The sequence below is a fragment of the Sardina pilchardus genome, chromosome 2 (assembly GCF_963854185.1).
Source record: "Sardina pilchardus chromosome 2, fSarPil1.1, whole genome shotgun sequence".
Classification (NCBI taxonomy): domain Eukaryota; kingdom Metazoa; phylum Chordata; class Actinopteri; order Clupeiformes; family Clupeidae; genus Sardina; species Sardina pilchardus.
This window is the reverse complement of record NC_084995.1, coordinates 15,388,562-15,517,666: the sequence shown is the minus strand read 5'-3', so window position 1 is coordinate 15,517,666 and position 129,105 is coordinate 15,388,562. Positions and strand designations below refer to the sequence as shown.

General features: G+C 44.5%; 12 protein-coding genes and 5 non-coding genes across 33 annotated transcripts in view; 5 read left to right on the top strand and 12 right to left on the bottom strand.

Annotated features, from left to right (window-relative positions):
• camk2d2 (calcium/calmodulin-dependent protein kinase (CaM kinase) II delta 2) overlaps positions 1-2,156 on the bottom strand; it is a 32,075-nt gene extending 29,919 nt beyond the window's left edge. For all 9 annotated transcript variants that reach the window (XM_062520382.1, XM_062520395.1, XM_062520403.1 and 6 more), the window contains exons 1-2: positions 1,796-2,156; positions 400-494 (exon numbers count right to left, since the gene is read on the bottom strand). In XM_062520382.1, coding sequence (XP_062376366.1) covers positions 400-494; positions 1,796-1,857 — 157 coding nt within the window. In that variant the 5' untranslated portion in view covers positions 1,858-2,156. The remainder of the gene's footprint in view (positions 1-399; positions 495-1,795) is intronic.
• Positions 2,157-14,759: 12,603 nt separating this feature from the next.
• si:ch211-106k21.5 (leucine-rich repeat, immunoglobulin-like domain and transmembrane domain-containing protein 1) lies at positions 14,760-21,188 on the top strand. 2 transcript variants are annotated; one of them, XM_062520363.1, is made up of 2 exons: positions 14,760-14,905; positions 18,070-21,188. In XM_062520363.1, exons 1-2 carry the CDS (start codon positions 14,893-14,895, stop codon positions 19,317-19,319), a joined length of 1,263 nt encoding a protein of 420 aa, XP_062376347.1. In that variant the 5' UTR covers positions 14,760-14,892; the 3' UTR covers positions 19,320-21,188. The 2 variants fall into 2 exon arrangements, with proteins under 2 accessions (XP_062376347.1, XP_062376356.1); XM_062520372.1 differs by lacking the exon at positions 14,760-14,905 and adding an exon at positions 15,974-16,118.
• A 3,049-nt stretch (positions 21,189-24,237) lies between these two features.
• best4 (bestrophin 4) lies at positions 24,238-27,206 on the top strand. The gene is made up of 9 exons (XM_062520343.1): positions 24,238-24,526; positions 24,641-24,735; positions 24,939-25,172; positions 25,277-25,431; positions 25,524-25,601; positions 25,966-26,118; positions 26,198-26,278; positions 26,536-26,684; positions 26,782-27,206. Exons 1-9 carry the CDS (start codon positions 24,375-24,377, stop codon positions 27,077-27,079), a joined length of 1,395 nt encoding a protein of 464 aa, XP_062376327.1. The 5' UTR covers positions 24,238-24,374; the 3' UTR covers positions 27,080-27,206.
• Positions 27,207-27,293: 87 nt separating this feature from the next.
• LOC134075772 (small nucleolar RNA SNORA47) lies at positions 27,294-27,382 on the bottom strand. Its single transcript, XR_009938494.1, has one exon. It is a non-coding gene; the product is annotated as a small nucleolar RNA SNORA47 (small nucleolar RNA).
• A 353-nt stretch (positions 27,383-27,735) lies between these two features.
• Positions 27,736-30,308, bottom strand: rps8a (ribosomal protein S8a). The gene is made up of 6 exons (XM_062520353.1): positions 30,261-30,308; positions 29,397-29,503; positions 29,060-29,159; positions 28,591-28,766; positions 28,096-28,225; positions 27,736-27,895 (listed from the first exon to the last, which is right to left on the bottom strand). Exons 1-6 carry the CDS (start codon positions 30,262-30,264, stop codon positions 27,786-27,788), a joined length of 627 nt encoding a protein of 208 aa, XP_062376337.1. The 5' UTR covers positions 30,265-30,308; the 3' UTR covers positions 27,736-27,785.
• On the bottom strand, positions 27,983-28,056 carry LOC134075768 (small nucleolar RNA snR61/Z1/Z11). Its single transcript, XR_009938490.1, has one exon. It is a non-coding gene; the product is annotated as a small nucleolar RNA snR61/Z1/Z11 (small nucleolar RNA).
• Positions 28,325-28,393, bottom strand: LOC134075761 (small nucleolar RNA SNORD38). Its single transcript, XR_009938483.1, has one exon. It is a non-coding gene; the product is annotated as a small nucleolar RNA SNORD38 (small nucleolar RNA).
• Positions 28,900-28,968, bottom strand: LOC134075760 (small nucleolar RNA SNORD38). Its single transcript, XR_009938482.1, has one exon. It is a non-coding gene; the product is annotated as a small nucleolar RNA SNORD38 (small nucleolar RNA).
• Positions 29,243-29,349, bottom strand: LOC134075762 (small nucleolar RNA SNORD46). The gene has a single exon (XR_009938484.1). It is a non-coding gene; the product is annotated as a small nucleolar RNA SNORD46 (small nucleolar RNA).
• Positions 30,309-31,264: 956 nt separating the features above from the next.
• Positions 31,265-39,239, bottom strand: hectd3 (HECT domain containing 3). 2 transcript variants are annotated; one of them, XM_062520324.1, is made up of 21 exons: positions 38,562-39,239; positions 38,033-38,193; positions 37,695-37,787; positions 37,469-37,604; positions 36,914-37,035; positions 36,539-36,652; positions 36,362-36,450; positions 35,945-36,110; positions 35,750-35,831; positions 35,418-35,600; positions 35,208-35,260; positions 34,872-34,936; positions 34,645-34,748; positions 34,386-34,499; positions 34,199-34,288; positions 32,797-33,003; positions 32,322-32,451; positions 32,127-32,201; positions 31,804-31,885; positions 31,646-31,717; positions 31,265-31,494 (listed from the first exon to the last, which is right to left on the bottom strand). In XM_062520324.1, exons 1-21 carry the CDS (start codon positions 38,910-38,912, stop codon positions 31,410-31,412), a joined length of 2,574 nt encoding a protein of 857 aa, XP_062376308.1. In that variant the 5' UTR covers positions 38,913-39,239; the 3' UTR covers positions 31,265-31,409. The 2 variants fall into 2 exon arrangements, with proteins under 2 accessions (XP_062376308.1, XP_062376314.1); XM_062520330.1 differs by having other exon boundaries at positions 36,368-36,450; positions 38,562-39,237.
• Positions 39,240-41,739: 2,500 nt separating this feature from the next.
• acadm (acyl-CoA dehydrogenase medium chain) lies at positions 41,740-46,268 on the top strand. Its single transcript, XM_062520303.1, has 12 exons — positions 41,740-41,848; positions 42,562-42,661; positions 42,758-42,855; positions 42,974-43,043; positions 43,234-43,334; positions 43,476-43,556; positions 43,662-43,792; positions 43,906-44,014; positions 44,403-44,543; positions 45,005-45,100; positions 45,441-45,689; positions 45,801-46,268. The coding sequence occupies exons 1-12, from the start codon at positions 41,834-41,836 to the stop codon at positions 45,870-45,872; spliced, it is 1,263 nt and encodes a 420-aa protein (XP_062376287.1). The 5' UTR covers positions 41,740-41,833; the 3' UTR covers positions 45,873-46,268.
• Positions 46,269-46,790: 522 nt separating this feature from the next.
• Positions 46,791-50,735, top strand: rabggtb (Rab geranylgeranyltransferase subunit beta). Its single transcript, XM_062520292.1, has 9 exons — positions 46,791-46,966; positions 47,299-47,406; positions 47,543-47,740; positions 48,046-48,151; positions 48,556-48,608; positions 48,761-48,871; positions 49,038-49,163; positions 49,302-49,451; positions 49,657-50,735. Exons 1-9 carry the CDS (start codon positions 46,964-46,966, stop codon positions 49,795-49,797), a joined length of 996 nt encoding a protein of 331 aa, XP_062376276.1. The 5' UTR covers positions 46,791-46,963; the 3' UTR covers positions 49,798-50,735.
• Positions 50,736-52,154: 1,419 nt separating this feature from the next.
• Positions 52,155-59,274, bottom strand: LOC134064360 (ankyrin repeat and SOCS box protein 17-like). The gene is made up of 4 exons (XM_062520281.1): positions 58,919-59,274; positions 53,870-53,900; positions 52,999-53,278; positions 52,155-52,740 (listed from the first exon to the last, which is right to left on the bottom strand). The coding sequence occupies exons 1-4, from the start codon at positions 59,271-59,273 to the stop codon at positions 52,534-52,536; spliced, it is 873 nt and encodes a 290-aa protein (XP_062376265.1). The 5' UTR covers position 59,274; the 3' UTR covers positions 52,155-52,533.
• LOC134064351 (uncharacterized) lies at positions 54,808-58,558 on the top strand. The gene is made up of 10 exons (XM_062520271.1): positions 54,808-54,961; positions 55,066-55,215; positions 55,308-55,459; positions 55,576-55,712; positions 55,822-55,915; positions 56,052-56,163; positions 56,271-56,497; positions 56,614-56,785; positions 56,886-57,013; positions 57,673-58,558. The coding sequence occupies exons 1-10, from the start codon at positions 54,883-54,885 to the stop codon at positions 57,988-57,990; spliced, it is 1,569 nt and encodes a 522-aa protein (XP_062376255.1). The 5' UTR covers positions 54,808-54,882; the 3' UTR covers positions 57,991-58,558.
• Positions 59,275-64,503: 5,229 nt separating the features above from the next.
• Positions 64,504-101,808, bottom strand: efna2a (ephrin-A2a). Its single transcript, XM_062520262.1, has 4 exons — positions 100,822-101,808; positions 68,338-68,630; positions 65,251-65,316; positions 64,504-64,744 (listed from the first exon to the last, which is right to left on the bottom strand). The coding sequence occupies exons 1-4, from the start codon at positions 100,956-100,958 to the stop codon at positions 64,605-64,607; spliced, it is 636 nt and encodes a 211-aa protein (XP_062376246.1). The 5' UTR covers positions 100,959-101,808; the 3' UTR covers positions 64,504-64,604.
• A 4,147-nt stretch (positions 101,809-105,955) lies between these two features.
• On the bottom strand, positions 105,956-119,520 carry ptbp1a (polypyrimidine tract binding protein 1a). 4 transcript variants are annotated; one of them, XM_062520223.1, is made up of 17 exons: positions 119,459-119,486; positions 118,397-118,450; positions 117,887-117,928; positions 117,729-117,756; positions 115,190-115,256; positions 114,927-115,099; positions 113,669-113,815; positions 113,338-113,487; positions 113,097-113,207; positions 112,740-112,917; positions 112,514-112,591; positions 111,980-112,137; positions 110,645-110,678; positions 109,655-109,747; positions 109,059-109,275; positions 108,871-108,948; positions 105,956-108,371 (listed from the first exon to the last, which is right to left on the bottom strand). In XM_062520223.1, the coding sequence occupies exons 1-17, from the start codon at positions 119,464-119,466 to the stop codon at positions 108,239-108,241; spliced, it is 1,749 nt and encodes a 582-aa protein (XP_062376207.1). In that variant the 5' UTR covers positions 119,467-119,486; the 3' UTR covers positions 105,956-108,238. The 4 variants fall into 4 exon arrangements, with proteins under 4 accessions (XP_062376207.1, XP_062376198.1, XP_062376225.1 ...); XM_062520214.1 differs by having other exon boundaries at positions 117,729-117,759; positions 119,459-119,478; XM_062520241.1 differs by lacking the exon at positions 117,887-117,928 and having other exon boundaries at positions 119,459-119,520.
• A 1,343-nt stretch (positions 119,521-120,863) lies between these two features.
• palm1b (paralemmin 1b) overlaps positions 120,864-129,105 on the bottom strand; it is a 13,795-nt gene continuing 5,553 nt past the window's right edge. For 2 of the 4 annotated variants that reach the window (XM_062520187.1, XM_062520196.1), the window contains exons 2-7: positions 128,610-128,655; positions 127,595-127,675; positions 124,186-124,313; positions 123,948-124,008; positions 123,747-123,762; positions 120,864-122,662 (exon numbers count right to left, since the gene is read on the bottom strand). In XM_062520187.1, the coding sequence (XP_062376171.1) occupies positions 122,250-122,662; positions 123,747-123,762; positions 123,948-124,008; positions 124,186-124,313; positions 127,595-127,675; positions 128,610-128,654 (744 nt within the window). In that variant the 5' untranslated portion in view covers position 128,655 and the 3' untranslated portion in view covers positions 120,864-122,249. Of the gene's footprint in view, positions 122,663-123,746; positions 123,763-123,947; positions 124,009-124,185; positions 124,314-124,639; positions 124,867-127,594; positions 127,676-128,609; positions 128,664-129,105 lie in introns of those variants that run through there. The other 2 variants (XM_062520176.1, XM_062520202.1) reach the window with 2 other exon arrangements.

Sequence of the window (129,105 nt, the reverse complement as noted above, 5' to 3'; positions counted from 1 at the left end):
GGACACACACACACACACACACACACACACATGGACACACACACACACACACACATGGACACACACACACACACACACACACACACACACACATGCATGCAAGCACATGCACACGCGCGCATACACGCACACACTCAAACTTGCAGAAATCTCAAAATGGAAATGAACTGATACTCATATAGCTAACACTTTAATTATAACACGCTTTAATCATACATTTATTTATCCTTCCACAAGAGCACACACAGAAAGAGAGGGGCAGATATTTCAGTGTTATTTTCATGTCTTTTCTACACCTCTGTGCACCTCTCTGTGTCTTTTCAGTACTCCCATGCCCCCTACTTGCATCCTGGTGTCTCTACTCTACACGACACCACCAAGGGGATGAACCTAACCTACCTCTGGCAGAGAGCTTCTTCGTGTTGATGATCTTGGCAGCATACTCTTGACCCGACGAAATCTTCACACATCGTCTCACGACCGAAAATGCTCCCCTATTAAAAGAAAGGGCAGATGAGGCAGGGAATGGTCCACAGGGAGGGAAGGAAATGAACAGCTAGCCACACTCTACAAGGTGAACAATGCGTATTGTTTCACAACTAAACCCACCATATGGTCCAGTCCGCCACAGCTGTGCCATGACAACATGAATATATGTAGGCCTATCTATTCCGCAGGAAATATATGATACGAAAAAAATACTGCTGGCAGCATCATGTACACAAAGTAGGCTACGGTTAGCATTATGATACAGTAAGTTTTGTCTCCACAGCCTGAGATGCGTAATAACGCATCACCTCAAATGCCCCTCTATTGTGTCAGATCTACTGCATTTTCACCCGCGCAGGGCGCAAGCCTTGTGATTTTACATGCATTGGTAGGCCACTGATTCGAAGAAAAAACAAGTCAGTCGTTTCAAATTGGGATTATTAACTAAAGGTAGCTTGCAGAAACAACAATGAACCCAGGCAGACGCATTCTCAACCCAGCCGTTAGACCAAACGTGAAGGTAGCCTATAACAATGCAAGCGCATATAGGCCAAAACACAGATGCATGTGTGATCGTAACGTGATCTGGCGACACTGACGGAGAAGAGTAGGCTACTGCCTTATCTTCAGACGTGGCTTAAGGCAACCCAATCTTTAGGTCTGATCAGCAGTGACAGAGGGCGGGATGCGGATAGGGGACTGTAAAAGTCACCCTCTGCATCCCCCTGTCCCCTCTTCTGACACCCCCTGCCAACCTCACGGAATCCCCAGCCCGATAATTAACCGAGCCTCGCCTGGCTGCAAAGGAATGTGGTTGCACCCCGGCTGCTGTCGCATTACCATGTGTATTTATGTCTCCAGAGGGGAGACTTCCCGACACCCCGATACCTATCATCCTGCAACACCGCGACTTACAATACACCATCGCCATTTACGGACCAAAAGATGAACCAATGAAAGAACAAACGACAACCAAATCATAGGTATAACGTCAAAGTCTAAAAATCAAGGTTACCGCCGAACACGTTAGTGTTTGAGAGGTGGTGAGGAGCAGTCAAATCAAGGCCGATGTTTCAATGTATTTGGTCTTTCAATGGCGCTTAGGAATACATCCTAGATACATGTAGCCTAAGCATCTAACACACATCGACCACCGAATCACAGGATGATAAGCACAAGATGATACACAAGCATTTAAGCCTCACACACAGCAGTTGGCAATAATCTACGCATCTCAAGGTACGGTTGACAAATTACATAATCACAATTTTGCTGTCATGCTTAGTGATTTGACAAACAGACTTACTTTCCGAGCTCTTCGAATAGCTGGTATTCATCGGTAAATCTCGTGCAAATCGTAAGGGCCATTCTGACAGATATTGGCGACGCGGAGATGGGAGAGGAACGCAAGCAATGATTCCAAAGACCAGGCGAATCCGCTAGCTCGTTCCTCGGTACAAGAACGAAGACGGGGAAAAATAGGACAGCTCGCGGGGATAAAGGAGAGGTGGTCCCTGCAGCGTCCTACGGCGCGACCACCGCTGTCACCTTCACGGGGATTGAGGACCGCACAGAACAGACGCTTTCTTTCATATGTGATGGCTGTGTTCACTCATTGTGCGTACATGTATCCATTTCCAAACGTTTCCTGCTGAGCAACAGCGTCGATGCGTTTGAGACAGACACCGCACCACACCTCCCCCTATTTCTGCCCCGCCCTCCTGCGCAGAGCTGGGCATATGCACGTTTAATAATTTTAATAATAATCATAATGATAATATTAATAAGGTGAATATACATGAAACGTTTAAACTAGTTTTGATTCAGTCATTAAAAGCATCATATTTTTCCAATGACAGTCTAGATGACTAGATGTGTGTGTGTGTGTGTGTGTGTGTGTGTGTGTGTGTGTGTGTGTGTGTGTGTGTGTGTGTGTGTGTGTGTGCGTGCATGTGTATGTGTCCATGCACATGTGTATGTGTGTCTGTGTCCATGCACGCATGTGTGTGTGTGTGTGTGTGTGTGTGTGTGTGTGTGTGTGTGTGTGTGTGTGTGTGTGTGTGTGTGCGTGCATGTGTATGTGTCCATGCACGTGTGTATGTGTGTCTGTGTCCATGCACGCATGTGTGTGTGTGTGTGTGTGTGTGTGTGTGTGTGTGTGTGTGTGTGTGTGTGTGTGTGTGTGCGTGCATGTGTATGTGTCCATGCACGCGTGTATGTGTGTCTGTGTCCATGCATGCATGTGTGTGTGTGTGTGTGTGTGTGTGTGTGTGCGCGCATGTGAGTGTGCTAGTGTGTGCATGCCTGGATGTGCTTGTGTGCGTGTTATGTTGCTAAAATAACGACTAGTCTCCACTTCATGGATGCAGCAACGCACTTGTTTATTTTCTCAAAACTCACACAATTAGCGCGCACCTACGGTGGCCTTACAGTGTCAAAAGTGCAACGTAAAACAGGCATCCTAAGTAATAGAATTAGAACTGTAAAAGTATGTATGTATACTGTATTACATGAACACAACATTTCCCCCCCCCTCCGAATGTTCAGACGTGAAAGGTAGCAACAAAGTCTTCCAAGTGCCCAGGGCGCGCACGGACCCTGACAGGGCGGGGCTCGGGAACAAGGGAAGCCGGCAATGGGTCTGAGGCCGGAGTGGGGCACTGAGCAGCAGGTACAGCTTGGGCAGGAGGTGCCACGATGGGGTCCGGCACATGAGGGGGCGGCCCAGGTGCTGGGTGGCTCTGCTCCACCGGTCCAGTTGCTGGGTTGCTCTGCTCCACCCCTGCCAGGTGGGGGTGGTGAAGAGGGGAGGGCACTCTGCGCAGGCAACTGGCGTGCCAACGCGAACCATCAGTCAGCTGGAATGAAGCTGGGCCGAGCTGCCGACTGACCTGGTATGGTGCTGACCAGAATGAAGACAGCTTGTTAGCTCTGTGGGGCCGACGGGCTCTGACCCAGTCTGACACACTGATAGCAGGCCACTTAGCCTTGTGCTTCTCATCAAACCTCCGCTTCATGGAATTTTGTTGTCTCTTGACGTGAGACTTGATTGCCGCTGAACATGGTCGTGGGCCGGCGGCCATTGGTGGACGGAGTCTTGTCAGTGGAAGCACAAGCTCCCTTTTCAGCATGAGTGCGGCAGGGGAGACCCCAGTGGTAGAGTGGGCAGTTGCTCTGTAGTGGAGGAGGGTCTGTGAGAGTGCGGCCATCAGGGAGTATCCCTCAGACATGTGAGCACGCAGTCCATTTTTCAATGATTGATTGAATCGTTCCACCCCCCCGTTGGCTTGGGGGTGATAGACAGAGGTCCGGATATGGGTAACACCCTTGTTGGCGAGGAAGGTGGTGAACTCCAAGGACAGGAACTGAGGGCCATTGTCTGTGGTAATTGCACGAGGCAAGCCCCAGCGGGAAAACAGCTGGTCGAGGAAGTTGACCACAGCAGCAGAGGTAACCGTACCCATGGGAGCCACTTCAGGCCACTTGGAGTGCAGGTCGTAGACCACCACGAGGAACCTCTGGTGGTGTGGCACATTGTACAGCTCCCCACAGATATCAAGCTGCAAGTGGTCCCATGGCGCAGACGGCCAGTCTACTGGCTGTAGTGGAGTTGAAGCGGGTGGCCCAGTCTTCCCACTGGTGAGGCACGCTGCACAGGAGCGGATGAGTCCCTCTAGGTCACGGTCCATGGCGGGCCACCACACGGTGTCACGGCACCTTTGCTTGGCTTTGACGATGCCAAGGTGTCCCTGATGTGCCATTTGCAAGACACACCCTCTGAGGGCCACGGGAATGACAGCACAGAGGCCACGGGCAATGCAAGACTCACCCCAGCATGACAGTTCATGCCTCACTCGATAGTATGGCTCCAATTCTGGTGTTACGCGGGCAGGCCAACCATGTCTGATGTAATCACAAAGCGTGCTGAAGACCGGCTCGGCTGCTGAGGCGGACTCCAGATCACGGAGAGAGACTGTGTCCTTCAGTGGTGAGTGGACCAGGTGTACTACGTCCTCCTCATCCTCTGGAGAGGCAGCAAAGCACTGGGTGGCAGCAGGGCGGGATAGAAAGTCTGCTACAACATTAGTCTTTCCAGGCATGAATTGTAGCTTAAAGTCATACTGCTGCAGGCGGTCTGACCATCTGTGGAGGCGAAGGGGCCTGTGTCCTCCGCCCGAGGTGGACATCAGGGCTGTCAGAGCCTGGTGGTCCGTCCGTAGGGTAAAAGATCGTCCATACAAGTACAAATGCCACCTCTCGCATGCCCAAATGCATGCGAGGGCCTCTCTCTCGCCCACTGAGTATTTCTGCTCAGTGGGGCTGAGTGCCCGGGAGGCGAAGGCTACGGGCCTCTCCACGCCGTCATGGAGCTGTGACAGAACAGCGCCCAGAGCCACAGCAGACGCATCACAGGTCACGTATGTGGGGCAGTCCAGCTGGAAGTGGGCTAGGATCGGAGACGTGGTGAGGAGACGCTTCAGTTCGTTAAAGCCTGCCTGACAGTCAGGAGTCCAGGCCCAGGGAGCATCCTGCTTGAGCAGCATCCTCAGCGGGGCCGTGACAGAGGAGTACTGAGGCAGGAAACGCATGTAGTAGGCGGTCATCCCCAAGAACGAAGCCAGCTGCGAGGCTGTCGTGGGGGTGGGGACTGCGCTGATGGCTTCCACATTCGACTGGAGAGGGGAGATACCGTCTGCAGATACACGGAACCCGACAAAGTCAATGGCCGGTGCGGAGAACATACACTTCTCAGTGTTCAGGGTGACATGGTGGCGACTGAGGGAGTCAAAAACCTGTTCCAGGCGGGCGTTGTGTGTGTCAACATCTGGCCCGTGAACCACGATGTCGTCCAAATAGGCCACAGTACCGGGACAGCTGGCGAGGATGGTGGACATGATCTTTTGGAAACAGCTGGGGGCTGAACTTAGTCCGAACGGCATCCTTGTATAGCGGTACAGGCCAGTATGGGTGATAAAAGCTGTCAGGTTCCGACTCTCCGGGTGCAGAGGGACTTGTAGGTAGCCCTGACGTAAGTCCAGCTTAGAAAAGACCCGGGAGCCGTAGAAGTGGGTTGTGAGTTCTTCTGTCGTTGGGAGAGGGTACTTGTCAGGCACCACTGCCTTGTTGACCTGGCGAAGATCGATGCAGACTCTCAGTCCCCCTGACTTCTTTCTGGCGATGACGAGGTTGGACACCCATGGAGAGGCATCAATGGGTTCTATGATGCCATCGGCCCGGAGGCGTTGGAGCTCTTGTGTGACGCCATCGCGCAGAGCCAGGGGAACACGCGAAGTGGCTGGACCACGGGAGGCACGCTGTGGTCCAGGAGCGGTTTGTGTGTAAATGAGGTGAGGCACCCAAGGCCACTGAACAGTTCAGGCCGCCTTTGTTGCCAGGAGGAACTCACTTGTAGTATTCGTGTTCCGTTGTTGTCCTGTAGAGTAAAGCCCAAGCTGAGAAAGAGGTCAAGGCCCATGATGTTCTCACCACGGCGCGTAATGTGGAATGGAAAGCGGTCCACAGTTGTAGAGGTGTAGCGAACTGGGAGGTAGAGTAGGCCGACAACGTCAATTTTGCTGCGGCCGTAGCCACAGAGAGCAGTGGACGGGGGCTGTAGCTGTCTATTTGGGAAAAGTAGGTTACAAGTGTCAACATTCAGCAGCGACACCTTGGCCCCAGTGTCGAGGAGAAGAGGGACACAGCAGCCATCCAGGTATACTGGGCACCTGGAGAATGTCCCTGGGTGAGGGCCTATGGTGCGCACTGACACCGCCGGGTCATGTGACTGTTCAGGGTAGTCAGCTGGAGCAGACCGGCACCATTTAGCAAAGTGGTTAGGTTTCTGACAGCGTCTGCATGTTTGGCCCCTAGCAGGGCAGTCCTGAGCCCTTGTGGCATGACGAGTGGAGCCACAATTCCCACAGCGTCTCTGTTGGTGTGTTTTCTGGAAGCGCGCGACCTGTATAGCAGCAGGGTCAGCCAGGTTATCTGAGCTTGATAGCTGTTGCACGGGCTGTTCCATAACGGCAGTATGATGCTTATTTTCTGCTATTTTAGCAGCACACTGAGTTGCCGCCTCCACTTTTAAGGCGAGTGTTAATGCATCATCAAGTGACAGTGTAGCATCTTTGAGTAACAACTCCTCCTGCACTCTGGGATTAGACGTTTTTTCAATGAGCTGGTCTCGAATGAGTTCATCTCTCATGGCGCCGAAATTACAACGATGTGCTAAAGCTTTTAAATCTGCTACAAACTGCCTAGCAGACTCACCAGGTCGCTGACATCTTTGTCTGAACTCCAGCCGCCGATAGAGAATGTTCTGTGACTTTACAAAGTGTCCAGTCAAAGCCGTAATAACAGCATTGTAAGTGTCCAGAGTACCGTCGAGCGTGTTGAAGATCCTGTTCCCCTCCGCTCCTAGCAAGTGCAGTAGGATAGCACGCTTTCTCGCGCTAGCGGCATTATCCAATCCAATGGTTAAAAGATACAGTTCAAAAGACGTTCTCCACTGCGTCCATGGAACGACAGGTTCGCCAGGGAGGGGAAGAAAATAGTCGGGAGGTGGAAGAGAGAAAGCCGGGGTATCAGCCATCCTTGTCGCCAATGTTATGTTGCTAAAATAACGACTAGTCTCCACTTCATGGATGCAGCAACGCACTTGTTTATTTTCTCAAAACTCACACAATTAGCGCGCACCTACGGTGGCCTTACAGTGTCAAAAGTGCAACGTAAAACAGGCATCCTAAGTAATAGAATTAGAACTGTAAAAGTATGTATGTATACTGTATTACATGAACACAACAGTGCGTTCATGCGTGCGTTCATGCGTACGTGTGTATGTGTGTGAGTCTGTGTTTATGAGTGTGTGTGTGTGTGTGTGTGTGTGTGTTTGTGTGTGTGTGTGTGTGTGTGTGTGTGTGTGTGTGTGGGAAAGAGAAAGAGAGAGGTGGTGTGTGTGTGTGTGTGTGTGTGTGTGTGTGTGTGCGTGCGTGCGTGCGTGCGTACGTGCGTGCGTGCGTGCGTGCGTGCATGTCTGTGTGCGTGCGTGCGTGCGTGCGTGCATGTGTTTATGTTTATGTGTGTGTGTGTGTGTGTGTGTGTGTGTGTGTGTGTGAGAGAGAGAGAGAGAGAGAGGAGAGAGAGAGACAGTGCTGCCTTGTAGAAAAGTAGAAAGTAAGTTATAAAAGCAGTTTATAAAAAGTTGGGATGCTGTTTAAAATGTATAATACAAACTGTCATTTCAAATATACACAAGAGCGATGCAATTCCTAGTGCTAGACTAGTGCCACGACGTCCTGACCTGGTCGACTGATAACGTAGGCAGTTGGCACCATAACGTTACCACAATGTTGTGCTATATGATCACATGTAAAAGTTGTAATTTGGTAGTGTGAGTAACATTGTCACAACGTTATGGATATGTAATAACATTTACACAACATTGTTTCATTTGGCCCCACAGGCCACATATCATTCATCATGTTGTCTAAACCCATCCATGCCCATGCAAAATAACATTTGTTTATAAGCAACACACTAGGCTATTCTATTACAAAATTAACTTAGCTTTGCTGTTTCTTGTCATATAATGTTCCCTTAGATGGCATGTGTAAGTTATTGTACTTAAAATAGTTTAAGACAAACATTTTCTATTTATGATGTTTCCAGCCTATTTGCTGCATAGCTTAGCCCAAAATGTAGGAAAATAAGACATTAAAAAGTGCATGAAGTGACGTCACAAGGATGTTGTACCAACATCAAGGACTTTGTCAGAACGTCATGTCCTTTGACCTAATGTAACATTATGGTCAAAGGAATGGATCAGAAAGACTAACAGTCACCATGTTGAACATGCATAGTGGTGTAACGTAAGGACCCTGTTCGTGTTGAACAGCACTTGTGATGACATGCTGAGTCTGTGAAGAGGCACACAGTGAGGCACAGCTGAAGTGATGCCCCAAGAGCACAGCGTTGTAGCTGCCCGGTTGCATCAGCAACTAGCAGGATAAGTCGCGTTAGGTTAGCACCGTTTTTTGAAAAAAAAAAATCTGACCGAGAGTACTTTGTGACCTCAGGCTCTAAGTTAAAAACTGCCGGAGTTCTTCTTTAACTCATGCTTCTTTATTGTTTTAGAGGATCATTTTGTCTGGGCCTTCAACTCATCTACAAATCATGTTAAAACTAGAAAAGCACTCCGAGAGTGCAGACATCCACCAAGCGAAAACATAACGGCCTCCTGGATCTAGATGGTGATCCGGATTACTCCCAAAATAATGGTTTCTTTCTTGGGCCTTTCCTGAAAATATCCATTGATAACTTAAAGTTGAAAACAAGAGATAGGCTGCACTATGCATAAACAATCACCATTTATTCACACAGACGTGTTTCGGCGCGTGTGTACACACTGAGGAAGGCAGAGCGCCGAAACGCGTCTGTGTGAATAAATGGTGATTGTTTATGCATAGTGCAGCCTATCTCTTGTTTTCAATGATAGTCTATACTTTGGTCAGCACTCTAAAAAAGTTATAAGTCTTGAGTGAAGCCTGCTCCTACCTTTACGAACTCCACTAAAGTTCACATTAAAACCAACACCTGGTTGTCTGAGAGTATATATTTACCGTGCACTGCACAAGATAACAGGAAAATGGCTGTGTCATGTCTAGACACTATGTTTTCTTCTTTGCATGGAAGAGTTTTAACCAGCATTTGTGGATAGAGCATCAAACCTTGCTCATAGACCATGGTAATTGGAAGTTTTCCGGAGCCAATACAAGAATTGTCTTTACATAAACTGCTCTGGTTTTAATGTGAAACCATCTGAGGCTCAAAAGATTATGGCCATCCAATATTGCTTTGAATATATTATATATATATATTTTTTTTTTTGCCATTTCTTGCTTATAAAGATATTTTAATGATATTATGTACAATAGATAATGTAATTAAATATAAAAACATTGTTTTTATATTGTTGTATTATTTATCCACACAGGTTTTCACAGAGAGATGAATGAGACCCCTTTTTGCATCCCCATTTGGGTCTGGGCGGTTTCTTTCTTTTTTTTTCTTTTTTTTTTTCTTTTTTGTATTTGTACTACTGGACTGACGCTACAATGTTGTAATCACTGGAAAAAAGTTTACCTACGGGAGATAACTAACCAACTTTGGAAAGCTGATTGTATACTCTGCCATGGTGCCAGTTCACCTAATTAGTTGTGAAATGTCCTTTTGTTGTCTTTATCATTGCACAACTTGTATAGCCTTTTGTTGTCCCCATCCCAACTTTTTTGAGATTTTGAGAAAAACTTTGTTGTTGCCATTTAATTCAAAATGAGCATACATTTTCCATAAAAGTCAAATTTGTCACTTTCAACATTCAATATGTTGTCTATGTCCTTTTAGTGGTCTTAAGGGATTAGCAGATGATCACATTCTGTTTTTATTTACATTTTACTCAACTTCCAAAACGTTTTGGAATTGGGGCTAGTATACTTAATATACAGTGTATAGCACAAATATAAATAACAGATTACACAACCACCTATTCTTAAAAATGACGTTACTGAAGTGATGTCACTTTGGTATCAATTTTAATCTCCTGACCTCCTGACCAACATCAAAATAGTCTTATGATCAGGTTTCAGATGACAGCAAGTAGCCTAAGTTCAGATATAAGGTGCAAATTGCTATATTACCACACCGCACAATTAATAGTATAGTGCTTGTTCACTTGTGTCACGTAGCTTTGGTTGATGTTAAAAGACACTGTGAGGAGACTCAAACGTGTGAAGAAGCACTTGTGTATTACAGAATGCTGTCTTGCTTTTCTGTCTTGGTCCTCAGTGTTTATTGACTCAGGTGGACACTATTTCACTTCTGTTACTTTACCAACAGAGGGCGCAATAAATCCAAGTTTTGCTAAGCCTCTCTTCACAACACTATTATGCACATTACAGGTAATTAATGACATTGTATAATTGTTCAGTGCAAATATTGAAATATTAAGACATATTGATAGATACTATAATTAAATTCATTAAAACCCAAAACTATATTGTGTAAACAGGTAGTGTAGGCTACTCATGACCTGGAACATGTGTGATCTGTACATGTCCAATATTCACTCTCTTAGGAGACAATATACGTAAGGGTGATTTAAAGAAGGTAATACATGGGGTTCAATTATACTGGACTGAATTATACAGGAGCTGTTTCCAGGAAACACATCCACAGACATAATGATAATCAATGTAATATCAATTCCATTTCATTAAGAAGTTTACAAAACACCTTCTCAATAACTTTGAGACAGCCATGGCCATGGCCAACCATAGCCTGTTCACCCTCAGTAAGAACTACCCGGCTGCTAAACAGCTTTCCCCCACAGGGATCAGACTACTGAATCAGAGTGTGAATTAAATGTAATGGACTCTTATTTATCAAACCAACCTATTTATTTATTTATTCATGGTCATATTTTAATTGTGTTTTTAATCAGTCCTAGTCCTGTTTTAATCTATTCATGCACACTTTAGCATTAGCATAATTAGTTTGTCTTTTATAGTGCACTAATGGCTGGTTGATGTGTGAAAAACAATTTTGTTTTTATGTGAACCATAAAAATGATAAGAATAAGCTAACTATCTATCAGGATCAGGCAGACAAATAAGTGTAGGATGGCAATAGGCCTACTTACAAAATGATATAGCATGTTTCCTACTCTTGCCATGACTTTACTGGTTGTTGATCATTATGCAGCTATTGTTATGTGCAAAAAAAGAGACACATGATGAAGTACTGTACATTTCCCAACGTTGGGTCTCGCACACTCCAATAATATTAGCAAGCCTCCACATCAAAATACAGTAGCCAACTGTTATTGCTTTTGGTATTTGTATGTGCAGACTTGGTTATTTTGTATCAAAGATGCACAAAAACAGAGCAGGGTGCATTAATTGCAGAGGGCCTGAAGAGAGGCCAGAAGTCAAAACATATAGCCTACAATTCTCATTGTAGCTCATAAAATGGTGCTATCATTTTGAAACATGTACTAAGAAAAGCAGCAGTATTTGGTATGGTTGATACAGTATTTTTGGTTTCCAACTTCCACCCATTAAAGACATCCACCTGAAACATCCACCCTGCAACTCACTGTTCCAGCTCCTGACAAGTGGGAAAAGGTACCAATACATACCACTCGAATCTCAAGACTCTAGCACCATATCCCTAGCACCATAACTCTGCTGAACTCTACTACCACTTCCAGATTCAAACATTTTTCACCTCACTAAAACTGAACTTTATATTACTCGTTTTTCACCAAGAAAGAAAGCAACCAGGGGATTCAGTGAAGTAAAGGGAATAGGCTGGTTATAAATGGTTTTGGTATTTTTTTTTAGACGCAACCAGAACTTCAGGATCAGGAAACCCAAGTCTGGATCACCTCGTTTTGGTGGAGGAAAAGGAGAAACCTTGCCAGCATGCAACAACACTGCTGGTGGGTATAGGCCGAACCTAATCATCTTCAAGGGCAAAAGGATGAAGGCAGACTGGCTCTCTGGGGCTCCCAAGAATACCTTCCTCAGGATGTCGGATAACGGGTGGATAAATATGGATTCATTCACTGAGTGGGGGGAGTTTTTTTTCCCCCAAAGCCTTCCAAGAGATGGTCTACAGTTTCACTTGCTCCTTGTGGCCACTTCTCCCAAATTGCATTATACTGCACAATTAATAGTAAAGTGCTTGTTGACTTATACTGTAGCTATGGTTGATGTTAAAAGACAAAGCGAGGAGACTCAAACGTGTGAAGCAGCACTTCTGGATTACAGAATGTTTTTGTGCTTTTCTGTCTTGGTCCTCAGCGTTTATTGAGTCAGGCGAACACTATTTCACTCATACGACTTGTAATCCCAGCTGAGCCTTCTCCTGCATGTGCAACTCAAAGCCGCCCTCCATGCGATGACAATAACGGGGATGATGATGATGATGATGATGATGATGATTCCTACCATCTGGATGTTCCAGAGCACACCCCTTGCCACCTCCTGCATGATGCTGCTCAGCCAGCACTCTCCCCTCCTCCACAGCCCCCACAGCACCTCCTCCTGCCCACCATCATCACGCCACAGCACCTCCTGCCCACCATCATCACACCACAGCACCTCCTGCCCACCATCATCACGCCACAGCACCTCCTGCCCACCATCATCACGCCACAGCACCTCCTGCCCACCATCATCACGCCACAGCACCTCCTGCCCACCATCATCACGCCAAAGCACCTCCTCCTGCCCACCATCATCACGCCACAGCACCTCCTGCCCACCATCATCACGCCACAGCACCTCCTGCCCACCATCATCACGCCAAAGCACCTCCTGCCCACCATCATCACGCCACAGCACCTCCTCTTGCCCACCATCATCACGCCACAGCACCTCCTCTTGCCCACCAAGAGGGGTAAGGTGCCTTGCTCAAGGTGCCTTGCACTTCAGCCATGGAATGATCAGGGATTGAACTGGCAACTCTCCAGTTACAGGCTTGAAGCCCTAACCAGTAGGCCACGGCTGCCCGAGTAGGCCACAACTGCGAAGAACAAGGGGAACAAACCTTCTGCAGCAAAGAGTCAGCCAGACCACAACCAGTCAAGTTAACCAGGACCCATGTGCTATCTGCCAGCGTTCACATGGCGACTCAAAGGATCCCAAATCCACAGAGGATTGGGTCTCTTGTGCAGTCTGTTTCCGGTGGTTCCATGAGAGCTATTCAGAGGACAATGGGCTGATTGATGATGGCATTGCCTTAACATGCAAAGCTTATTTCCAGACATGTAGCCGAATGACTTTTCAATTTCTGTTGGCTATTTTTTTCCCATAAGGTTTGCTGTCTGCTCTTGTTTGTTGTCAGCTGTTGTTAGCATTTGTTATATGCTCATGGAGTGAAGTTTGGGACTCTTGACACCCTAACATTTGAGACTCACCCAGAAAATAAAAGTGAAGGTGTCAAGAGTCCCAAACTTCACCCCATGGCCCTTTTTTACTTCTCCAAAAAGAGGCCACTTTGGTATTGTAACAAGCACTGACATGAGCAGATGATCTGTAGAATATATTATGGACAACATAAGTCTGTCATATTACATATTGTTACAGGGTGTTACACTGTACTTCATTATGTAGATAAACTGGATAAAGGACCCTCGCACCTTGTTTATTATTGTAATATGAAACATACTCTACCTTTAAATACATACATTTATGTATGTGTCAGTGCCCCAGACTCACCCCCTTCCACCCCCTTCCACACATGATGGATCCTCATGGAACAAATACTCTTGTGCACCACAAATAGGCTTCACAAACAAGTGCCTCTGCCCCGTTGATGCGGACTAGTCAAGCTGGAAGCCTAATTCAGCAGACAAAAGAAAGAAAGAAAAACATCACCACCAAAACAGCCATCGAGAGTATTTCACTTGGGGTTATCAAGCAGGCAAGTTTTACCATTCATGAATTAAAGTGCACCATGGTTTAGGCCTTTGAATAGGCTATAGATTTTACAATGTCCCACATTGCACAAATGACTGACCCACATTAAGTATTTTCTTGTCACATTTTCTGCGACGGTTTGCCATTGCCTGTAATAATCTATGGAAAGTAAGAAGGTAAAACGACTGTGCCATGACGATGATCAACGTGGGTCGAGCTCAATGTTTAAACTCCGCCCCAGATTTAGGCCAGCCCCGATCTGTACGCTGCAGCCAAGGGATGCATTTTCTAATACTGTAACTTTGGGTACATCGCCACCCTCTGGTGAACAATGCAAAGTGCATAGTAAAATCAGCACACGCGCGTGCTTTAGAATGTCTTCAAAATACAGAAAACAATGTAGCAAATATATTCTGATTAACTACAAAATGGTTCGATTTGTGCGTTTTAATCAAGGTAATCCATCAAAGTGCGCACTGCTGAATGCTTTGTCCAGTAGTGTGTGTGTGTGTGTGTGTGTGTGTGTGTGTGTGTGTGTGTGTGTGTGTGTGTGTGTGTGTGTGTGTGTGTGTGTGTGTGTGTGTGTGTGTGTGTGTGTTATATTGTTTTTATTACATACATAGTGTGTCAAATGTGCACTGTAGCTGAAGTGTATTAGACAGATGTCTCAATCTCCCTCATCAGACACAGAGACAGGAGCTGGATTTCAGGATAGCGCGCACAGGAAACAGAATTTCCTCATTCCACGCCGTGTTGTATAGCATAGAGGCACACCCATAGAGGAGCGGGCGTGAAGTAGGCAAAGTTTGACGTGATGAAGCGTTGGGTTGCTGTTCTAAGCGTTTTCTACTACAGCGAGGACCACGAATCGGCAGTCAACTGATGGTGCATCTCTTTGAGGGCAAGCAACAGGTTCTCAGCCATGCCAACAAAAGGTAAGGTTAACTAATTACTTGAAAGAGTGTTCATGGAGTGCAAATGTGACCTTACAACCTTACAAAACAATTAATCAAGTTTCATTAGTAGCCTACGATTTGGCTAATGTTGACAATAATTAATTGTAGTTCGCAAATCCAATTGTGTTAGCAGTCGCCAGTGCACCAGTACTATTCCTTATAATAATGTTCATTCCGACTGCGCGTAATTTGGAAATAAATTCTGTTCGTTGTTTGATTGTAAGTCTATGTGGGTTAACACAATGGTCAGACATGGCACCCCAGCATATTTGTAATAATGGAGCTCAGAGAGTTTATGCTAAACCCGCTATCTTCAGCCAGTTACCAAGGATGTTGCTTACATTGTTGCAGAATGAGATCATCCTCGTGTCTGAAAATAACCTTTCGTTTCACGCGTCTATGTCTAAGAGGTTTGACGAGCTGTTGGGGCAATGTACTTTGCGTTTAACTTATTTTTCGGTGACTGTAGCCTACTGCCCATAAGATCAGAGGACAGTGCCCAGCCCACAACATAAAGTGTCACACCTATTTCCATTCTACCTGAGATCTTATCATTCTTTGGCAAATGTCTATCATGAGCTGCATGTCTTTTCCGGATATAATCGAAATGTAGCCCATTGTAGCCCACTGTAGCCCTTTTATTTTTGTCTGGGCCCAGATAGTATAAATTCAAATAAAGAGGTGACCACATGTACACTTATGGAAGGCGCATTTGTCGGTATGATGAGGCCTTTCCATCTTTTATTGAGTAGCCATAACGATAAGAAAGTTTTTTTTCATCTGCCAGGAGTGTGGACTGTGGAAGTGACTTGTTAATAATTACATTAATATAACTTATTACTTAATGTAATACAGCAGAATCAGTTTTCACACAGTTTACTTTCGGGAATAGCATTAGAAGTGGGTTTTTTTTTCACCATATAATTGAAGTATGCATATAACTAGTTGTCTGATAGACAGTTGCTACATATTGTGGTCTAGGTCTATAAAGATCAGAAATCCTCTCTTTATTTCACTCCACTCTTCAGAGACAGTACTAGTAGCCTGGTTACTGATTAACAGAGCCTATTTGACACTTATCAAACATCAATGGAGAATCACTCCCATTCTGATAAAGTTTACTCTGTCCTGAGTTTAGCCCGAGGCCACTTCACAAACATTCAATTTGCCCTCATGCAAGAGCAGTGACCTGGTATGTCTTCCATTTTTCTTACATTTGTTAGTGATGTGTGGTTGTGGAAATGCAGTGAGGTGTAGTCACTTGAGCTCAAAGACCAGTGGACCACATGTTTAGGGTCATCGGTTTGAATGACAACCAAATGTTTTCTCTCGAGTGAAGACTAGCTGCTTTAATGGGATCATGTCTGTGTGTCTTAATTATTTTTGTCCCTTGCAACTTATTAGAAAAACAAACTAACTAACACAGATCAGGGAGTCATGCATGGAAATCCTAGTAGGCCTACAGAATTTTAAAATCCCTTATTGTAGCCTACTCTTCCATGGATATTTCTTTGAGTGAATTTCTGCAACATGAGACGATTTCCAGTTGAATCAAGATAGCCAACTAGCCTATTGGAAAAGGCATGAAAAAAGCTAATGCTTTGGGTTGTTGAAGGTCACAGAGAGTTCAGTAATAGTTAGTCAAAAGAAATGGAAAAGTTCTGAAATGTTCCCAATGAAAATGAGTGGCAACCCTCGAAATGGACTTGTTTGTGCCCTTCCTCTGGCTTGTTATTAAAAAGGAATTTTAGTTGTCACGTAGGTTATCCTATAACTGCTTCAGTGTAGGAGGGTGCGAATGATGAAATACACAGCTAACAATCCTCACAGATCCCACTTTCACAACAATGGAAACAGGGTGAATATGAACTGAGTGTGGTTGCGCTAGTATCTGTTGACTAGCCACACAAATCGTAGCCCTTAGCTACTGGCTCAATGGGAACGGTTGCTGTGGTTTCTCCTTCCCCTTTCTCTGCCAGGTAAAAAAAAGAAAAAAAACTGTTTTTGTGTCTGACACTTGTGTCTGCGATGAAATTCAATTCTCTCATACCATTTATAATTGAGGTATTATTTTCATATTCATCCTATTTCAGGTTAAAACACTTGGTCCGTGGTCACAATAAAAGACAACACTCCTACCTGTTTTCCGCTACGGAAGATTGTGTAATTGTGAATCCCAGCACAAGTTAAGGGCTGATGGTACTCTGCAGTGCCTGGTGCCCCACCCAGCGTCCATGGGTCCTCTGCGTAGTTGGGGAGTTAGCACATTCCACTTCTGTTAGAAGGCCCTGGCCCCCATTGTTGACATCAGGAAAGAGTGATGTCAGAACAGCCTGAATAGAGGAAAGGGAACTCTCTCAAACAGTGATTTGCCTGGCATGGAGACAGTACACACACCAGAAACAATCCATTGAAATGGAAGCCATTATCCAAAACGCCCAAAGTGCAAACTTTTAGAGATCTTTTCTTATTACTATTACCTTCTACCTTTATTAGGAAAGGAGATGTTCAGTAGTAGAGTGCATGCCTTTTGTGAGTTACCCCTGAAGCAGAAGTCACCTTGAAATACAGACCAGTGAACTAATTAGTGTAATGTGTAAACTTAATGCTAAAGACCAATAGTATCACAGATAGTAATTATTAATAACAATGAATGTCTCAGTGAAACTCTTGAATTTCCCCTTTGGGATCAACAAAGTATCTATCTATCTATCTATCTATCTATCTAAACATTTTGCCCATATTTACATTCTGAACAAAATCTCTAAGGGACTTTAAGCCCTGGAGTTGACAGACTTCATCTTCCTGGAGATGGACTTCTGATCCCAAGCCCTTTCTATCGCCATGCCAACCCTCATGCTAGCAACAACAGCTACGAGGGCTGGCAGTGTTGCCAGGCGCTAGGCCCTGTTTGCCTCCCACTGTGGGGCTAGAGATAGCAGATCCCTCAGGATCACGTTGGAAAGGCAGAGGGGAGATAGTCTTTTGATCTCGTATGAAATGAATAGGGAGCTGTTATCACTGTATAGCCCCTATAATAGTGAGTAATTATGCACCAGTACACAACTTTGTGTAAAAATGTTCAGAATTGTGTATCAATCTAAAGCAGTTTATTAAACACTAAAATATTCTGTTCTTTTTAGGGATAATGCCACTCTTGGCTATTCTTCTTCTTCTGTGCCCGCTGCTGCTGACAGAGGGCAGTGAAAATGACTGTGAGTGTCCCGCAGCAGCAACAGTTTTGTCCGAGTTCCCAGTCAGGGTGGCAGGTGGAGCCTGCTGCCTCAACTACTCCGGCTCTGACTTTAGCCACGTTCAGTGGGACGTGTTCTCGTCTCAAGCTGCCCTCCGGACTCTCGACCTGTCTCACTGCAACATCAGCCAGATCCACCTCACGGAGAAGGGAGGCACGCCAGCCGTGCTACAGAACCTCTACCTGGGACACAACGGCCTCTCTGCCCTGCCAGAGAGCTTCCTGACCAACGCCTCAGGTCTGAGGGTGCTGGACCTGAGCATGAACCGCCTAGAAGGGTTACCAGAGTGCTTCCTGGAGGGGTCGGAGGAGCTCCAGGAGTTGGACCTGAGAGGCAACCGCCTCACGGCCATCTCCAGCAGCCTCCTGGTCAGACAGGGCTGGCAGCGGCTGGGACTGTCCGACAACCCCTGGGCGTGCACGTGCTCTCTAGTGGAGGGGCTTCAAGGTGACGGCCTTCACAACAGCACCGGCGGCAGCAGGCTGGCGGACGCGGTGGGGAATCTGACCTGCGCCTCCCCCCGGAGCCTGGCTGGCCAGAGCGCGTGGTCTTTGCAGCGGACGGACGTCTGCGCCCCGGCGGGCCTCACCGCCCTCTTCATCCTGCTGCCGCTGCTGGTGCTGGCCCTGCTGGTGCTCTGCTGGTTCTGCGGCCGAAAGAGGAAGAGGAAGGAGAGCGCGGCCTTCGGCCTGACAGGAAAGAAGGGCTCCGGCCGGGGCGGCCAGCGGGCGGACTGCAACGGGCAGCGTTGGCACCACTCCAAGCACGCTCCCGTCGGCGAGCTGGCTGTGCCCAGAGAGGGCAGCAAGGACGGCATCATGAAGAACCAGCTGCTGCTGCGCCCCTCGTCCGCCCTGTTGGGCAGCACGCGGGACATCTACGAGGAGGTGGAGATCCGTCTGGGCTCGGTGGAGTCCCTCACCCGCCCGCCCTCCTCCATCTCCACCGAAAAGCAAGAGCCCCAGGAGCTGGGCAGCAAGCCTGACCTGGAGACCGTCAGCGTGACGGAAGTCATGAAGGACTCGGCTGACCGGGAGAAGGCCTACCTGACCCAGTCCACTGAGTACTATAGCCTGGTGCCAGGCATCGAGATCGAGGACTCTGACCACGGCGAGTATGAGAGTGTGGATCTGTCGTGACCCAAGCCAATGCCAAAGGGATTTGTTTTCATTTTTTATGTACCCGTGTCATCTATTTTGACGTTCTGGTCAAAGAGCTGGTTGTTTGACATCAGGAGGGACCAACTGATCTCTGGGAGTGTCGTCCAGGAACTGGAGCAGCATAATCCTGTCAGTTGTTCCGAGTGAAGTTCGGAGTGCTAATAAGGAGTCTCCACTGTCAAGGGGGCATTCCAGACGGCAAGGGCTATTGTTTGGCCACATTCAGAGTGTGAGAACCATTCAGCTGAGATTGTAGGTAAACTCATAATTAACCCTTTAAAAACACTGACTGACGAATAGTGAAATGGAATACCTTTCCTTATTTTGTTCCTCTGAGACACTGCCAGAGTGTGAAGGTCAAAATATGTATAATGATTGTTTTTTTAATGTTGTTTTGAACGCGTATCTACTTTGACTTAAGTTGAGTGTCTGAGGTAATGGTGCTAAATGGGATTTATAGCAAGTACCATTGATATCAAGATGACCAAACCATTCCACTGTGACTGATTTAAAGGAGGTCCTGATTTGTGTTATGTAAACGTTATAGAAAAGGAAAGCCTGTAACCAACCAACCAAACAAACAAAAACTCTTTGTGCTCTTTCCTGTCCAGTAAGTGCTGTTGGTAAGGACAGGCACTATAGGTTGATGTCATCTATTGTTTTAGAAGTCCAGCTCACTGCCTGTCAGCGACCACTCTTTCCTGTGGAAGACGGGTCCCAGGTCCTCCAACATAAGAGCAGCTACATCTGTTCTGATATTCAAAGCCACGCGAAAAAGATAAATGCTGAAAACAATGGCTGCTCCACTGATACCATCTGAGAGACGCAGAATGTGCACACCACATCCGCATAGGTTGATAAGGCAAGTATTAGTGAGGGGCTTAACATACGTGTAACGTGAACACACACACTCAGGGGGCTCTGACAATGAGATTGGACACCACATTCCAGTGACCTACAGTTGTACAGAAGGAGCTGTGCGTAACCAGTTGCGTTCATGCAGAGCAGATGTACCAGCATATGAAAAACCGCAGACCTTGTTAGAACACATTTGGTGTGTACAGATAAGATCTGTTATGTCATCAGGTTGGCTTTGCAAAGAAGCTCAAGTAAGCTCATTTGAATGCTGACAGAGAAAGAGAAAACGATGGACAGTGACATTCTCAGGGGTTGTAGCCTGTAGTCAAATTTGTTAGGCGTAGCTCTCTTTCTCTCTAACACCAATGCACTGTTTGTAGTGGATGTAGGAGGAGAAAGAAGAATCACTGGATGTGTGGCACATGTGTACCTTAACATACACACACCCATATAGCAATAATGCCATTTCTCTTATATGATCTTAAGCAAGGTAAGACTAAGCATATTCAATAATGCTGACTTGTAGTGACAGCTTGAATGTAAAGAGTGATATGCAACTCATGTTCTTGTGCATCATTTATTTTTCCAGTCCTGTCTACCATTACTTAACTTAGCAAGCACAATGTGTGATTCTTAACAAATGTTCTTTGTCTCAGTTAGACATGCGTCTTGAGCTACACTGTTGTGTTTTTAGTCACACTTTGTTTAGTCTAGTTTGAATTAATTAATTTAATTCTGCATATAAACAATGTTGCTTTTTAGTTATTTTTAAACAAACAGTATGTGACCTTTTTTCTGTTCAATTCTGGTCAATTAGATCCATAAATAGAGGAGTCAATACAGGGACAAGATACAAACAAGACCAAAGTACACAGTATGTAAACAGTGCAAAGGGAGCTGGTTGAAATGTCTGTTGGCACTGACTGATTGTGGGAGTATTTGGTGCAAGGATATTTATTTGTGGCTTTTTAAATAAATTACTTTATTTGTTTTTGTTGTGAGACTTACATGATTGTTTCATCAACTGCCATCCATTAGAAGGCATTCACGACACTTTAGAAAACTTTTCATGCTTCAGAAAACTTGTTTGGGTGGTTTTTTTTTTATTATTGTCCTTTTCTGGAGTGCAAATCAGTACCTCAAAATACCTCAGATCAGTCAGTTTATGTATCTAATGCGCTCCATGATTTTTTTGAACACATGAAATTCAGAAGAATGCCATTTGCAGGTACCCTTCAAAATGTTTTGGTCTTGCTCCACCTACCTCCACAATATGTACTACCCACAATGACCTGCTGCTCGCTCAGTCACCCACCCACCCACTCACTCACTCACTCACTGCTACAGACAGCCGTGAGGCTGATCTCTGATTTCAGTCCGTGTGGGAGACTGTAATTACAGCATTAGGTTACCCAATCACACTGAAACCTGCATCTGGGCCCGCTTCCCATAGCGGAGCCGGGCACCACAGTCCACCAGCCACACAGAACACATGAAAGAGCCCGGAGGCCCGGCCTGAATACTGCTCTGTTCCGGCAGCGACCACCTCCAACCAGGTGACCTCTGTCCACACAGGAGGAGAGGAGGTGCCCCAGCATCAGTACGAGTGCACTGATCCAGGTAGACATCTGAGCGTGAAAAGCCACACTTTTCACATATGGGTGCGACTGTGGTGGCCGCTGTTGAATTTCCAGTTTAGCAGTGGAGTTCCAAGGCCAAAACACCCTGCTGATAGATTTAGTATGCATTGCAAAATGCCGGTGGAGCCCAGGTCAGAGTGATGACAGCATTACAAAACACACTCTCTTCACAAAGCTCTTCATACATGTTTATTGGGGCCTTCACAATGACTGCACACCAAGGGGGCTCTTTTGCCACATCCGTTAGATTTGCAGAGCTTGTTATGGTATTTCCCTTCACCAAATCAGTTTATGCAGTGGTCACCAGCCAATGTGTCTGCAGAACATCAGAGCCTGAACTGTTGTGGATGTTGCAAGGTACTTATATGGCAAAGTGCCCTAACCACAACACTGCAAGTGAGAAATATCTGCATCTTCATATACTGTATCTGCTGCAACAGCAAATGTTGTTGAGTGTTGAGTTCTAAATGTTTGCAATAAGTTGTACTGTACCCATTTAATTAACAGTGGTATAAGAAGATCTATTACAACACTGCTTTGGACAAGTCGGAGGAATCGGGGTGGGACTTTTTCCACCAACATTCTTTCCTAGTCAGACAATCAGGCATCAGAGAACAGAGAAGTGATTTAAACACTGTGAACTGAAATATAATCTGATCTTGACTTTTGAGTGAAAGACTGAGTTTATACTCCTACATGTGAAGCTTTTCACTGCATCCAGGTATTAAGATAAGTAGTAGTGTAGGCCATAACCATGTATCCTGCTTTCCAACTTCCTGACACTGCACATTATCTCAATCTAACCGACCTGGCCCTTGTTTTTACATCCTGCACAAAATCTCTAAACAATGTTTCTATTTTAAGGTTGGATAAACAAATAAGCCCCCACAAGGCAGAGTTTATGCAAGCAAGCCAGGCCGGCCTCTGGAATCCACAGGGATGGGAAGTGGAGGAGAGAGGGGGGAGCAAGATCGCCACCTAGTGGAGATGAGCTGAGATGAGCTTTCTCAGCTAAACTGGACTGCCTCTCAGTGGCGTGTAATGGTATGGAGCATTTTCGAGGGTCCTGTCGTCCAGTAACTTCTCCTCTAAAACTGTGTTGTTCTTCCCATGTCATATTATAGAATAGAATATTTGAGCACATCATATGAACTGTTATCTGTTCTATATATATATACTCGACATCATTGTAAATGAGGCTATAAGCCCTCAATGATTTTTCGGGTTTAAATAAATCAAATATTGGGTAATGTGGACTGTGTCACTGCAAATAAATGTATCTCACTTGTCCATATCTGGACATATTGTAAACAAAGTCATTATGATGATGATGTCAGAGTAACGAGGCAGGGCGATAGAGATGATTTAGAGCAGTGTCTGGATCAGCTCTGTGCAGACCATGAGAAAAACAAACAGCACAAGGCCAAAGCAGTTCTGCAGAACATACCAGTGGATTGTATAGTGGAGTCTGATGACAGTGTCCATTACTGGTGAATTATCACAGCCATTAGGGCTTCGTACGGCCCAGGGGTGGACTGGAACACTCTTTACTTCCTCAGGTGATGTCACGTGCAGCCAGCATGAGAGCCTTCTAGGAGTCAAGAAAAACATGAAATACTGAAATACTCAGGACACATCAACATTTGAGAACAAGCTTTTGGGAATTTCACATTGTCAACTTGCGCCGACCATCATCCGGATTGTGCCAAATTAAACGCAATATACTATACTTAGTATTGTACTGTAGTTTTAAAAAATCTTTTTGGATGTGTGTCACATAATTTCATAAAAAAAAATCCTGAATCCATTTTCAGGTTCATCATTCACCTATTATGAGGACAGATTCAAGTTACAGTATGTTGCCTTTTTTTTGCACAAGCAGTTCCAGTCCAGTGTATTACCTCCCACACTACTAACCTTTAACCATTTCGGATAAAATGTTACCAGGCCAATCCAGTTAAGTGAACAAATTCAGCCTACTTGATTGTGAGAATCATGTAATTAACACTAGTCCTGGGTGTTGATGGTTCTCAACTCATAAATCACATGGAGATGGGTTATTGCTTTCTGACTGAGAGCATAAAAGGAGAAGTGAGAGACAGCTCACCTTTCTCATAGGACAAGTCAGCAGGCACAACAGGTAAGATCACCTTTTAAAAAAATATAAACATGTCATTACGCTATATGCAATTCATAGGCTATAGAATTTGTAGTTGGGGATTCCTGTATCACTTTATCTGTTCCCCTCACTCTTACAGTATGTCTGTATAACAGAATATACAATGTATTCAACCAATTTTGAACATTAGCAAATGAACACATTTCAGATCATTAGATTTTTTTTGTGTGAAGCCTGAAGATGCTGGAGACATTTACTAGGCTATCAATATTCTCAACCTTATCAAACAATAAAGCAGTGACAATCCATTCAGATCTTTTAAAAATCAAGAATATTCTAAATCATCATTTATCAGAATGATTTTCAGACCAACGATCCTTCAGTCTTCAGTCTGTTTGTATTATCTAAGGCCCTGTCATGACGGTCTCCTACACACTTGAGGTGGCAGATGCCAGGTTTGCTGGCTTCTCTAAGCTGCTGTTTCGCTGGAAGGGCAGCATATACAAGTTGCTTTATAAGGAGTTCATTGTCTTCTGCCTACTATACAGCGTCATCAGCATTGTATACAGGTTAGTTAAAGAAACTATAGAGCTCAGTCCACCACACCAGATTGCTGGACGTGTATCCATTTATAAAAGGTTTAGAGTTCAAGTTGGCTATTTTAACTACCTTTATTCTGACAGGTGCAGCCTTAACGAAACACAGCAAAAAATGTTTGAGAAAACTGCACTCTACTGTGAGCAGTTCTCAAATTTCATTCCCATGTCTTTCGTTCTGGGTATGTGATACTGCCACCAATAAAAGTCCATCGATCTCCTTGAAACCTTTTGCTTTTTCTTATAAAATACAATTACATAAATTATTCAGTATAGACAATATAGATAATATATAATAATACAATTTAATATACTATTATAGTTTTTAGTAGACTTTTACCATTTCATTATTTGATTCATTCAGTCTGAACTTGTCTGTCCCAAGGATTTTATGTTACACAGGCTTTTAACCGCTGGTGGGGCCAGTACACAAGTTTCCCGTTGCCCGACAACCTGATGATGGTGGTGTCCGGCAATGTCCACGGTGTGGATGAGAGGGGACGGCTGCTCCGCCGGACTCTAATGCGGTACGCTAACCTGTCCTCTGTCCTCATCCTCCGCTCCATCAGCACACGTGTGCGCCGGCGATTCCCAACACTGGACCACATCACGCAAGCAGGTCAGAACCACCACCTGGCCACCCTTGACCAATAGGCCAAACTGCTTGACTGTCTGAAATGTGTTCATATACACAGCTGTATTTGTGCTCTCTATGTGGGACAGGCTTCATGACAGAGAAGGAGCAGAAACACCTGGACCACTTGTACTCCGACTTCAACAAATACTGGATGCCCCTGACGTGGTTCTCCAACCTGGCCGCTCAGGCACGGGAGGAGGGACGTGTGAAGGACGACATCGCGCTTCGCCTGCTCATGGACGTGAGTTCTTATCAGAGGTGTTGACAGCAGGGTGATGCATTGGTAGACTTTGAGACCACTTTTGTCTTATGCTCTTCCTCTGTGTCACACAGGAGCTAAATAAGTACAGAGCAAAGTGCAGTATGCTATTCCATTACGACTGGATTAGCATCCCTCTGGTCTACACACAGGTCAGCAATCAAGCTATAAATATCTGAGCTCGTTTTATTGTATTTATCCTTTATTTTAGCAGGTGAGTCCCATTGAGATCTTGAATCTTTTTCAAGAGGATGTAATGTACATGCCCACCCCCCACCCCACACACACACACACACACACACCCTCCCCTTCCAAAATCCCTCATCTAAGATGTGTAAACACTCCTTTTTCTCTCAATCTCTTTCTTGAAAGTGGATGAGGGGAAATCAAATGTTTGCTTTCCAGTGGATTTATTGCTAAAGATCATTCCATCAAAATATGTGTAGTTTATTATAACACATTTGGGAAACCTGACAAATGTATTATTTATTTATAAATGTATTTATTCACTTACAGGTGGTCACTGTAGCAGTTTATTCCTACTTTGCTTTCTGTTTGATTGGACGCCAGTTTTTAAACCCAAAAAAAGAATACTCTGGTCACTCTCTGGACATGTATGTTCCGGTTTTCACACTGCTGCAATTCTTTTTCTATGCTGGCTGGCTCAAGGTGTGTGAACTTCTCCTTACATAATAATGCATTGTGTCCCCGTTGGCATTTACAACCTCACATAAGCAATTTCTCTCAGGTTGGCGAGCTCATCATCAATCCATTTGGAGAGGATGACGATGACTTTGAAACAAATCAGCTCATTGATAGGAACATTCAGGTACCCTCTATATATATATAAAAAAACTGGCCTCTTCATTACAGCTGCCCTTCTAGCAGTAGGACCCAGGGCATAGACATAGAGCAAGGAAGACTGTGCCTGAAGTGATCACATTTTTTATAGTCTTAGTAATATATATATATAGTTTTAAGTCTTTATAATATATTTTCAAATCTGAAATGCCTTTGCCAAATTCTATCAGTGCCTGGACTTTATATACCCGGTTTATAATCTCAGAATCCCCTCCTTCTCTGAAGGTGTCCATGCTGGCTGTGGATGACATGCACCAGAACCTTCCATTACTAGAAAAGGACAAGTACTGGGTGGAGAAGAGCTTCCCTCTTAACTACACCTCAGCAGATGAGGCGCTAAAACCAGCCTTCATGGGTTCCACCTACGATATGAGGTACTGACCACAGGCACACTGCATTCCAGGCACACACAAAATAACTACACTAAAAACAGCCAGTAAAAATGCCATTTTCTTTGGGCTTTTCTTTTAGGCTTATTGGGGAAGAGCCCTCCGATGCCAACATACAAAGCTCAGCGGTCAGCAGATATCTACCTGTCAATGTTTGGCCTCCCTCTACACTCAAGAGACGCAACAGAGGTGTGAAGTTACTGTGCTGCATAGGAAAGGAGTCAAATGAAGAGGTGAAGGTAGATGAAGAGGCTCACTGCAAGACACCTGTGCAGATCCACATCCTGGATTGTGATGTGCAGTTTGCTCAGGAAGGGGAGGGCATAGGCCAGACATATGCCGAGGAACAGGACGCTAAGCTGGACACAACTACAGCATGAACAGTGCCCATATTTTATTTGTGCAATTTAATTTTTTCCCTTAAATCTGCTATTTGATGCCACCTCAAATCAAGTCTCACACTAAGCAAAACCAGCATAAAATGTAAACTTCAAATAAAAACTTCAAAAACCCTTAAGTAAAAATAAATGTATTTATTGGGTTAAACGTGTAGACCAAACATCAGGCATACTCTGAATATAAAATTCAGGTACACTACTGTTGTGAGGTTTAGTCATTAGTCTCGGAGGCAATAACCAGTTTTAGCAGCACGTATGCAACTGCCAAACTTTCTCAGTCCTCCTTTCAACCAGTGTGTAATAAAGGCTACGTGGGTGCCACCAAAATATCTTATTCAGTACACTGATAATTACTTCCATTTCCATCCAAATAGGGAGGTAAATGCCCGACTACAAAAGGGGTCCCATCAAATATTGGTTCTAACAGTTCACTAAACCAGCTGATTTTACCTGGCACCACTCAGCCAGTTAAATCAGCTCATTAGCTAGAGCTGCAGCATACAGTGCACCAACAGAAGGTAGCACTCTGAAGCTGGCCTTCCACAACTCCGCAAATACATTTGACAAGCCTTCCTGTTTATATCCCACTAAAACCCACCTCTAACAATTTAGCACAAAAGAGGCATACAAATACCAGATCATTTTCTTTTCTTTTTTAATGGTAGCAGTATCAAACAGGGCTGTACATTTATTTGCCTTTCTTGGCCTTGATCTTCCTCAGGTAGAACTCCAGCTCTTTACCTTCCAAGACGTAGCCATCAGCTCTGCCGCACTGTCCTGGTCTTGAGGCAATGCAAGCTGAACAGGGAGGAAAAAAACAAAAAACAGAATCCCAAATTAAAATCTTGAAAAGCTTTATATTGCGCTAGTGATTCTTGGGCGTCTTTGTCAGATAATTGGTAAGATAGGCTCATCACTGGTAATCAGTAGCAGAACTGGTTAAGTTATCATCATATGAAAGACAAACTAGTCCTATACCAATCATAGCTACAACTTACCGAGCAGTTTGCCCTGCTGGAACTGCTCATCCAAGAGGGGACTGATTTTGCACGTTTTCTTGCGTGTGTCATATTTTTTCTGGGTCTTCTTGGATCGCTTCTTGTTAAGAATCTCCTCCTCCTCAGGACTCTGCAATAGACAAGCCAATGTTGAACATATGGAATGAATCACAAACCTACAATTGGCTTGATCCCATGCTCTCTTCAGGCATGCCAAATTTGTTTCGTCTTTCTCAGCCCTAAAACTCATCACTAATATTCAGTAGCAGAACTGGTAAAAGGTTTTTCATCATTGAAAGACATTTCCAGCACAGCCCAGAAGCAGCTCATATCCAAATGCCAGTTTGATAAGACACATTAAAGCAGCCTTAGACAGGCAACTCAAAATGGCACCACAAATTATAGATGCTACTGGGCATACTGGCTTAACCACGCTGAATCCCACAACACTAACAGAGCAGCAATGTCAGGTTACATAGGCCATAAACCACATACCAGTTTGGCACCCTTCTTGCGTCCAAGAGGAGTGACATAGTGGGACTCATACCACTGCCTGAAAGGAGTGCTGTCCACGAGGATGATGCAGTTCTTCACAAGAGTCTTGGTTCTCACCAACTCGTTGTTAGAAGCATTGTACACCACATCAATGATCCTGGTCTTGCGGGTGCAGCCTGAAGGGTGAAAGGGATAGAAGACTTTGACACTACTCATCCAAGCCAACTAAAACATGTGATCGAAGTTCCAACATTGATCCAAACAACCATGCACTCAAAGCTTTTGCTTTAAACATTCCAGGTTCTTGTCTTTCTCAGCCATAAAACTCATCACTAAAATTCAGTAGCAGAACTGGTAAAAGGTTTTTCATCATTGAAAGACATTTTAAGCATGACCTCAGCAAACCAGAGGCCTCATCGATGGCAGACCAATGAGCCTCAGCAGACACATGGCTAGCAGCATCACTTACATTCTGAGCCCCATGAGAAGTTGCCAACATCCAACCTCAGAGCACGGTATTTCTTGTTCCCTCCACGGACCCTCACCGTGTGGATGCGGCGAGCTCCAATCTAGAAGGGAACACAAGCCCCATTAAAACGGCATGCTTCTTTGGAAAACGAATCTAAGCAAATGACCATAATATATCCATGACCGTGTGTCAGTGTAACTATGACGAATCCTAACATGGGAAGGCCCAAAACTTTTGACCAAAACGGCCAAAATGGACCAACCTAAGGACGTGTTCTCATCACCCACACCATCAAGGAAGACCTCATTTTAAGGCTGATGCACGTGTTGAGATTTACCTTTGTGTTTGCGGGAGGACGTCCGAGTTCATACTTCCTCTTCTTGTGGACGGGCTTGCGTTTGCCACCGGTCTTGCGGCGTTTATGCCAGTTGTCCCGTGAGATACCTGGAAGTAAGCAAAGACAAAATGAGCAATGCTAACGACGCCATGCACCAGTAGGCTACACTACTTCACAAGCTTGAGTGGTCAGTTCTCCAAGGTGTTATCCGCACAGTATCATCGGATTCCGCAATGAGAATCATCATTACACTCAAGCATAGCATTAGTTCACTACTACCGACTTCAGCTAATGTTACACTCCACACTAGCCTCGGAGCAGAAACATTAGCCAGTGGAAGTTACCTTCCAATCATAAAATACACGCCGACCGAGATGGCCATAAAGAGCATTCCACAACAAAAATATTTAAGACTGCAGAAAAACACTACTCATTTTCTGAGAACGTGGTGTCACGTTAGCTAACCAACTGTTAGCTATACTGATCAGGTACATTATCTTGAACTGGTAAACTCAGATGCTTAACGGACAAGAAAAAAGGCTGCCAGTTAAGAGTTTTGTACTTTCTCTACTACTGCAATTAGTACCTACGTTACTACAGCACAATTTGCACATTTAAGAGGAAAATCACAATCAAAACTATGTACCCCATGAGAGCAGCCATCTTGAAACATGTCAGCAATTACTAGCACGGAAGCTTATCAAACAAAAATAAAAGATATATTGGTCTCATCGCTCAATATTCCTTCAGAACACCTAACATTAGACTACGCAAATCTTAACAAAAATACGAAAAGTACAAATTCACTCAGAAGTAATAGATGGAGATGGATTGAATGCACCTCCTGGCAGCGAAAACACGTACCCATTCTCAGGCGCCGGCTAGAAAGAGAAATCGCAAGGGCTCATGGGCAAGTTTCAAGGAACGACACACCGCGAGAAAACACGAGACTTTGATTCATCGGAACTCGACATATCAGCTGTGAATCTGTCAATATCGGCGACTTTGTAATTAAACACAAAACACATTATGATGGTACCGTATTTAAGCAATTTCAGAATTGTTGACAGGTACCATACGGCATGACTGATTGTCTAATGACAGGATCAAGTAATAAGCATTGATGTGTTCGGGTATTTGGTGTCAAGATAGGTGGAAAATTCCAGCTTCAGGAAGTGTTTTTTACCATGTCGCCTATTCTACCTGTGCACTAATCCATGCTATCTGTCTGAAGAGCTGTGCTTACTAGAATCAGCTGGTTTAAGTGAGTGGTTGGAACAGATAGGTGGATTTTCCACCTCTGGTAACCCAGAAAGTGTTGTCACAGTACACTTCCATCATCTACAATGAATGGAGAAATGTTTTTGTATTTTCATGATTAATGGCAACTATAATTTAACTTGGCATAATAATGAGAAGGGAAAAAAAAATACTCTGAGGGTCTGTCTGACTTTAAAATTCCAAGATATTCCACAAATGTCATGACCAATGTAAACCCAGCAAAAATATTAATTGCACGCTAATTGCCCGGACCAACCAAAGCCTAGCAAAGCCTAGCATCATGTTGCATACAGGTACAGAAAATGTATGTTGAATTATAGTATCTGCATCATAAAGCATAAGCCTATTAAATGGACTGCAATTACTTGTGCTTTTCAACTCCTCGAAGCATTGCCATGCCTCACATTCACCCATTCACACACCAATGGCTGAGACTGAGACAATGGCAAGGTGCCAACCTGCTCATCATGAGCACTGGGGTTAAGTGTCTTGCTCAAAGGCACTTCAACAAGGTCAGGAGGACTCCTCTACCTCCTGAAACACTGCCGCCCAATTCATTGATATAAAATCAGACAGGCAACTACAAGTTAAGACATTATCTCTTTATTTACACAGTTGACAGTGGCAATATTGTAGACATAGTTTTCTTTTTTGATTGGGATGATACTACGGTACTGCTGGATATGCAAAAACCCAGGTGTGAAAAACTTGTGTAAACATAGTGCAGCCAAGTCACTCTTCCCATGGGCTCATGTCTGTGTCTATGGCCACACAGTTGTAAGCAGCATAGCGTAGCTTCTCCTCACAGACCTTAGCACTGAAAAGAGATGGAGCAGAAATGTTGTTACATTTTGGCCAATAATTAAGCTACTTTGTCTTAGGCAAAGGTCTGCTTATACAGTAAAACATGTACACTACACAAACAAATACTCCCTTTCTGTGTCCGAATGGGAAGATCAGTAACTTACCTTGGGTAATTCGGTAGGTAAAGGGTACTGGAACAAGTAGAAGACTGTGGCAGAGCATCTGTAGTTTCAGACCTAAACATTTAAATTCGTAAAATTAGAAAAACAGACATTGTATCTCATCACAAAGATCTTTTATTCAGATTACAATGCAGACGTACCCTTGTTTATCAGGAAATATGTAGATTGGAGCAGGAAGACGGCTTCTACCAGTGACAAACCGCAGGAACCTGCTACGGTCCTCTGTGAGCAAAAATAAACAGTGCATATTGAATACAGTCTCTGCTACAGTATATCTGCAGTGGAACCAAGATGCATTATCATGGGTGGACCAGCTTTATCCACAGTTACAAATAGGAGGGCATTTGATAATAGAGATAAAACATTAAAACAGGTAAACAGGGCGGGTTAACTCAACTATTGTCTGTAGTTAAGACTAGTTACATAATGTCTACTCAAAGACTACTTTAAGTTCTTAGCTTACCATTTGTAAAGTTTGTGAGAGCTTCCCACAAGTACTGTACACGGACATCTGTCTGTTCAAGGTCCTCATATCGAGCTAAGGATGATAACAAAATGTGTTAGTGTAAACAGAGTACATATACAATATCAACAAAAACACTGGGAAACAAACAAAAAAATATTTGGCTTTTATCAAAAACAGCAAGGTGCAACTCACTTAAGCGCTTGAGGGCCTCGACTGTTATCTCAGGATCTCCACAAACTTTTTTCTCTGCCTCCTGCCAGGTCAAAAGGTCTAGCACAGCCTGTGGTACAACCTTCACCAACCCAGCCCGCATGGCAGCTATCTGCAAAACAAGGGCACACAAATACGAATATATTATGAGTGAACAGACAGTGCAAAAATACAGTCCTAGATATTAAAACCTGTTATGAAACAAAATCAAAATGAATATTCATTTTGAATACATTAACTCACAAAAAATGGGCATGACTAATGATGACATGCATATTCATTGATTCCTACACATGTACTGTACAAACATAAAACTGGGCTTTTTGAATTGAAGGGTGTCTTACAAACGTCTTTCAGTTTCTACCCCTTTGAAGACAGCATGACAGAAGCAAACATACAAAAGCTCTGCAGGGGGACGAATCGACACAAGACTTGCCAATCGCTGCAGAAAAGTTACCTGCTCTCGGCTCTCCTCCAGCCGTGCTTTCTGCACCTGCCGGATGAACTCCATGCGGTCCTCATAGTGGACCACCACCTCGCTGCCCCCAGGGATGAGCTCGACCAGCCGGCCATCGCTAAGTGGCGTGGTGTACACTAGCTCCTGGCCGAACTTGAAGTCAAACGTCGCCTTGTCCATGTGCTCCATAGCTTCCAGTAACTTCACCTGTTCAGAGAAAAAGCATTCAAAATCAGTATTGCCTTTGATGTCTGCCTGTGGGTCCATTATAAACTTTTCTAAGATGGCATTTCAAAAGCCTGTAAATTGTGAATTGCTAATGTCACTGTCGTCTGTTACAGGGGAACAGTGCTCGAGGGCCATCATTTAAATGGTGGGCAAAGTGCATGGTCCATCAACAAGCAAGTTTTTGTGCATGAACTGTAGCTGTTGTGTGGCACTGAGCTGACTCATCAATGCCTGCATTTAATTGTCTTGTCCATGATGTCCAATTTTGACACATTGATTTTGTCTAGTTAAAGGTTGGGTACGGGATTCGCAAAACGGACGGCAGAGTTTGAACATATACAACCTCAAGTCCCGCCCTCCATGCACGAGCGACAATTCAAATGCGCAGCGCGAGAGCTAAATGAAATGCCAGCCTGCGTCTACAGCACTATGAGCTCTAGTCTCCATACAATCACTCACATCAACTTCCCCAATTACATTCTTTATTCACCTCCAAAGGGTTGTAGTACGTATGGTTCAGTAGCCATAGGTGTGTATATTTGAACAGAATCTGGTTTGTTCTTACCAGGGCGATTATCTCCTGAAATACCCGAGTTTAGTGCTGGCCCGTTGGTTCGCCTATTCCACTGTAGCTCCAAGCTGTTAAGTTTCGATTTCATGTTTACAACACTCTTCGTGTCACGGTAAAATTTAATTTTTGCTACATAGCTTATTTATTGCGTGGGTGATTGAGTTTCCGTAGGTATCCGCTGCCTTAGTTTGTATAGAAATGAAGTGACACATACAACAAGAGGGGAACATGGACGTGCAGCAGCAGGCAGTTGGTTTCGTTTCAGCACTGACTCGCGGTCACCAGCTTTCGAAAGGGTCGCGCGCGGTGGGGAGGGGGAGCAGGAAGAGGAAGACGTTAGATTGACGAACGAGCTGTGAAATGATGGTATGGGGTGAGGAATACTATTGGCTGGAGTTTTTCGAGCCCTGCCCGTTCCGCAGATGATTGACGTGTTTAATTTCCATTTCAGTGCTTCCAACTTAGTGGCTATAAGTGGGTTAGGAATAGGATTTCAAGTGATTTTGCAAAAATGGCCAACAAAGCTAATTCCATACCCTACCTTTAATAAGTAAGACTTTGCCCATCATTCAGATTAGAGCCACAAATCAGAAAGGTGCTCACCAGTACGGAGTCCACTGCTGGGAAGTCTTTGGTCCAGCTAACCTCCTCTCCCGTCAACTGCTTCCACACCAGTCCAGGAAGAGCCAGGACCTGTGAGCACAACCCGTATTAGTGTGCATGTTCATAACACAGCAAGGAAACAAATAAAACATACATTATGCGTATTGTTCACAAGTCTCATGCTAACCAGGAAGTCTTTTCCTCTCAGAGCAGCTCCCATCAGTTGGCCTATCCACTCATACTTATGGAATTCCCTGCAGGAAGGGTTGGGCACGTAGAAATCTCTGGCCTCCCCTGTGCCCTGTAAAAAGAAAAGGCAGAAAGAAGGCAAAAAAGTCAGTCCCCGAACAACACCGAAGAGACATGGAGGTAAACCATGCCAGAAAAAGACACGGAATGAGAGTGAACAAGAGTCGGCCCAGTCGAGACAGACAAGAAGCGGCTACCTGGTTGGAGGTTCTGTTGAAGAATGGTAGAGGCATGGGGCAGTCAGCTGAACTGGGGCACAGCTCCTCAGACATATCTGCCAAGCTGTCCCGGAATCCTCCACCTAAGGAAGAGAATTTGCATTATTATTATTATTTAATTTAGGATTATTTGTTATGGACATTGCACATTAATCAATTCAAACATCAGTTAAGTGATGATCGGTCACAATGCACAAATAGGTCACCTTGATCAATAATTCCCTCTGCGATGAATTTACATTCCCACCATTGGTCGTATCGTGCAGGCCACCTGAGAGGTTGAGAAGAATACTAATTCGTCACCACAAACATGGCATGTGCCACTATGGTCAGCCATGACTCTTATTACATAGTGATGATTGTGTGGGTTTTGTCCAATAGTCACAAATAATGTCAACATACAAAAAAGAAACATGTATTTTCTGTAACCACTGTATTATTGACATTCTGTTATTCTATTCATTACTGTAAGTGAATTACTTATTAATACCTCCTTTTAGGCAACAGAAAACAACCTTACTTTATTTTAAAAGTATACCTACCTATAGTCCAGTGTCTTCTCAAATTTATCTGATGGTTTCAGACCTTCATACACCTGAAGAACCAAAAGGCAGACACAACCATCAACACAAATATATAATCTGAATTCCAGATGCATGGTTGGGTTTTTGAAGACCCAATTACAGAGTGCATTATGCGTTCATATTCCACACTGTGTGCAAAGTAAGAATGCGGCTCTTCTGAGACAGTACCTGAGTGAAGACTGCGTTTTTGCACGTGGGGTCCAGGGAGGGGTTGTCACGGTGCTCCATGGCTAGCCGACGGTTGATGTACAGGCGAGGCATGAAGTTGGGCTTGTTGGTCTCGGAGTCCTTCAGGCACTGGCTGATGAGCGCACAGCGGCGCTTGGACAGCAGTAGGAACTGCTTTATGCTCTGGGAGGGGACAGCACAGACCAGAGGTTACTACTGCAGGTCAGAAGGCATGTCAGGCATAATGGAGCAGGACCACATTACATATGTGCAATCAGCTGATCCACTGACACAAAGGCCGTACATCTTTGTGGCACAGTGCTTTTGATCACCTTGATTTGGTTGAAGGTACCCAGACTGTAGTCCCAGGCTGGCACCAGATGTGGCAGAAGACTGTCCAACAGAGAAATAAATCTGCAAATAGAGAACATCATCATTCAACCACCACATGGGAATTAAGCTTTTCAGACTGTCCTTTATGGATGAAAGAGGACATCTTGTGCCTATTTTAAAAACGGACAGGTTACCTCTGGATGATGAGCGCGCGGCGGTACAGGATCTCTGGAGGCGTGCCCTCCAGACGGGGGTAACGCACCAGGTTAAACGACTGGAAGACATCCGCACTCAGGCCCAAATCTCGCTCACAGGACGACTTAATCTTCAAGCCTCGGATCCTGACATCAATGCCATCATCTGAAATTTCAGACAAATTGTATATCTGTTGTGAGTAATGGATGATTTGTATGGTAGGAGCAGGCTTCACTCAGTCTCTTGGTTTGTTTTTGGGAGTGCTAGACCAAACTTATATGTTTACTAAGAAAAGGAAAAAAGGTCGCACTTTGCAAAGTGCAACCTTTTTTCCTTTTTTTGTGAGTAATGGATGCACATAAAAGGCTAGCTTAGTGTGTAAATGTTAAAAATGTAGAGAATAAAAAGTCACGTGCCGTTACCTCTGCATTCCTCGATTCGGATTTCAATAACTGGCACGTGTGTCGTCATATCTTCCAGCACGCAAACCTCCCCAATTAGATTCCTAGAAGAACAAATAAAAAGCATGTTTACCACGTTAGCTGCTAACCAATCTGTCTTTTGCATTTTTACCAAAAGAAGGGCAAACTTACTCATCTATGGTAACATCACTGTACTTCTTCAGATTTTCTGCTTCACCCCCAAACACAGTCACTCTTTTTGGCATGTAGTTATCATCGGTTGAATCCACTGTCAGCATCAACTTACTAGACGCAAACAAAACACATTTCATGTGAGCTTGTCACTAAATAAATGCAAAGACCATACCATATAATTCAATCATCTTTCAATTACTGTTTGTAATACCAAGGACTACCAGATGGCAGTTAGGAATAGCCAAGTCACAAATCTAAAGAAACTGCATGTACAGAGGAAAGTAAATTAGAGTTCCCAAGGCATTTATATCTTTAAACCAATAGTGGAAAAGGCATGTCACTGCGCTGGTCTGTGTGTGTGATAAGGCTTACTTGACTACAGTGCCTCTCTTCATATGTAGACGGATCCAGTGTTGGCCCTGCATGCCGTCACTCTCCCAGTAGGTCTCATTGTCCCCATCTGTTAGACAACTGGCTCCTCCACTGGGGTCCTCCTGAGAGGGGAAACATGAAACGTTGTCAATGTTACCTGGCTACGACAGTAACAGTAGTACAATAGTAAGTTACAGACTCTCAGGCCATGGTATGGAAAGGCCTGTATATGCTCTTATACTGGCCCTACACTGTAACAGTGAAGACATAAAAGAATTGGCCAACCTCATGAACACATCACTTATCTCATAATCACAAAATAACTGTTATAAAATACACTGTGGTGTATAATGTCTTCAAACAACAACTAGCCCTACACTGTAACAGTGAAGACATAAAAGAGTTTGCCAACCTCATGAACATGTAGCTTATTTCATAATCATACAACAACAGTTATACAATACACTGTGGTGTATAATGTCTTCAAACAAAAAAGAGAACTGAAACAGAATATTAGAGAGCATGTAATTAAACTGTGTAAAGTCCTTGACTCACAGAGCACGAGGAGACATCAATGCTGGTAACACACTGCTTCACACTGCCCAAGTTCTCGTCTTCCTTCCCAATATGTTCATAGAAGTAGTGGACCAGGTCCTCGTCGCATTCGTAAGTCCATGTCGGTGGCACATACCTGAAAGATGGCAAAGACTATTCCTTTGAGGGGCTCTTTTTAGAACTTGAATAGGTGTCTAGCGGTCTGCTGGTCTTGAGCTCTACTCACCTGAGTTTCTGTGTGGCAGCCTCATCTTGCTCTGCCACCTTGGGCTTGGTTCCCAAATACAAGGCGTTCTCAATATCCACCACCTGTTCCCACCTGATAGTGATACAAAGCCGACAGAGTAAAGAGTAATGCCTGTGGATAGGAGTTATACCACACCTAAGGTCTTGACAAGACTATCACTAGTCAAGACTTGCTTTTCATCTCTTTTAAATTAGTGTTCTTTACAGTTTCTTCTTTTCTCTGTGTCTGTGCTGAGAACAGTCGCTGTGCTTAATTTTAGTACAATGTTCATATAGAGTTTATCAAAATGTTAAAGTGAAGAAGGATTTAAACCTCACCTGTTGCAGGGTTTATGGTCATAACCAAAAAGCTGCTGCTGTCTGCTGATTGTATCAGGTGATTCAACGGGCACCAGCCTGTCTCCACCTTCAGTGTGCTTACACACAAGGATCCAGCCTTCCTCCACATCTACCCCACTGCGATATTCCTCCAGTTGTTCCTTCAATGACATGGGAGAGTAGAGCCATTACAGCATGAGATAGATGAAGTCTGCTTAGTCTACATGTTATGTAGCAATATCAACATAAAGGTTTAGCCTATGAGCACCCAAATGACATGTCAATACCTAGCCAAATCCGAGTGAGGCCTCTGCATATTGACTTGCAATAGCTAACGTTACATGTTTTAATCAACATCGTAAAGACATGTCAAACATAAGAACATGACCATGTGATCTTTAAAAATACGTATGTTTCAATTAACTTTTAAATACATTACAACGTCAGATTGTCAACCTTAACCTCCACAGCACATTCATTGTCTTTTAGCAATGTTAGTCTAGCCTAGGCTAAAAGCATTTGAACTTACCTTGCTTATTTTGACCCAGAGACCATGACTGTTACAGTATTCTTCTCCTGTTGTTCGAATACACGTTCCCTTTTTTGGTTCAATGTTACATTTACATAATTTCTTACTATGTGGAGATTGATAAGGACTCTCCCAAACAGAGATCAGTGTTTTCCCAGATGAGTTTCCAGGTGTTGAGGAAGACGACACCGACGAGGTTGATGATGAATCCTTGCATATTTTGTAGCACACTTCTTTCGGAACGAAACATAGACATTCTGGAAGAGGCTCACTCTTTCTAAAACATCTTACGCATTCGTTGAGAAACCTAATCCTCCCCAACAAGACGTGGGGGTTGTCGCCTGGTGTCATTTCTTGCCTATTTGTTGTGCTAGCTTGTTAGCTAGCTGTAGCTAGAGTGTTCAACTTCACTGTCAGCACACAATTTTACCAGCGCCACCTAACATCACTCTTTTGTTGTGGTCCGTTTTGTCAACCCCGTCCGTTATTTAACTTGACAAATACCAGTGAGCAGAACGTGGAAAAATGACCTATTCGGCGTTTTAGTCCAACCCGGTTGTTGTAGTCAGAATTTGACAGTGAAATGCCTTGTTACTTTGCGAATCGAGCCGTGCTCAGCCGGTCTAAAGGGCGCTCAGCCCAGCCCCGTAGTTCCGCCCATGTGTCTCTCTTCCTCGTCGACGCGCCGTCCTTCCTTATTTAGGCTCCGTAGTTCCTTCGTCATTTGCAATGGAATGGAAACACATTTTTTACGGCAAGACACCGTTACACAACATGTCGGTAGACCTGATCCACAGAACAGTGCCCATTCTAGTCTGTTCATCCGATTAGTTGGTCCTCCACACAGCGACCAGGCCAACTAGAAACCACAACATGACGTGTTCAGAGGTGCAGGGCCTCATCGAAACAGTTTTTCAAATGGCAAAACTGTTTTTTTTATATATATATATATATATATATATATATATATTTTTAATGTCAAAACCGAGCTGGATGCCCCCCCCCCCCCCCCCCGCACTTTATTAAAAAAAAAAAAAAAAAAATTAGAGCCAGCTTATCATGTGCATTGCTTACATAATTGCAGGTTCTCCATTGTTGCAGAGAGAAATGGCTGATCTTTAATGCAATATCTGCATTGCCATATCAGCATTCACCCAATGCTCAAGGCATCTGTTTACCAATCATATCATTTTAGAAGGAAAAAACAATCCTGAGTAAACATTGGAGAACCGTTTTGAGCTGCAAATCTGAGCTGCTTCCTGATAAAATAATTAAAACAATTCTGGTATTCTGTCTATGGCGTGGAATGGAAATTTCTTTGACCCCAAACTTTTGACCGGTAGTATATTCAAAATTAAGAGGCCACTGCCAATTTGAATATTCAAACGTCACTCAGCAACTGTATATGACATCAGAAAAATGTGCAGTGATCTTTTAATTGTTTTTCCAGTATTCTCTGTTGGTTGGTCACATGTTAAAAATGTGGCCTATAGGCTACAGCTATCTCTTCTGCTGACCACCTATGGTTTGCTCATCTGTTCCTGTCTAGTTTTGTGGCTGCTCCGAACCTTAGGATGAGCACTGACTCGATGCAGATATGGCACACTGTACTTCCTGAGTTATAGCTGGAAGCACCTCTGATGGGCCTTTTTGAGAATGGGGTTGATGTCCTCCATTTCAGAGAAATAGTTCCCAGGAAGCTCTCTTCTTAACACCAGATGGGATGGGCTGTTAGTGGAGTTGTACTGAGTGTCATCAGTTCAGTGTCATCTCCACAGTCTAGACAGAGCATGTTCAGCATCAAATTGTTAGAACACCAGCCGTTCAACCTCCCATCCCAGATGAGTCCTCTTTCCTCGGTCCTCTGGCTGGTGCCCCAGAAATCGCTCAGAGCTCTACGTCATCAAGAATGTCTCATTTGTCTAATTGCTACGAGAGGAGGTAAGGAAGGTGGGGAGAGGAAAGAGGGTCGATACGTGAAGAAGCAGAGATGCTTCCTGTGTGGAAGTATTTTCAGCCACAATGTGCAATCATTGGCCAGTCAACTTTCGGTTTAAAATAAGTTCGCAGCGATACTATGACCGACAATAAATGACTATAGACCAAGAAATTATCATTATCAATACCCTGGTACAAAAAGCTGGTGCCTGTTTTGTTAACATGGCGGGTTTAAATAAGAATCCATTCATGTCTCGAGAACTGTCATTATTATAGATGGGAAGCCAGCCTGAATTTGACCCTTCGTCCACAAGATTTGAGATTGGGAAATGGATTTCTGGATAGAAATTTCAGTATGGTTACGATAACTATCATTATCAGGGAAAAAAGTGGGTAAAAAAGAAAGACATAATATCTATCTCTCCTTGATTCTTCCATCCTCCTTACGCAGGATCCATCATAAAAGTATTGCAAGTAAATTGTCAGTCTTATCAAGGACTTGTCAAGGACTTATGAAAAGATACTGAATCATTTTAAGGCTGGGTGGTATGGTCTGAAATTTATATCATGATAATGATACATTTCCATGCTTAAAATCTTATCACAGAATGTTACTTTTTTTCATACACATTTCAATACTTCTAAAGAGGGAATTTACAAGGCCTGAGGTCTCTACCGTTTTCAAGGTAGCCTACAAGAGCATTTGGACCTGTACCCCCCTTGTAGCAATTCATATACTCTATTAATTTTGCTATTTAATGCATGCATTGCTTATATATTTCATTTAAGTTGAGCTGGTTCTTGAGCATAACATTCATTAGGCCTGTCTTTATGAGTATGACAATAAACTTGAACTGGAACTAAAGTTTAGATAGGAAGGCATAAGGCATGAAGACAAACCTCCGTGATTGGTAGAGTAGACTAGCCCAAAAATATCGATGGCTTTGGGCTAGCCTATTTTCAACATATTTGGAGAAAACAAAGCTGTAAGGAATCTGTAAATTACCATAAGGCCCACAGTCAACTCTCAAAGGGATTACGGGTGTGAATGTGCCCAGTGCCCAGTGCCCAGTGCCCAGTGCGGATAAATTAATTTTGAACGACACCATCAAACTAAATTATGTCAACACAGTAATTAAATGCACGCAAAAATAAAGGTATCAAACATGATTGTCTATTTCTGTACTTAGGTAACTAGAAAGTAGGTGAAGAGTCAGCTAGTCGCACGTGACAAAAATCCAGTCCTGTGATTGGTCAGACACATACGTTTTAGTTTCATAAACATCATCATCACACTGTTCAGGAGCTGAGAGGCTTGGCTGCAGTCGGCAAGAATGCATTTGAACAAGGTAAAATGAAACATCAAAACAGCTTCAATCGTACGGTTAGCGTTGTGTAGATTCTGTAATGACGCAAATGTCGAAGACGACTTGAAAAGTTGTATATCTCCATATTCCGCCATTGTTTGGTAACCACTCAACATCTGCGTTGGCTCATATAGCTAACGTTGACGTTAACGTTAGCTAGCTGTGTGACTGCCTGTATGTAGGGTATAGCTGTAGGATATAGCTAGAGATTGGTATATTTAACCTTGCCTGAGTTAGCTAGTATATTTCTGAGGTGTTAACGCAGTTGTTATTATGTTATCAAGCGTAGATGCTGTCGTTTGCTGCAGGGACGTTAACCAGGGTCTTTGACTAGCCTCCTTGGCGGTCAAGTTCGGGGTTTGGTCGGAATAGTGGTCCCAGGGTCACCATGATTAAACATCCTTGATATGCAACGATACTGTTATGTCAGTTAGTTGGTTAACGTTAGATAATTCATTAATCCAGGAGTACGGGGTGGGTTTTTTTGACTAGGGACCTTTAACCCAGTTCGACAGTTAAACAGTCAAGCACAAATGGAGTTGGTTACATAACATGTACACATAATGTATATGACATGGGTGAGTGTCATACTGTACGTGTCATAGATTTAGGTTATTGCTATCTCAAAGGGTGGCACATTTTTGTACCAAATGAGAGACTGTCAGATGACTGTGAAACTTCCATTTCGTTGATAGGTTTTGAGGGCAAGTGTCCGAACTGGACTCCGGTACCAGAGCACCAATGCTCAGGCTGCAACCAGTGTAGCTCGAGCACCACAAGGCGGATACTCTTTTGGTAAGTTACAAAATACCAACATTGATACCACCAATATATTGGTGCTCGTGTGTGTTTGTGTAATGTATAACTTCTGTCCTTTTTAAATTCCAACAGAATTGACTGATCAACAGAAGGAATTTCAGGAATTGGCCAGGAAGTTTGCCAGGGAGGAGATTGTACCTGCAGCTGCAGAATATGACAAAAGTGGCGAAGTGAGCTTCTTTTATTTCTTCATTGTATCAGCAAACTCAGGAATACTTATTCATTTTCAATTATTGATTATTTCTTGAATATTAAGGGATATTTTCTGCTGTATTTTCCCACTTAAAGTATCCTTTCCCAATCATCAAAAGAGCATGGGAGTTGGGTCTGATGAACTCTCATATTCCAGAGGAATGTGGTATGCATTTTTCATTTGAAGATTATGATGTGTAAAATATGTTTACTGGTCTGTTTTATTTATCTTATGAGACTGTAAACAACACACATAGTTTACATACTTTACTTTGATAATCACAATGAATATTGTTAATGAATGTCTATGGCATGCGAAAGTCATTCCACAGATTTAATGGACTTTCTGTTTACAGGTGGAATGGGCCTGAGCATATTTGACTCCTGCCTTATCACAGAGGAATTGGCTTATGGCTGCACAGGTGTTCAGACTGCCATTGAGGCAAACTCGCTTGGTGTAAGTAGCTGTCTTTGAATCTTGATGATGTAATTTAATGGTCAACCGTTAGCATTATATTGCTTTGTTGATCTTGTTGAAGCTCACTGAGTAGATATCTTGCATCTAGTCACCATATTGTGCTTTCTTTTTTTTTTACAGCAAATGCCAGTTATCATCGCTGGGAGTGATGCACAGAAGAACAAATACTTGGGTAGGATGACTGAGGAGCCCCTGATGTGTGTAAGTGTAGACATCTCTCAAGTCTCTCTCTCTCTCTCTTTCTCTGATATTTTTTTGCCATGGATCCTTTATCAATTTTGTCTGATTTTTTTTTTGTTTTGGTAGGCATACGGTGTTACAGAGCCTGGGGCAGGCTCGGATGTGGCAGGCATCAGGACTCGGGCTGTGAAGAAAGGAGACGAGTACATTGTCAATGGACAAAAAATGTGGATCACAAATGGAGGGAAAGCTAACTGGTTGGTGGATTTCTGATTACTGATTTCTCTTTCATTAGATATGAAAGTGTTATTTGCGTTGATAATTTGAAATGTAATTTTCGTCCTACTAAACCGACCTTAATATAACTTAGGTACTTCCTGTTGGCCCGCACTGACTCAGACCCTAAATGCCCAGCCAGCAAAGCTTTCACAGGCTTCATATTGGATGGGGACACTCCAGGGATCCAGATTGGAAGGAAGGTTAGTTAGTGCTGGAAATCTGTACTTTTTCTCTGAGCTCCTATCTTTATGTTTACATTACATGTATTCATGTAGCAGATGGTTTTATCCAAAGTGACTACAGAAAGAGAATAACTTTCCAAGCTGCAGTGCAGAGGTGGCCTTAGATAAGACTTACTACTGCAGCAGCTGTCAATACTATTACTACAGGATAAAGAGTGCTAACATTACAAGTACTAGTCAAAGTGTGATTGGAGGAGAATGCGGTAGAAGAAAGAGCTAGAGGAGGGAAGGGCATGGTAAATGTATGTTAAATGTGTTGGGTTGGAAGATGTGTTAAGAGAGGAGTTATCTTTGGAACGTTATGAAAATGGTGGTAGGCACTGATTTATTTTTTATTTTTTCACAGGAAATGAACATGGGCCAGAAATGCTCAGACACCAGGGGCCTCACTTTCGAGGATGTTAGAATACCTAAGGAGAACGTCCTCATCGGTGAAGGCGCTGGCTTCAAGATAGCCATGGGGGCTTTCGATAAGACAAGGCCTCCAGTGAGTTAAAATCCCAGAATCTACCACAGTCATACAAATGAAAGCATAGGATGTATCCATGGGTTTCATCCGGTCCCTTTCCACAGGTGTATAAAATCAAGCACCCACGAATGCAGACTGCATGGTGCTTGATTAATACACTGGTGGAAAGGGACATAATGATACCCATGAATACAGTAATTTCCTGTGTATTAGCCACATTGTGTATAAGCTGCAGGACAGTGTTTTATGCCATTTAAAATCAACAAAAAACAAATTAATGGCATATGAACTGTCCCTGTGTATTAACCTCACAGGTGAAGAAATTGAGCAAAATCAATGTATAAGCCGTGGCTGATAGTTGGGAAATTACAGTACTGTAAATGTACTTTCAGGGGCAGTGGTGTGTGAAAATATATAGTTCGGTGCAGCGACGTGTCCGTTGTCCTCAAGAAATATTGACATGCATTGCTATTGTGCAGGTTGCTGCTGGAGCTACTGGCCTGGCTCAGAGAGCTCTTGATGAGGCGACCAAATACAGTCTGGAGAGGAAGACCTTCGGCAGGGTTATTGCTGATGTAGGTTGGCGTCAGAATATGTGTGCTTTTTATATCCCATGTACTGTAGTAGCAGTACTTTGTAATTATCGCTGTTATTTTTTATTATGTACATGTTGTTTCAGTTGTTCAGGAATATAATTGAGTCCAAATATGGAAAAAGAACATTAGACTCTTTTACTGTTCATTCTTTCACTTTTTTTTTTATTTTTGATGTAAAAAAGACTGGCAGGTACTACAAAAAAAATGTGTTTTTTATGTGTCATACGTCCTATAATAGCCCTGGACTTTTATGAAGCCAGCTTTAAATTAGATATCAGATGTGCCCTTCCCAGTTCTTAAAACACTGTTTCCCCTACAGCACCAAGCCGTGGCCTTCATACTTGCTGAGATGGCCATGAAAGTAGAGCTGGCCAGGATGGCCTGGCAGAGGTCTGCCTGGGAGGTGGACACCGGCCGAAGGAACACATACTTTGCCTCCATCGCCAAAGCCTTTGCTGGAGATATTGCCAACCAGTGTGCTTCGGATGCCGTCCAGGTCTTTGGTGGAAATGGATTCAATAGTGACTATCCTGTTGAGAAACTCATGAGGGACGCTAAAATTTATCAGGTTAGATTTTTACAATTATAACTATTATAAAAATTATGAAACATGATTCAGGGCTTTTGCCCTGTTGCTGTTGTTGAGACACTGATTAAACCACCCATTTGTGTTTTGCAGATTTATGAAGGCACCGCTCAGATCCAGAGAATAATCATCTCAAGAGAACACCTGGGAAAATACAAGAAATGAATGAATAACTGAATGAGTATGACGCCCGTCGATGGTGATTTAACCCCATTCTACATCCTTTGTACAGTTTAAAGTAGTTATGAACAATAATAGTTGCTGCATCTCAGGATAACTCAAAGCTGATTGCCTTACGCTCTCCAAGGGCTGCTCTCTCATGTGTGTGACTGTGCACGCTCACAAAACACTTTCTGTGTCCTTGCCATATCTTTGATTATTATGGCCAGTTGTCAACATGCCTTGTTCTTGTTTGTGTTTGTCATTATAAATACGAGTGGCCTGTCACAGTAGTGAGATTTGAACAAATGCAGATTTGTATGTGCTGTCCACTGACTTTTTTTATTCCAATGTATTTAAAACTGGAATGAATGGATACCAATTTAATAAATATATTCCAGACGTCGCCTCTCTTATTTGGATATATTCAGATGACGAACAATAGCAAACATGAAGCTGATGATGAAACAAGAGTTCTTTTGTTTCTCTCTCTCCCTGTCTCTCATTCTCATTGAAATAGGACAAAGTGGAACAATCATTTCAGCTTCCAGAATTGATCAGGATTACTGTAATGATACTGACAATACAGAGTGATTTACACTACAGAAGGTTTTGTCTCAGGTTAGCATCAGAGTAAACTGAATAGTCAACCACTTAAATGAATTTGGAGCTGTAAAAATAAGTAAGGATGACCATATATGCTCCATAGTAATCTGCACTAATAGTCTTAAATAAACAACTGCTTTATTAAATATATGGTATAAGTATTGTGTGAAAGTAGAGTATGACAAAAACGTCACATTACCCAGTTTACATTACTGACTTTAGAGTCCACATGGACTACAAATGAACTACAACGTGACGACAGAAGTGACGACGAGCCCCAACTAGGCAACTGAGTTAGCAAAATCTTCCCCCAGTTTCCCATCGCTTATTCCCACATGTGATGTGAATGATAATGTTTTCTCTGGTAAAAATGTATTTACCATGCGCATTGAACGCACGGTTATTATGTTCAAGTTTTGGGATGGTAATGCAGGACGTGACGTATTGAATGTGCGTCTGTGTGTGACAGTTCTTCGTGGACTCCCTTTACGATGGTAAGTTGTGCCTAATTTGCCTTAGTACATGATGCATTTCTGTTTTAATTAACTTCACTCTGCTTCAGACAGGGATTCTTTACCGGCTTAGACATGTTTTATGGTCTCACCCATGCACAGTGGCGTTATCTGGTCCACTCGACCGGTTGGCTAACACTGTTAGCATCTAGCTCTCTGTGCCTGTAATGTTGGTTGTTTAAGTGACTAGCCTGGCGGCTTGTGTTTAATGTTAAACACCGGACGACACTAACTATTTAAATGTATTATCTTAGAAGTGCTACCGTTTTTGTGCTCTATCTCTCTTACACGACACTCTTTCCTGTGTTTGTTAGGGGACCCAAGTGAAAGACGTCATCATCAAGGCCGATGCTCCAAATGCTCTACTTTTGGACAAACATGCAGATTATATTGCCGCGTATGGTTCCAAAAAAGATGACTATGTAAGTAAAGAAATCAACGTTTTGTCCATTGCAGAATAATGCAACGCTTAACCATTACGCTTCATGTTTTAAATAGAAGAGTGCTTGCATGCCATGATTGAATTGTAAATAATATGTTGTTATTTCCGGAAAACAGGAATACACGCTTTCGGAGTACCTACGAATGAGTGGAATCTACTGGGGGTTGACTGTAATGGACCTAATGAGTCAACTCCATCGCATGAACCGCGCTGAGATCACCGAGTTCATCAAATCTTGCCAGCATGAGTGTGGGGGCTTCAGCGCCAGCATTGGGCATGACCCCCACCTGCTGTACACCCTCAGTGCCGTGCAGGTCAGACATCCTGACCCGATGGCTCTCAAACTGCTGATTTTAACAAATGCCAGTACATTTACATCTGAGAAATAAACTTCAGTCGTTTTGCATGGTTGACCTAAGTGTCCAGCAATATGTAAATATTAGTCAAATCCTTATTGACTTTATGCATTTATTGCACTGATACCATTAAGGTGGTGTAACAGTTGAGTAAAGATGGTGTAACAGTTGTGTAAAGATGGTCTGCTAAACAGGATCATTCACATCTGCTGTAGGTGTTTGTGACCACAATGTTAATATTTTGAATCATCTTGATTTAACAGATCCTTTCGCTGTATGACGATCTCAGTGCTATCAACGTGGACAAGGTGGTGGAGTATGTGAAAGGTTTACAACAGGAAGACGGTTCATTTGCTGGAGACAAATGGGGTAAGTTCACTCTTTGATTCAGAAGTAGTGTCAACTGATGCTTTTCATTCAGTAGTAAAGGTAAGCTTATACATTTTTGATAGTGAGTTACTACTCGTGGCCCTTTGGATGTCTGTTCAGCGTTTGTGCTAAAAAAACTCTAGTGTTTGACACAGACTCGCAAAGGGCTGACTGCTTTTTCAGGAAGTGATTACCAGTTACCACTGTTGCACCACGCCCGCTTTAATTACTTTACTGGTTGTTTATGACTTATTCTTCCACATACTTGGAAATGGAATGTGTTCACTTGGTTGTAATTCAGCATTCTCACCACTAGATGTTACTCACTGTAGCTTTACTATTTGAGATTTGGTTGATACAATTGAATTGGTAGACCTCACATTGTCGCTTTCTCTCTTCTGCAGGGGAAATAGACACACGGTTCTCTTTTTGTGCAGTAGCAACTCTTGCACTACTGGTAATGTGAAATATTTCATTTGGTTGTTTTACTGTTACAACAATAAGATTCATGTAATGTTTTATTACATGTTCTGAGACATTTAGTCAACTTAAAAACCACACATGAATAGTAATGAGTGAAAATCTGACTGACTGTCTTCTGTGGTCTAGGGCAAGCTGGATGCAATCAATATGGACAAGGCAGTAGAATTTGTTCTTTCCTGCATGAATTTTGATGGTGGCTTTGGTTGCAGACCTGGATCGGAGTCCCATGCTGGTCAGGTACTGCTAGTAATAATAATAATAATAATAATAATATTATCTGTATTTATGTAATAATCCTTGTGAATAGGATGTCTTTTGTGACCGGAGAGTAGTTTTGATTTGTAATGGCCCAACTCATGCAGTTCTGCTTCATACAGTGTTCTGCATTCCTCTTCCCCATCAGATCTACTGCTGCACAGGCTTCCTGTCCATCACTGGCCAGCTGCACCAGGTCAATGCCGACTTGCTCGGCTGGTGGCTCTGTGAGCGACAGCTTCCCTCAGGGGGTCTAAATGGACGCCCAGAGAAGGTGGGGATGTGTCCTGTCAGATGAGAGGCTTGTTGTTGAAGAGTAAAAATGTGATTTTGCATGTCTATCTCTGTGTAGAGAAGAGGCTAAGAGGAGGATGATAGAAACCTGATTGCTTTTTTCCTTTATTTCCTGAAGCTACCTGATGTATGTTACTCCTGGTGGGTGCTTGCCTCCCTGAAGATTATTGGCAGAATTCACTGGATTGACAAAGCCAAGCTCAGTTCATTCATTCTAGCCTGTCAGGACGAAGAGACCGGGGGCTTTGCTGATAGGCCAGGAGACATGGTATGCTATTACTGTGTCCATAGAACGATATAAAGCTGTGGCATTACTTTCATACCAGGAATACTTTTCCTTCTTTTGAAGTTGTATGAATTTGATAATAGTAATACATGAACAATTGATGCTACTATAGCATACATGTTAAAAGTACAGGCATACAGATGATGTAGCCAGTTCATCATTTCCATACCACTGCCCTTTGCTCCAGGTGGACCCATTCCATACCCTGTTCGGTGTGGCTGGGCTGTCCCTCCTGGGGGACGACGAGGTGAAGGCGGTCAATCCCGTGTTCTGCATGCCAGAGCAGGTGATTCAGAGGATTGGCCTCCACCCAGAGCTGCTGAGCTAACACCACCCACCGCACCTCCTCCGCAGCGCATCCCCCTGCACCGCCTTCACACACACAGCCACTCCACCCACCTTCCGCACCACCCGGCCCTCCGGCTGGCTCCCAGAGCTAAGGGGACATCAGGCACTGGCCACAGACGGGTCAGTCTGAGGAGGACCTTTGACCCTTCTGTTGCCCCATGATGAAAACAACAGAGGTCCTCACCCTTGAACGAGACAAGAGTGTAAGACTGTTATTAGGCTGCAGAGTGTGCTTCGGCACTCACAATTCACTGGTCTATTGGCAATGATAACAGAGCACATTTGTTTGAGTCGTAAATTGTCAGTGAACGCATCCCAGGGTTCGAGCAGAGTGATTGCACCATTCCATAACATCTTAACATGTGGATGTGTGAAGTCTCTGACATTGCACTAGGTCAGTCATGTCATCTTGCTCACATGGAAATAATGCTTAGAGAATCACTGTGGTTATTTTTTAAATCACTTCATCAGCATAGGATTACTGAGCAAAATGTATTTTACGAGTCAGTTAATATAACTTGGCACTTCAGTAAACAAATTATGCAATATGGTCAGTGGGGGGTGTATCCATTGTTTGTCATATAGAATAAACTTATTTTAACTCTTAACAGATTTGGTTTCCAAATGCCTTGTAGCATATATCCTGACAGTAAACATGAAAGAGGCTTATACTACTCACTTTACAGCTCTTGTTCCTTGCTAATATTGTATGGGATAGGAATTGTAGGAATATACATCTTTACAAATTACTTTCCATCAACCTGGAGAAAAAATATTATTTTATGCATTCTTCGTCTTAAATTATGGATTATTTTTATGTTCTTCTGTCTGGTCTGAATGATAATTTGTATGTTTGCTATTTAAATGTCTATCACTGTCTGTTTTCTGGAAAAAAAATAAACCATAGTCATAAAACTCCTTTTATTGAGTTGTTTATGCCTACTCACAGCCCATCTAATATGAATTGACTTTGCAATATACTCATTTCAGTGCAGTGTTTTAGTGAGAAGCGTGCTGGTAAAATCCCAGCCCATGATTTCCCTGCAGATGGCATGGCCAGCGCAATCTTGTCTTCACTGCTGTTAGGTGTTGATTTGTCTCTCAAGGGCAAAGGCATGATTACCTGGAAACCATCTAGGTGGAGGCAGCCAATTCCCTGAAGGAAAAATCACTGAAGGTGTCACAACTCGTTTTGCAAATATTTGTGTTGTCTAGTCAGCCGTACTGCTATCGCTGCACAAACTCTGTCAGTTTGGGGAAGAAATAAATAATTCATAGATTGGATTAGAAGTCTGCACAAAAGTAGGTTAATCCCAGTTAGTATATGAAGTTGACAATGGGCCTGGATATTTCAGTCAGTTCTCCAGCACAACTAAAATTATCTGTAGGTCTGATGGAAGTGATTTGCATCATGTACCGCAGAAGATCAGCACCACTGCTGTCTTTCCAAGATTTGCTTCCTGCAGTGTTTCACAGTCACAACTCAAACGTCATAATCCCCCTGTCCCTTTCATTGGTTTACAGTAACTAGGTCCTGATCATGACACACATACGTGAAGGCATTTGTGGAATTTTAAAGATGTATCAAAACAAGGCTTCAAGGCGTAGAATAATGAAGTGAATAATGTATTTCCCTTTCCGAGCCAGAAATACATTATAAAATACAATTTTTTTAAAAAAATCATTGTAATGCACAATGGCAATAAAAGGCATTGTATTCAATATCTGGAAAGATATATAATAATGAGATTGCGTTGTGTTGCCTGTCGTCAAGCAGACATGAAAGGGCGTTAGAAATCTCGCAGCCTGCAGGGGGGCCGTAATCTTCAGCACCCCCCGCCAGAGCCGCCGAGGGAAGCATGACGGTTGTTAGGCTACTCTGAAACCCCACAGGCTCTCATTAGGGAAAGCAGGGAGTGGGATGTGTGCCACATGCCTGGCATCGTAGTTCTCTCACTGTTTCTTCCTCCCTCTGTTTCTCGCTCTACGGCTTGCTTGGTTTCAATCACACAACAGGTTCCTATGGCAGCTTTTTCTTCAGTTTTTTTTTTTTTGTAGTTTCTTTCAGGGTTTTCAACTCTCCATTCTTTTCCTTTTGACAGATGAATTGTTCTGTGTGATATCTAGATGGCAGCCTGTCAGCTGGTTATTTGTTTCAATACAATTACAATTTGCCGTTCCCTTCAACTGGGATTTGTTTGCTCGGTTGCTTGATCACTACGGAACATTTCTTCATTGTTTCACTATGTGTGCCTTCAGCACAGAAGCAAGGCAAGGAGCTCAAGCCAAAACAATGGACAACATTTTTCTTTAAATATACTGCCTAGTATATAGCCATTTGGACACAGTGTCATCAAGCCTTTGAATGTGACATTTGTAGTTACTAGGACACTAAGCAAATGACAAAAAAGAAGCTAAAGAGCACACAGCTCTCTAGACACTTTGACACAATAGCGTAAGTGTATAGCCTTATAGCCTTCTAACCTACGACATAATAAGAATAATTCATTCATAAGAATGTGCTCTCAAACACATAGTGTGTAACACTCCATCCAGTTGCTGATTTGGCTTTTGAAAAGAAAAAAAAAACAAACAAACAACAAAGTAAGTATGATGAAAGGTTGTGTCTTGGTCTTAACACGACAAAGAGCTTTAAATCAGCAATCCCTGAGATCCCTGGGAGGTGCAGGTGTCCGCTGAGGCCTAATTCTGGTCCTCAGAACTCGATATTGAGGAAAGCCTGGAGGCGTGAGGGGAGAGGCAGGTCCTTGAGGCCATCCGGGAGCCGACGCATCTTCAGCAGATGTGCCCGCACAGCCACCCTGCAGAGCTGGGTCAGCTCACAGGGCTCCTGGTAGTGGGTGATGGGGAGACAGTCCCTCCAGTCTGCAATCATTGGCACCCGCCCATAAAGGATCTGCATCTGCTTGAGATGGTCAATAGAGGAATCACACTACTAACCCTTCCCAGCTCAATGCATTTATTTCACTTGGACTGATTGGTATTTTTTTATCAATCTAAATAACTTTATGCACTTTCTAATTATGAGAATATAAGAGTAGCCTACGTAATACTGTAGTACAGTAGCCAGTAGTAACTGGGGCTGTAATTCTGTCCATTCTTACAAAGCTTTGTACCTGGCCAGACCACAGGTATCTGTGGGCATTGTGTGCCACCATACCTCGATGTCATTGATGGAGATGGAGGTAAGCACTCTGGAGCAGAGTTCCACACACTCGCGGATGCTTTGGCCCTCCTCCCCTGGGTTCTGCTCGTCCAACACTTCCAGGCGTGGCGGGTTGAACAGGATACAAATGATGATGTAAGTAGGTCGCAGTTCGCGCTCCAACATCCCGTACTGCAGTAGAACCTTCAGAACGTCATACTGCCGGTTCTGGGCCACGAACATCAATGGCGTCAATCCACCCATGGGGCTTGGACTGTAAATAGGTGTGAAGGACCTGTAAGAACCCAAGAAAGACCTGTATCTTTGCCTGACTCATGGCTGTTATCATTTGACAGTAAAAGCCTAAGTTGGTATTTCCCTTGCAGATTCAATCTCCACTGTTGGCCTTCAAGACTAACAGTGAACTGGACAACTTATGTAACAATGCACCATGAATCTGCTAAAAAGATACAAATGTGTGAAGATTTTAACCAGTTGAGATACAACATGAATCATGATGCAATTTGTAGCCTATCTGCTTTTGATTTGACTTGTTTGATGTCAGACTCAGACATCAGTAGGCCTACATGTTCAGTTGTTGGTTGGCTGCTCAGAGTGAAAAGACAGACATCCCAATTGGGCAATACTTGTAAAATTAGGAATCAGATTAGTTAAAAGATTATTCTGATTTAAAACAAGGAGTTTAGACCTTGTGTTCCTGTCAGTCTATATTTAAATAAAGGTATAGCCTACTTTCAGTCATAATTTGTAGGCCTATGCAGGTTATTTTGTTAACAATAATCGTAAGGTATCGTGAACTTAAAATCGAGAATCGTATATCGTGAGTTGGGCTTTTTACTTCCCTACTTAGCTACTCCCATCTTACCTCCAGGCAATAGCCAAACTGTCACTCTGGTCTTGTACACAGTAAAAAATGGAGTGTCATTATTGCAGAGTAAACCTATTTTACTCTGGATAGAGTAGTTATAACAATACACAGAGTAAAATCGTCCAAACAGTAGTGTCAAAAGTGAGAGTTAAGTCCAACATGCACACAATGACGAAATCTACTCTACATGGTGATGATTCCCCGCGAAAGTTCTAGAATTGAACTGGAGCTTGAGCTGGCCGGGCTGGCACGTTGCTTGGAAATCGTCTCTCCCCCACTAGACCTATCGTAGGTGGTAAGTTTGTTTGAACATTTGTAGGTTTTCACCATCTAGCTAGATATGTTTCCACTGACGACTAACTTTTTGCAATACATTGACGATGGTACTAGGCGTATGAAGTTAATTTAGCCATGCATAGACGTAGTTAGCTAATCGTTAAGTTAGCCATGCATAGATGTAGCTAGTTAGCTAACCAATATGCACTGACTTCAAGTTCAGATGCATTCGACTGCAACACTGCGTCAAGAACTTAGAAGAAATACCGTTGATGACGAAATTATTTTAAATGACACATTTCAGACTTGATTTACTTAATACCGTGCAATGTATGGGTTAGTGATAATTGAAGTTGTTCGGCCGGGTGGGTGACGTTGGGTTAACGTAGCTACCAAAATGTTAGCTGCTAGCAAGTTAGCTTGACAACGTGGTTTCTGCCCAAATTGAAATAATTTGCAAGATGTTATGTTCTCGTGCTTAATTTGTGCCTGTCTGAAACCAGACATTGAGAGTAATTTCAACAAATTATTGCTGAATGGCGTCATTAGAAAGATAGGAGGTTATAATCTCAGCTAACAAGTTTATAGCACCCTGTAAATTAACCTATTGTCATAAGTCTGTGCGTGTTTATTAGACCGTTAGCGTTTTCTAATGACTTTGCTCTGATTCTAGAGAATATTTTGATGGATATTAACAGTTATTCAACCTTCCTTAAATTTAAATTTAACAGAAAATGCTGCGTGTCTCCTTTGGAGGAGTGCAGAAGTACATCAAGCTGCCTGAACTAACATTCGGTGATTTCTTGAGAGAAGGTAAGTCGCTAAATTTGGATTGAAAGTAGCCTAGTCAAGTGGTGGCATGTTGCAATTATTTCTCATCAGAACATTTTGTGCTCTGTTTCTTTCTTTTACTCTAGTGAGTCTAAAATTTAACATCGCTGAAGACAGACGGTTGGACATCAAGGTTTATGACCCGTCTAACACAGAGGTGGACTGTGAGGTTTTTGAGGAGATCGTAAAAGGGTTCCATGGACCTTTCCTGGTTTCATTGGCCAATGAAGCACCTGGTAATTGCTGTCTACCTGCATAACACTACATACACATCGTTGAAGTTGAAGTGTTGAACTATGTAATTGTGTTCTTATTTCCCAATGCTCAGGTAACCCTCAGTCCACGTCATCTCCATGCTCTATTGCATCTGACGACACAGTGATCCTCAACTTCTCGTTGTGTGACCCAGCTGAGGAGCCAGTTGCAGCCGAAGGAAGTCAACCTAAAAGGCCTTGCCGCATCAACTACGAAGCAAAAGCTGTGAGTTGTGTGTGTGTGGGGAGTTTGATTCACATGTTTAATTTGAGGTGCATCGTATTTGTTTTGATATTTCCGAGTATTTTTCAAAATACAATACTGCACATTTTATCTCTTAGCTGATTGAAAAAATCTTGACGACAAAGCCTGGAGGTGACCGTATCATGGCGGAGTATGCGAAAACAAAATCAATTTCAGATTCAACCAGAAGACAGTTCATCAACATACTTACTGCAGAGATGACGGAAACACATGGGTATGTATGGATCAATTATTTTATCATGAGACATTGTTTAAACATTGCAATTATTGTTTAGGTATGTTGTTCAGTGCTGTCTATGAATGTTGATTATTGAATACACCAGGACATCTCCGCCCCGGAGTGTAAAAGTGATGTATGCACAGGGGATTGTCGCTCTGTTTCCATATCTTGAAGACCCATATTCACAGAATGGCTATGTGAGTAAAGGTTTTAAAATATATTTTCCCTTCGAACTGCTGAGATATACATTTACATTTATGCATTTAATAGATGCCTTTATCCAAAGCTCAGAGATCATATGAATGTATCACACTGTGCATACATTATACATAGGAACATTACTACGATCCAGAAAGTGGTTCAGGCTACCTTGCATGGCGGTTGAAGACAATTCAACGAAAAGCTGCTGAGGAAAGAGGTCCAGCAGTTAGTAAATCTCTTAAAGGTAATATTTATCATGAGGTGGAATTATCAACCTGTGAAATGTGTTTAAAGGATAATATAAAACTGTGTAGTTATAAACAGCAACAACAAAATTGTCTTGTTCTAAAGTGGGTGGGCCAGGCCATGGGCGTACTAGACCCTTTACTGCCGACAAAGTCCTGACTGACGAGGAAGTGGAATGCGCGATCGCTTTGTTGAGACACACTGCTGATGAGGAGACCATCCGTGAAAAGATGAAAGTCACTTTCATATACCGCCACGCCATGGTCAATGATGATGACAAATCAGCAGAGGTCTTCTCAGTATTTCCACGGTTCCTAGACACACCAGGACTGGTATGGCATCTACATTCATTGAATACTGTATAATGTATTGAATTTTGTAAAATGTAGCACAAGGTACTAACTCAGGTTGTCCTCCTTTTCTTCTTGTTTTCTTTTTCAAACTACAGATAGAACAAGATTTTAGACTGATGTTTGGTGAGCAGACTGCCAACAAGTTCCTGGAGAGGTGGCCTACCACTTTCAAAGCAGGAGTCATTAAGGAAAGCCATGGACTGGTCCCCTCTACAGACCTTCTTGATTTGATGCGCAACGCTGAGACAACTACTGAAGTTGAAAATGGTAAGTCTTTGAATGTGGAGAAGCATGTTGCTTAATACAGTATATTGAGGATGGTGGAAAATGAAGGCATAATGTTAACCTGATACTGGTTGGCCTCTAGGCTGGGACAGTGACATGTCTACCATCATACTGCTGCTACATCTGCTACCACCATCTGCACAGGGACGAAAGAGGCCAGGGAGGATATCAGCATCTAATGCAGTTGATCACCTCATCAAATTCCTAAAGGTACACTAGACATTTATCAAACCTCATCCCTCCCACCACCACCCACCCCTGCCAACAACACCTCACACTCCAAACACACACCCTCAAACATCACTCCACTACCCACCCACCCCCTGCTAACAACACCACACACCCTCAGACATCATTCCAACCCTCACCACATACCCTCAATCATTCCACTAGCCCCCACCCACACCCAGCCATCAACACCACACCCCCCTCAAACATAATTTTACTATTACACACACACACACCCCAACTCTACCCCACCCACACCACTACCCACACTCCACTACCCTACACTCCCCCCCCCCCCCCCCAAAACACACACACTGCAGCCGTGCATCCCCTCAAACATCATTGTATCATTTTATCTCTCATTTCTGTCATCACTCCACTTTCTACGACACACACACACACCCTCCTACACACCAACGTTATACACCGCATACTACTACAAGCACCTATCCCACACACAGCACTCTTCCATTTGAACCTTTCTCTCTTCTGGAGAACCTTACAATTTCACTGCATGTGTTTTACGCAGGCAATTCTATGCATGTGACATACAATTCTTGAATCCTTAAATTGTTTAGAGATTGGAGTGATCTCATAATATTGATCTAATAAATAGTGTTGTTGAATGTGTTTTGTTATAGACGGGAACAAGCGTGCAGCAGCATCTGGACAACATCGCTCAAAGCAGGCAGCCCTACCTCCTTGCTCAGGGACCCATAAAAAGCAGCATTCACTCTTTCTTCATTGCCATCGACAAGCATGCACTTCCCTGCCAAGCCACCACCTCAGTCGGAGCCCTGGATGAGCTCTTCAAGGCCCACTATGTGTTTGGTACATCTTACAGTCCTGTCTTGAACAACTTTTTCACTTTTCTGCAAACTTCCATTTTCAACATTGACGTGGGGAAAACTAAGGAAACGCCAAGAATTGCAGAGTTGCGAGCAAGAATGGTGCGTTAGGCACTCTTGAAATTAAACAATGAGGTGCTTTCTTTGCAGCAATGTCCTTGGTGAAGCAAACAGTCTAGTAAAGCACCTCAAAATAATACATGGACTCTGTACGGGAAGGACTCTTCATCTTCAATGTGGCCTAGTGGGACGCTCACGTTTTTTCAATAGTTTTTATGGTCTTAGGAAGCATCTGAGTAAGTGTTATGTGAATGTTATTGTTGAAGCTGAACCACCACATTGTCAAAGTGTTCTTGATGGTAGTAATGTTAATCCCACAGAAGAGCCATGTGAGGCTGAGCTTGAGTCAGAGCCAGCATTAACGTCAGAACATAGTTGTGCCTCTCATTTCAGATTTAAAGGCAGCAGGTGTAGCCCAGTCTACTGGTAATTCTTTTGTGACCTCTATGGAGGATATTGTGCAGAAAATTCATGAGTATGCAAAAGTCAGTCATCCAAGGTGTATTTCGTGATCTAAGAGAAACTGAAACATGCAAGAATGTGGAGAGAATGACACCACTATGTACGTTGTCCCATATTTTTATCTCTGAGGAGTTATCAGGAAATAAATGGTGCTACAGAACCTGATGGTGTGTGTTGTCTTATATTATAGCAGTTAAAAACATTGCTATTTCATTGCAAATAAAATGAAATAAAGTAAATATACACTATATAGTGTATTTTAAGAATAGCCTATTTAGAGTGGAAACTACTCTATGTAGTGAAATAATTTTACTCTAACAGTGTAAACAGATCACAGTGTTAAATGCTTTTACACATTTCATTGTTAATTTTGACACAAAATAGAGTAAAATTAACTCTGAAAATCTTACACTGGCTACAGAGTAAATTTTACACTAATTTAGGGTGGGACCACATGTTATCTGACACAGAGTTAAATTCAACTCTTTAAGAGTAAAATTTACACTATGTTTTTTACTGTGTAGGAAATATGACGTTCGTGCCATGAGTGTTCTGACTATTTCCACGCTCCTCCTGCGCGCAAAAACCCAATACAAGATGGTGTTGGTGCATATGTTGATGAACTCTATGTAGAACGGCGTGTCGAGCCGCGCATGGGCTGTCTGGGCGAAGGTGATGAAGTCTGATATGAAGGATTCAAATACTTCGGATGATACATTGCGCAGTATATTTCCCAGTGTTTTGTAGATCCGTGGTTCATATGTTTCCTGACCCCACTGCTCTGGAAATCTATACGGTGGATGCCGTATGACCCGGGAAACTAGGCTCAGGAAGACGTTGCGCTCAGCACTGGAGTCCTCGCTATCCGACATTGTTGAGGTCGGACAGGCAGCCAATATTCTAAAATTATTATCGTCTCTACATGATCGACTTGTTGGCATTGTTACGTAACCACTATAAAATGATCTAAGTCTATATTATTGCCCCCTTTCCTGAGCGAGGGAAACAAACTAATGCATGGAGAATGCTTTTTCCCCTTTCAATTATCTGTAAGTCTTTGGACAAAATCAGAAACACGGCCTCTTAAAAACATTTGTTTTTCTTTTTCCAAGGAAGTCAGTCTTGTTCGGCTGTATTGTTGCACTAGTTGTTGGAGGCTTTGCCTGGCAGCTGCTTTTGACATTCTAGCGTGGGCGCTGTCCTTGGTGCCAAAACTTTGTGTGCTGGTGAGTTGCGCTGTCTGGTTACGCACGAGGAGCCGCCTGAATGTTTCTGACGGAGCTGAAGGCAAATCCCCCTGATACAGGTTACTTCTTGCCTCTGCGGCGGGCTGCAAACATCCTCTCTCAAATCTGAGGGCTTCCAAGTCAACAGGCCCTTTATGAATTGAATGGTCTTGACCTTGGCGTGCTGGTCTTGTTAGGGTCGACCGTTTTGACCTTAAGACGTGGTATTTTTCTTCAAACACCCTTTGTAGCGATCTCTTGCAGGGGCAAGTGTTTGTAAACGATGAGGGCAAATGGGTAAAATTAGCATTTACTGGTTTTTGTTGTATGCCCAATCCACTTAAATCCTGCCTGCAACATACTTTTTCAAGTTTGACTGGAGGAGTTGTATCCTTCTCGTTGTCGTTTTCTGTCTTCGCTTTATCTGCGCTTCTGAGATTGATCAAACCTTTATCCTTAGACTCTGATGTATGGGTTTCATACTCACTGGAGACGTGTCTTCTCTCGGCCGACGGCCCACCATGCACGTCCACCGATTCAGGGGTCAGCGCCCAATTCAGGAGAACGCGTCCACAGGCGCACCGCCTGCGTAACCAAGACATCTCAGGAGTCAAGTCTTCTGCATTTATTATCTCGTTTTGACGAATTTCTTTATCAGGTTGAAAAAGCTGTGTTGTGCCATCCTTCATGGACACCTTATAGTCTTGGTCTGGTGTACTTACAGCAGTGAAATGAAGATAATTTGTTTCATGGCAGTAGCCACTTATTGCTCTGATCTCCTGCAGGGTGGTTTTAACTTCTCTTAATTTCCTGTTAATCGAAATGATCTCTCTCCAGTGGTCCTGTTGAAGAACACGTTTTTGATGTTCGAATCTCTTCTCCTCCCATGCGTTTTTAGAGAGGGCTTTCGTCATATTCAAGACACTTAATTCGCAGTCCTTAAGTTTGTGACTCATGTTTGCGCTGTTTGATCATGAAGTGCGCATAACCATCAACAACAGAGGGCGTGGACGTATAAGTATTTCGGGCGAACGAGATACTAGCAGATACCAGAAGCTCATTAAAAATCAATAAATGATGTAACATAAATGTAGGCTAACCTGAAACAATTCAAATAAATAAATAAAAAGACAAATAAAAAACAATCGCAATGACGCAAGCATAACACTAGAAGACTTTTGAACACTGTAATCACACTTTTGAAACTGTTGGGGGCGACAAATATCTTTTAAAAAGGATTAGATGCGCGCACACACACGCACACACACACACACACACACACACACACACACACACACACACACACACACACACACACACACACACACACACACACACACACCACACACATGCACACGCGCGCGCACACACACACACACACACACACACACACACACAAAAGGTTGAGGTGGAATAAAGTGACAATTCCAAGATATTTAGGGAAAAGTCAGGCCCACTGATGATACTTTTAAAATGTCCATTAACCTATACTTAAATATTGCAGAAAAAAACATGATATGACATCAGCTGAACTCCTTGTGTTATATTTTCTTCAAGGCATTCATGTTTGCATTTTATTTAATTTATATATGCACCGAGCAATATGTAATGCAACTCAACATGGTCCACTGGTATGTCAGTAGGCTAAATTAGACCCTAAATATTAAAAGGGGGTAGCCGTAGAGGTTGGCAAAATGACCACTCTTTTAAAGATAGATGTTCCTTCTATGAACAATAGGTCGGCTGCTCAGCTGTGGAACACAGCTACAATGTGATATGTGTGCCACTAGGCACATTTGTTTTCAAAGGGAACTTCAAAAAGAGGCCCAGTGTGTGTCACTTTCCCTGCGGCCACTACCTGTTCCCTACCTATATAGAACAAGACTCCCTCCGCTGAACTACCTGCCCCACTCTCCCTGCCCATGTATTTTTCATCAGAGTCTACATTGCATAAATTATTCACAGAGGACACCCACATTTCTCAGCCCTGGGCCTGGCCACACCTAATAGTTGGCTGAGCAGCCAGGGCAGTCCGAAGCCCTGATTGGTCAAAGTTGCATTGCCTTAGGGATCTGACCCAGGAGCTGAGGGAAATATTAAGGTTATCAAGGACGTTTTTTTTTTTTTTTTAAAAGGCCAGCACGTTGATAGTGGCTGTCCACTATTCGAATATAGCACAAAAAACCCACACATAGAGATAAAAGACAAAATTACAGTCTCTGAGATGACAAATTATAGTCAATAATGTTTTGGCACCAAACTGTGAAAAAACAAAAACATGTTGGGATGAAAACTCAAGCTGTTGGCATGTTCCCTCCCAAAGTGCTGTGAAAAATGTCTGCTGTTTTTTGGCACAACACATTTGGGCAAACCCACATTTCAATGGTGTGTGTAAAGGGGATGATTTTCTCAAAATACATAACAAAGATGAAAGATTTATGCCACACAAAATATGCAGTGCATGAATCTATAAGGACAAACAGCTCGAAAGCAATAAATATACACTTGAATGTAAAACCACAAGGACAACCTATCCACAAAGTAGTACTTTTGGTGAGTTGTCTAAGTAGATGAAGGCTGTGATCTGAACTGATTTTTCATATATCTTTTATGTTGAAACAGTTTGACTTGATTCCATTCTTTGAAATGCAAATACTCCATTGTATATTGTTCTCAAAATGAGGCCCTTAATGCAATATCTTTAGCCGACTTTCCTACGTTATTAATTAATTATGTAATCTACTTATATGTCTCACATTTTAAACAATATATTTCTACACATTTCACATACAGGTAATGATTTACGCAACAATTTCCTGTAGCATGCTCAAATCAGTCATTTTAACTCAATAATCCGTACAGAGAGAAATGAGAAAAGTTTGTCTTGATCATCTGGATATTATACTACCAAGTTGATCCCTTAGCACCATGGCTTCTACTGTGTGTGTTTCCTTATTTATTGCCGTGTGAAATTAAATCTTTGTGTGTGTGTGTGTGTGTGTGTGTGTGTGTGTGTGTGTGTGTGTGTGTGTGTGTGTGTGTGTGTGTGTGTGTGTGTGTGTGTGTGTGTGTGTGTGTGTGTGTGTAATGGGAGCACTGCAACAACAGAACCCTCTATAGACAAAACGCTTTATTTGTGTGGCTCCATTTTGAACATGTTTTCCGCAACTGGACAAAACAAGAAGGCTGTACAAAAAAAGCTGAATGAAAAAAAGAGAACAGAAACACCAAGTCTGATGGACATACAATCAAGTCTGGATGCCTTTTTGTCCATTAAATACTGATTACAATTTGACAAGAGCACAATAACAACAACGATTACAGTGAAAGAATCCCCCCCAAAAATGTATTGGGCAGCTGAGTCACTGCCAATAGCCTGTCGTCACTCAAAGACAATCCCCCGAAGAGCCCATGAATAATGGATCCTGCACTTAAATGCTACAAAAATAACATGAAGTAGAATACATAAAAATATCTAGTCTTGTTTGTGGATGCTCGTTCCATGTTGCCTCATTATGTTGTGATTTTCACATTAGAGAAAGCCTTTCCCTAGACTCCGTTCTTAACACAGCAGTCATTTTGTGTTCCATCGTTTGTGTGTGTGTGTGTGTGTGTGTGTGTGTGTGTATGCCTTCAGAGTCTTCCGATGATCAAAGCTTAATTTTGCAGCATTAGTGTCTGGCGTTCTTCGGCGAGCCAAACTGACCGCGTTGATCTGTGTCCTCCAGATGGATGGGTGGCAGCGGCGGCCGGCGGCCGGCGTGCCTCAGCCCTCTCCAGCATGGACAAAGCACCAGAAGAGGCATCTCAGGCTGTGGTGAGGACCAAACTCATATGCAAAGCAAACGTGATGAGTGAGTGAGATGTCTCCGAAAGCCATGGGCCAAGCACAGCGCAGCTAATACGTCTAAGAGGCTTTTTTTTGTTTGTTTGTTTGTTTGTTTGTTTCTTTTTTTGATCGCACATTGTCTGTATTTCTGAATAAAAATATATCATCATTAGGAAGGTCAGTGTTTCTTTCTTTTTCATCTCCTTATTTATTTTTTATTTTTTTATTTTTACTTTTATTTGTCACAGTGTCCATGCAAGTGGCTCTCTCACAATGTCCGCCTCTCTGATGTGCAGACTCCAAAGCCTCGTCATCATGTGCACACGTAGAGAGCTGAAGTCCTTTGGTGTCGCCAGGAGCCATGTTTAATGGGATCCCTTGAGCAAATGCCCTCTTGATCCAGCTGGCTGAAAATGTGAATCCTGAATGTGTGCTATTACACTGAGAACGGTCCAGCCCAAATAACATTTGTGGGGAGCGACAGCTGTGACACAGGTGATGGAATCAACCAAGGCCCTATAATGCGACAAGCGACAGAAATGAGAGGGGGGTTTTGTGAATTTCAAGAATTGTTCCCCCAGATATGAAAGACATTCTCTTTAAAATGCTTGGCAGGCCCCAGGTGTCTGCTGTTTTTCTATTTGTCACAGTGTCGTACACACACCACACACACACATGCGCACGCACGCGCGCACACACACACACACACACACACACACACACACACACACACACACAAACACGCACACACACGTACACACACACACATACGCACACACACATATGCACACACATGGACGTACACACAGAGACATACACACACACACACACACACACACACACAGATGCACACACACACACACACACACACGCACAGACACACTCACAGACACACAGTGCTCATTTGTTCGTTGTGTGTGGTGGTGTGGGTCGAGAGGGTGTCCCTGAGGGAATTTGGCCAGGGTAAAAGGGAACGGAGGAGAGAGGGAGTCGAGGGGGGGGGGGGGGGGGGCGGTGGGGCAGGGAGGGGGACGGTGGCGCGCTGGGGAGGGTCTTGGGGGGGCAGTTAGTTGGAGGAGGGAGAGGGCGGCGGGAGCATCCAGGGCCCCAGGTACGGGAGCGTGAGCGTGGTCACAGGCTGGAGGTCTTCACAGGGAGGCCAGCGGCGGCAGCAGCAGCAGCAGCAGCAGCAGTGGAGCCAGCACCAGGGGGAGGCGGGGGGCCTGCGCCCTCCAGCTCGGGCCCTCGTCAATCAGGAAGGGCTCGGGAGACTCGTAACTCGAACCATCTGAAAGCACAGGAACACAGAGAGACAGCAAAACACAGGGAGTGCTAGAGCTGCAAGCCCAGGAGTAAAGGAACAAGGGAGAGAGAGGGAGAGAGAGAGAGAGCGGGAGGGAGAAGAAAGAAGAAATATATACCTCTTCTGGGGAGCAGCGGGGGGATTTTAAACAACATCCTGGCTGACCTAATTATGCTTTAATTACTGTGTTGCAGAAATCTAGATCACATCCCTGGCTTTCTCCGTGCAGAGAGGACTGTATGATAGATTAGGATATTATGACATATTTATGTCATGGCTTTTAAAAAAAAATGTGGTCTGTAAATATCCTCACATTCAATGTAGGTGAAAATGTCAAAGTTAAACACATTCTAAGGGGGTAAAAGAAAATATGTCATCCAGGTGATTATCCAGGAGGCGAATTGAACTAGGCCAGAAGATAGATAGCTACAGTGGGGAGAGAGAGAGAGAGAGAGAGAGAGAGAGAGAGAGAGAGATGGAGCATGACTTACTTGTTGGCTTCACGTACACCTTCAGCTTTAGACAAGGCATCCCTGCATGGTTGGGATGGGGAGAAGCTGAGAGAGAGAGAGAAAGAGAGAGAGAAAGGGGTGGGAGGAAAGGAAAGAGTGATGAAATTGAGGAAACCATTGCGACTGACACTACAACCCCCACAATCTTTGACCAGCTCCTTGAACGGCTACTCGGAAGTCTATTTCTGAGTGTCTTCTTGACCTCGTGACAGAAGCAAAAGCGGTGCTTGAAATTTGCCTCCCCTTCCTGCGGAAATTGTGCTGACCTTCCGAGGCCCGCGCCACCGTCACACACAATGCCCTGTCACACACCATGTCCCCATTGCAAATTGCTCTGCAGACAACTGGCTGACCCGAGAAACAAAAAGCAAATCTCTCTCCACTGTCATCGGTGGGCACACACACACACACCACACACATGGCACACACACACACACACACCACACACACGCCACACACACACGCCACACATCACGGCCAGTCACTCCAGCCACACTGGGTACCTCTGCATCAGCCTGAATCTCTCCCAGCCCTTCACTCACTGACCCTCTGACTTGATTATATTTCGCTTCCATGGTTGCCCACACACACACACACACACACACACACACACACACACACACACACACACACACACACACACACACCAGGCAGCACCCGTCCAGAGAAGACTACAGGCGAAAATGAAATCTGTCTTGGCGGATAACATAGAGGGGCTGGAAAATAAAGCAACATCTCACTGGGACACGGGTGGATGTTTTAAGAACATTGGGATGCACCCTGGCAGCGGATCCCATTTTCTGAGCCACTCTATAGAGCCCCATATCTATTGACCAATCACACCCCTCTCCCCCTCCTTGTCCCTCGCTCTCTCTCTTGCTCTCCCTCTCTCTCTGTCCTTCTCTCTCTCTCCTTCCCATCACACCCCCACTCGCTCTCTCTCTCTCCTTCCCATTGCTCCCCTCTCCCTCGCTCTCTCTCTCCTCTCTCTCCTTCCATCACAACCCTCTCGCTCTCTCTCTCCTTCCCATTGCTCCCCTCTCTCCCTCGCTCTATCTCTCCTCCCCACCGCACCCCCTCTCTCCCTTTCTCATAGCTCCCCTCTCTCCCTCTCTCCTTCCCACCGCACCCCATCTCTCTCTCTCTCTCTCTCTCTCTCTCCGCTTCCCGTCCCTCTCCCCAGGTCATTGCGTATTCCCGTGGCGTGCCACCACAGCACATACTCAGGGCTTCATTGGAGAGCACCCAACCTCAACCGAAGGCAGCTGGGGTGGGAGACAGCTGTCAAGACGTCATCACCGCCGATCAATATGAGGGGCCGGCGAAGGGAGGAGGGGGTTAAGTCCGACCGCAGGGGTGATGGACGTGCTCTTTTATCGCCGCACAATCAAGCCGAACCAACCAACCCCCCCGCTCCCCTTTTCTCCCTCCTCTCCCCCTGATAACCCCGCAGATCCATCTCCCTTCAGGATCAGCGCGACCCCCCAGCCCCCCCACCCCCACCCTCCTGGGCCCCCTGGGGACTGAGACAGATACAATGTTGCAGGCATCCAGACAATCCCTCTCTCTGGAGGTGAAGCCTCCCTGAATGGCATTATTGGTAGTATTGGTGTGGAATAGAACAGGGGGGCAAAGGGGAGGAAGGGAGTAGAGGTCCCCCCCCCCTCTTTTTTCACATGGCCCTGCCCCTCAGGCTAGGACAAAAGGGTCCGCACAATGCAGGGCCCGGCAGAGGATCTGGGAGGCGGGGGCATTCAAAAACCCAGTTTGAGGGACGGGCCCCGGAGAGTGAAGGGCATCTTTGAACTTTTTTTAGCTCTTTTGTGTCGTCGGCTTTTTTTTCTCTGCCTCTCTTTTTTTGGAAGGTTGACAACACGCTACCATGTATGATAAGTAGCTAGACGCCCCGCTGGTTTGAGGGACGCAAACACTTCCAGAGAGCACCGCCCCTCTAGTCTCCGATCCCCCCCCCCGCCCCCCGCCCCCTGCTCCCAAAACCCCCCCACACACCTCCCGTCTCTCCTGTCTCAGCTGTCAGTCAAAAGATAATTGACATTAAAATAGGATCTGTGTATAATCAGTGTCCATTTCCATGGGAGCCGGAGCCCTGCTGATTCTGGGGGGCTAAAGGCTTTGGCACTGCTGCTGTGGGGGTTTGCACCAGACAAACGCTCGGATCTGGTGGGACTGAGCAGAAGCTTTGAGATGAATGCGTGTGTGTGTGTGTTTGTGTATAGTGGGCGAGTGTGTTTGTGTGGGTTTGAGTGTCGCCATATTGTGCAGTGTGTTCACCAAATGCAGGTGGGCTTTGAACCCTTCTGTCACACTGCGAATGCCGGGGTTTTCTGTTGCCACGCATTGTAATGACTGTATAAATAATGTAGCTGCTTTGGCACCCATTTGAGGGCGTAGCGTAAGGCCTTTCAAGTTATCTAGTTAGAACAGCTGGATGTGGGGAGGGCGGGGGAAATGTAATTATTCCCGTTTCGCTTGTCTTCTGGTTTTGCGCTCGTATGTGGAGGAGTACAGGCTCTGGTCCTGTGTGTGCCTCAGAAGAGCGGGAAAAAGAGAAAAGAAACGATTAAAAGCCGCCTGCGAACGGGCCTTCCGCTTTGAAAGGATGCGCTGGAAGCTCTTTGAGGTTAATGGGGATTGGGTTGGCGTCAGAAGCACTTAAATGGGCTGGATTACGCAGCGAGAGCAGCCGGACCAGGCGGCCGGGGACCAGTCGCATATCACACCATTTCAGAGTAGCGGCCCGTCCGAAATCTGATTCTCAGTTTTCAGACCCTGATGAAGGCTTAGCGCTGGTATTTGTGTTGCTTATTTGTAATGCTACTGCCCTAGCTAATAAAGGCTTTTCAACTTTTTTTGTCCACTGAGTGCCGGGTTTTGGAATTATTTGTTTTAGTCACCGTGAGGAGTCGGAGGACCAGTCGCACATCACGCTATTTTAGAAGACCAAGTAGCGTCCAATCCAAAACATGTCTCTCAGTACGTCTACCTTGAGATCCACACCCCTACCCCACACACTGAAATCTGCCCTTTTTGCTTTTGGCGACTCACAGATGTAGTAGTACTCGTGTCCCGGGCGGAACTCGAAGCCCAGCGAGAAGGGCGTGAAGAGCTGGAACTTCTCGGAGAAGCGCAGCGGGCCGTCCGGGCTCTGCGGCCGGTTGCACTCCCAGCGCTTGAAGCCGCGCATGCGGTGCTCGCACGTGGCGTAGCCGTCGTGGTTGACCATGAAGAGGATGTAGCGCTCCATCCGACTGTGCGGCTGTGGGGTGTCATAGTACGGGCAGTAGACATCCAAGTAGTCGTTGATGCTGACCGCCACCGTGTATTCCCCATGCCAAAACCTGAATGGACAGAGAGAGATAGAGAAAGAGAGAGAGAAAGAGATAGCAGTGTTGGTTAATGATCGGATGAACCAAGTGAACCAGGTAATTTTAGGAGGGGTGGGGGGGGAGACACACTTGGAAAAAAAGAAAGAGAGAGCTCTAGAAGGGGCTCTTAGACACACCCACATGGCTGTTTACAAGGGAGGGAGTCGAGTTGAGACCCACAAAAAATGAATTCCAAAGTAGGTCAGACGTGGGGGGAAGTGAGAAAGGCTCTTGGCGAAATGGAACACTTTGGTGATGCTGGAGCCCATGGTTTCATGGGGAGATTTAAAGGCCACCACTCCACAAACTGATGGTGGAAATGAAGTAGTTGACTGAGAGCCTCTATCTGGGCAGAGAAAAAAAGATTTGCGCCTTTCTTTTTTTTTTTTTTGTAAACCTTTAGGTGATTACGCTAGGCTTTCACAAGTTATTTAAAACGTACGTAAATGACAGTTAAATCCAGTCTGAGAGATACGTCCCCTAAATTAATTGCTTTCCACAAAACAGAGAAGAAAAAATCTTCCACTACATTCTCAAGGCCTGTATGTTATAAATAATCCCAGCAATTGGAGCTTAGTGATAAGTGAATTTGCCATGCAGCTACATCCCCTCTTTCTGACTATTGTCTATTTCAGACTATAGGGAGAACCGACGGAAAGAGAAAGACAGAGAGTGAGAAGATGGTGAGGTAGAGAAAGACAGAAAGGAACAAGACAAGCAGGGAGAGAGAGGGAATGGGAGAGGGGGAGAGGGGAGAGGGGGAGAGGGGGAGAGGGAGAGGGAGAGAAAGGGGGGAAAAGACTGCCTGCCTTTGAAAATAAAAAAAAAAACCCTCAGAGACATTGGCTGTGCACAGAAGTGATTTCAGATGTAGAAATGTTCTGTTTGCTGTTATATCAGAAAGAGATTTTTTTATTACTATTATTTTTTTTTGCATTTGCTGCACCACAATTTTTGGTTTCCTTCAGCGTCTCTAATTGCTAATTTTGCGTTGAGATTAAAAGTGAGGCTCATGCATTAAACGAGAAGTCGCGCCGATGAAATGGGCATATGAAAAATACATCGCGCAACTATCCCCTCAGTCAGGCTGCTTAATAAATATATCCACGGCTGGTACTACAGGCCAAAGGGAGCGCGCCATTAGAAGTTCACGAGGAGGAAACACGAGAAAGCACTCACACGTGGAGGAATGAGAAAAAGCTGTCACTTCTCTGGCCTGCAGGATGCCTCCCTCTCCTCCCCTCCCCTCCCTTCCCTCCCTCTCTCCCTGGTGTTCTCTGCCGGGGCGAGTGTCTTGTCTGCTCACCCAGAAGAGCTGGCCTTTGGAGCACCTGCTCCTGCTCGAGTTCCTGGCTGTCCATCTGCTGTAGCGACTTCAGAAGACAAACTACCAGCCAGGCCAGCGGTACATACCTCAGCGGAGAGAGCGCCTCGTGCCTCTCACCACCAGGGTTGACAGGGACAGCCTGTGTGGACTTCAGGGCTCCCCATTTTTTTTTCTCAACCTGTCTGCCAAGGACACACTGCCTCGGTCTCCTAGTGAGTGCGTTTGAGTCACATATGGTGCAGCCAGGGCTTTTCTTGTCACTGCATTACAAATGAATCGATTCATTCATTTATCCTCTGATGAGATTTTAGTTTGAAGTAAGTTAATTCCATCTGCAGAGGTGTCATATCAAAAGTAGGCTATTTTTAAAAATCCAAGGGCGAGTTTACTTAAGCGAGGAGAGATTCGGCTTATTTTATGACCCGGCTCTTTTGAACGTGTCAAAGCAATTAGTCTGCGTGGGAGGAAAACTGCACTTTGTGTACATTACCAGCCCTAATAAATCTCCTGGTAGTCTCTAGCTCTGGACACGTTCCGTAAACAGTCCCGGCTTTTTATTTTACAGCTATGAGTGATTACATTACAGTTACAATCAGTCGGTGATGGAGACGCTCGTTTATTAAAGAGGCCACAGACTGACTGATGATGCGGGGTGTCAAGCTGAGAGGAAAAGCTCTTTGCCGGCTGCCACGTCCAGAGGCGATTTCTCTTCCTGGTGGCTAAACCTTGTGAAGGTTTCTCCGGAGCGTGGGGTGACGTGTTTATGCCTCGCGGTGAGGGATGGAATCCGGGCAAGTCCAGCCGCTTCCATAACCGGCTCATCAATAGGCGCTCTGATTTGTGCCAGCGCCGAGCAGTTTACCAATCAATGTGTTTGTTCAAACACAGCTTCAAATTATGCTGTTGTTGGAACAAAAGACAGAGGGGGGAAAGAGACAGAGAGAGAGAAGTAGGGAGAGGGGGAGAGAGAGAGAGAGAAAGAGGGAGAGAGAGAGTGATCGAAAGTGAGACGGGGAGTGAGCGAAGAGGAAAAAAGACAGAACTAACAGCCTCACAGAAAATGTGGCGGAATGTTAAACAGTGGGATGCTCGTGCTCGGAGGGATCAAAGAGCCTCGTTTCCTCCTCCTCCTCCTCTCCCCCTCTCTCCCCCTCCACTGACTCACTCTCCCATTCTCTCTCTCTCTCAGTCTCCCCAGATAGGCGGAGCGACGTACGGAATTGTAAACAAAAACAAAATAGATCCTCTCAGTATGACGCCTCTCGGTCACCTGCTGTAGGCTCACACATTCTCTTTGTCTCCAGGAACTCTGATATGTAGACTGATTCACACACACAGGAACCCTGATATGTAGACTGATTCACACACACAGGAACTCTGATATGTAGACTGATTCACAGACACAGGAACCCTGATATGTAGACTGATTCACAGACATGAACCCTGATATGTAGACTGATTCACACACACAGGAACCCTGATATGTAGACTGATTCACACACACAGGAACCCTGATATGTAGACTGACTCACACACACAGGAACTCTGATGTAGACTGATTCACAGACACAGGAACCCTGATATGTAGACTGATTCACAGACACAGGAACCCTGATATGTAGAATGATTCACACACACAGGAACCCTGATATGTAGACTGATTCACAGACACAGGAACCCTGATATGTAGACTGATCCACACACACAGGAACCCTGATATGCAGACTGATTCACAGACACAGGAACCCTGATATGTAGACTGATTCACACACACAGGAACCCTGATATGTAGACTGATCCACACACACAGGAACCCTGATATGCAGACTGATTCACAGACACAGGAACCCTGATATGTAGACTGATTCACACACACAGGAACTCTAAAATTCACAGACACACACACGCTGCAGCTGTGCTCCACATGCAAGACGTGACACAAGGTGTATGGCGTCATGGATATGTTATATGAACATAAACATGAGACACACACACACACAGCCACCCTAACACTAGACATATGGTGTAGACTAGATGCTCGCACACACACACACACACACACATATGGTGTAGACGTTTGCTTGCTCACGCACTCATATGCACACACACACACACACCCTCACGCTACATTTATTTGCACCCATGGCCCCAAAACCACTTTCTGGTCACCAGGGAAAAGCCTTGTACTCATTTCTCACTTCACAGGGTTGAGTTTTTTCGCTTTTCTGGCCATTAATAGTAGAGCAGGCAAGGAGCCGGGCACCAGTGTGACTTAAAACTGCTTCATCCCCTCACACACACACACACACACCCCTACCCACCCACCGACATACAAGTTCCTGGGGATGCCTTCAACCCCTTGATTTCCAGCCATGCAAAATGGTGATGATACCATGATTTATACCCGCACCGGTGCGGAGTTAAATCACTATGTCCGTGGCGCCACATGCAAAAGCCCTTCCATTAAAAACACATTAATCACAAACGGTGCTGAAATGTGTGGACAGTGCTCCAGGGAGGAGTGGAGAACAGACCTGTGTGGAGGCATCTGCCCGTGACTCACACGGGTGGTGTGACGTGCTGAGCTGTAGCGCGGGGTGGTGGTGTGGTGTGGCGCAGCGAGGTGTGGTGTGGGTTGTGTGGCGCTGTAGGGTGGCATAGTAAGCTGTGGCGCGGTGTGGTGTGGTGGCGCAGTGAGGTGTGGTGTGGTGTGGTGGAGTGGGGTGGCATAGTAAGCTGAGGCGCGGTGTAGCGCAGTGTGGTGTGGTGAGGTGGGGTGGGGTGGCGCAGTGAGGTGTGGTGTGGGTTGTGTGGCGCTGTAGGGTGGCATAGTAAGCTGTGGCGCGGTGTGGTGTGGTGGCGCAGTGAGGTGTGGTGTGGTGTGGTGGAGTGGGGTGGCATAGTAAGCTGAGGCGCGGTGTAGCGCAGTGTGGTGTGGTGGGGTGGAGTGGGGTGGCATAGTAAGCTGAGGTGCGGTGTAGCGCGGTGTGGTGTGGTGTGGTGGGGTGGCGCAGTGAGGTGTGGTGTGTTGGGGTGGAGTGGGGTGGCATAGTAAGCTGAGGCGCGGTGTTGCGCGGTGTGGTGAGGTGGGGTGGGGTGGGGTGGCGCAGTGAGGCGCGGTGTAGCGCGGTGTGGTGAGGTGGGGTGGGGTGGCGCAGTGAGGTGTGGTGTGGCATGGCAGCTGAGGCGTGGACCTGCAGTGTCAGACCTCCCAGACAGAGAGGGCTCTTGTGGTGACACCCAGTCGGCAGGCGCAGCACAAAGCCGAGTCTCTCAGCCTCGCACTCCGCCCCTCAGCACCAGATAAAAGAGACAAGAGAGCCCGCTTATCCCACAGACTATCGGGTGCCCAAATCAGATGCTGGAGCCTGGAAAACAGGAGTTGGCTGTGTTAAGAGGTGTGTGTCTTGAATGTGTATTATGGGTGATCTCAAGTGTGTGTATGTGTGTGTGTGTGTGTGTGTGTGAGTGAGTGTGTGTGGGCATGTGGGTGTGTGGATGTTGCAAGTGCCTAAAGGAATGGCAGCAGTTTCCATGGCATCATTTTCTTCGCTAAAATGGGTTTTAGGAGTGAGTTTTTTGTTTACGCATCATCACTTTTTAGGAGTGGGTTTTGAACATGTATCATACCCAGATATCCTAGATAATTAAACCATAGACAGTATGGTCATTTTCATAATGACTGACTTTATTAGACATGACATGGTATTCATTTTCATTAGAAGTGGTTAGAAGTGAAAGTGCTTACACAATTTAATATAATTGCCTATATTAGACTATTAGGTACAAATATGCTCTTTTATGTTCTTAACATTGAAGTTCTGACTGAGGAAAATAAACAGATTTTAAAACAATCAAGCTCTAACCCTGTTTATATTATGTGACATGTCTAAATCTGAAAATCTAAAATAAGACATAGGATATTTTATATATCTGACTTTGAACAAAATATTGTTTTAAATATTATTTTTACCATCAATCCTGTATCATTGTACAGCATATGGGACACACCAAACTCCTCCAGGTCCCCATTTCTTATTAAGAATCTCTTCCAAGAATTCTTGAGGCAGGCTTATAATCTGATCCATTACGCGGCTTTAATGGAAATTAAAAGAAAGGGCCGGTGAGGATCTCAATCATGAGCCTCCAATGGCCAGCCCCAGCTGCAGCCATTAATCAGCCGCATTGACTGCGGGAGCAGACGGCTGTATGATAGATGATGTCTGGATCTGGGCTCTCCCTGCGGTGGTGACAATAGCAGGCTGGGCCGTGCTGAGCTGCCGAGGCTCCGCTGGGAGACGGCTGCTCCCTCGCCGAGTCCGGCCCCTGCACTCCGGCGGCGCGCGCTCGGCCTCATTACGAGCCGACAGCCCCGGATCGCGAGCAGCAGGGTGGCCGCAAGGCGCCCGGCGGGGGAGAGAGAAAGCGGGAGAGCGGGCTACACTTCTGGGCCCCGAGTATTACCGGCGTCGCCGGGGCGGCTGGGCGTGGGCCTATAGCGCTGCCTCGTGATGTCACACTCTCATTTGCCGGGGCTTCAAATACCCGCCGCCGTCCCCCCCCTGTGGACATGGCGGACTTTGTGTGTGATTTCCGGGAGCTTTGTGCAGCCGCTAGCACAGTTTGGCGTCCCGGAAAAAAAAAAAAAAAAAAAAACTAAAGCCGGTGCATCTGCCTGCCTGATTTACAGACTCCCGGGCAGCGGGTAGCAGGAATGGCCAATTACAGGTGTTTATACAGCAGGTGTAAATGGTTATCGAGATTCTCCTGGGTCGTTTATGGGCTCGTAAAGATGAAGTTTCCCTGTTCCCCCGGGATTCATTACCACAAAGGGCACTGCTTTGCCAAGGTGATGAGATTTAAAAAAAAAAAAAAAAAAAAAGCACCATGCTTCCACTGGCCTCGGAATGCCAATGCTCTCTAATGGCGAGGACTGTGGGGGGGAAATGTTCCATTTTATTTGAAAAGACGGCGATGAAGGACAAATAGCGAGCTAGCTTGTGGGGCGCTTGTTCTGAACCCTCACTGCCAAGATTGAGTAAGACTGAACAGAACGCCACAAAAAACCTTGTCAAAACATAATTGACCCATTAACAATGAGCTCTGCATTTTTATACGCTCTTCAAATGCTTGTTTGATCATTATGCCACAGTTGTTTTGAAGGGGGAGGAAATAGTTTAATTAACGCTTGTGACTTGAAATGGCTCAGATCTCGGGATTGGCATTCTGTGGACACTGTGGATTACAACGAGGACATGCCTTTCTCGAAAATAGTGCGAGGAACTCTGTGTGAAGGTCACAAAGTAGCTCGAACCTTCGTCACTGTCAATGCAAAAGTATCAGCTAACAAAGTCTGTATAAATCGAGCTCTTTGCAGAAGGCAAATGCCAAACGCCCGCGGAGCTTGTACCACCAGCCGCCTGCTGTGTGGCATGAATTGAAAAGGAGTCCTCAATGGAATTAGTCTAAGGTGAATGTCACCAGAGAAATAACAAGGGACTCAAGTCTGACCCGAGCCCTCTGCAGCATAGCAACACGGGGAAGGAAGATGGGGGCGGACATGGCAGCGGAGGCAGCCGGCTCAGGTGCTTTCGAGTGAGGAAAAGAAAGCAGAGACTCCATGCAGAAAGTGTGAAGTTACTCAATTGAGAGGCAAAAGCTTTGGTGGAAACTGGGTGGACGTGAGTCAATTGGACGTGAGATACTCGGTAAATGAGAGAGACTAATTGTTTGGCACCTGAAAACGACAGACAATGGCGCAGAATTTTAATCAAAGAGATTAAAATTTCAAAACTTTTCCCTCCCCTTGAATAATAAGAACCCTGTAATGGGAACAACTGAGTCTGCACACACTGACACACACACACACACACACTTCCCCTTGCCATCTCTGCTCTGCAATAACACAACTGGGATCATATGACACCATTATCAGGTGAGTGAGCAGCCACTGTGGTTACAGTGACTGCACACAAGCCTCTGGACACAAATGCACAGTGACGAGTTGACAGCAAGGTCGAAGTCACGTTGATTGACACTCTAATTGCCGCAACAGTTCCCGAGCATTACCATCTGTTGACTTTTTGGAGGAATTAATCAGGCGGCATGGCATGTGTTCAGCATTCCTGGGTGTCGAATGCACCACTGATGTCCCCATTTGCGCTTCCCAAAAAACACGTTTCCAACGCTCACAGTGGACCTTGATAATTTCAGTATGCGGCTGCTACAATGACAAGCCTCTCTGTGCCTCAAATTTGCTTGTTCTAAACATGGCAAAGCAGCAGAATGCCAGACGTGTTGACTATGTAGGCCAGCTCACCTCAGTAAGTGACATGAGATCCTATAAAAAGATGCTCCTGTGTGTGTGTGTGTGTGTGTGTGTGTGTGAGCTTGTGTGTTTTAACTCTCACTGGAGGACAGATTGGATTTCATGTCTTGTGTCGGAAACGCCGGGGACGAGCGGCACGACAAGTTCTGCCGCATGTCTCTCCGCACCACTGAGGAACCTGACAGCCATGATGCAGACACAACATTTCGTCGCACAACCGCAAGGCCACACACTTGGCAATGAAGCCTGGCAGTAATGATATGGGTTGATGCAAACACCATGTTACAATGATACGTGTGCGGAATAGACGCATGCTATAAAACGCGCCACCTTCTCAGTCAAGTGGGTTGTTATGAGTCCCAACCAAAACAACAGTCCTCTCTCAGCAGCCCATAAAAGAGTTCAGCTCAGGCTGTGGGGACTTCCCACTTTAGAAGCAGTGGTTGGGGAGAGCTGCGGCGATCCAAAGTGGTTTCTAAAGTCTTGTTCAAAAACCGGGACTCTATTTTTCTCCTTCGCTGACCAAACCTTGACCCCCTCTGGATAGCTCTGGAAATAGGCATCTGCTCAAGGGAATAGCTTGGGTCCAAAAAAAAAAAAACCCCACAGCCCTCATTCTATAGCAAATGAACAAATCGTTGCCTCCAGACTCCACATCCAGATGTGTCTTTTTCCTTTTCACTCATCAGTTGCGTGTCACATGAAATCGGCTCATACGGGGAGGGAGAAAGCACCCTGGAAAATGGCTCCATCTTAAGCAGTCGGGGGCCAGGTCTTACTAACAGAACGATAACAATGTCCTCTACGTTGCTGAGAAACAAAGCATGTGGAGACGGGCTGCACCAAGAAAAAGAAAAAAAAGAAGAAATTTTCGGTCTTATCACACAGGCACAAAAATCCATTTCTTTTATTTTCCACTGCTGAGCAACAAATGTCCATGGAACCAAAACACTGCTGCCTACTCGAGAAAATGATGTGAATCATGCTCTTGATAAAACCCTGAGATACCTCAGTACATCAATAAAACCACATTTGAATCCGCAAATCCTCAATGACAATTCCTTCAATATGACCATGTTTGATGCCACTGGTTCAGAAAATTAAATAAGAATATAAAAAGGTCTCAATCAGTCCACGTGAGTTTCCATCTGAACCCTTTTACTGTCCCGTTAATGTGCATCTCTGCATGACCTGCTCCAAGATGCATTATTCAAAACCAAGACCAAAAGACACTAGACTCAATCTCCTCGCAGGGTACACACACACAAGGACGTATCAGTGGTGCCATACGGAGAAACATTTCGGTTAAATGAATGGAGATGTGAGTGCACTTATCATAGTCCTCTCCTTGTCAGCCTTTAATGGCTGTAAAATTAGTTCTGCTGGTGGATTGGACTTCTCAGATCTAAAAAAATGTCTGCTGAAATGCCAATTCAAAAATTACACATGCATTTATGTAACCTAAATATCATTGCATTTTTTTTTCTCTGTCATCACTACATAAGCTTTTGCCACAGGGAGTTTGGGAAATTAACTGGCTGAAATTGGAGTGACAACGACAGCACATTTATTTATGAATACAAAAAAGCATGTGACCTTGATGCCTGGCGCCAAAACAACACTTCAAAGACATCTAAAAAATCTAGCAGGTTTCAGTCACAGATGGCCTGTATAGGAATTGCATCCAGTTGAAATCCACAGCTATTTGAAGTGCAGTTAATACTAAATATATTTATTGTAAAGGATTGTAAAGGATGCAATTTCAAAAAGAAACAATTCCAAAAACACAACAGCATAACATAAGATAACATATAGGCAAAACAGCACAAACACAAAGGCTAATTTATTGTGTAAAAGAGGGCATACACAAATTAAGATATTTTTTCAAGCACAATCTTTCTCAGCAGGCTAAGGACTCCACCTAAATAATTCAATTTATCCAAACTGTTGCTTCTGGCTTTATTCATATTTAATATTTCCTTTTGAAGCTCATTAATTAGCTTTGCTAGCGCTGCTGTTTTCACATTCCATTTTCCTTCCTTTAACCCCCCGTCCCATGTTCTATGGCACTGGCTAATTAGAATAAAAGAGGGGCTGATCCCGCTCTCTTTTGGGTTAGCAACGCTAACGCGGCGGCTGTGAGGAGGGAGGGGTGCCATGCCACGCTGTAATGACAGCCATCTTGCCACAGGGAGAGTACAGTGGGAGAAATGAGCGTCTGTGTCTGCGTGGGTGTGTACAAATGGTGTGTTTGGCAAGACGACAGAAACACTCAAGACATCTTGCGGCTAAAATCAAAATCTGAAATAACAGCAACAGCAAGACGGAGGTGCTCTTCAAGGACTGAATAGCAGTGGAAAAGATAGACCCCCAAAAAACAACATTTTAAGACACTGGTTCTAATTATTTTTGTTATTAATTGGTTGACTCAATGCCAGTGACAGTTTGGTGAACACCGTCACGGTGACCAAGAGGCTAATGACTTTCATGTCAGTCTGCAGAGGCTAATATGAATGCGGCGCAAATGATTATCCCCAAGTGCTATTAGCCATTCAATCACTTTAGCTGCAATGTGTCGCCTGACTTAAATCAATTCAAATCCTCTGAGTCCGAGGGTTGACTGACAGTTCCTTATCTGTCACGCCTCATCCTGAGAGAACCGGTGGCAAGCTGGCATGACACAGAGCATGATCACAATGGAGCGGAGGAAAGAGGGGTCAGGTGACTCGCATGTCAGTTAAGACACCAACATCCTTTTTCACTTACCTGCAAAATGGACATTATATGCTTGGGCCCTGTCATTGGCCTATAATGAACGGGCAATGTCAATGAAGAGGGGACTGAATGCTATAAATACCGCAGGTAAAAGCCTGCACTGTCATGTTGAATGCCTCTCAGCACGGTAGCCAGGCCCACGTTTAAACAGAGCTTTGTCCTTGTACCCCTGAACATGCTGCATTAGGTGAGGTTGTAGGTGTGGGCCTACTTTACTTCACTAAGTGCAATGGTGTAGTGTGTGAGGGTGTGGGGGGTGTGCGTGTGTGCGCATTTATGTATGCCACCGTAGATGTTTCCGATAGGTGTTTTTATGGGTTAGAAATAATGAGATTTGGCCTGAGAGAGGCATCTGCGTGGTAATGAATTTGTGTTAAATGACACTGAATTAATCACCGTGTACTAAGATAAAGCCTCAGGAGATCTGCCTTCATTTGATTAACAGCAGACATTCTCTCTCACACACACACACACACACACACAGTCACACAACAGAGGCCACACACTCTTGAAGTGCACAGGAAGTGTAACTAAATGAAGTGGAAGAGAAGTACTTCCGACAAAAGGAATGAATTCTCGAACAAACACCACGAGCCCTCACAGCTGCATGCCGGGAGTGCCTTAAAAACCGACTGCAAAGGGTGCTGATGCATCCAGTATCCAGTCACAAGAGGCGCTCCGCTCTGGTAAGCACTAAGTCACGGGGCTCAAGCAGAATTGCTTTTGGACAGGACCCTGGCACTCTCCCTCACACTCCCTCTCCCTCTCCCTCGGCTTGCGATATCTTCTCCGAGAATTAGCACGGATCAATGCCCTCTTGGTTGGCTCTGTGAGAGCGCGGGAGCACTGCTTTAGCAGATGGCGTGCCGTTTGTCACATCGATTGACTCTTTGCTCAGAGAGACGCTGGGCTCACACCAGCGGGACAGGTCGGGGTCCAGTGGCTGATTGAGGGTGTGGAGTTTTCACATTGCTCTCCATAGCCACCCATACCGTCATCCCAGCAGGGGCATTTGCTATTCATAGTCTGGACCTGATACTGATATCCTTAATGTTTTCCGATTCCTTATTTCATACTTATCTTTCGCTTTCATGGGAAAGGCAACAGATGAAAGCGAATGGCTTCCTTGTCATAAATCGCCGGCAGCAGAAATTCTCGCAGTAGCACTGCTGGACTCTCATATGTGTTTTATTTATAGAAGCTGGGACTAATCATACGACTGTAGCTGTGACGTGGATACAGAGTGAACGTGTGCTTGTGGCTAGATTGGTTTGAGTGGAGTTTGGTTATGCATTTTTTAAATGGACTTTCAATTCTCGAGAGGTATAAAGATTTCTTTGCTCGTACATTTATACAGTTTCTTGTAGTTTGGTTGGTTAGTAATGGCCGAGAGCCAAGGTGGAGACAGCTGGTCTAAACCACAACGTAAGTATATTGGTGATGCCATTAATCACGGCCAACACTTTTGCATTCCTGTCAGGCAGTAGAAACAGAGAGGATATTTACTGGCCTTTCATAATGGAGACCTAGCCACTTGCAGAGTTTGACCTTGAGTGGATTCCGGTGTATCCTCATCAGATTGAGGACATAATATAGACTATCTCTTACAAACACACTGAGAAACACACACACACACACACACACACACACACACACAGTGTGTGTCGCTGTGTGTGAGAGATAGAGACACACACACACACACAATGTGTGTCTGTGTCTCTGTGTATGTACTGTATGTGTGTGTCTAAAAGAGGGATTACTGCATGCCAGTGGACACAAGTCACTGTGACCATCACTGACAGCCTCAAGGAGGAGTAAGACACATATGGAGCTGAACTAGTCAGTGGGAATCTTGTCTCCTCTCCTTCTCCATCTCCTCCTCCTCCTCCTGCTTCTTCTTCTTCTTCTTCTTTTCATGCGCTCCTCTCTTCTCCATCTCCGGTTCTCCATCTCCCATCTCCTCTCCCCCTGCTTCCCTCTTTAAAATTCCCTGAGTGGATAATGTATTCCTGGGCTCTCCCCCCGCCTCTCCGTGCCCATGGCTAAGCGGAGATCAGACGGTGAGATCTATCGGGTCTCTCTTGGCAGTGCTGGCTCGCTGCCTCGCGCTCGGTCCCACCGCTCTGTGTTATGTAAACACGCTCGGCTCGCTCTCCGCGCGAGAAGCGGGATGGGGGGGTTGAGAGAGAGAGGGGGGGGGGGGGGGTGCTGTGATGAAGGTGGGGTGTGGGGGGGTGGACTGCTCATTTGCACATCAAAGCGCCCAGAGATGCTAGTCATCATAAGCAGAGTGGCATGTTAATTGTTGTGTAGGTTAAACTTGCAGATAAAACAGAGATAGAAAGGTTAGTCTCACCTACATTTATATATAAATATATATATAAAAATAAGCCAGACAGACACTATGCTTTGTTTTCATTTTCCCTTTCTCCCTCCACCGTGCGCTATCTGATTGAAGTTGATGTTGAACCAGCTTTTGATTTGATTTCCCTGGTGACAACTCTTCACTCGATCTTTGTCAACCTTGAGGAAGTTTCTCGAACTTCTGCTTTTATCGTTTCCCCTTAGAGGTTATAGTGGAATCCTCGGTTTCACACTGCATTAAATAAAATGTCCTACGCTGCTGGCTGTGTGTGTCTGAGTGAAAGAAACAGGCCCTCCTATTTCTGGTTATGCAAAGACGGATTGCTAATAATGTACCATTTGCGTGCGCATTCAAATGATGTTTATCCACCACTGGGACATCGCTCATCACGGATTTGCATGATTTAAGGAATTACTGCCCAACACAGACATTAATCACACAACACCATAATCAAAGTAGAATAACGACTACAATCAAAGCGGACTAATTACCATCACCCTCCCATGTTATCAACTATGGTAATACAGATTTTGAAGACTGGAAACAAGTGTTCCATTGAGGAGTCAGAAGTAACCAGCTGTGCAATGGCTATCCCCCCTTGAAAACAACCAGACCTGGGCAGCGTCGTGAAGACAGTGTCACACAGGCTTGGACGGGCCACAGTTTTTGGGACGCAATGGGTGGCCTTCAAGCCGACTACACTGTCCCCTGCACCACTGAAGCCGTATCAAAGTCAGGCAGCAAATCGTTATGGGACGTGACACGATGAATGTATTAGCAAAGATCAATACCCCTCTCTCTCTCTCTCTTGCTCTCCCCCTGCTCTCTCTCTCTCTCTCTCTCTCTCTCTCTCTCGTCGTCTCTGATCAGCGGCGCTCAGGCCTCCTCCTCTGCTCCCACGCTACTGCTCTGGTTCTCTGCGGAGTGTCGAGCTGACGTCTTTAGTCACTGGGGGCCAATTAGAAGCGACACCTTCTACCTGTGCCGTCCCCCGAGCTACCCTGCACCCCTGTCTCCGCCCGGCGAGTCAACAACACCGGGGACCGTGTCACACAACGCAACACAACCGCAACAGTTGCCAGCGGTCCGCAAGCCTCCCGCGCGTCGTACAAACAATGCACCTCGCTTTTTTTTTAACGACAGGAACTCGTCCCCAGTGTCACGCCCGTGGACCGCTTCTTACTTCCAGAGCGTTGAAATGTGATCGGTAGGACTGACAAGATGGATGCTCGGGAGACATGAGATGTCTTGTCATCAGCGATGCGGATGCCGAAACCTCATGACTGTTCAAGGCTCAGGATGTGTCAGACTGTCACCAGCTATACCTCGATGGGAAATGTGAGATGATTCCCCAAGGATGTTTACTCTCTCGTGTGAAATATCAATACCCTTAAACACAAAACCACACCCACCCCACCCCTGCACTTCTACCACAACACACATCCATTCCTTTCATTGCAGATTGTTTTGAAAAACAAAAGCCCACAGTGTAACTTTAATGTGAGCAGATCTGTGGCTGTAATTAGTCCTTGGGGCAGCGACTCCTCTGTGGGCAGTTGGGAAATAAATAATCTAAATCAAATCAATCCGCACGCACCCCAGAATGCATGAATATAAAAACACTCTGGTGTGGAGCCACTCTCCCCTGATGAAATACATTAAAATATATGAATGCATAGGTAATACGCCCTTGAGCATGTAGGCCTCTCTACACACGCAAATGCGCTGTGCATTGTGTATGTATTAGAAAGACAAAAGGAATGCAAACAGCGCTTTTATACTTTTTTAGCGTTTCCCTCCCTGGAACTTAAAAGACATGAAACCATTCATGCACGACGTGTTGCCCTTTCACTGTGATCTAACATAACACCTTTACCAGCAAATTCTGGTTGTTCCAACGAGTTGCTTGCTCTAATTACAGTCCCCTATGACATAGACCGATGGCGGTGAGCTTGGTGAAAGTCACATTCAAATATGGCCAGAGGACATACATATCCCACATGAGGGGAGATGGAGGGAGAAGACGAGAGTGCACCCGGTCCTCAGGGAAGTGCTGTATACGTCCATGTACGCAACTACTGAAGAAGGGGGAAGAAAAGAAAAAAAACAAGTTGACCCATTTTACTCTGCAAACAATAACCGAGGCTGGTGTTGTCTCGAATCCAATATCAAATCTCGGCTGACATTGATTGATGCACTCGCAGCTCTATCCGCGTCTGGTCTTTGACATTCATACACAGTGAATGACGCTCCAGCGTGAGTTAGGCCCGCCGGCTTTTTGGGTTTGTTACATTTGGTTGGCTCTGTATGATGGAGAGATATCTTTCATGGATCACAGAAGCCATATGGCCACACTAGAAGTTAGTAATTGCACTAATTCCGCCAGCCTCGCTCTCCTCTTTGGCGTAGTAATTCTGGGAATGGGGGTGGATTTGGCATGTTTAATATTCTGCTGTGGGTCTCGTAGAGGTGCCATGGGATGAACCTCACTCATGGAGCTCTTCGCCCTCCTGGCATCCCTGAGACGCCCACTTTGAGCTTCTCATCAATACAATTACTCACAAAGCTCACTGTATCCCCTTGTGTAGGTGGACTGGAGCAATTTCACACACAAAAGCCCAACAAAATACACTTGGCATGGCATGATGCATCCAAACCCCTCTTGCTGGAATCCTTTTTGTAAAGCTCCGAGTCCCTTTATCCACTTCCATAAATCACATACGTTTACTATGTGCATTTAGACTAGGGCGCTGTCGAAATTGGTGCGACAAGATGCCTATGATTTACAAGGTGTCTTCTGAAGGGGTCTGCTAGGGGTCCCAAGGAGTTCTTGGGACTGCCGGTTGTATGGTCGATCATTAATCATCCAGTGAGCCATCAACTCCGAGCAGCTGTGATACGGGAGAGATTGGTCCGGGGGAGTGAGGGGTGACAGCCGCACAATGAACGGCGCCATATCATGTAGGTGGTACAGTGCAGCAGTCCATAGGGTAATGGAAGATGGACCAACTCTTAATTCACTACCAAAGTCACAAGGTATGCCAAAAAAGTTAGTTCATTGTTACCAAGCAACAGTTGTTCGTAGGTTCTACATCCAAGTGTTTTTCAATTCTCTCTAGTTCAATGCCTTTGAGAAAATTATCGCAACCTCAAAGACTGCTTTTAATTTTGAACATGAAAAACAGAACATTAATTGTAGCTCTTGAGCAAATATCTCAAAAAGGTGACTAGCAGCTTGTGACTGGGCTGGAACCCTGAATGCATTTTGTCCTTTCTTTCTCCTGACGGATATCTGGAAGAGCTTTCTGTTTGCGCTCCCCCCCTACCCGCGCTCTTACAAGAGGGCACTGCCAGCTCCCTAACCTTTCGCAACAAAGGGACTGGAAGTGTGGTGCCAAGATATTATCGATGTGGGAAACATAATAACTCAAGTGGGGGTGCTCAGTATTCTGTCCAAAGCTGCTTCCTGATGCAAAGCAGCGTCTCGCTGAGTGACGGGGCTGACACCGGCAATGGCCCATCGCTCCGTTCTGAGGGATTTAAGAGTCAGGGGGGATTCAGGGAGCATTAATCAAACAAGCGGTTATTAACTCTGACTGGAAATGCGAACATGCTTCAGATCTGTCAGGGGTGCACGATGACGGATTCAAGCCACTCGAAGGAGAACGCGATTGAGATACCACATCAACGGTGCTGCAGTGTGGTCTAAAAGGCTCATTTCTGGCACCTGGCCATGTTTCCGACTTCTCATTTTGTCATTACCATTTTTCATCATTGTGTCGTTATTTACCAGAATATTGGCAAGCGCTGCCAAATTTATGTCACTAATATTTCAAGCTTAGAAGAATAATTTCAGAAAAAGCTATTTGAAGCATATAGATACTTGGTATCACCAACTGTCACTAAAACTCTGGGGGGAAAAAAAAACTTGCAACAAACAGAGCTGTCTTTGCCTGAGTTATTTCACTGAGACTAATTTGATGTGAATCAAGATGAGAGCTAAACAGCAAGCTGGGAAAGAATTGAGAAGATTGATCACAGGCAACTAAAAACAGGACACATCCAGTGATTAGACAGCAAACATCCTCTAACCCTTTGCCTTTACGCTAAGAAAAATGACACACATTGCAGTGGCACACATGGGGTTGAGTCAGTCTCTGGCTCAGAAATAGAAATAACACACAGACATGGCACTAAACTGAACTGGGATGATTTAGGCCTTCTCCAGGTAAGGGCTTTATTCCTCTTTGGGAAATTAGCCAATAGGACATTAACCTGAGCTCAATATGCTGCCCATCCAATACAGAAACTGGGCCAGCGGCAGCTACACCTGCAGTATTGTGGTGGCCAACAGCAGAGCTCCGTTTGCTTTTATGTCTGTAGTCTCTATACTAATTCTGCATTTCAATGAGAAAAACACAGGAATGATCAAACCACTGATTTTATTTTTGCCTGACAGGCAACACTCTATTGTAAAAGCGACATCAGGAACAATGAAGGCTTATGGCAGAAATGCCTAATATTGTCTTAAATATTTCAGAAATGATCCTGCCACAGTCCAATAACAGAATAAATGTGTAATGTATTTTAAGTGTATCCCATGTTTTATAGATGTGGCTTCCACTAAGCGGTGGCTCAGTGGTGCCTCTAGTATCTATATTTATGTGACCCATGTAGTATTTACAAAACAATTTTCACTCTGGACACATGAAGGTGACATATGAATTATAAAATGGACATTTTGTATCTGGTTTTTATCATCAGTTAACTACTGTAGATGGTTATATTCCCTGAATCTAAACGCAGTCCACAGTCTCCACTCAGTTCTCAATAGGGCTCTCCTGAATAAAGCATAATTAGTTTAATCCCCCTATGAGGCTTGTGTTCAGATCACTTTTAAGGTAGGTAAGTATTTGCTAACAGGTGCACTTGGATAATATATTCAAATACTAATGTGTTTGGCCGCCGTGATCTGAAAATAGTGCTTCAGCTCTCAGAATACAAACATGAGCCTCTCCAAACGACCATGCCTACACATATCCTACGGAGAAAAATAAATAATTGATCATCATCATGTGTAATTAAGATGGAAATGATTTTTTTTTGCCGGCGCATTGCAAAATCTCATTTCCAGTGACAATGACGGTCCTGAGCGATTCTCCATATCCATACCCATGTGACTACCGAGCTCTCACACACGTGCCTTTAACTATTGAGAAGCACAGCTCAATGAGTGGATGTCTCATAAAAAAACGTGACCCCAAATATTATTTTCCCATGAATTCAACATAAGAGGACTCTCTTTTTTTTTTTACAGATTCTTATACATGTGAGGACTCCAAGAAAAGCAGAAAATCTTGGGAGGTTTAATCACTACCAAGGGCATCTAAGGAGTCTGCTGAAAAAAAGAAAAAATAAAACCCCACTTCTGTTCCTCCACATTATCTGAGACCTTAAGAACCAGGGAACGTCCTCGATCCAAAGTGCTCCTGCTCCGTCTGTCTCTCCCAATTAAGCGGACTGAAAGGCATGCAAGAGAGGAACACTCCACTCTGGCCCGCTCCACTCTCCCCCATGAAAGACTCGGAGATTTGGTGGAAGTCCACGCACAGCAGGGAGTCAATGAGAGTAGACAAAAACATGGAGAAAAAACCACCACACACATACACACACACACACACACACACACACACACACTACTCTCTTCCTCAGTAGAAAAAAAGACTTCAGCTCCCTTCTCATCCATCAAAGTCCCTCTAAGATGATCAAGCAAAAATTATGAAGGGAGAAAATGTTACTACAGCATATGAGCAGATGTCCGACAGATTCCAGACGCCCATCTCGTCTCCTCTCTTCTCTCTGCTGTTGCAGGGGCCTTAACCCACCGTGGAGGACTGTGCCCCTCTAACCCCCCCCCCTCCCCTCCCTGACCCTGAGCCTGGAGACGCTGCCAAGGGAAATGGGGGTCGGCCCAGAGAGGGGAAGCTATCCCTGTCAGAGCCATGACCCTCCATTTGGCACAGCAGCGAGCCTCCTCTACCCCCAAATCCCCCTTCCCCCCTCCCCCCTCTAAGCAGCCATGAATATACCTCTCAGACAATGCAGGGCCAGGCAATCTCACCATGCTCTCTGAACCCCTCCACGCGCCTGCTGCAGCCCTCTCCCCCTTCTCTCACTCTTTCTCACTATGTGTGTGTGTGTGTGTGTGTGTGTGTGTGTGTGTGTGTGTGTGTGTGTGTGTGTGTGTGTGTGTGTATTCATCACACTGGCCTTTGTTCTCCAAGGATTCCTGCGTATCTTTTAAAAACATATCAAAACAGCTTATCAGACCTCTCCTTACCATCTGGGTCAAGAGAATGCCTGATGGATTTTTTTTTTGGTCAATAATTCACGGGTGTTTCAGTGATCGACCAGTGTTTCTGTTTTCATTGAGAATGAAAAAAGTAGCTTAGTAGTAGTAAAGTAACACTCGGTCAGCACTTTGGTTGTTGGACAGTTTGTAGTGAGAAATAAGAAGCTGGCTTTCTCGACCTTCCTTTCTGTTCTTCGTCTTGGACCACAGCTGCTTTTGATACTCTCTCGTTTTTAAAAAAGTGCTGACATGTTTTAGTCAAATACACCTCTGACTGATAGGCGTAACACCTCAAACAGAATCAATTAGGCAACAAAAAAAGAACATTGCGTGATGTTCCCTGCTATCAAGACTCTATAGACGTCGGTCTGGCCTGCAGTCTGGTCTGCCAGGGATTTGATGGGAAGTGACAGAAAGATGATTCCCCCCCCTGCCAAGCTGATTGCAGCACTGAATGAGTCTAAGAGGGAAGGAGAATGAGGGTAAATCTGCCCTGTCCATCCTCATTTCACGTCCACCCCCGGCTTCATTGATATTGATTGAAAAACCTCATTACAACTTTCAGTCGGACAAATGCAACAAATTTCAGAAGCATGGGCGCCTGGTCTGAAATCCACCTCTGCTGTCAGCGCAGTCTCTCTCTTCCCCTGCAGATGCCAGATTATTAGTTTATGAAAAGATAAGAAAGCCAAATAAGTCTGACGCGGCCGCTAATCTCCGAAATGTGTTGCATGTTTTGATAGACGCTAAGGATAAATGCTGATAGAAGATCTGAAATGCTAACATTGGCTTTGCCATCATCCTTAATTTGTGGCGATAGGAAGAAGTGTGACAAAGCTAAACGGGACAAGCTTGTTATTACACAAATGGCTTAAGCGGTGTCCGGTGAGCTGCGGGGTGGAGGGCTTTCCTGCCCAGCCGCATCAGAGCAGGTCCACGGCTGCTTCCACTCCACTTGACCATTCCTGATCGCTGTAATTTGCTGACTTGAGCGCTTTCACTTAATTCTTCACAGTCGATACTTATTTTGCCTGAGGAATGGCAATGGATTGATTTCGCTCAGAGGGAGCTACCCCAAACACGCTCCTACACATACACAAACACACACACACACACACACACACACACACACACACACACACACACACACTCCTACACACACTCCTACACACACACTCCTACACACACACTCCTACACACACACACACTCACACACACAAAGTCCTCACACACTTCACTACGACATAGCGCTCACAATGGTTAGCCCTCTCACACCTTGTTAGTGAGAGCACCCTGGAGGCTCATCAATCATGATCCTTGGGCCTGGACGGATCTCTCCTCCACTGGGGAGGGCAGGCGGCACGCGCTGCTGGACTGCACCCGCTGCACACGCTCAAGTTTCAAACTTCCTTTTTCTCCAAGCCGAACAGTCGGCCACTATTTTCTCATTTTGCAACTTCCAGAGAACAGACTGGGCTTGTTAGAAAAGATAAGAAAGTAAACAAAGAAACAAACAACCCCCCCCCCCCCCCCCCAAACAAACCAAATAGACATGAAATGCTTTTGATATTAATGCTTTCAAAATGAATCAACAGCGTCCACATTACCGGTGTAATATGCATAAATATGAGGACTTAAAACAAATACAGAGAGAGAAAAAAAAATGTAATGAGGGGCTAAGAAAAACGAAATGACAAGTGGGCTGTGTTCTAATGACAGTCTTGTGAATCTCCCCGGCATGCGCTGAGCTCCAACCAGTCGCCTGTGGAGAGGATGTCATGACAACACGCCCTTGTTGGCAGCCAGGCCTAAACACTCCTTTTTAATATTAAAGTTGCATTGAGAAGCAGGCCAGAGAAGAGTGAACATGCCTCCACGAAGCCAATGGGCGCAGTGGAAACACACAATAAAAATAGAACCGCATGCCATTTAATAGCCCCGACATTTCTACTTGGACATGCAGGGTGTGGATAAATGATACATGCTGCAGCTATGGCCTAGGAACCCACCACACCTCAGTACACACACACACACACACACACACACACACACAAACCAACGGGCTCCAGGGATTCTGTCGTGGACCCGGCATGGTAATGAAAAGGAAACGAGAAAAACGGGCCGAGCGTTCACCGCGAGAGTCCACAGAGGATGTGAAATCTCCAGCAACACATCACAGCCCGTCACCTCCAGGCCCACGCACTAGCCCATGTCTCGCTCTCTCCCTGCTCCTCATCAAAGCACAAAAGCTTCTGTTGAATGGAAATGGGCTTGTGCTCCGTGAACGCCTCTGCAAAATATCACTCGGATCGGAGAGGGAGCTTCATTTGCCGAGTGTTGATCACTTTGGTATTAATGCTCTCCATGCTAAAATATGTATGATACCGGAGACTTAATAATGAATTGTTAGTCCTGAGGACTGAGCAGGCTCCTGCTGCTGCTACTACAACACTATCAGAGCCATAGCGCGACCCCCTAGGGAGGCCTGACTCTGTAGATTAGATATAAAACTCTACTGAAGCAGTAAGAATCTAAGGACAACACAAGAAATTTCAACGTGTAAGGTCAAGGGATGGCAGGTAGTCCCGACATATGAAAGTATCTTTCTGAATACATTTCAGGGATACAAGAAAAAAAATCTAGTGGGTAATAAACTACTGTGGTTTACCTGATCACTACAAAATCAGTGTTGCATACTCATTAAACTTAATTAAACTTAATTAAACAGGATTTAGTCTCTATCCACACCAGCAATTGCCTACATTTCTAACCAAAGCTTTAACCGGAGGAGGAAAAAAAACGTGTTGAGAATGGTGATCTGCGGATGTAAAATTCCTGCCCATCCTTCAGCGAGCTGACCTCAACAATCAACCTTTTGGTAGGAGCTAATCACAACTAATCCTTCAACCTTAACGTTACATTGCTGTGGACCTCCACTGAGCTCTACAGTGCCTGGCTCATACACTACGCTTCCAGTACAGCAGTAGGCAGACACAGTAACCAAGCAACATTCACAGGTACCTTTCATTTTCAAAATGTCCTTCTTTCAGTTCCATTTATTTATACGTTCGGAAAAAAAAAAAAACTCTACACAGGCCAGTGAGTTTCTGCTGCTACACCGATACAATTTCCAAGCTTTAACCACATACAAAGTATACAATGTTCCTTTGTAACGGAACACAGTCAGACATGACGAGCCCTATTGTATCAGCAGGATTATATTACAGCGCTACTCTGCCGCGGCGAGGGGAGCAATGCATGGGGCTAGCACGTGCAGATGGCAGATAATGGCCTCGGAGAGGAATGTCCACTGCAATCTAAAACCCCACACATATTAGCAGCAGTACCGAATCGGATGGATGGCAAAAAACGACACCACTACCGCTGCTGCTGCCGCCGCGGGATCAGCATGAGCCGGAGAGGTTGGAGCACAAACAGCCTCGGAGGAAAAAAATAAAACAATCTGACGTTTCTGCCTGTTCACCAGAAACAAGATCCGCATTAAAAATAAACTAGATATCAAACTCGCAGACAACAAACTTGCCGTGTAAAATCCTTTCCTGCCCATTTGCACACGGGGCAGGCCGGGCTGTCCGGCCTCGACAGGAGCTCTGAGCTCTACGTGTGACCGCCCAGTCCATTAGAGAGAGAGAGGGAGATAGATAGAAAGAGAGAGAGAGCGAGAGAGAGAGAGAGAGAGAGAGAGAGAGCGAGAGAGAGGGAGATCGGGCCCTTTCCTCTTCTGCCTCCTGCCACGCGGCCACTTGGGACCGGTCGCTTCTGGCTGAGCACGCGGCAGAGGTGGAGGCCATTTCAGTCGACATCTGAGTGAGGCAGTGAGTGAGTGAGAGCGAGAAAGAGGGAGTGAGAGAAAAAGTGAGTCTCTGCTCTTAAAGACAAAAATTCACAATATGTGTGTTAACTTTTTATGGCCAAAAACAGAAACTTTTTCCTCTGGTTTTCTTTGAGAAGTGTGCGTGCGTGCGTGCGTGCGTGCGTGCGTGCGTGCGTGCGTGCGTGCGTGCGTGCGTGCGTGTGTGTGTGTGTGTGTGTGTGCGTGTGTGTGTGTGTGTGTGTGTGTGGGGGGGGGGTGTGGGGGGGTGCTGTAGAGGAGGAGGAAGAGGGACAAATATTTAGCACATCGAGCAGCGAGTGTGCACATGATATATGATGGCATTACTGGACCCTGAGGGAGGCAGCCGTCTTCCTCCACAGCCCAAACAGACTGACAGAGCAGCTGTAAACAGCTGTTGATGATAATGTATTTGATAGCACGAGGGGGGGGGGGGGGGGGGGCGGTTGTGTAGAGACGTTCTACTTTATCCATTTACATAGCTCCCATCATGCGCTTGAGGCAGCGAGCCAGTGACTGACAGAAATCAAAGTGTGTAGTCACTTCATCAGTAACAGTTGGGTGATAGTCTTTCAGGCTTGAATAATATGCATTCCGAATTAGTGGGAATAAAGTTATGCAGCAGTGAAGGTTCATTAAAACAGGAACCCTGGCAGTCGCAAACACACACACACACACACACACACACACACACGCATGTGCACGCACACGCACAAGCACACACACACACACACACAACTACACACACACACACACACACACACACACACACACACACACACACACACACACACACACACACACACACACACACACACACAGACACACACATACACACACACACACTACACACACATACATCTGCTGAGCCTGTTCCTGCTTTGCTTTGTAGCCTCCTTGCGATTTCCCCAATACCCTCCCCTGCAGTCTGGTGCGAACACTTGTACCACATGCAGAAATAAGGCGAGCGCGGGCCAATGAATTATTTATACAGGCCTGTCTTTCAGAATTACACAAAGCTCTGTGAGAGTCTCACAACGTGAGCGGGGAGGGACATGGCAGCTCAGAACTGCAGCGAGCGAGAGCGAGGCAGAGAGAGAGAGAAAGAGAGAGAGAGAGAGAGAGAGAGAGAGAGAGAGAGAGAAAGGTAGAGGAAAAACAAAGAAACAGAGAGGTGGGAGGTGGTGCCGTAAGCAGAGGTAGAGGTTGACGAGTGAAAGTATTTTTGACAAGTAAATTAAAGAAACAAGAACTAAAAAAAATCCACTGCTGACAAAGATTTTCTGCCATTTACGCTACTTATTCCGAGTTCCGCTCAAAGCGCGGTACAGCAACAAAGGTAAACACAAAACAAATAACAAACGCAAACACACACCTTCCCGAAGCCTACGGCACACAACCCAGCCAGCGCGCTTACAGAAAATAGCCTAATCTCTGCATTGCCAGACAACTATCTTAAACAGGCCTAGCGAAATCATTACATTTCCAGACTGTTTGGTTTAGCGGCTACAGTCTGCATGCATGGCACACCAACAGCAGCGGCCTGCAGGTAGCGCAGCCTCATAACGCAAACAGCACCTGCTCTGACTGGCCGCATACGTCCAGTCGTCGGGGGAGAAGCAAGAAAAGTGTCCAGTCATCAACATTTGCAATATTGAATTGATCATCCGGCCTCATCACGCCCCTGGCTGCAGCGACGGGGGCCAAACAGCGTTTCATAATGCGCTAATGATAACAACCTTAGTACAGCGTTTCCTTCAATATCCCATTTCCCAATATCTCCTGCTGCGCTGGCCCATCCATCATTGTATCCTGGAGAAGACAGGCTGGACAGCTCACTACAGTGAGAGAGCCAATGCACCGGGGAGACGGTTCCACTGTGTGGAGATGCACGTGTGCAAAAACACCTCCGAACAGAAACACATCAGAGTCACACACACACACACGGAGGTTGATGATCTCTACATTTTGTCAAGCCTGTGTGGTTCTTGTCATGAAGATATTATGAAGGTGTTATACAAGACTCCTCAGAGAGACATTGGAGGGAGGCAGAGAAAGCAGATATCACTTAAGGATGCTCTGCCTACTCAAACCTCAGTTTAAAAATTCACAAGATAACGTTAAAACATGCATTTTAAATCCACAGCGGCATAATTTTCATATTTCGCAAGAGCAGTATATTCAAATATTCGGTTTGCAAGGAGCAAGAACATTCAAAAAAAGAAAAAAAAAAGAAGAAGCTAGAAACGAATATAGAAATGTTTATGAGTCATTTTCATCTGTGCCGTCATTGTTCCGTCAGTCAACAGAATTTCTGACAGTTTCAGCCTGAAACCATCAGCATTGGGTCAGCTATCTGTGGCAGGCAACAAAATGGAGTCAAATCTCAAATTAATTAGCTCTCTGGGGGCCCATCCTCTGTGGCACAGGGAGGGGAAGAGGCAAAAAAACCACAAAAACCACCCAACACCCCTCCAAATTCACGAGCAGACGAGAGTGCACAGAGAAAGAGAGTGTGTACTGTAATGCAGGTGAAGTAAGGTGAGGTAAGGGAGGTGTGTGCTGGCCTGGCTGTTTACGGTAATTACTGCTGGGTCCGAGAGAAACAGCCAGAGGAGTGCAACTCTCTAATGGCCATTACACACTCGCACTGATTAATCTATTTAACTGGGAAGACATGTCTCAGGGGTGACTGCATTATCGGTGTCCTGTGACCCAGCACGTGCATGCTCTCTCTCTCTCTCTCACACACACACACACACACACACTAAGACAGAAACACACATACACACACACACACAAAGACAGACAGACACACACAGTTACACGCACACTCTTGCGCACACACGTCCACACACGCAGACACACACACACACACACACACACACACACACACAGCCCACAATCCATCGGAGACACTGGTTAGGATGCGGTGGATGCAGTAAATCACCTGGCTGGAGAGTTTGTTCCCCTCTCTGTGGTGTCCATTAACAAATCATAGCCTCTTCCCCGCAGACCAGTGCATCAGGCATAATAAAAACAGAGCAATTTTAGCACCGGCGCTCAAACCCAGTTTTCTGCTTCTCTTGCACTTTTCATCATAAACAGTCTCTTTTTAACAGCCCTCTCTCTCTCTCTCTCTCTCTCTCTCCCTCCCTCTCTCCCCTTCTCGTACCATATATTTCAACAGTTTCCACATTCCTACGCTTCAGGGAAAGGAGTGGGTTCTTTGGTGGATATTTCCACGATGCCAGCGACGCTTGTTTGAAGTGTGACTGATCAAACAAAGACAAGGCCGCCCCACTCTTTAAGTGGCGCTATACAGTATTCCTCTGTGCCTCTCAGATCAGCAGTGTCCTGCTTCTCTATGCGGCTTTTCCCTTCATTGACATTCTTCTCAGAGAGTTTGGCATTAATCTAAAAACAGGAACATGGCGAGGAGGACGGATGCCAAGAGGACGAGGAAGACGCTCCCCTTCCAAAGATCTGCTCCTCCGCAGGAAATCCGCTGCCTCTCATGTCCACCGAGATAGTGGTTGTCGGGCAAACTTTGCAGGACTGTTTTCACAGAAGTTAGCAGCCTTCTTTTTTTCCCCCAAGCATAAAACTGTGTCAGCCTTAACATATCCAGACAACTTAAGACAGACACAATCGATTGTAGAGGCCAAAGAAAAAACAGCAATGAATCTGCACTCTTGTCTCGTCAGGGCTTGTTGGGTTTGGGTGATGGGACATTGAAAATGTCACTGTTGTTACACTAAGCCTTGTCCTCTTAAATAGCTTGGTTAGCAAAGTCAGTCCCACTGAACAGAGAATTGCTGAAAAAATATTGCTACAAATTCAAAGCACCCATTCATTAAAGGCTTCTACATAAAACCTTCAATGGCTTTAGGCTTCTTCTATGCACACCAGCCTTTAAGCCCCAGAGCGATTCAAATGGGCCCTTTTTTAGGCGGAAAGGTAAAAAGGTAAGAGCAGCTTGCTAATGTTGGACTGAAAATCACATTTGCCTGCCTCGACTCAGATGTAGCTACAGTGTACAGACAAGCCACATGTCTCGGTGGGTGAGATGGAGTAATCTAGAACCTTCCCGAGGCTTCAAAGGCAAAACAGGCCGCCTCTGTCCCTACCACTGTTGGGTCCCTCTGAACAAAAAATAAATGAAACTCAGTTGGGCTTTTTGGGGTCTGCACCTTAATTTACCTAGAGGGGGTATCTAACACGGGGAGAAAATTCTTCAGCCTTGGCTCACGGGCCGTTAGACTCTCGCTCCCTCTGAGCAAATGTGTTTCAAATCCCACATAATTTCTGCCGTTCATGGTCCATTCTGGTTTCAAATGAGAATGTCTGCCCTCATATCCAATATCACAGCGTCCAGCCGTCCTGAAGATCAAATAAGGCATCGGCCCTTAGAGGGAGGATTAAGCTTGGTTCTGGATATGAACACCCGAGGTGACTAAACAGGCTTCCTTGTGTTTCTGGATTTACTTCTTAAAGAGACAATTTATTCAGCAGTCAAAACAAACATTTAACTAGCTACAAAAGGTGGCCCGTTTAGTTATTGCAGCAACTTTAAATGTATCAATAACATAAATAAGCAATTTCTTCAGCTATGATGAAGGATGCACCTCCACATTTATCGGCTGCTTGGTAATAGCAGCCTCTGGCAAAAAAAAAATAAAAAAGGAGAAAAACAGACGTGTGGGAGTTGCCGCCTGTTGCCGACAAAGGAGGCCGAATCAATATCCAATCTGTTGAAGTTTTATTCTGTGACAACACTCTTAATTAAGAGCCACTCCAGGCAGCGCTGTAAGGAGCGTGCAAACAGTGGCGAGAGCAGGCTGATGTGAGGCCTGCCTTCCCCCTCCAAGAGCCCCTCATGAAATGGGGAATATCGTCCGGGCTCCAGGCCACAGAAATGGGACTTCACGGCAGCTGACTGAAGGCTGATGGACGATGTCTTGGGGGGGTTTCAGATGACGTGTGTGTTGGGGGGGGCAGGGGGGATGAGGGGCATGCTGCTGAAGTGTTCAAAGCGGTTGTAGCCCGCAGTCAAAAGAGGTCTATGCACACAGCTTTAAAAGATCGAAATGTCTGCCCGGCGTCGTGCATGAACGCTATCCTGCAAATCACCTTTCGCTTCTCACATGGCTTTCATTGCCTGGGCGTCCTCACAGCCTTTTGTTTGTCTGCTGCTCTCTGGACGGGATTTTTCTCCTAGACTAGACTAAGCGCTGCATACAGAAGGGGTGTTAACAGGCGAGGTGCCCTGCTATGAACCGAGCCCAAAGCCTGGTCTCAGCTACCCCAGTCATCTTGATCATTTTTCATCGATGGTGTTAGAGATGCACGGGCCCCGGGAGACGCTCCGCATACCTGCGGTGCGCGCCGTCTTATCGGAGGCCAGGATCAAATGTAGCCGCCACTGCCCACACGACTCTCTGATACTACAGACAGCGGAAAAAAATACATAAATAAATAAATGCAATTCTGAAGGGAACTGCTGTCCCTGCTAGGCACAAGCTGGAGGAAGACCAGCCCTGCAACACACAACCAAAAGGAAAATGTTTACTTCTGACTGAAACAAGGCACGATGGGTTCAAATCTACATACCTACGCTTGTCAGAGCACTTCACCGTAGGACACGCAAGTTACCTGTAAACAACTTGCCCTTTGAAAGATCAATGGAATTATTTAGCACTGACACTACTTGTTATTGTTATTCAAGGACAACTACTGAGGTTTCAGCTTGGCCCCTAATGCCTCAATACTGACAGCCCTATTAGAATGCAGCAGAACCACTCTGCTTTGCTTATGTTTGCAGCAGACAGTTATCCAGCCTCCCTGGAAATATAGGGTTTCAATCTAAATAATTGAGGTAGCAGTTACTTAAAAAAAAAAAAAGAATAAAAAAAAAACGACTTCAGTGATATGCGGCTCATGGCCCTGATAAGCGTCTGGGAGGAAATGATGTCGAGCCGGAGCCGAATTAACCGTATGAGTAACGGTCATACTTCTCGGAGGCTCAATCAGGTTATGAGATTGTTCTCTGCGCAATAATCTGCCTTGGGAGCAGAGAGCCCAGTAAATTATGTCCACTACTGAAAGTCACGAGTGAAAGTCACCGTAGGTCAGCGACTCAATTAAGCCTATGGTTCAGAACTTTGTCCCAAACCTCCCAACACCCACATTAATTCCAGCGCTCCTTCCTCTCCCTTCACGCCTCTAAGCTCAGTTTTGAAAATATGTATTTCATCTTGTGATGGGTTTTTATCGCTGCTGCCTCAGACAGACACTCTCTCCAGGGGATCTCCCAAAAAGAAACTGAGAAAAAAACATAAAACTGTGCAAGGCAGATAGAGAGAGATAGAAAGGGAGAAGGAGGGGAATCAAAACAGCCCATTTCGTTCGGTGTAATAGGTATGGTTACAGAAAATGGGCAATGACCCATATAAAGAACCTTTACCGTTGGGCTCTCTCTGGTCATTTGGTGGGTAAACAGTGCATGTGAGCGGCTGTCTATTATTTTCAGAGAGGGGGAACGGGGGGTTGGGGATCTAATGCCACACCGATACGTACACAAACAGAGCGCAGAGGGAGAATATGTGTGTTCTCCTATCTCACCATGGAGTGCAAGGCAAACACAGAGAACAAGGAGATTAATGGGTTTCATTTTTCCAAACACAAACCTGACAGCGAAGAGCCCCAGAATGCAAATGACAGGCCTGGAAAGGCGAGCGCGCTCGTTTGAAGGTCTCCCCTCCGTCACCCCCCCCCCCCCCCCCCCCCCCCACGCCCCCACCGCTCCACCGGCTCCGTTCCAGGAGTCAGAGCCCTCATGGCAGGATGCAGTACCAAAGTATTTCAAAGGCATTACATCATCGTCATCAGATCGTCAGTGCCATTAGGCTGCAGGGGGAAGTGTGCAATTGCATGTAAAGTGCTGGGGGGGGTTGGTGTTGGTGGGGGCGGCATACGCTGATTTACGATCGACACACACACAACATCCATCATGCGACGCGGCCGCCACTGATGAAGTCCCCCTGTTAGCAGCGTCCCGTGTATGATGAGGTGGAAATGCTTATCGTTCAGTTATTTATAACCCTGTTCTCGGTGCAGAGGAGCGCGGCGAGCGGCGCGCGGGACGGATGGAGCGCCAGGCTCTCGGGACGACTCGAGCTCGGCTCAGGTCAGACTCGCTTCTCTCCGGGCCCGGGTTGGACAGCCGCCAGGCGCACCCCGCTCCGAGAGCACTTCCTCTGCCCGAGGGAGCCGCGACTGTGGCAGCCATGTGAGGGTCTGTGTTCGTGAAGGAGTGTCCCGACCTCCCCACACGTCGGCACACACACTCACTCTCTTTCTCTCTCTTCTTCCTCCCATCTCTCTCTCTCCCTCTCTCAGCTCTTTCAGAGAGATAGAACGCTTCACAATCTGCTGGCCGTCTCCCCGAGCCCCTGCCCACCTCCACACAGAGCGGCGTGGAAAGGAGCATGATGAGCTGAGGGTTCTGTAAAAGAAACCTCAAAGCCCTTCGAGGAGAGAAGCGGCCTTTTGATGGATAAACCGTGGGATTAGAATGGCCGATCCTCTTGGGTTACAAAGCTGGGCTTTTTCTTTTCTCTCTTTCTCTCTTTCCCTCTCCTTTCTTTTTACTTCTTCATGTGGACCCCCAAGAGGGAAGCCATATTGGCACAGAGGAGATGTCCACTTGCTTTCATACTGGCCTTCAGCCCCACGGCCCTGCTGGAGGGTGGGGTGAGGGAGACAGCAAATCCGATTGAGGCAGACCAGTGAAAATGCTCAAGGTGAGCTGCCCTACAAAAGCTCATCTTTAATGGCATCTTAGGCCAGTGAGGTAGAAGCAGAGGGGTGACGACCTGCACGAATTTACTGATGATCTCCCACCGGCTGGGTTTATTCTTGGCTTTTCTTTGGCCGAGAGACAATCCACAAACAGAGAAAAAGGCAGAATGTGTGGAAGTAGATGAAATGACATTGTGGAGAAAGTAACACTGCTAAAATACTTTGATGTTCAGGTGAATAATCAGAAAGCTGTTAAATATTGTCTAGTTTTTGGGTTGACCCAGTAACATTTTCTCAATGTATAATTTAAAACAGTGTCTATGCACCCTAGTGTACATTTAATACAAAGGTCTGTTTACACAGGCAATATGCTTAAACCAACAGCAGCAAACAATGCATCATTAAAACATGAGGCTACATGTTCAGTCTTTGCACATTTGACCTATATTAACCTCTGTCTTATTTTGATAGACTCAGCAGAACTAAATGAGATTCATTAATGTACATTTTTGGGTTAGGATTAGACCTCTGTAATATTCTTGGCTCGAGGCAAACAAAAGTAAATCGACTCAGGCCTGATGCTCTGTTGAGGTGGATGTAATTGGTGGGCGCCCTTCTCGAAATCTTCCACTGAGCCTCTTAAATATTTTAAACCTCAGCAGACTACTGATGTTCTGCAAGAGGGGCCCCTCTTAACTTTGCTAATTCAGCCGTGAGAGGACCTTCACAGTGTTTATTTATCTAGCCAGGCTCTACACCTGAGGAGCAGGCTGTCAGAAACCATTAGGCTGACATCCCCAGTGCACTTTCTCCATGTCAATGAAACACACTCTAAACCAAGCAGCACTAGGGGAAAAAACACGACAACACTGTCCTATGTGGCAGCCAGGAGAGGTTGTCAGTGGAGTAGGCCCTCTTTCAGGACCAAAGAAACCATTAACCTCTTCCAAAGCGCACAAACACAGGCTTAAATGGATACATTGACAATCTGGGACAGAATTCGTGGAACAGTTTCTATGAAAACACCTTCTTTTTTTTTTTTTTAACAATCTAAACCTACCACACCTTTGACGATGGCACACCACAAATATTTGGTAAACTTCTGGTAATTGCCCTAAATTGATTAAGTAGGCTACGGTCATGAGTAAAGACTAAAATGTGTTATCAGCCATCAAGAACATCAATACTTTGCTTGGCATCTGTTTTCATCACAGGTGGATGGATTGTAATCATGTTACTACATGGAATAGTGAAATAATCTACTGCTGTTCACTGATGTTATAGAGAAATCGACATTATTTTATCAGATTAAATTAAGTGGCACACTGTGAAGGCTACAGAACATTTTTTAATATTCTTACCTGGCGTTAGAACTGTTCCAGTAGACCGCATGTCTGTCTGAAATGATTTTGTCGTCAGCCCACACGGAGTCCCAAAACAAAAAGGTAACGGCAATCAATACCAACTCCATAGCACAAGTTCGTCCACGACTGCCCATATTATGAGCCTCAGTTCTTTCTCAAGTTATAATCTGTTTGGAGTTAAACGTATACCTGTCCGACAATCTCTCATTGTGTAAATGTAATAAAAATTAGCCAATGCTTCGGGGCTGATGGTCATTCAAGGCCACTTCAATTTGATAGCGACAGTACATTTTAGTTAGCTAATCTACAATACTGCTACTTGCCACTCATCAAGATGTACCAACATTTCAGTAACGCTATCGGATTTCTAATAACTCTTTTCAAGCGTATTTGCGGTGAAATAAAGACGCATCCGTGTAAAGGAATCCATTATCAATCCACAGTTCAGTGCTGAATTCGCCAGATAGAGTGGGCTTCTGATAACTTTCGTTCCCAATTATAGACAACACTCAAGCCTTGGATTGAGTAGGCAAATCATGTAAAAGTCCCTGAAGTGGGCTATGCGCTTGAATGTAGCTGTTCACTTCTCTCACTCCCAGGCAGAGTAAGCTAAATCAGAGGCATTTAAATCGTATCACGGGATGCCTTTGTAAACTATCCTGTAGAGAGAGTCAAACATGTCCATCATATGCAATTCTGATTCAGTCCATCCGACAGTAGGTTATCCCTCTTCTGGCAAACAGTGATAACCGATTACATAGGTCCTTAAGTTTTAGCTTCCTCGTGGCGAGGATGCTCTTGCCTCCAACGTAGTCAGCTGAATGAAAGGGACATGTATTCCAGGCATTTGCTGTAGGCTAGTTTGTCTTCCAATGCTCTTGTGTCAAATTTTCTCCATGTTCACACCACGCTTCAGCACTCCACAAGAAAGGATATTTCTGAAACGAACTTAGTAGGCGGCCGCCTCGCGCACAGCATCCGTTCCCATTGTGATTCGAATCGCCACTCATTGGAGTAACTAGTCTCTGCAGAACATTGTGGGCGGATTTCAGCAGTGGGCGGTTTTACAGCGTTGTTCTGATTGGTAATGCAAACACTGGGCGGATTTCAAGCGTTTACTCAGTTGGCTAAAACAAACACGACATTTTCTATCCCACGCTCCAAACAGTTGGTGGCGGTATGCCAGCCACCAAATACTAAAGAAGAAGAAGAAGAAGAATGTAGATACAGCGAACAGTAGAAAAGACTCCGAACATGACATGTGTGAGTAAATGTTTTTTTATTTTAGTTAGGCTATACAAGCCTATACGCTGATTTGAATGGGAGAGATCTTCAGGTTCATTGTAAAGTTTACGTTAACCTAATATAACCAAACGATGCATGATCCTCGTTAGGTTTAGGCTACCGTTTCCACTTCCGAGGAGTAGGGCTAGTTTTTACGTTAACCTCATGCAATCATTTGTTTAAAAATGTGGCATTCTGTGCAACACTAGTTAAATGAATAAAACTATTAAATATATAGGCCTACGCATTTTCTTATGCACGTAGGCCGAGGTTCTAGCCTTTCGTGTAGGCTTACTCTGACTTCAGTTTAGGCCTTTATTTATATGTAAAACTCAGAATAAATACTACTAATACATGTTAAATAATGAATATGTGAAATATGCCATATAGGCAACATTATTAATGTAAATAATGAATAATTATTTGTTTTTGTTTTCTACCTCTGCCACCACCTGAAGGACTGGATTGTCCTCTGCAAAGGCTGATGTCATGGCTTGGATCTTTCCCTACATCTCCTCTATGCTATGGATGACTAATAATAATAATAATAATAATAATAATTAATAATTATTTGTTTTTGTTTTATTTTTTACCTCTCCCACCTACCTGAAGGACTGGATTGTCCTCTGCAAAGGCTGATGTCCTGGCTTGGATCTTTCCCTACATCTCCTCTATGTAGCGTAGTTCAGGAACCACATCCCATATAATTTTATTGAATATTACTTGTGTTTTTCAGTTTGTGGTTCATATTGTATTGTTTTTTCAAGTATCAAATGTATTAATGAGGTGAAATGAACCTAGTAAATAAATAACATACCATCCTGCTGTTACCAAATGGCACATCACCACCATTATGACATGTTATCACACTTATTGTCAATAAAATACCCACTAGTACATTTGTTGTTTGTTGTTTTTTAATCCACTAAAAGGAAGCAAGGAAAAATAAAACAGAACAGAATACTAAAACATATTTTAAACTATTTACAATATTTACAGTGGCATCCATCACTTCTTCCTCATCTCGGCCAACCAGTCCTCTTTGGAGAGGGTCTCTACATTTGGGCAATAAACCCTGCCATGAGAATGGCTGTGCTGTCTGTGCCCAGTGACAGCTGTGACAAATGACAAATGCAATGGCCTCTGAACTGAACTGCTGCCTGGACTTTGCACTGGAGCTGGACCTACTGCAGCAGCAGCCTCTGGTCCGAGCGCACCAGCAACCGTCTGACGTCCTCCAGCATCAACCTGCTGACCTCCAGCATCAGCAGCAGCCTGACGTCCCACAGCAGCGGCAGCCTGACCTCCCGCAGCAGCCTGACGTCCCACAGCAGCGGCAGCCTGAGCTCCCGCATCAACCTGCTGACCACCAGCATCAGCAGCAGCAACTGGTGGACGTCCTGCAGCAGCAACCTGCTGACTCCCCGTAGCAGCCTGACCTCCAGCAGCAGCAGCCTATTGTCCTGCAGACCCCACATGTGCAGTGGGTGGCTGTAAACAAAATTGATACACCACTAGTTTTAGCTTATGTACTGTTTTGAGTGTGTGCACATGCATGCATGCACACACACACACACACACACACAACACACATTTTTTTTTCCATTGCTACCTTCTGAGTGCACACACACTTGACTTGGCCAGGGAACAGGGACTTCTGTGCAGGTCTGGTCATTGGACAATTTTCAATCTACAAATGGAGCACAGCGTTAGTTCAGGCAGGTCACGGAGACTCGCTAGCTTCCCTGGATGGCCCAGCTGACTGTCAATCTATTTTTAATGCATAGCACCATAATTGCTGATACAAAATTAATTCCAGACATAATCCCATCACTTTACCCATTGCCATTGGTGACACAAACCACCTACATTTTAAAAATAATAATACAATACGTTTTTTTGAGCTCATTAATTAATCTGACTTCCACTACAAGGAGTAACCTATTCTAAAAGAGTTACAGTGTGTACATACGGCAACAATAGCAATAGTTTTCTGTAACCTGATCGTTTATCGTGGTTGTTGACTATCCATCCATGGGCTATATTAATATCAGGGATTAAGCTGTATGTACCTCCAGCCAATACTTTACAGTGAATTTGTGCAAAGGGATTGCGAGTGATAGACCTAACCTACAGTAGCCAGTAATATAAATAATAAATATGGCGAAAAATAGGTGGCAATTGTCGTTTATCATAAGCAATACCAAAGTTACTGTTATTTATAGCCTAACGGAAGTTGGCCAATGTTCGCTAAAAATAGCGATATTCAAGTCAGTGTTTTTCCCCCACGTAATGACGTTACAGCTAAATACATCAATTTCACAACATCACACAATAGCTGAAATTATTCATTTACTTGATGTCCTTGTAGGCTATGTCCTTGTATGCGAAAATGCTTCACCTAAATAGACGGGCTAGCCTAGCAATGCCTATCAGCTGACTCACATCACGTTACGATATAGCTATAAATCAATAATGACAACACCGCACGACAAGTGAAGTTATTTCTTAACATAACGTTATATCATCGGACACTGTCGGAAATGTGTGCATATACTCACCATTTTCGAAAAAACAGGTCAACTCCAGCCGCTAATAATGGCTAAACCGAGCTAAACAGATACTCTTAGCGAACGTGAACGCCTCTGAGCAACAGGCTTCGCGTCATAATTCTGATTGGCTGCTGAAATCCGCCCATATTGCTGAAATCCGCCCATACTTGCTGCTGAAATCCGCCCATATTTGCTGAAATCCGCCCACAGTGTTCCGCAGAGACTAGTACTTGACTCATTGCGCTCTCCTCAGTCAGCGAACCCACCTCTAAACACGAGGGCGGGGCTCAGTAGATGGGCTTGAAGTTTTTCAGCTCCCCTCAGTTTGACGGGGCGCCTTCAAATTCAAAATGGGGAAATGGGCTTCTTTCGTGGAGATAATTGGGTTACTTCTAAAACTTCTTCAGCAAACCAGGAGTAGGCTACTAAAGTGCTATATCCACTATTGCTACTTGTCTAAAGAAATAATTTAGGGTAGCCTAGGCCTAATAGGATGGGACAATCAACAAATGCATCCTGCCAATCCATGTTCGGACTTTAAGTAGGCTAGCCTAGGTTTAAATTCCGTTTTTATCTAAATCACACCTAGCTATTTAATTAATAATTTCCGTTATACAGTGTTTTCACTCTACATTTTAAAATACACGAAAATACGTGAATATAGCTGAATGACGATATGATACAAAATCAAGGCTTTCTTGCAGTGACCAGAAATTGGTTAGGGTATTTTTTTTTAGGATGGCATGTGCGCCACCTGCTGTTCAATTATATAACCGCAATGTTTAAGGTTCGGGCCATCAAACAGCATTTCTTATTAGTCTGGCCTCCTTGTCTATTTGAGATGTTATTTATAACTTTTGGTTGATGTTCAGCAGATAGTATCATTTTGTGTTCAACTAATAATGTAAGTGCACAGTGAAGATATCCAGGGGTGCAGGGCCAGGACAGCCACCCCTTCAACAGTAGGCTGCAGATGCCAGATGCAGTAGAAGCACTCCCACCCCCTCTTCATTGCAATGTTAGGAAGCACAAATATGGGACATAAGTCAGGTTGATAAAGGGTGAGCTTGAAAAGATCAGAAAATGCCATCCTGGTAACACCAGTACAGCAGGTTAAAAAAAGATTGAAGGCAGAATTGTTAAAACACTGAAGACCATTTTAAAAGTGCAGCAAAGGGCAGGAATCAAAGGACAAGATGAAAGCAGGAATAAATGAAAGATTTATTGAAGGCAGAAAGGTACGAGTAACTAAACAAAAGGTTGCATTTCTCGAAAAGGGGCACTTGCTGACACACTGTGTTGAAACCACTTTAATTTCTTTTTGTGTGATATAAAAAATACGAAACGCTCTACAATGAGCTGACATCTGTTGCTTTTGTCATCAAAATATACATGTTCTGCGAAAGGGAATAAACAAACAAACTTGTAGATTCAGAATGGCCATTTAAAGAACAGAACTAATATATACAGCCATAGTTCCCATCCATCATACAATGTGATAAAGTTGGGGCAAAACACAAATGGAATGGTAAATTAAATGTCAGAAAATGACTGGAAAAATTCTGGACTTGTCATTTTGGCTATTTGGTCGAAGAAAATTAACAAGAAAAAGGGTAACCGTTAGGCCTAGGAAAATTGAGTGAAAGTGTTCACCTTTCTTAAATGGCAGATCCATTTAAGTGCAAAGCAGCCAGTCAACCAGGCTAACCTTAGCCCCTCCATCACTTCTCATTACACATGCTAACCATACTCTTACACTTGCAACAATGCATTTTAAAAAGGTACAGGGCATAGAAAAGAAAAATCAAAAACATGCACACAAGTAACCTATAGTGTAATGGACCAGTTTCAATTACGTTTTACATTGAACTCATTACAGGAACGTCTCTTCATTAAATCCACTGAGCAAATAAGGCATGCAAAGTTTGAAGGCTACTAGCACTGTGAGACCACTGGTGCCTAAGAAATCAATCTTTTCACAGCTTACAAACTCAAAATCAAGTTAAGACATGAGTGATCAATTTTGTTGGTCACATTTCTCAAACAAAAACAAAAAATTAAGACTTGTATTTGAATTTGAGTTTTACTCAAACATGAAGTCCAAGGCATCTGTTGCAATGAATTGAGGCCAAATGGAAAACATGTAAACATTCACTACTATAATCATCTTAATAAGTACTCTGTGTCTGTAACACAAGAAATGAAACAAGATCAATAAGGACTTGGGCCTTTAGTTAAGGCAAATGGGACAGATCTAGCACTTAAGAATGTAATTAACTCATTTGGTTCTGAGCTGTGTATCATAACTGATACAGGGATACAAATGAGAAAAAAAAGAGAAGAAATTAGCGATATACTGATTTTGAGCAAATCACAGACAATAAAACTAAGTGTACAAGCCATACACAGAGAGGGAAACTTCAGGAAGTGAAAACAGAAGTGATCCTAGATAGCAAAAGGCACAGTGATATGGAATAGTGGGCCCTCGCAGTCTAATACAGTATAGAAATCTTACAGAAACATCCATGTGCGCCTCTGAAAAAGAATAAAACATTAAGATATAATTCTGAAGGAATATACACCAATACAATATAGAAAGGAAGCCAGTATATATGGGCTAGTCTACGTACGTAAGATTCTCTTTAAAAGAAAAGGTAAGGAAAAGGTAATCTTATGAAAAGCTAGGGCACAAAGTCTCTCTTGGGGTTTACCATGATGGATTCAGGTTTGATGTTCCAGCTCTTTCTTTATGAGAAAAGACAAAAGCTGCAAAATCAAACCAGTTTGAAAACTGTGACATTGCCCATCACAGTTCTTTAACTAAACAGCATACACGGCATGGCTTCCGTAGGATGTGAATGTTGCAGAGACTGAAAAATCATACATGTCTAAATGTACTGTAATGATGTCAATAAATGTACATTTCTCTTGGACTCCCAAGAACAGCTCTGCCCAATAAGGCACAGTGTTCTTCAGCAAAATGGAGGAAGCATTGTGCAAACACCTGACATCTAGTGGTCTGTACTGGCTCCCAAGGGATAGAAAGGGGATTCAAAAAAGAAAAGAAAAGAAAAAAGATGTATTCAGATTTATGAACACAGAATGACAAGATGTGTGCAACCTGAAAGTGGGTTTTATGTGTGTGTGTGTGTGTGTGTGTGTGTGGGTTTCCCCAGAGGCACAGAGTGTAAACTATGCAGCATCTAAGATCTCTGGTGGATCTATACGACTACAAGAACACCAGATCTAAAGAGCACTACCAGTCTAAGAAAATGAAAAGCCCTATGATAAAAAAAAAAAAAACCCATACAAAAACATCGGGTCTCTTATCCCCTCTGGTCTATTGGTTCATAGTGGCATCTTAAATAGACATACATATATAGATATATATATATATACTTTTTTTTTTTTAATAAAAAGGAATGATGAAGTGTGTCTTGTGGAAAACAAAAGATCGATCCACAGCAATATAAATTGTGTAAGGCTTCTTTTTTTTCTTTTTTTTAAACGTTTGGTCTAAAGTGACAGTCCATGCCCCCTCTGCTTGGTTTCACCAACCCCGTTCTCCCGCGCCCTACTTAGATGGTGGACTTGGAGAAGGAGACTCTGAGGTGATGGCTCTCGCCGAGGTCGTGGTTGTGGAACTCGATGAGGGCCTCGATCGCCTCCTCCACAGCGCCCATCTGGATCAGAGCCATCTTACGGTCCTTCCTGCAAGGCAAACCAGTCAAGATGGTGAAGTGCAAAAACAAACAAACAAACAAACAGGAGGTTCATGCCAAAAACAAGAATATAGTGCCAAGAAAGAAATGAAATCGGAGATAACTGAAAGTACAGCTGAATGTAATTGGGCTGCATCATACAAAACTGTGTTTAATGATATATGTTATTACTATTATAAGTATAAATGTCATACCCATGTCATACTCCCAAGACCAATGAGGACAAAAGCAGTGAGGCTCTCTTCAGATCATGGGATTATATTTTGAATTGAAAGCCTGCAGAGGTCGCTCATACAGCACCTCAAGTCAATCTCTGGGCCTCCATTCATTCAAATTACAATGCATACAAATCTGCACTTTGCCAAAAGCCTTCTTGTGACACACAATAGCAGCTTAAAAAAGCATCAGCTTAAAATCAGCAAGCTGTTCAGAGTGTCGAACAGGAATGCAACCAAAATAAGCAAACGAGTACTGCAAACTGAACTTACTGGAAGAACTTGAAGGCCTTGACCATGTAGCCAGCGCTAACAAACAACCCTCTAAGGTCATCCTCAACCACCGAAGGTCTGCAAGAACGCAAGGGCAAAAAAAACAAACACGGATCATGAATAAACCATAAGTGAATAACACCGCCTGGAGATCATTTCTGACTGTAAGAATCCATGGGTGTACTCACGGGATGTTGGACAGATGGAGGGTGGAGGAGGGGGGGAATATGTTGGAGTAGTTCTTGGAGCCGGGCTTCTTGAAGCGGTGCAGCGGGGAGTTGCCGTAGTCCTTGGTCAGGCCCTGGTCCTCGTGGCCCTCACGGGGCAGCTGGACGGTGGTGTGCTTGGACAGGGTCACGCGGATGGGCTTCCCATGCAGCTTCTGCTGGTTCAGATGGCTCATGGCTACAAGGCGGCCGAGGGACACCCATTACATTACATTTAGCAGACACTTTTTTCATCCAAAGTGACGTACATATGTCAACTACTATATTACAAGAGATTCCATTACATTTAAGACAATTTTCATCCAAAGTGACGTACATATATCAACTATATTACAAGAGATTACATTACATTACATTTAACAGACACTTCATCCAAAGTGACATGTCAACTATATTACACATGGTCCCTGGAGACACTTGGGTTTAAGTGCCTTGCTCAAGGGCTCAACGGTAGAAGCTGGTAATTGAACCAACCGAGGTGAGGAGAGTGAAAAGCCCCAAACCTAATGACGCACACAACACAGCTGATGGTCAGCGACAACACTACTGGAACTTACCCAGCTGAGCCTGTGTGGCGTCGGCCATTTGTACCAGGGCGTTCTCCTTCTTGTTGAACAGAATCTTCACTCTCATGACATCGCCATACACGCCTAGAAATGAGAGGGCACACAAGCGGGTCTAAAAAAACAACACAGCTTGAAAACGCTGCCCTGCTCTCATCCCACAGAGACATGTCCCACACACCCACAGTTCAACTAATGATTTACTAGGATTTGCATACACAACCGTTTTTAAAAACAAACACAAACTGAGATGCTAGCATGGAGTCCTCTCCCTAGTGATTCGATTCAGATCTTTGCAGAGGTTCAGTGTATGCAAGTCTACTGTTAGAGAGTCGACAATCAACACGACCATGGAGTAAATCAGAAATCAAGTGATTCTACAGAGTAAATGAATGCAGCCAAGTGCCCTAAGGCAGAGAAATTCTAGTCAGAAAGTGGTGGCTGAATAAAATGTATGCCACTAAAAACATGAAATGGATCAATCAAAGCATGCACCACTTAAGTCAGAGCCAGATGGCAGGCTCTGTTCAAACGGCTGTAAAGATGCAACATCTCATTTAAATGTTTCCCCAAAATATATGCTAGGGATTATTCGATACCAAAAACAGCTACAAGAGAGACTCCAAATTCTAGAGCCAAGATCATTGATGAGGTCATGTGACCTTGTGAACTCCATACAATCCATGGAGCATTATGCTCATGTAGAGTGATTTGGCTGGAGGGATTTGACTTTAAATCCCCCCCACGTCTGAATGGGGGGTAGTATCCAGTAGTATCTGGACAAGGGTTTGTTTAAAATATCACTGATCATTGAAATGCTGCAGCTTTCAGCCGTTGAACCCCCCCCACCCCAGGCTCCCCACCCACTCAACCCTCAGCAACACATTGTCAAAATCAATACTTAAAACATTGCTCAAATATGAGAGACAAACACAAAAACACAAGAGAGGTAATAAATAATAGGAGATGCCAATGGTAACATACCGAAAAGAATAAAGAGGCATTGGGGCGTAACACGCTTTTAAGACAGCAGAGGAAGGCAGCGGAGGAGGGAAGGGACAGGGGAAAGATCGGAGGCACAGGAGAGTGGAGGTTGGACATGTCCACAGCGAGGCACGTGTTCCCACAGGAATGGCCAAAAAACAACGGTGGTATGATCATGGAGGAGGGTGGAGGAGGAGACAGGGGGGAGAGAGAGAGAGGGGGGGGGGACAGAGAGAGAGAAAATGGTAATAAAAAAAAAACAGATTGTGATAAAGTAGGTAGTGAGGTGTGTTTTTGGATATGCAAAATATAAATGTGTGTATGCGCATACGTGTTGGGAGTGTGTGTGTGTGTGTGTGTGTGTGTGTGTGTGTGTGTGTGTGTGTGTGTGTGTGTGTGTGTGTGTGTGTGTAGGTGTAGTATACAAGGGGCGTGCAGTCAGTTTAAGTTCAGGTGAAGAAATTAAAATAAAAGAGGGGGGGGGAGAGAGAGATGGATAGAGGGAGAGATAAAGAGAGGTAGATAGGTAGATAGAGAAATGGATAGATAGAGAGAGAGACAGAAAGAAGGGGGAGACAGGGGAATGGGGAGGGAGAGAAACAAGGAGAAAAAAAAGAAAGTAAAAAGGTCAGTATACACAAAGAAATGTAGTGTTCCAGTCAGCAGAACGTGCTAAAATTAAATGCGTGTTTTTTTCTAGAGGAACACTAGAGAGAAAAAGAAGGGAGAACAAGATTAAACAATGAAATACAAAGAGGGCAGAGACAATATTTACTTAATATATTCATAGATATAAAAATATGCAAGAGAAAGGTAAATTAATAACCACGTATGATTCTTAAGAGTGGGCTTTAGAAAGACCCACTGTCTTCAACAAGCAAAAGTAGGTTAAAATATTATTTTCATAGGTTTGACTTTTCAAAGCAATATTGTCTCGAAAAACAAGAAATCTCAGGAATGATATACTAATGGACAAATACGTGAGGAAATGGAAAATGGCAGATAAAAACAGAAGTTAGTCTTCAATAAAAAATAAAATAAAATAAACTCATGGAAAACAGATATAGATGCAGTAGGAGCATTTGAAAAAAATGCAAAAAGTTGCCCTTCTTGGTAGCATAAGGCTGGCAGAGATCAGGGAGTGGGAGGGGTGGAAAAGAAGAATTTGGCTAGTCATTTCTCTGTGAGCCAGATGTTTCAGTACACACGAGGCGTTTCAAACTGTACGGTCACATGTAGTCAAGCCCTCGGGCTATGTTGTCGCTATGGTTGTTGTGGCTGTTGTGGTTGTTGTTATGCACTTGGAAGCCACAAGCAGCTCTGAGCGAGACTAACCTCGGGGTTGAGATTGCTGACGAGCAGGACGCTGTGGCCGCCGGGACCCATGCCACCCAGACCCAGACGCCCGGCGGCGGCAGCAGCAGCCGCAGCAGCAGCGGCACCAGGTCCGCCCAGCTGCGCCAGGGCTCCGGGCATGCCGGGCAGGGACAGACCTTGGACAGGACACAAGTCAAAACACAGGACATTTAGATATTTACATTGACATATTACATGGTTTTCGCTCACGCTTTTATCCAAAGCGACTTAAGAGACCAATTGCTGGGATAATCTCCCTGGAGCAACTCGGGGTTAAGTGCCATGCTCAAGGGAACAATGGTGGCAGCCAAGAACCAAACCCATATCTCTGTGCCTACTGCAAGCTAGCAGTGCATGCTGGCTCAGTTTCTTGGCCACTACAACAACCCCCCCCAACCACCTCAACACCTTTGTCAGACATCTGGTTTAAGCGCAAGAGGGACCTGCTTCTGTTGAGCGGACATCTGGTTTAAACGCAAGAGGGACCTGCTTCTGTTGTGCGGACCAACTCACCTGCCTGCTGGATGGCGAAGGCCGGGGGGAAGCCATGAGCTCCAGCGTAGGGATTGGCAGAAATAAGGCCAGGTGCAGCTGATGGGAGACACAGACACACACACACACACAGAGACACAACAGGTTAAATAAAGCGAAGTGTTGAGTTTCAGAACACACCGGGCCTTCAACACTCAGAATGTGGGTGGATGAGAGGGGGGGGGGGGGGGGCTGGGGTGGGCCTTACTGAAAGCAGCTGCCATAGCCTGGTGCTCCATGGGGGGCTGGCTGTCACCAGTGGGCAGGTCTGGGCGTGTGTAGTCACGGCTCTTGTCGTTGTTGTATTTCACATTGAGGCTGGTGAGTTTGGAGAAGCTAATGCGCAGTGTGCAGCAGGCATTGTAGATGTTCTGTCCATCTAAAGACTGAAAGACAAGAAGGAAAGAAAGGAAAAGAACAATTGACATCCAATCACTAACCCAATCATGTGGTGACGAAGCCTACAGAGGGTTAACCATAACCTCAAAGAGCCGCCGCACTCACTGACTCACAAACACTGAATCACAAGGGCAAAAGTGCTGAGCTGAATCACCAACCAACTCACCATCTTGGAGTGCTGTGCGGTCATGCCATCTGCATACTGGACCAGCGCTTGGAACTGGTTGTTTTTGGTGAAAGTGATGATCTTCAGAACGGTTCCAAACTTGGAGAAGATCTGTAGATGCAGCAACACGAAGAAACATCACTAACAACATTAGGGAAATATATAATAAATAATAAATAAATTAAAAAAAAAACACAAGATCAAGACGCAGGCACCCAGAGAGCCTTGTGCGTGTGCGTACCTGATGAAGCACGTCCAGGGTGACTGGGTAGAAGAGGTTCTCCACGATGACTCGGAGCACAGGGCTCTGGCTGCTGGCGCCGTCCATCGGCCCCATGGGCATGGTGCCCGTCTGCACCGCATTCACTGCCTGCAGTGCCGCCTGTGCCCTCTGCAAGCACAGCAGCACATTGCGCCATCAATATTTGCATACACCGTTCACGTCCACAAACTACTTCTGCCTTTGTACCTCGCCCGAAACCTTCCTGTTGCTCTACCCACAGAGTTTCATCAGACTACAATTTCCTCCTTCCCCTTGCGTATGTACTGAAATGAGTGGACTGAAGGCTCACCACTTGGTTTGGCGAGTTGTCAGTCTTCAGCTCCTTGTGGTTGGAGTATTGCATGAAGATGGGGTGGTTACGGATGACTGGCGTGACTGAGGAGTAGTAGCTGACCATGGTCTGGGCACACTCCTCTGTGTTCATCTCCAGAAAGGCCTTCAGTGCACGGGGGGCGAGAAAGAAAGAGAGATTGAGAGAAAGAAAGAGAGAGCGAGAGCGAGAGAGAGAGCGAGAGCGAGAGCGAGAGCGAGAGCGAGAGCGAGAGCGAGAGAGAGAGAGAGAGAGAGAGAGACACACACTAGCTGCGTTTCCAATGACCATTAAATTGCGCAAATTAAGAATTGCGAAAAGAAATGTGCTTAATGGAAACACACACATTTCGAAAAAACTCACATTTTTCGATAAAATGTTTTTGCGCTCGGGTGAGGTGGTATTTCGAGCGTATCGAAATTTGTATATTTCGCAAAACTGTAATGGAAACACTTTTTCCGCATCTGACGAGTCACGTGATCCAACAACCGGATGTTAGGAGGAACGAAACCGACGAAGAAGACTGTCGACAGGAAGTGGCACCGGGAGAATAATGTAAAAAAAAATAATATTTTGTTCATTAAAAGTGGCTCGTGTCATTATAAAATGTTGAATCCACAGCTCCTCTGTGAACTCGCCGACAACACTTTCTCAAAAACGCTGCATAGGCTACGCAACCGCTCAACTAGTTTTGTTTACCCATAGCAACAACGTTGCTATGCTTTGGTTTAACGTGATGAGAACGGTGCTGAAAGAAATCTAGATTCTAGATTCTAGTTCTAGAAACTAATCAACTTGCTGATCTACGAAATATTCCACTGACATGGCTGTGACATGATTTAAGCATAGGCCTACTACAACAAACTCCTGTGAAATATGTCATTTTTAATTTTATGTTTCTGCCCCACCAAAACGTAGGCCTCCTCCGCTGATGGCTTATAGCCTAATGACTGATAATCAGCGTGCCGTGGTGGTGGCAATTTGAATGCATTTAGTGTAAATCTGGGTTATGTTGATAACCGCCATGTCTCCAAATGACTTAGAGCATGCGAGAATACACAAGATTTTAATTTAGGTAGCCGAATGTAATGGAAACACCGCAATTGCGAAAATTGTGATATTCGACATTAAGACAATATCGACAAAGTTTTTGCGCATATTTGTAATGGAAACGCAGCTACTGTAGCTACTAAAGGTGATCGGCACTGCATCTGGGGTGTTCTGTGATGGGCAGTACCTGGTTCTTCCCTTTGAGCATCAGCAGGTTGGTCACTTTGCCAAAGGGCAGTCCCAAAGAGATCACCTCGGCCTCGTTGATGTCGTTGGGAAGCTTGCGCACGTGGATGACGCGCGACGGAACGCCCGGGCTACGAATGTCTCCTTTAAACTTCTTGCTGTCATTTCCATTTGCTGCAAGGAGAGACAACATCATGAGGCCATCACATCAGCTATCATCACCATGGCAATCTAGCACTGACTATGTAAAAGGAGGCTACCCACCTGCACCGGAGTTCATGATATATGGTCCGTTTGATATGCAGGAGGTAAAGAGTGCGTCAGAACCCCTCTGTGAAAGGAAGCGCACATGGGTGAGCAACAACGGCCACCTTCTTGAGGAGGAAGAGACAAGTGAGGACTTGAGGGAGTCAGACCCAGAAATGTGGGACATGCTGGTGTGGCTCGTATGGACTAGCCGGACATGAACGAGCAATGCTATTACTAACAAACTCTTACTTGTAGCTCAGAAAAATGTGTTTGTGTTGCTGCTGGTTAAAAAACAAACTACACTTGAGATTGAAGTCTATTAATAGCTTCCCTAATTCTGAACTCACTGTACCCTGTGAGAGGCATTGGTGATGTTGGTACAACTAAAGCAACACCGTAAACGCACCCCACAGAGGTATTAATAAACATCTAAAAAACACTAAACAAGATGCACATTAAGGCCGGAAACCAGATCCATGTCTAAGACCATAAAAGCAGTGACAAAACACCACATCATAGGTGACACAATATCCACAGAGTGAGTCAGCAACCCCCTAGATTGGCTAAACCCATGTGATGACAAACAAGACTGGGCAACGGAGGTAATATTTAACAATGAACACTCACCAGTCACAGGACAAGTCCTGACAGACAAAACCCCCACTGCAAATGACTTCTTTCAGATGTTACAGCCTCGATAACTCACTTAAAGCCTTCATTTTCAACCCAGCATGACCCAGCGGCAATGACTCCAACCTACTAACCTAGCAGCCTTTGAGGAGGAATGCCTACGTGCCATCATGACCCACATGGATTTTACATAACAAATACGCAACCGTCCCGTCACCTGTGCACGGCATATCAGTCTGTTCATCAGAGTGGATGGCAGTCAATCTGAACAGTGGCGTCTGTGTTTGCCTGGACCATTTCCACACAAAGGGCTTGCTCTGGGGCGAAAAAAAAAAAAAAGCTGTTGCCTCTTAACTGGACTGTGTAGCCATCTGTGGACCAGGGGGTGTGTGGGGGGGTGAGAGTGACTGCACGGCTCTTAATAACCCCACTTCAGATGGTGAGGGGTTGCTGCTGGAGTGGGTCACATGCACTGGATCAACCAAAGCCCCTTTCTCCTCTCCTTGACAACGCCACAATGTGTTTACTGTTCCGCGCCCAAAGCCGGCCATTGTTACAGTGGCAGCACTAGCGGTGGATGCTTGACTTGTGTCTCTTCCTTGGGCACTGAGCAACAGCGAGGATGCTGCCGGGTTCCGTGTCGCTAGCATGCCAATGGGAGTGGCTGTGGGGGTAACCCTATATTGAAAGCCGTGCGATGCCATAGCCATCAGGAGACCAAGCAGACTTTTAACGTAGTAAAACAAAAGGTTCCTCCCGCCCTAGCCAAAGGCAGGACATTCAGCAGCTGCATTCCTCTGAGCTCAGAGCTCAAAGCCCACAGGAGTCAGATTTCTGGGAACTGTACCCATATCCCAGTGATGACAAATTCTACCTTAAAAGAGCTGAAAACAGCCATTGTTTGGAACAGGGTCTCCCCACCCCCCTTCCTCCCTCCTCTGTATACACTCCCTTCCATCAGCTCTTCCTTCCTCTGCGTTAAAAACCACAAGCCAAAAACAGTCAGCAGGAATTTATAAGTGGTGCGCGCGCAAACACACACACACACACACACACACACACACACACACACACACACACACACACACACACACACACACACACACACAAACTCTCCCTCTTAGAAAGAGGAACAAACCAGCGACAACACTGAGAGCCTTTCACAAGTGTGAAGCTTTGCAGGTGCGAACATGTTTACATCCCGTGACAGATTAGGCTTTGCAGGGCACGGGGTAATGAGCACTGAATCAGAGCGGGGGCTGAGAGGGGAGTATTCGGGGGGGGAGGGGAAGGGCAGCAGGAATGTAACCGCGGCATTCCAGACGCACCGTCCAGACACAAGTAATTACTGACTCCAGTGAGGCTTGCATTACGACTCTCTTTCCGTCCCACACATGTCGAAAGTATTAAGCTGCTTTTCACCACAGAAACATCTCAAATGATATCAAAACTTGAACACGTACAACACTCCCAACTCCCTATGGGGACAGTGCAAGAGCCAATATCCCCATAAAGCCTACAATGGTTTGCATGTTGCAAGCATACACTGGTTTGCATGTTAGTTATGGAGGGAGTAGAGAGAATAGGTGTTTGGCTGCCTCATGCCTTTTGCCCTGGTGTTACTCATCAGTGACTGTTTGCACAGCCGGCAACCTTTGACCAGCGTAACTGAAGTCTCAGCAGGAGCAGTATAAAAGGTTGCACCTTGGAATCTGGAGGATTTGGGGGTACTTTACAGTAATCAGAGAAACAAAATGGGAGCACTGTGACTACAAAAAAAAAGTTGGTGGGAAAAAAGGAGCCAACTCAACACAACTTCAAACAAAACATCTCATCCACCATGCTCATCACTCCTGCTCATGTCCGGGTAATGAATCACAGGTTATAGGCCAGTTAAAGCGAGAAAGATGGTGAAAACTCTTACCTTTGTGCCAACTGCAATATCATGGACACTGCTGGATAGGAAAAGAAATGGTGGGTAAAAGGAGAGGGTTAGAATTAAATACAACTTCATGTACGCTACAGAAGAGGCAGTTTATCAACTGCTCTGACTGGAGGACTTTATGGCTGCAGTTAACCTACCTCAGTCCCTCTCTCAACAGTAGCTCTTTATACCTGACATCTCTACAATCACAGCAGAATAAAGTATCAATGAACTGGAGAGCTTTATCAACAAAATAAGATTAGAAAACATCAAACAATTGCAAACCAGTAAGATGGCGGCTAGACTTTTAAATAATCATATGTTTTAAATATGGAAAATATTATTCAGCTTAACTGCTTTGCAAAAGTTACAGTCCTGAGCTATACTTGAGCAACACATATCAGCTAGATCAATCTCATAACTTATCCACTCTAAAAACCTGAAATGAAACAAGCAGCAATTATCTTCCTAAAATCTACAGAGGTGGCATGTGTTCAATCCATAGATCTAAGGAAGATCACAGCATTACACAGAGTAAAACAAAAAACAAGATTTAAAATTGTAAAGTCTGCACCGTCGAACAAATCAGTCATTAAGCAAATCAATGTAACAGTACATCATCACTACCCAGGTTAAAGTTGCAAGGAAAGATGGTGTCGATCACTTACTCTAGTTCAGTGACGTAACTGGATCCAAGAGGATACAAATCAGTCTCTAACCGCCTGTGGGAGATGAAACATACCAAGAATGAATGGCCAGCTAGCTGGATGGCTGGACATCACTTCAAAGAGCACAGAGCTTGTAATCTAGTACGATAACAGTTTACCACCCTTACCTAGGCCTACAACAGTTCACATTCACGCAACATATTCAACACTGATCATGTAAGAATACCTTCGATACTGTTATTTTGATAGGAAATGGGCTTGTGGGAATTTGACAGCATTAGGTTCACAGTGCACGTTAACACACCAATGTCCGACCATTTATTTCCTTAATTAACAACAATTAAATATAATCTCACTCAAACATGATCTAGTTTGCCATTCAGATAGGCTGCCAGAAGATTCACTAAGGCTACGGTAGTTACAGAAGCTAGCATATCACCTGTTAACGTTACCCAAGTTATACTTGAAAAACTGGTCGTTAAGCAAACAAAAGGCCGAAAGGAGCCACTTCTCAACGACAACGCACTGAAAGAAGTACGTGTCTTGATCATCAAGGTAGATAACGTTAGCAGTCTGACCAACAACAATGCGGAAATTGAGACACGTTGGTCGCCCACCAAGTTAACACAACCTAGCAAGCTAATGTTAACGTTGTTCGATTGTAAGTCATTTAGAAGTAACGTTACATCAATTTAACGTTGAACAAGGTTGGGTTGTGATGCATATCTTTAAAAGTCTCAAAATCTGGTGCAACAGGTTGCTGTTTTTTCTTACGATGATCAGTTTAAAAACTCATTGAAAGTTAGCCCTCAAGAAAGGTTTCTTCCGGACATGTTGCTCAAGACCGAAGGCTAGTTACCTCCACCCTAGGCGATGCTAGCTAACGTTAGCTGGCTAATAAAGAAATTAAATTTGTTCAAAACTAATCTTGATCCCTATTATGCTACAAATACGTAATGTTTCATACAACATCACAAATGCTATCAGGAAGTAATGTGTAAACTAATCTTGAAGCGGCTGTGTTATTTCTAGCGAATACATAAGGTATTTTTTCCCACTCACCCGTCCATGGCACAACAGAAAACTACAGGTTTGAGCAGCAGGGTGTTGGACTTGGTAGAATTTCTTATACCCTTACAAAATGGCGGAGAATGTAAAGGCGATCTCTGATTTGTTGGTCGACTTGGAAGAACGCGGAATGGGCGGAAATGTAAATAAAACAGGGAAACATGATTGGGCAATGGACGAATCGATCTTAAAAGGCGGCCAAAAAGTTATTGAAAAGTTTTTTGATACGTTTTGTGTAGTTGAGTGAGACTGTTTGGAGAGTTCGGGAAATATGACACCTCAGGCCGTAAAAGGCAAATAATTCGCACGCAAACCTACGCTGTCAAGAATGATTAGAGGTAACATCATTTTAATTGTAGATGTATCCTGATATGTCTAACGTTCACTATAATCAAACATGTCAAACAAAATGACATGTGTGAAAGGATGGAATTCAGTGACGTTTGGTAGGATGCATATGCACAATGTAAATACTGTAAAATGCTAATACAACTTCTTGAAAAAACTTCTAAAGTCTTGAGTGAGACTTTAGACTTTTAGAACGTTGGCACTCTAGCATTTGTAGCATTTTGACCATGGAACGTGATCTCGATGTATCAAGCAACTGTGTCAAAATTACATTGTATCAAGCAGGCGTGTTATCTCTCTGTATGAGTTGTGGTTCGTTTTGTATTTAACAACAACCTGCAGAGGGCAATCGCTTCCCGTCATCCCATTGCAAGTCCTGTGTGGTCCACAGGCCTAGTTATTTCTTGGAACATCACACACTTTACTCGGTGGTCCCTCGATTGGATACTCAAATTATTAGACTACTATCTGTTAAAAATGGTAGGCTAGAGTTAGGGCGTGGGTTTGGTGATGTTTAGTAGTAGCCTAATTGTTCAACAGCCATTTTAACTTGAAGGACTTTAGGCTATGAAGTCTCTGTAGGGACTATACGTGTTTTGATGTGATTTGTATCAGAAATGCAATATGCTCAAAGAAAAAGATGTACAGCTATACTTACTTGACTTAGACTACTTTATTGCCTAATTTAAGTCATACACAAGACAAACGAAATTCCTATATAAAAAGTTGCCCCATAGCCTATAGCCTATAAAACCTGTAGCGCATAGTAAATAAACAATACACATGACATGTTGAAAGAAGACTAATTATAGCTACAAATAACAATGCTGGATTAAGTAGGCCTACATTTGACAGAATTCCCATGCCATAGACAGGCAAGAAGCCTATCAAAAGAATTCAGAAGTTTGACTGCATGGGGACAGAAGCCATTGCAGAATCTGGGGTGCGGCTTTGCATGCGACTTTGAATATCTTGGAATATGCAGAATGTTGTAGTCATCATGTTGAGTCTGACAGGTTAATGCAGGCAAACAAATGAAAACTAGAGTGAATCATTATACATTAATGTCACATTCACAACATTGTTGTAAACAAACATTATATTTATTATTTATCCTGATTTAACACATGGACCAAAACAGGCATTGGTCAGACCAATAAAGCACCTATATTACTTATGACATACATATTTGAAATCCACAGACATTGTGTTTCACGCAAGTACAAAGTAACATAAATCAGAGCAGTAGCATCACTGTGACTGCACAACTGTACATTTGGAACATCCTGGCTGTGTGTGTTCTGGAATGTGAAAGACATTTTTATAGCCCTGATATTGTCTTGTGTGGACAGAGAATACGATAAAAGTTATTGGAACATTGATGCCAATAAACATCCCTGTAATTTAGCCTGCTGCACTTTCTTTTTTTTTAGAGCTTTGTGTAATAATTCTTAACAAAAATGTTAGTACAGTCTCCCATATAGATTTTTTTTTTTTTTAGAAAGAAGAGACACAAATAGTATTAATTAAAGGCAGTCAGGTCAATAACAATACCACCGTCAAACAACAACATGTGTCTACCCACTGCACACAAAATGAATAAAAAACAGTTCAATGGAGTTGTCCTTGTGTGGTTTTCAGCAATTTGGGAGATTGAATGGCAGGCTACATAATCTGTTTGCCGCTCATCCGACACTCCCTTGACATTATTGCTGTAAAGACAATGTTTATGCTGTAAAATAGGCGGTAAAAGATGCAGAATATTGATACTCGTGATCCTTCTCCAAATTAACAGTCATACATTGTTCCACACACAACTTTGCACTATGGTGACTGCAAATTAATATGTGGTAGGACAGAGACTGTACCAAAGCTCACAGTGCCTGGGGATGGATGAGAAAACAATTACAAACACAAATTAACAAACAACATTGTGTGATACATTATTACAGTAACAATAATTTCATTGTAGTGATAAAGAATGCAAGACAGAGAGATAAATAATCATTTAGAGAGAGATGATCTTGTCCTTTCTTTGTTTAAATAACCAAAAATAACCAAAGAGAGTTCACATTGTCTCATTACAATGAATGTAAAAAAGGCAGTTGTCTTTTTTTTTGAAAGATCAACGTCAGGTAGAAGTTCTTTCCTACATTCTGCTGTTCCAGACTTCAAGCAATAATACTGACTTTTATTAGATTATATAATTAAAATATATGTATATAAATGTCACGACAGAAAAATAGAAAAATATTACTTAAAATAAAAAAGAAAATACATATTGACACCAAACCAATAACAAGTATACAGAGTATACTTCAGTTTTTTTTGTGTGTGTGTGTGTATGTGTGTGTGTGTGTGTGTGTGTGTGGCATTGTGGCTTGTTCTGCTTTGTTTCCATAAGAGTCTGCTCGTCCTCATGGGTGAGGGAGCCTGCTCACATGATGGTGCAGCACTTGCAAGACTTCTTCTCTTTCTCCTTTGCCTCGTCGGTCTTGTCTCCCTTCTCGGCGGTCTCCTCCTGGCCCTTCTCCTTCTCGGCGGTGCTGCCGTTGGGCGGCGCCTGCTCCTTAGCGCCTTCATTGGCCGCTTTGCTCTCGCCGTCCTCGATGACCACAAACTCGGCCTTCACCGTGCCCCCGTCCAGCCCCAGGGCCTTCTCCGTCTCGGCCTCGTCCTCCACATTCTTGTAGCCCATGAACACCATGGTGACGGGGTGCTCGGCCGAGGCGTTCTCGATGGCCGAGTCAGGGTTGGTGCACTGCAGCTTCGCCTCGACGCCCATGATGTGCTTTTTGGCAGTGGGGTCTCCTGTGGCATTGGGACTTGGCTGCTGAACACCATTTTCTACTAGAGGAGGAGAGGAGGCACAAAGGTGCTGCTTAATGTGATATCAGACAAGATGGGCATTGATCTTAATCAATCCATAACAAGCATTGATCACTGAAGCAGTCACTGGTCAATCAGCAGTCAATCAGCACCGACATTTATTTACACATAATCACTGACACTGATACACATGGTGCCGATGTGTAACGATCCAAAAGACTTTACCAGCGACATGGCAAGGTTGAAATGAAAACTGCAGAAATACACAACAATTCACCATCATCAGTGTACACAACATGCTTATGTTGTATCTGTGGATAAGTGTGCAGCAACACCTTTTTTTTAAGTTGGCAAAACATATGCTGCAGTATCTGTGTCTAAATCCGCAAGCTTTGTCTTGCACCCCCACTGGTACCACTCCACAAAAATAGATGAGAGGCTTTCAGTGTGGGAGCCCAACTATCTAATGTCTATTTTTACCTGGGCCAACAAGGTGTCACCTGCTCCTACATCTAGAATCTCAGATATCTCTAGCCCATTCACGGTAGAGTCACAGAACAGCAATAGATTCAGCTTTTAGAAAGAACAGGTAGGATCAGTGATACTATTATACTAGGACAGGGTCCCATGATAGAAATGTTCTTTAAAAATATAGGATGTGAGTTTGATAGGGTATATTTTGCTGACAGTACAAGTGCAGAGGCCAGAGTGAAGTCAGACATACAAAGTGGGCAGAGTCAGGCGGAAGGTAATTACTTAAAGATAGATAGATCAGAATTTAACACTGATTGTATATTATTGGTTTATTCAATTTTATCAAAGTCCCCGCCTTAGATGTAGCTTCCCGCTACCAATATCACTACCAAACTCAAGGCCCATACAGAATGATGTATCAAAAATGTTTTGATAACCGTGACCTGATGGTTCCATTGACATAAATGGTCCCTTGTGTATTGGTAAAAGTTAACATAAAGATGCAGTAAACATACAAGCTTTCTAGGGGATTTCATATTTAAGTAATCTTTCAATGTCTTCTAAAGTTGGAGAGTTAACAATTGGGTTTGATTGGTGCGGTGAAAAAGTGGAAGTTGATGTTTAATCTCACCTTTCACAGCATTGGCCTAAACAAGAGAGGAAACAATAACACAGAGATGGTAAATACACACGGCTAAATACCTCAATTAAACATCACTGATCATGAGTAATAATGGCACATTAAGGTGTCACGTGTTCCGAACGATCCGGATGCAAAGTAAGGCACTTAAGTTATCTGTCATGTTTGTGTGGCTGTGCTTGCATTACTCACATCTCCAGCTGTTTTCTTAATGGGCACGCCCGTTTCCAGCTCCTCCAGTTCCTGTTCCAGTCTGTGACCAAAATTAGATTTAAATGGGATGCTGACTATGCAGTTAACATCATTACACTCCAGAGAGGACAACCAAAGATGCAGAGCATTGCAGAGGCGGTAGAGGGCTGTAATGGGTGCAAACTGAATCATATTTTTATTGTATTACTTTCTGAGGACACAGAGTTGCTCTACTTGCCTTAGAACCGACTGCTCCAGAAGTTTGGTCTTGATCTCGTCGGCCCGTAAGCGCTGCTGGGTCTCATCTTCCTCTGCGCCACCAGAGGGCGCTCCGTCCAGCAGCCACCTCTCCCTCAGCCCTTTGGACTGTGGAAAGGAAGGCAGAGGGAGGTTACATTTGCAATTTGGAAAAGATAGTGGCCCTTCTGTGATTTATTTAACAAAACCATACAGTACAGTAAATTAAAAGTACAAAAAAAGAGAGGAGGGTTGCCTATATTAAGCCATTTAGTACTAGAACCCACCACCCACCCTTACATATCACACACTTCATTTAGAAATGAACAGAAATACAATTCTATTGTGGAAGCTAGCCTACTGTATGTCTGGGGTGAAAATTCAGCGTTCACATAATAATTGAGTTGAACATGAATAAAGGTTCTCTGTTATCTCTGTTTAGGCTTGTAACAGACCTTAGTTAAATGCCAACTCCGATATATCCTCAGGTCATCTGTTAAAACAGTGAGCATGAGACTTGAATTCTTGGAAAGTTGGCTGAATTATTTGACTGGCCCATTTATTATCACAAAGACTGATTTGAAAATGGGCATATTTAAGACTGATAATAAGCCCTCCAGGGGTTTTGGACTAAGATGAGCTGTAGCCCATTTGATGTATTTGCTCTTAGTGCCACTGTGCACTTTCTAAGCTCTGACTATCCCCCCTGACAAAACATTAACTGTCTATTAACTTTTCACTCTGCTCTCTCTCTCTCTCTCTCTCTCTCTCTCTCTCGCTCCCTCTCTCCCTTCCTCCCATCCTCTCCCCTCTCTCTATCTCTCCCCCTCCCTCAACAGATCTGCTAATGCATGCCAAACTTAGTGCAAGTGAGTGCGACATAATGATAGACACAAGCTTAACCCAGGCAGTCAGCCAGAGTTCCCCTTCCTCTTCACACGCGTGCACTCACACAGGCACACACACACACACACACACACACGTACGTACTACCCAAACACACACACACACACACACACACACACACACACACACACACACACAAACACACACACACACACAGTCCCTAATCACAAGTCCAAAAGATAGTATTGCTGCATCAAATCCCTGGATGTGTGAAGACAACATAATGTTTAGAGAGAGGAAAGATAAAATTAGAGTGTACAGTATTTTGAGAGCTTTCGTTTTTTTTCCCCTCTAGTGTTGAGAGAATCCCTAGAATCACCGAATGCCAACTGCATCTAGTTTACCTTATTAGAACAAAACACACGCAGGGCTTGACAAAAGCCTACAGGGAGCGAAGGCCTCTCGGCGGCCCCGTGTAACATGACCAGCGTGACTGTCAGAGGCTAAATGGCCGCTGGAGTGGCTGGGCTGCCGGTGTAAGAGCTCTCCACCGGGACACGATGAGATTGTAATCGCTGGAAGTCAAGGGAAATGAGCGGCCAGAGGAGGCACAGGGGCTTGCCGGAGTATTTGAACAGGTCGATTGCTTTTGTGTTCGGCCTCTCTCACCCTGTGTCCCCATTATGTGCATTAGAGAGACATTAATGATTGATGATGTTGTCTACACACACAGCGAAAAACACACTCTTCCCTTCCATAATTGTGTATATGGATCCGTCTAATGTAATGTTAAGAGTACATATATACTGTGATCAGCACTTAGGGAAAGTGTTATACAGTATATATTCTAATATTCCAGACAGCTGTCTCTCAGCACTACATTACCCAGAGTGCCGTGGTGTCTTTGACATTAGCCAAAGAGCAGCCAGGCTCCCCACCCCAACCAGGACATGAGAAACACTGGCAAAGCGACAGACATGCTGACATCATCCAACATCCCCGCACACAATTGTAGCAGAAAATAGCAGACAAAGGAACCTGAAGTAGGCTAGTTGCAGAGCCGATCAGTTGGTGCTTTGAAAGCAAAATTGTGCAAGCTCCGGACATCAGTATATTGTAATGTGAAACGGGCAACAAAAAAAAAACATATTCATCTGGAACTGATTACTATAGGAATATACTGTCCTGTAAATCTTACAGGGCATTTAAAAAGAAGGAGTTTCCAAAAGCTGCTGTCATTACCTCATGAAAAGGGCAGTTGTGTTTTTGTGCCTTAAAGCAATAAATAAACAAGCTCATTATTACCAAGGATACGACCTCTGAAGCGCCATGAGCAACACACACTTTTCTGAATGCTAAATAGTAGCGTTCACTGCAAAGGAAGCTAGTTTGTGTACTCCCACCTGCTTAGTTGCCTCCTTATAATCCCCTCATTGAATTTGCATTGATTTAACTTCGTCCTAGTTTGCTGCATCACATCGTTTGCGGACGATGAGAAGCCGTTATGACTAAAACATCTAGATAATGGAGAGAGTGTGATTTGATTAAGGAAACACTGTTGCCCTCAGCTGCAGTCAGAAATATGCACTGAATAAAAAACGACTCTGTTTAGACTCTCTTAAAGGGGATCTGCATGGGCCTGTTGACGACGACCGTTGCTCAGTGATGGCTTTTAACTACGGAAAACGTGAGCACATTCACATGAGTCTCCCTCTCTGCCATCTCTCCAGATGTGCTTCCAAAAGCTGAGAGTCAGCGAGCGGACCAGGCCAGTGTCGTCCAGCACAACAATGCAGCGCAGCCTTGGCTTGGGGACATGAGCGACTCCTCCCCGGAAAACAGGAAACTGCTGCTGCTGCTGCTGCTGCCTCTGCCTGCACGACAGCCTGCCCCCACCCACGTCCAGTGGGGCCCCAGCCGACCGAAACACAACACACAAAATCACTTTACGTGTGTAACAGACCTCGACACTGGAGCTGAAAATAGATCAATCAGTCCTCAGAGGGCTGAGGCGAGATCATTATTACGCCGGCGCGCCCAAAAGAGCTTCTCCAGGCTCCGGAGTCATGGGTGTGCTGTGTGTGTGTGTGTGTGTGGGTGGGTGTGCTGTGTGTGTTGGTGTGCTCTGTGTGTGTGTGTGTGTGCGTGTGTGTGTGTGTGTGTGTGTGTGTGTGTGTGTGTGTGTGTGTGTGTGTGTGTGTGCGCACGCCAGCCCTGGCCTGCACATTCATCTCCTCAGCAGAGTTCACATCAGTGTGCCCTCTGCTAATGCCCTCCTGTCCAAATCCCAATTACCGCCCAACACCACCTCAGATATAGGCCACGCTATAAACTACAAGGCCATTACGGAGATGGTGCCCCACGAGCCCTTGGAAGGGAGTCGGCTCTCGGAGTCGTTTCTGTGTGCTGCACAGGGACTGCATGCTGACTTGCCTGCTGTGATGTGCTGTGGTGTACTGTGTTGTGCTGTGCTGTGCTGTGCTGTGCTGTGCTGTGCTGTGCTGTGCTGTGCTGTGCTGTGCAGTGCTGTGCTGTGACCTGCTGTGCTGTGCTGTGCTGTGTACCTTGAGGTGCTGGAGCTGTCTGCGATCATCCTCCAGCTGCCTCCTCTTGTTCTCGATCTCCGTCTGCCTCTTCCTCTTCTCCTGAGAAGGATAGAACGCCACAAGGTTTTGTAAGACACGTACCATTGATGATGAGCTCTGCATGAGCTCTTACACCTCTTTTGTTGCCAGGGCTGAAGTGTTTGACATTGTTATATTTCAGAACCAGTACCTCTTATTTATATATATATAAAAAATATATCCAGATCCGCTATCCAAATGTCCTATTCTGTGATCGGCTATGAATATCGTATTATTGGTTTGCAACTCTGTCTTTTTTCCTTTTAAATCCAATGTCTGCCTTTGCATCTGCTTCAGAAGATTATACTTCAAGAGTGGACTTGTTTATAATCTCAGTCCTTTGAGATATTTAAACATGTTGCCAAAGATGATGTATTATGGTTACTGCTAAGAAAATAGGTTAAGCCTGCTACTGGTTCAAATATTTTGCAGTCTTTATATTGAGATATATGCATATAAAATTGTATCATATTAATTAATATTATGGGAATTAATAAGGGAAACAGAATATGAATGTGCTAACCCTCACTTTTACGAACCAATAACACACAGTTGCTTGTGTAATGCTTGTCTGATACAGCATTGCTCTCCTCCATACATTATGCATAGGAGCAAATAGTTTAGTGGGATTCGGAGGTAAGGTATCCGTCTATAGTATCAGGAGATGGGAAACAGAGAGAGTGTTCTTGGAACAGTCTCTTCTTCTTAATGTTCACTCTCCATCCTTCTTGTCATGCGGATAGCTTCATACACAGCCATTAGAGCACAAGGGAAAGCAAGTGCTGCGGTGGAGACCTATATGCCTAGCTTCCAATATTACGTTTTGTAATGGAATGTGTTGCCCTTTTAAACACAAGTGCTGATTATTTACCTGCGTGATAACATATTACATTGTTATAACTGATTCATAAACTCAACCCAAAACAAGGTTGTTGACGTGCAGATTGGAACTCACAGCTATGGCCTGGAGTCTCTCCTGCTGTGTCAAATCCTCCGACATCCTGGACATAAAGGGTAAGGAATGACTTTCATCACTGTGTTCAAATACAATAAAACAGCAGTATCCAACTTCCTTTCACATTTGATTGGCTCTAAACAATCCTTGAAGATCCTTCGTACACCTTCACATTTTTAACATTGTGTACTGTGTCAAAACATCAACACCATCCAATGCAAATGTATTTCAAACAAATAAAAAAATACTTTGTGTCAGAGAAACTAAAATAATACACTTGACTGCAAAGCCTCAAACAGACATTCTTTCTTTCTCTTTAACACAGTTGTTGAGCCTACATCAGTGTGTGAGCCAACAAAAGAGCTATGAGAGGCATGTAAATTTCATGACTGTTAACGGTCTTTTGCATTCCTTCCCAAATTGATTCCAGAAATCCTGACGCTGACCCATGGGCAAGGCCCACATCACAGGAGAATCCCAGGAAACTCAAACAGGA

Coding starts and splice junctions, on each gene's coding strand:
- best4 (XM_062520343.1), top strand. CDS start 24,375: ATGACGGTCTCCTACACACTTGAGGTGGCAGATGCCAGGTTTGCTGGC. Junction 24,736..24,938: donor TCCCATGTCTTTCGTTCTGG/GTATGTGATACT, acceptor GTCTGTCCCAAG/GATTTTATGTTACACAGGCT. Junction 26,119..26,197: donor TCTATGCTGGCTGGCTCAAG/GTGTGTGAACTT, acceptor AATTTCTCTCAG/GTTGGCGAGCTCATCATCAA.
- rps8a (XM_062520353.1), bottom strand. Junction 29,160..29,396: donor GTCCTCCCGCAAACACAAAG/GTAAATCTCAAC, acceptor GTTCCCTTCTAG/ATTGGAGCTCGCCGCATCCA. Junction 28,226..28,590: donor GCAAGAAGGGTGCCAAACTG/GTATGTGGTTTA, acceptor TGTCTATTGCAG/AGTCCTGAGGAGGAGGAGAT.
- hectd3 (XM_062520324.1), bottom strand. CDS start 38,912: ATGACACCAGGCGACAACCCCCACGTCTTGTTGGGGAGGATTAGGTTT. Junction 34,500..34,644: donor TCAACAGAACCTCCAACCAG/GTAGCCGCTTCT, acceptor TTCTTTTTACAG/GGCACAGGGGAGGCCAGAGA. Junction 31,886..32,126: donor TCTCACAAACTTTACAAATG/GTAAGCTAAGAA, acceptor TTTTGCTCACAG/AGGACCGTAGCAGGTTCCTG.
- acadm (XM_062520303.1), top strand. Junction 43,044..43,233: donor TCATATTCCAGAGGAATGTG/GTATGCATTTTT, acceptor TTCTGTTTACAG/GTGGAATGGGCCTGAGCATA. Junction 43,335..43,475: donor TTGAGGCAAACTCGCTTGGT/GTAAGTAGCTGT, acceptor TTTTTTTTACAG/CAAATGCCAGTTATCATCGC.
- rabggtb (XM_062520292.1), top strand. Junction 48,609..48,760: donor TAGCAACTCTTGCACTACTG/GTAATGTGAAAT, acceptor TCTGTGGTCTAG/GGCAAGCTGGATGCAATCAA. Junction 48,872..49,037: donor CGGAGTCCCATGCTGGTCAG/GTACTGCTAGTA, acceptor CTTCCCCATCAG/ATCTACTGCTGCACAGGCTT.
- LOC134064351 (XM_062520271.1), top strand. CDS start 54,883: ATGCTGCGTGTCTCCTTTGGAGGAGTGCAGAAGTACATCAAGCTGCCT. Junction 55,713..55,821: donor GAGATGACGGAAACACATGG/GTATGTATGGAT, acceptor TGAATACACCAG/GACATCTCCGCCCCGGAGTG. Junction 56,498..56,613: donor TCCTAGACACACCAGGACTG/GTATGGCATCTA, acceptor TTCAAACTACAG/ATAGAACAAGATTTTAGACT.
- LOC134064360 (XM_062520281.1), bottom strand. CDS start 59,273: ATGTCGGATAGCGAGGACTCCAGTGCTGAGCGCAACGTCTTCCTGAGC. Junction 53,901..58,918: donor AACGTCATATTTCCTACACA/GTAAAAAACATA, acceptor ACTGTGTACAAG/ACCAGAGTGACAGTTTGGCT. Junction 53,279..53,869: donor AGTTTGGCTATTGCCTGGAG/GTAAGATGGGAG, acceptor GGGTTCTTACAG/GTCCTTCACACCTATTTACA.
- efna2a (XM_062520262.1), bottom strand. CDS start 100,958: ATGGGCAGTCGTGGACGAACTTGTGCTATGGAGTTGGTATTGATTGCC. Junction 65,317..68,337: donor ACACGAGTACTACTACATCT/GTGAGTCGCCAA, acceptor TCTCTCTCTCAG/CTTCTCCCCATCCCAACCAT. Junction 64,745..65,250: donor GGTGTACGTGAAGCCAACAA/GTAAGTCATGCT, acceptor CTGTGCTTTCAG/ATGGTTCGAGTTACGAGTCT.
- ptbp1a (XM_062520214.1), bottom strand. Junction 115,257..117,728: donor ATATTGCAGTTGGCACAAAG/GTAAGAGTTTTC, acceptor TTCCTTTCACAG/AGGGGTTCTGACGCACTCTT. Junction 108,372..108,870: donor AAGGCCTTCAAGTTCTTCCA/GTAAGTTCAGTT, acceptor TTTGCCTTGCAG/GAAGGACCGTAAGATGGCTC.